The sequence below is a fragment of the Doryrhamphus excisus genome, linkage group LG10 (assembly GCF_037039965.1).
Source record: "Doryrhamphus excisus strain RoL-2023G ecotype Guam linkage group LG10, RoL_Dexc_Guam_v1.1, whole genome shotgun sequence".
Taxonomy (NCBI): domain Eukaryota; kingdom Metazoa; phylum Chordata; class Actinopteri; order Syngnathiformes; family Syngnathidae; genus Doryrhamphus; species Doryrhamphus excisus.
The window spans coordinates 14,995,785-15,119,538 of NC_136366.1; the positions used below are offsets into that span (position 1 = coordinate 14,995,785).

The window sequence follows — 123,754 nt, forward strand, 5'->3', positions numbered from 1 at the left end:
AATATAAATATAAGTAGTATGGACTTTCCATCAATGTCTATTATACGCCACTAGGTGGCAGTATCGCTCTGCAAGCATGTTCCTGCTGCCTCTCCATGACTGTCAGCTGTCTCCAAAGATGAAGTATAGTAATACTACTTGGTTTGATTTCAGACTAAGAAGAAATTAGGAGTTGAAAAAATAACACTGTAGCTTGTGCAGTGTAGTGCAGCAAGTATTTTGTGAGTTCATTTTCTTATAGTGAAGATGATGTCGTCTTTGTCATATTTGTCCAGTTCCTTGATGTTTTCCACAACAAGCATTCAAGGCTTCCTTGGTGTACATAGATCTTACAGTTGCTGCTGCAATACATTTCCTTATACCTTGTCCCCCAGCTTTCCTAAAATCCCCTGCTTTGTTGTTTTGTCAGATGTGCATTGACAAGACACCGGCCTCAACAATACCACCCTGTTATATTGTTTTGGTAGTGAACTTTTGTGATGATGACAGGTGTGGTGTTGTTATTCCTGCTTGTTATTGGAATACAGCTATCTTTTTTGATTGCAGAAAGTTGGCCACCTGTTTAGGCAACATCATCTTGTTCTCCTCCTCTTAAAACTGCTGTGATTCGGAAAAATCACATTGACTCTTCGTAGATTCCAAATCATCAATTCTGGACAACATTTGTGATATAATGCAACCCTTTCATACATACATCAATCATTTGATTTGTTTTTGCTCTCAGAGGACTATTAATTACAATTAAGAAATATCGATCTCATCACGCTCGTATCGATCGAATGCTGGTATCAATACTATCAAGATTTGGATCGATCCGACCACCCCTTCTGCCTTCTTGGTCTCCCAGCGGCAGGTGAGAGCAAAGCATCGCGTCCGAGGCAGAGGAGCGGAGCGCCGCCATGGGAAAGCTACAAGAATTTGACATTACTTTTGCCAACAATAAGGTGGTTTACAGTCCGGGGGAGTCCATCAGTGGAACTGTGAAAATCCGAATCAGCAACTCCCTGCAGTACAAAGGTAATGTTTGCGTGAACATTTTCTCGAAGGAGGACTGGAGTGTTCTGAGCGGAGGAACCGCGCAGGGATATACGAATGTTGACAAAGTTTACCTCTCTGGTGGTGGCGGACGTGTGGAAGAGTGATGGGCGGTTGTTCGGTTCGGATTGTCATGTGGTGGACCACTAGAGGAATGCTCTTTTTACTCTGCCAACATTTTCTATGTGTGGCTTCATAATCAGTTGGTGGTGTTCGCGTTTCAAACGTCGTTATGAAAGCCACATCCTGGGCTACATCCTGTCGGAGACATGCATGCGGTCACTTGTTGTTGTCTTTACTCTTGACTGTCTAGTTTGAAGTGGGGGGACCATTTGATACTAAGTAAATACAAGGCCAGTATTGCCAATACTTCTTACTTGAAAATAAATTTGTAAAAAAAAACTGAAGAGAAGCACAGACTTGTGGCATAACTGTGTTAGTTAGTGAAGAACTACAGAGTGAACCACTGATGATGTCATAGATGGGCAACAGCTGATAAATTGCCTTCTTGTTAAAGTTTGTCTTTTCCCTGCAGTAAACTACCGTATTGAGCTTGTGGGGTGTCGAAAGCAGGGGTGTCCAAATTGCAGCCTGGCGGCCTTTTGTGGCCCTCAGCATTTTCTTTTATTTATTAAAACCATTCATTCATTCATTTTCTACCGCTTTTCCTCACGGGGGTCATGGGAGTTGCTGGAGCCTATCCCAGCTGTCTTCGGGCGAGAGGCGGGGTACACCCCGGACTGGTCGCCAGCCAATCACAGGGCACATATAGACAAACAACCATTCACACTCACATTCATACCTATGGACAATTTGGAGTCGCCAATTAACCTAGCATGTTTTTGGAATGTGGGCAGAAACTGGAGTCCCCGGAGAAAACCCACGCATGCACGGGGAGAACATGCAAACTCCACACAGAGATGGCCGAGGGTGGAATTGAACCCTGGTTTCCTAGCTGTGAGGTCTGCGCGCTAACCACTCGACCGCAGTGCAGCCCTATTAAAACTATAATTTAACATGAAAAAGAAAAAAATTCAACAGTAATTTTGCAAGAATAAAGTAAAAATATTATGCTGAAAAGTTGTAATCTAATGAGAAAAAGTTGTATGAGAATAACATATTTCACCCATCCATCTCTATTCCATGCCGCTTATTGTCACGAGGGTCGCGGATGTGCTGGAGCCTATCCCAGCTGACTTCAAGCGAGACCTCGCATGATTAAAACATAACTATTTTTCATTTAGAGAAAAGTTGGTACGCAATTTTGTGTGTCTGTGGCGTGCCAATGATTAAATTGGTTGTAAACAGGTGTGGAGTATGTGTAAACTATGTGGGTCTGTGTTCCAGTGTGGAAAGAAAGTTAGCGTCATGCATAATTTACGTGTACCGGTTGTGAACGCACCGCAATCTCTGTGCAAACAATTGCGACTGTATGTAGTTAAGCATCATGGGAACTGTGGTTCATTAAGCGTAAACATAAACCTAAATCTACTGTGTTGTTTTGAGTATGCTAGTCAGGTGGATGGCCTCTGGAGTTGCCCTGGAAATGAACAATGGGTCCATTGTGTGACTCATCCTTATGGGGATTGTTCTCGGATAATAGCCGACTCCTCTCAATTTTATGCAAAAGCTCTTTTTCATACCTTTCCAAGGTATGCTTTTTATATAGGCTTCGGCAGTGTACAATTTCAGCAAGGAATATAAATGGCCAGGGCTGCACCATATTTTTTTTAGCTCAGGTTTGATTGTGAGTTTCTGGGATGGGGTTTTATAATTACACTTGTCATTATCTTGTTCTGCTTAAAACACATTTCCAATAGTCTTTCTGTCTTTTCTTATGGGAGGTCCCGCAAGAACAACTCATGGGGGACGTTCTTGATAGAAATGTTGACCATCGTGCCAGCGTCAATTAGAAATAGACTATATGTTAGTTCAAAGTCCAAAAACCTCCCAAGATCCTTTATTTCATGAGAGCTCAGCACGAATTAATTGATTCATTCTGAGTATGCTTTGTTTTTTGTTTGAGGTTTGTAACGCTCACTTACAAGGAAGACCTCAGTTCAGGAATTTATTAGCGGATTAATACAGAGGTCAACTCACATGGGCTTTTACCTGAGGAGTTCCACTGCATCCTTACTTAACAGATAGTGAGGCACATTCTCTGCTCGGTCATTAAGCAGCCAGCAGACGAAAGAGAAAGATTTCAAGATGTAGTGTCCCTTTTCAAATTAGGGGGATTCCCTGCAGCAGTATCTGATGATGTGTTAACTCATGTCTGGCAGAAGGTCCATCAGAATAGCCAAAGCCCCCCTGGAAGCGATCGGTGGGCTGTTGGAGATAGACAGACCCTGTCAACCTGAATGAAAGTGGCATTACGTCTTATGCTCGCACAATATCCTACACACAGCTGCTGGTGCTGCTCCGTTTCTCTTTCATTAGTGACTATGTTGTGGTCCTAAATAGAGCTGAAGCAGATGGCATTGCAGCAGGACAGTGCTATCGGCTGAGCTCCTTTTGAATTCAAGGTCATGGACATGTGCGAGAAAATTTTTAACATCCTTAATTTGTTTGACGAGACAACGCAACAATACTGTGTTCAGGTGTAAGTTGCAATTAATTCTGTTTTCACCCTCCTGATTTGAGGCACTAGGACACCATGGATCTTTTCACACTATGTTCATTCTAACCGCAATGAATAGATGAAAGATTTGTTTACAAAAAAGGTTTTGTATGACTAGAGGTGAGATGGCATGTTTTGCTGGAATCCCTGGAAGTGCAATTCCACAGGGGAGTTGGCAACTTTCAGTGTCATCATTCTGACAGGTGGCTTTTCAGACCTCAACAGCGTTGTTGTAAATAAATACACTTTTCACCTCCGCCTCGATGGTGTCGCCTTGTGTTTGTTTGTGGGTAAGATTACACACACACGTTGTGGATGCATGTGACAGGGGCCAAAATTTACAACTTTACAACTTTAATTCATGTCTTCCAAGGAGTATTATCTTATTATTTATCTATTATGTATCTGGCCAGTCAGATTTCAGCTTCAGTGTATTGCCACGTCGATGTTTTGTACCTATACGGCCTTCAGAATGAGTAGTGCTGGCCCTTGTTAGTAGTTTAGAGATGATGTATTAAAGATAAAGGGTTAACTGCTTTCTTGCGTTCTTGCGTAATATTGGTAGTCATCCCTAATTCTGTAATGGCACGCACTGTTATATCACTTTGTTGTATATTGTCCATGTGAATTGTGATGCTATCGACCTGGTATCAAAAGATTGATCGAGTGAAATTCACAACCCGGTCGACTGGAGTACCAGTCAAATTTTCATTGTACTGCATAGTAAAATATATGCAAAGCAATTTTCACCACATGATAAACATCACCATTGTATTAAGAGTTGATATCATAGTAAGAGTCGATGTCCGAATCACAGTCCTGCATTGACCTTGTTATAAACATGCTCTCGTTAAGGAGTATCATACTCCATTTCAGGCTTTTAGAATTAATGTGCTGTAAATGCTGAGACTGCATTATGCGCCCAATGCCATAACACCGCTCAACCATGGCTGCTGATTATTCCATCACCAAGAGCGCTTCAGTCATGCTGAACCAGGAAAACAAATGCACTCCGGTTGTGTGCCTTTTCAAAAGCACAAAGCTTAACTGTTGTGTATATTTGTTTTACTTGGGTGGCTCGGAAGATACTTAGTGAGAGAAGCGAAACAGGGTAACAGTCTGTCAACACAGACTGAATTACAACATTAACATAGTAAGAAGGTTCAAGCCCCCATAATAATAAAGCTCTACCCATCATCTCTACACTCAGGCAGCAGAGATGTTATTGCTCGGGACATATGAAGGTGGATTGTAACATACATTATGCCACAGTATCGCTGTTCTGTGCTTAGTGTGCATGTTCAGGATTGTGTGTGAGACATTCAATATTTTAGAGGACTTCTGTCTCACTGTATTATTGATGATAGCACCATTAGACAGCATTGCTATTGATTGGCTTCCTTATGACGTCATTCAGGTGGAGTCCTCAGGATACATATTTATTAGGTACATGTTCAACATGTTATGAGTTGTTAGATTAGATGTCAGCATTATCAAAGTATATGGTACTTATTTTGTATGCATACAGTACATACTGTACCATTACTTATAAGAATGACACTGAATAAAGCCTTCATGTTTCATTTCTTTTAAATGCTCTTTCAATTTGTGTGTTAAAATCCCCATTTGCTTTAAAAAACAATGCTTGCCTGTCATTCATAGGTGTGTTTAAAGGCATCTATTTTGTAATAGGAGGAATCGAACATTGTGTTGAATGTCAAACCAGTAAAATTTGCTTTATTGTCGAAGTGCATGGTTCATTGATCTGCAGCAGTGATATTAAACCACAGGGAAAAGCACCTAGAGGTGAGAATATTATTGGGGGGGAAAGGTCCCCTAAGAGTGGATAACATGTTTAGCAGCAGTATCCATCACTACTTTCACTAAAGCCGCTCTGGAAAACACCATATTTATCCCTAAAAGCAGTGTGATGTTGCCTTGGCCAAACAAAGAGGTGTTACTATTTCCTTATTGTGGGTTGAAGACATCCCTGCAGGCTGAGGCGTCTCTTTCTAGTCTAGACTGAGGGGCATGAGTAGATCATGACATCATTACCCCCTGGGTGTCTGACAAGCATCTGTCCTATTGAGCGAAAAGAAATGCACTGAAACCAGAGGAACAGTTTTTACTAACTCTTTTTGGCACTTCACTGACAAATTACTGCCAGTATACAGGTGATCTCATGTCACTCACTACACAGAACATATGAAGGGCATATAAAATATAGTAGTAAAAAGATTCAATACAAGAATTAAATTATAGTTTTAAAAAAAAGACTTCTGATTTTTTCCACCTTCATACATCTCCTTGTAACAGCACACAGAATCCATGACCCCATGGCATTCATTCATTTTCTATGCTGCTTGACGGTTGCGGGGGGTATGCTGGAGCCTATCCCAGCTGACATTGTTTTAAATACATGCTCTGACCAGGCAGTAACAGGTACATCGATTTTCACATAGCCCATAGATCAGAACTAACGCTACTTCCGTCAACAACAACAACAACATAGAAACAGTGTGTCTGTTTGCTGTTACTAATCCTGGCAGACTTGGTGGCAGACATTATACCTTCTACCAAAATAGCAATATAACGAAAGGCTGGTAAATTTAGCTTAATCCTCAGGTAAAAAATAAAGTTGAGAGCCAGTATCTACTGCTGCACACTGTCCTGATGTTTTGATAATGTGCGGATTCTCAAAGTTTTCAAACCTCACAACACAGCAGCAGTTAACTGAAAGCACTTGAACCGGGACGGACTGCCTTTTAAGAATTAAAATATTTCATCCTTCATTTTGTTTTGTACAGTAATTAGTTCTTAGAGTGTTTAATAGGATTATAGAGAGGAGTGTTTTCTTGCTTTGCTATTAAAGATTAGGTATAGAAATAAATGAACAAGAACAAAGAAATGGTCTTTCGATCTTTCGACTGTCGATCTTTTTTCTTCCACTGAGGGATTGTGATATATTATTTTTCAGTAAATTAAGACAACGCAGTTCAATGTGGTGCCTTTGGTATGTAAGCAAGCATTACTGCATGTGTGCTTCATTGGTCAATCCACAATGTCCAAAGATTCATCACTGTCAAGCTGACTCTTTGTACCAGATGCACCCTCTCTAACTGCAATAATAATAACCGCCCTTTGACCTCCATAACCAACAGTGTCACTCCTCTGCCAGTAATTTAGGTCTATTGTAAGAGGATTCCGGCTCACTCCCCCGCTCACACCATTGCTCCCCCCGCCAGCCCTAACTCTCTCCCAACATTGCCTTACTTCTTGTGTGGTAAAATACAACAGTTTGCACACAGGATGTAGTTTTTCTCTGGAAACGGAACAAAATGCTGATTGTTTCCTGTTAACAGGAACATTTAAGAATAGAGTACTATCAACAACCAGAAGATAAGGAATTTGTGTATGCTTGTTTTGGTTTACAATGCCAATATCTTTTCAACATTACTTTGAACTCCATAGACTAATATTCGAAAGGCATGGTTTACTGTGTGGGACTTGAATAAAGGCACTCGCTGACGTGGACAAAAATTCTTGTCATTAGATTATTTTGAAAAGTGTCTGTGAAGCTGCTACCCCACTTCTTAATCTTCTGAATTTTTGACGTCCCCACATTTTGTACATAAAAAAAGGTTCATTGAGGCCTTGTATGTTTCATGAAATTATCGGTGCAATGTGGAACCGAGTGAGCATAATACATATTACACGTCCACTGCTTGTTTTATGATGTAACACCTTCAGGGATAAACCTCTTACTCCTGCATGCAGACATGCAAGGATTTGTGTTTGTGTTGCAAATGCCAGTGTGTTTGTCTCCAAAGTCAAACATCAATCCTACCACAATTCAATCTGGTTGCATTGCTAAGCATATAAAAACAAATTAGGAGTATGCAGCATTTATCTATGCTTTTTTTCCCTGACAATATGAACCTCCTGACTCATTGCTTTTGTTTCCTTGAAATGTGTCTGAACTCTACAGTTGAATTACCACATTCTTCCAGATGATCATATCACATCTGTTTGGGTGGTAGTGGATCAGACATCTTTTGTTGTCTAAAATTGACATTTTGACATTTGACACAAAACATCTGAGCTTCTTGAATCACATGATCTGGCCACTCATGCATGATGGATGAAAAGTTGTCTGACACGTTAAGTGCCATCTAAACAGGAATTCCCTCAACGGGATTTGTATGTGTTCTGATTGTTGACACGCAATGTGTAAGATAAAAGCAATGTTCCAAATGAAATGGAAACACAGACTGGAAGGTGATGAGGGTTGTTCGGGGTAGTAAACGTCTCCGCAGAAACACACATGTCAGAATTACACCTATATCATTGTGCCGCAAAGCATGCTGTGTAGCTTGCGGGATGTTGCATTTTTGTTTTGTTTTTGTTTGATTGCAAAGCATATCAAGGTCGTCTGGGAAGTAAGCAAGGCAGGATGTTCACATATTACTGTGTACTGTGAAGAAATACAAGTATTTACTGTAGTACATGGTATAACAGTACCAGAAGTCATTCACTGTGCTTTAGTCCCTCTCTGTTCTAAATAAGGAACTGTCATTTCTGTCCCGGGTTCTATGATGCAACATGTTGAAAGTGCTCAATGCAAATGTTTTTTTTTTTTTTACTCTTTATGCTTTAATTTTTTAGTCATCCCTAATGGAGCTTCATCAAAAAGTAAATGTGTTTTGATTAGCAAGTGGCAAAGCAAACATTATTGCATAACAGGCACATGGTTTAACAGGAAAGTACGCCCTCAAGGACAGAATTCCTGCACTGGGTGAATGGGTGAAATGAGCTGAAAAAGCTCAGGCTGGTCAGTAAGGTTTCATAAAATACCTCTTTGTTCTTCAAGAGGCGGCAGTGACTGTATCTGTGTAGCACAGCAACTTTGTTAATGCAGGAGTTGGAGTCATGTCAATGGAAGGCATGCACGCCCTTTTCTTTTTTCATTTTTTTAATCCAGGAGTGACACAATGTGTTTTCAAAACTCTTCATAATACACACACAGTGGAGTTGTAGAAATACAGTACATTCGGTAGTAGCAATCAGATTGTCTCTGCCAGCAGCCACTCTCCCTGAACCATGAGGATTTGGATGGACTCCAATGTGTTGGTAACAAATCCAGCTGGCTGCTGAGTCAGAGCATGTTCTCCTCATAGCTTCCTGCTTACTGGTGAACGCTATTCTCCCTGCAGGTCGTGTGGTTCATGTGCTGCCATGTTCCATGTTGCCCACTGTGAATGTTCTCTATTCTGCATGAATTAACTTTGGAGCTTCTGTAAACACTGACGTTAGACCACATGAAAATGTAAAAATGCTTCCCCCTGTGTTGTTTTTTCCAATCCCAAACCATTTTTTTACATATTTAAATACCTAAATAAAGCTTCATTCCTATATATATTTTGATTAAAGGGGACCTATTATGTTAATATTTTGATCCTTTGTATTGAGTTGAGGTCTACACACAATAACCTGCACGGAAAACCTTTTAGATCTTCCAGAATATGCACCTCTTCCAGCTGTATTTCCTTGGTTTTGTGCTCCCTCTGTATATTCAAGCTCAAAAAGATAAGGTTCAGGATCCACATTCGTCCAAAAGTTGGAGGCTCTCACGAAGTCGGCCATTATTAGCAGTTGCAAACAGACACAAGCTTAACACACTGCTGGTGTTGACGGAAGTAACACACATTGTTACCTGTTTCTCTCTCTGTAAAACGCACAGAAAAAGGAAAAACGTGTGCTCATGTTTTGGGCAAAATTCCAGAAAAACTGCAATTGTCCTTTAAGGATTTATGCTGTGGTGACGTGCTGATTTTGCAAATGTATCGTCTTTGTTTGGGTGTATGTCAAACAAATGAATCATCTTTTCTCATTGCCCATCTTTCTCAATGAGCCTGTGCAGAGGTAGCCCATTATTCACCAGCAGACAGACAGTCTCTGCTGAGGTCTCCAAAGACAGAAATATGTATTGTCTCTGTGAACCGATTTACTCCTGTTGTGTCAGAGCTGTTACTAGAAAAAAAAGTGATGTGTTTTAGGCTGACACTCAACCACATGAAGCACATAGTCAAGTTACCTGTGTAAATGTTAAAATACGTTAAATACATAAAAGGCTGGCAAAATTCCAACTGAAACGAATGAAACCTTTGTGTGTTTCGTGCTGCTTCCATTGTCACTGGTGTGTTCTCGTGAATACAGACAGTTAGCCAAGCAGCTTTAATTAATAACCATGTAATTACTCATTTGTCTGCATGATTGAAAGACATCGCTCTCTTTCTGGCTAGGCAGATTTTATTTTAGGTTCTCCCTACTCCCTGAAAGTGGCAGCAATCTGGCGAGTGTTGCGAGCAATGCCATCTGCACTCTGTGTTTATGTGTGTGTGTTAAAAACACACTAGTTTTTTTACTGAACCTGCTGCAGCTAGCAAAATGAAAACAGTAACCAGGTAATTAATTGATTAATTAATTGGCAATTAATCAATGAGTCGTGCTTGGCTCACCAATTTAGTGAGTCAGTAGCTGGACTTGTTGCACATGTTGAAGTTTCTTGGGTGATTGGGTATTGAGTGCTGAATCATATGTCAACGCCATCGCCATATTAGATGTGGCAACAGAGAAAGGGAAAGATGCCAAATTTGTATTCTGTATGTATTGTATTGTATTCGATCATTATAACATAATTTTCGATCATAACACAATTAGTTGGCTTTGTGGAATAATGTGCATTTTTTTTAATGTGCAGATTAGTTTTGGTGCCTTGTTAATCACCTTAAGAACTGCTCATGTAAATGCGCAATCTCCAGTTTCTCCTGTCTTTTCGTGTGAGTGACTCAAGTGTTAATTTAGGTCTGATTTGTCGTAGGAACTCATTTGTAACTCGAGGACCACCTGTACTGCTGTTACGGAAACTGCATGGATTACAACATTTGAAAGTCTTTTTTTTCATTTGAGCTTTATTGGATGGATAGTTTTGCTATTGGTTTTTGCCCCTCTGTATTTTTTAATAAATAATTTATACCCAGGGCCTAGGTTGAAAAAATATTGGTATTATCTTTTAATGCTGCTGCTTGGCTGCCTTGCTTTTTAATCCTCTGGCTGCTGTCCAAGTGTGTGTATGTGTGTGTGTGTGTGTGTGTGTGTGTGTGGTATATGATGGTTTTCATATTCTCACAGGCAGAAGAGAAAAGGGCTAACCCAGAGGGGTTCATTTTTGCAGATCTTATTAGTAGATCCAAATATTAAATGCAGAAAGTTTTGATGAATTCAATTCAAAGTATTATTGTTCAGCTTTTCAGCACCACAACAGAAACCTTGATGATTTAGTAAGTTGCCTTTCTTTTGTGAGCTTTGTCATATAAATAGTTTTTTTTTTTCCACAGCCATCAAGGTCAACTGTAAGGGGTCATGTGGGATTTCTCCCAAAGTGACGGAGGACTCATGGACTCTAGAGGAACAGTACCTAAACAGCACACTGTCTATTGCTAACAAAGGTAATTGTAATGCAATGTAATCATCATAACTTTGCATGAATACAACATCTATACAGTCTTCAGATCCCTGAGTATTCTTCTCACTTAGTGGGCTGCATATAAAACACAGTGTAACTGAATGTCTTGTATGATATTGATATATAATATATGTGATATACGTACGTCTTACGAGTTTATGAACATTTTTGCTGAGCTTTCAACAAACCTCAAAACAAACAGAATATTGAGTTCTAGGACTGCATCAACATTGAAACTGCACAACAAGTGCATTAAACAATGCAGTTGCATTTTTTGTTTATTGTCTCACAAATTGACGCTAAACGATCATTGTCTGCACTTTTCTTTAAACCAAATAAACCAGTTAAATGAGTACAAGTTTGAAAATGTAACAGCATTTGTAAATCAATGAGAACGAGAGTGATAATACAACCCAATCAACCCCTCAGTACACTCCTCACAGAGCAGGATATAAATAATTCATGGCACAGCCTCTCTCTGTGTGTGCGCTGCTTTATCGCTGCCGTTTTTCCGTTTCCCATTCTCTCTCTCCGAAAATGGACTGCTGTGGCCCCAGGGCTAAGCAACTTTTAAGCGCGAAAGGTAACAGACTGCCTCACACGTAACCACTTCTATGTACTTGTAACATGTAAAACATAAAATGCACACAATGATGCGGTTCTTGGAAAAGTGATAACATGTGTGAACATGCATCTGTCTCTTCAACGTGTCATCCTGTCACTATTACCACACAATGACTTTCAGGAAGCAGATCTTCCAACTACTGCAGCTGTAAGCGTGTCAGAGCAAGCTGAATTTATGGATTTTTCTATGCGGATGTTATTATTCATTCATAAGTTTGACATATCGGCTTGTTAATAGGTAAAGTCCATATGATGGTTAATACAGAATATAATGTACTACCAATTGATTCAACTTTAAAGCTGCTGCAGAGGTAGACACAGTTATTGGTTGTGTTTTGAACTCATGATTCACTGATGTGAGTGTAGGCAAAATAAACCATCATTATCATTATTTGATCCATACAGGCAGACCTGCTTAAAGGATGCTGACCAAAGTTGTTCTGGTGCAGAATAGTGCACTCATACTGAGGTCTATCGCTGTTCCGGTTCAGTTCATTGATGGTTACATACATGTTTGGCCGTTACTTGAAGAAACAGACTACATTTATTTTTCATGGTGTGGTAACTGATAAAGCTTGTTTTTTTGCAGGAACGCTAGCAGCTGGCGAACACAATTTCCCCTTTCAGTTTCTTATCCCAGGTAGGAACTTTCTTCCTTTGCCACTCTCTTGTTTATTAACTTCATAGTGTGTGTGACGCACTGACTGTTGCATGGGCTTATACAGTATCACAACTCCAAGCCAACTGATAAGCCGGATGACACAAAGCAGATACCCGCAGATCAGTGATAGGGCGAGCATGGGAGAACAAATAGTGATTCATGGTTAGGAGATGTGGAATTAATTTGTGTTATCTTCCTCATTCCCCTGGAAACACACATTCTTAACTGCTTGTGTGTGACTGCGCAAGTCACCTCAAGATCAGTGAAATATACTTAGGAAACATCAGGACCCGCAGTAGGGTCTGCTATCTCACACACACTTGTAGCGTAGGCTGAGGCACAAAGGGTAGGCAGTTATTTTTAGTCCTGCTCCTGTTGTGCAGTCTGGGTTTAATTGGTCGTCATGCCCCCCTTGCTTTTCCTCACCCCCCTCTTAGGCTCTCTGACTCAAAGGCCTTGCATAAAAAGAACCTGATTTTTAGCATAGGTCTTGGTAGTATAAACCCTGTTGTCAAGCTCTGTCACAGTCACATCTGAGAAAAAAACTACTTGATAGTATCAATCCTAGACCATCAGGTGACAACAAGATGCATGTGAAAGTTATAAAGACCTAAAAACAACTGTTATTGATGTCAGCAACAACCTGCAGAGGGCAAAAGTGAAGGTACCAACCACTATCTGGAATATGGAATGTTTGTTTCTCCTTCAGCACATTCCAAATGGTTGCACTGGCTATGAGAATCTTCTTTCCATCTTCTCTCAGATTCACAATTGCTTGTATTTCACTCATAGACTGCTCTCTGGTTTTCATGTTGTTTTCACCTCTAAATGAAGGCGGCAACCAAACACACCTTTGAGTCACATGTTCTAATTGTTTTGCCAACATGAAAAATGAGCGGGTTCAAACGAAATTGTGCATCCGATCCAGATGTGAACCTTCAAATAAAGGCTGAAATGTTCTTCTCTGGGGCGGCACGGCGGACGAGTGGTTAGCGCGCAGACCTCACAGCTCGGAGACCAGGGTTCAATTCCACCTTCGGCCATCTCTGTGTGGAGTTTGCATGCATCTCCCCGTGCATGCGTGGGTTTTCTCCGGGTACTCCGGTTTCCTCCCACATTTCAAAAACATGCTAGGTTAATTGGCGACTCCAAATTGTCCATAGGTATGAATGTGAGTGTGAATGGTTGTTTGTCTATATGTGCCCTGGGATTGGCTGGTGACCAGTCCAGGGTGTCCAGGGTGTACCCCGCCTCTCGCCCGAAGACAGCTGGGATAGGCTCCAGCACCCCCGCGACCCTTGTGAGGAAAAAGCGGTAGAAAATGAATGAATTAATGTTTTTCTCTGGACCCGTATTCACCTTTTCAAACCAAATGTTTTAAGTCTACAGCATAAAAAAGGAATTGGACTTACTGTTTCGATACTACCCCACCCCTTACCCGAAGGCAGCTGGGTTAGGCTCAGCATGCCCACGGGCTGCACGGATGAAGAGTGGTTAGCCGCATGCCACACAGCGAGGAGATCCGAGTTCGATTGTACCCTCCGGCATCTCTATGTGGAGTTTGCATGTTCTCCCCGTGCATGCGTGGCTTTTCTCCAAAAAATGCCCGGTTAATTGGCGACTCCAAATTGTCCATAGGTATGAATGTGAGTGTGAATGGTTGTTTGTCTATATGTGCCCTGTGATTGGCTGGCTGGTATTCAGGGTGTACTCGCCTCTCGCCCGAAGACAACTGGGATAGGCTCCAGGATAAGGTGGTAGATAATAAGGATAAGTGGTAGAAAATGAATGAATGTTCCGATACTTTTGGAGGGCCCTGTACATGAAGCTCTGCATCTGTGTTTTTTTTTTGCACACAAATTGTGATACTCTGACAAATAATGATTGTTGAAAAATGGTATTGGTTTTCATTGATGAAACCTGTCATCGCTTTGAGTACCAATGTGCATGTAAGTGCAATACAGTCTCCTGAGAATGTTCGTCTGCTCCTTGCTGTGTGTGCGAAGAGGGCATCCACCTGCCTCTCCTGGTTAAATCTTATTGACATCAGCAGCGGTCCTATCCCTGAAGCAACCTTTCAATGAGGAAGTGGCGTATTGCAGTAGTCAGGCAAAGGGAAGGGCTTTGCAATGATTATATAACCTTAACACAGAATGAGTCAATTACTTGCCCAATACAGTATCAACATTTTTTTGGTCCTCTCTTTTTCCTTCACAGTGCAAACATGATGTTGAGACAAAACCTACATGGTTCCTTGAATGTTGTAAAAGTTCTAATGGTGACATGCATTCCTTTGTTATACTCTCCCAGCTGCTGCACCAACTTCTTTTGAAGGACCTTTTGGAAAGATTGTTTACCGTGTGAGAGCGGCCATTGACACGCCCCGCTTTGCAAAGGACTACAAGGCCCAGAGGCCCTTCTACCTTCTCAACCTGCTCAACCTCAATGAGGTGCCAGACATTGACGTAAGGCAGATCTAAACAATTGTCTAAAGGACATCTTAATTCACTTTCTCATGTTCCCTGGCATTTACTCACTTCCTTCTTTTCCTGTTTCAGCCACAGTGTTCTGTTTCTGGAACATGACACAATCATTCAACTTGCTTTTCTGTCTATACAGCACTTGAACTATGCTGTTGCCACAAAGAAGTTTAACTACCTTCTGGTAAAGTCGGGGACCCTGATGCTTAAAGCCCGCACTGACCTTCGAGGCTACATTCCTGGTCAGGTGATCAGGTTAGCCACAGAGATACACAACAAGTCCGGGAAAGACACAGCATGTGTTTTGGCAAGTCTCATACAGGTAACACCTAATCTCACCTAATGATTAAATAAAATGTATCATTTTAATATCACTCACATTGTTTGACTGAGCGAATGAGCAGAATATCAACAAATCAAATAAAAGATAGCAACATAGAAATGAATGCCTACACCTAGCGTTAACTTTTCCAAACTCAACTACCAGGGTGCACACCGCCTCAAAGTCAACTGTTTTTTTTTTGTTTGTTTTTCTTTTTTTACAGTTTTTGTATCTTTAAAACACCCAGAAAAGAGAAAAACGTGTTCATGAATTGTTGATGATGGGCATAATTCCAAAAAAAAAATGGCATTGTATTTTGTTGCCTTGATTGTATGTTTTGGGTTAATGTCATGCTTGGTGTCCCTTTCTGGTTTGTTTGGCTTATCTCAATGTTTCCATGTCTGGTGCTTTATTTCCGAACCAGAAAGCAACCTATAAGACAAATCGGCCCGTGTTTGACCTCCGAACCATTGCCGAAGTGGAGGGAGCAGGAGTGAAAGCAGGAAAACACGCCGAGTGGAGAGAGCAGATCATTGTACCTCCTCTTCCTCAGTCCGGTTTAGCTGGCTGCAGCCTCATAGATATCGACTATTTCATTCAGGTACAGAATGTGGTTCAGACCTTACAGTGCATGCGTACTGTATTTGCAACTTAGTCGCTATGAATGTCTCCATGTACCGGTACAGATTTACTGTACAACAGGTAAGTTAGTGTCAGATTTTCAGGAACGGCTCAACTGTATGTATGTCTTTTTAGGTATCACTCAAATCTCCAGAGGCAGTAGTCACTCTGCCCATCTACATCGGGAACATTGCCGTGAACTTGTCTCCAGACGGGACTGTGCCTTCCAGTCCAGACCACTACGGTTTGGCGGCAGCACCCAATGCAGCAGGAGTGACACCCAGCGCCCCGCCGGTTGAGGACGATGTCGAGCTATGTGCAGGTGGTGCAGCCAGCGATGAGATCCCCACAAAGAGACATTCTCAGCAAGATCCCTCCGGTCAGACTGTTACCATGTCTCCGAGCGCTTTTAGCCATGCGCCCGGTGCAGCTTTGCCTCCCAGCCATAGACACCCAGGCGCTCCGGCCCCCTTGTTCTGTGTTTCGACAGGGACCACGATACCGTTTTTCACAGAGGGAGACCCAACACCTATGCCTACTTCTTGTTCTCTTATTCTCCCGCCAGAGTACAGCAGCTGGGATTACCCTCATGGTAAGCATATGATTAAAAACTACATGCTTGGAAATATCATAATAAATGCGTCAAGAATAATTGTATTTATTCATATTTATTTTTGTCACAGAGCCTCCACCCACTTACGAAGAAAGCTGCAGCAGTACCAACTTCAGTTTTAACAGTAGACAATAGGAGAAGAAGCAGACGTTGAAGTACCGCCCGCTCTGGGAAAAAACCAAGATGGAAATCCTGTGGGTGATGACAGAACTGACTCCAAACCCCAAAGATAAATGTGTCTTCTATAAGTAAAAGGGATCATGTCTTATAGGGAATATAATCATCTTATTTTGAACTCACATCCCATCAAGTAGCGATGGACCGAGCAGCTTAGTATCATTGGAAAGATTGCATATCAGATTTGACTCCTACTGCTTCAAGGAAACGTTTTTTGTGAGTGCTCTGATTGTTGCACATATTAGCCAAACAGCAGGTGGGCCACCACTACCTGGAGACTGTATAGTTCTGTATAGTTCTGTCTGCTCACATGTGCAACAGAGTAACAATGGGTGATGGTTTTTGTTGGACAAACATCACAGTTGCTTCGTGCGTCAGTGGAGCTAATTCCTGCGCAGGTGAATTGGATTTGTTATTTCTACTTCAAAAAGGGGCATCTGTTCCCTGAAGTTCCTTGGGTTCGAGAGTTCTACCTGCAACTCGAGAACTCTGCCAACAGCAGTAGAGGAGGCCTGTTGGACTTGGTTGATCCAGGTTTCTTCCACAGTGGAGGAGATCCGCCCTCATTACTAGTGGATGAAGATTTAATTCCTAGAAAATCCAGAAGATGCAAAACATCTTTTTGGGGTGAAAAAAAACAGGTTACGTGACCCTTGGGATAATCTTCAGTGGTACTAGTGAATACTCGCCAGGTTTGTCGCCGCAATTGGGCATTTTATCCTCAATCTCAAATGCTGTCGAAAGTCAACAACTCTATTTGTGAGCTGTATTCATCTTCTATGTTGCTTGTCCCTACATTCGGGGGGGTATGGAGTCTATCCTACCTGACATGGGTGAGAGGCAGGGTGCACCATGGACTGGTCACCGTTTGTGAGCATCATAGTTCATAGAAATGTACTTTCCTGTGCAGACTTAGCCTTAAATGTTCAAATGAGTTTGGGTCTGCCCTTTGAGGTGTTTGGAGACCTCTTAATACACTCAGAATGATGCCATCCATCCATCCATGCATTTTCTGTACCGCTTCTCCTGACTATGGTCAAGAGTATGCTGGAGCCTATCCTAGCTATCAATTACATTGCACACTCAGAAAACACTGGTAAGATTGTATTTTGAGGTCTTCAAAGGAATATGAGACACTCGGTGTGAAAATGTGTTATGTTGTTGTTTTTACCGTTGAAAAGTTTAAGAGACGAAAAAGCTGCAAGGTACCTTTTTGGTTTAATGACAGCATGCACAAAACAGCTGCATGTAGTGTACAGATGCACTCATCGCTCATTGTAAATTAGATTAGTGTTTATAAATTTCGTGAAGTTAACCAACAACCATCCCAACAAAATTGACTTAAATAATTCAACATAGTGGTCAGTATATTTTTGGATTGAAAATAAATTTAATTTCCAATGAGGGTTGATTATATTTGAGTGCAGCTGTACTGTGAAACATTTCAACTGAAATCAGTCAATATATATGTTTATGTCAGATTGTTTGTCCATATGTGCCCTGTGATTGGCTGGCGACCAGTCCAGGGTGTACCTTGCCTCTCGCCCAAACACAGCTGGGATAGGCTCCAGCACCCCCCTGTGAGGATAAGCGGTAGAAAATGAATGAATGAATGCTTATGTCATAAATATGTTGAACTCGTCCTTCACATGCAGTATGTTGTTTTTATGGAACTGAAGACCTGCTGATCTGAATGTATCTTTTACTACTAATTGTCTCCATTGCAGTGCAATCGTATGTCATTTAGTGCTTTCTGACACAAATCTTAACAATTTAACGTTACCATCATTTTTCCAGAGGTTTTACCATATAAAATGGTAAATACAGTAGTATGAAAAAGTGTTATTTGTTTGCATGTTTGTCACTTAAGTGTTTCAGATCATCCAAAAAAATGTACACAAAATGCAGTTTTTAATTGAAACTTTTTTTTATTAAGGGATAAAAAACAAAAAATCCAAACCTGCATGGTCCTGTGTGAAAAAGTGAACTCCCCCCGTTAAAACACAATTTAACTGAGCTTGAGATCTATCAGTCTGGGAAAGGTTATAAAGCCATTTCTAAAGCTTTGGGACTCCAGCAAAACCACAGTGAGAGCCTTTATACTCAAGCAGTGTATGACCAACCACTGTTCCATTTAACAGCCAATCAAAATGACCTTAAGAGCACAGCGACAACTCATCCAAGAGGTCACAAAAGACCCCACAACAACATCCAAAGAACTGCAGGCCTCACTTGCCTCAGTTAATGTCAGTGTTCATGACTCCACCATAAGAAAGAAGGAAGGTGTCACATTACATCTGGCGTAAAAGTAATGCAGCATTTAAAAGAACAGTATACCAATAGTAAAATATGGTGGTGGTAGTGTGATGGTCTGGGGCTGTTTTGCTGCTTCAGGTTGATAAATGGAACCGTGAATGGAATGGAGAATGTCCGGCCATCTGTTTGTGACCTCAAGCTGAAACCAACGTGGGTTCTGCAGAAGGACAATGATCCAAAACATACCAAAAAAAACACAATGAAGACTTTGGTCCTCATTTAGTCCTGACCTGAATCCTATTGAGATGCTGTGGCACGACCATAAAAAGGAGCTTCATGCTTGAAAATCCTACAATGTGGCTGAATCACAACAATTCTGCAAAATAGAGCTTGATTGTATTTGTTGCTGCTAAGGGTGGCACCACCAGTTATTAGGTTTAGGGGGGAATCACTTTTTCACACAGCGATATGTATTGTTTTCTCCCTTTAATAATAAGTTTCTTTAAAAAAAATTGTGTTCAGTTGTCATTGACTAATATTTAAATTAGTTTGATGATCTGAAACATTTAAGTGTAATAAACATGAAACTACACCACTGTAGTTCAATGGCTTTAAAATGGCCCCCGTCATCCACTGTTGGAGCATGTGATGGAGGTCAGAATGTGCTCCTGTTGCGTCATGAGAAATGTTCAAGTGCACTTCATATGTACAGTTCAAATGCAGCTTTACAAATATAAAAAAAGTCAAAACACTGGACTCTTAAGCCCGTTGGAAATATGCTGTAGGAAATATGTGCATATGATACAGATTGTTTTAGTTTTCTTTACCAAAGGGTACAATAGCTTTATGATTCTCCTCGCGTTATGCGCATTTTTTATATTTATCCTTTTTTTTTCTTCCCTCACAAATTGTGGTGTCTGTTATTTTTTACTACAACTAGCACCTTAAGTAATACTGTGGTGCAGTATCAAAGTTGTACTGTGCAGTAGAACAATAAAGTCATCTAATTTGTGGACCGTGTCAACTTAATGGTTATTAAACTAATTGTAATGAATCATTGTAAATATTTCAGTTGAAATATAAACCAGTCTAATCAGTTTAATGTTTTGTGTGCACTTTAATACAAACCAATCGAGAATAATATGATTTGATAAAAAAAGGCACCCGTATGGTTGCGGTCTGGTTGGTTTCATCAGCTCATCCAGATAATTAGGTTTTCATGTAATGAAACACTTTCATCAGTGCAGCAGTGTTGGCTTGGCCAACCATTGTTCAACCATTGATCTGACGTCATGTATCTCCAGAAGAAAAAATTAATGTCATGATCATTTGTCTTTTTTATTGCCAGAGAAAAATATCTGCTTCTACTCTTTTCAGAAATGTTGAATTGTGCACGCCTAAACATGATGTACTTGAATGTAACATTGTTAACAAATTTGTAATTTCACATTTTTGAACAAACTATAGCATGCAATGTCATAAGGATGAATTTTGGAATGACCCTCGTTATAAGGTGGCTCAACAATGTTTATTTTATATAGAAGACCCAAAGAATATTTATGAAATGCAAAAATCATGAGTAATACAATAAAGGTACATATATACATAATCCTGCCCTCTTGTGGCCAGTACATCAACCTACATTCAATTGAATGAGTCTCATGTCAGTCTATGATAAAATACGACTGTTAGATTTTGTACATTGGGGAGTAATGGGCAGTCGTCATGAGGGGACAGTGGTGCCTGACGCCGAGGTTTTTACGTCAGTTTAGTCTGCTTGACGGACTTCTTTCTGCTTCGCGGGATAGGTGAATGATTGTGAAGTTTGTTGTGTCTTGTTTGTTTACTGTATCCTGCTGACAGGTGAGTGGAACAGTCAATTGAGCCAAATAACTAAAATACACAATGTAAACATGTCACCGGACGATTTCATGCTCAGTACTGAGTCTTGTGTAGGTGAAATCGTTTTTTATATATTTTTTTCCTTGCAGGAACTCCTGCATTAGTATTTTGCTAACTTTGCCACCGTGTTGTTTTCACTTAAACATGTAATGATGTAATGTTACCACAAGATGGTGCTGGAAATGTCCCAAGTTAAAATAAGCCGCACGTGATTGGTCAATGTGGCTGATTGGCGTCACATGACATCACGCATGCGCATCGTACGCACACACCGGAATTACGTGCCTCTTACGCGCTCAGGACTTCATTACCCATCAGTCTTATATTTATATCTGGCGAAGTCAGGCGACACAGACAGAGTTTGGAGTCGGGTGGATTACACTCTTCTTGTTTATTCAGGAGCTGGCGGAGACGTGCTCGCACTTGAGCAAATGAAGCAATAATGAGAGAACAAATTGTGCCGACTGCTGTTTGATCTTTTCTTCGCACAACAAATTCAACATGATGCCTGTGAGTTCCTTTACAGCACATTCCCTTATTTACTGTTAGGCTAAAGACGTTTGCTCAGTGATAACCACAATGCCTTGTATGTATAATTGAGTAGACTTGACGACTGCTAGTGCAAGACCTTTGTTAAAAATATGTTGTCTTAATGTTATTTCTGCCTATATGAAGTACCTTTGTACATGTTAATGCAGTTTGTGTGGTCTTATATACTACCGGTGATATACCGCACAGGTCATCATAGGAGCAGCTAAGCAACTTTTGTGCGCATTTGCAGCCACAAAATAGCAGCTTGCCATGCAACCAGAGGTGATATCTCTTTAAAATAAATATCAACATGTGCATGATAAGAGTTGACTTCTTGAGGGTCATAATGTGTCAGTATTTCGATTATCGTTAGTTATGCTGCACAATCAATTTACAGCGGTTTCATTCATCAAGTATGATATATGCTGCCGTGTCCCTTCAGAACCTCGTGGCAAACAAACGTTTCTACAAGTCTGTGGAAATCTGAGAGTGTAATTCGTGTGGGAACCATTGCTAAGTACTTTGTCATTTTAGCACTCACCTGGCAAACACACCTGCTTTTCTTAAGAGCTAACTAGTTTAAACTGCTTCCTTCTGTCACAATCACACTAGCTCTATTTGTTATATTGGCATTTTTTATTTATTAGTATTAGTATTCATAACGATAATGTCATAAGATATGTCATGTTATACATATCAATTTACGGAATCGGAAAATGAGAGTTGGACAATATTGGGATACCAGTTTTTGACAAAAAAGCCAATATCCATCCATAATTATAGTCCAAAAATGTACTTAGAAGTCATTACCTTCAGGACACTATGACCAAAAAATTCATAATAAATTTTCAAAATGTCCCAATATGCTACAATAATATTCCAGGTGTTGTCTACAGACACTTTGATGTTCCTGTTGGTCTGATCAGAGTTCCTCTCAAGGATGGTTCAGGTTGAATGCTTCAGGTCGGACTTTAAACAGGAAGCTACTCTCATGACATTCCTTGCTGATGTGTCTTTTACACAAACTGAAGCCATTTTCCTTCAAGAAGCCTATCTTGTCATTGTGTGTCATCTCCAGTGTGTGTCCTCTTTTATAACAGGGACATGGATGTTTTACTGCTCATTGTTGTTCTTTGACCTACAGTGGTGGCGAAGTGGGTTATTCCTGAGCGCGGTTGGGTTTGTGTTCTGGTTGTGAGTCTGGTCATATTTTTATTTGATTGAGGTGTGTCATGTACAGTATATATTTCCAAAGACAGGGTCAGTGTGTGTGACGTCAATACACTTTGCTATCCTCTGGTGTTCCTACAGGTCATTGACTTGCCTCCTCCACAGGTCTCTTATATTTACGCATGGAGCACGCAAGAAATACTGTATCTGAATGTGCGTTCGCTGCAATAACATGATACACATACGGATCCTACAAGTGCGACATACAAAGAAGATGAAAGTTTTTATAATGCATCAGAGCGTTTAAAGTTCGTTGGCAGCAAATAATCCAACAAGCGGTCTGCTGCAAACCTGCTTGCAAAGTTCCAACATCGGTGTTTTTACAGCACAGAGATGTTGCACCAGAACACACGCATTCAATAAACCGCTCTCATGTAAACACCGTGCATCAGTGTTCCAAGCAGTTTAAGTTAAATACCTTTTTGGTCGACAATATGTTGCAGCGTGGGTCCTCGCCTTTTGTGCTTGAACTGAGACGCTCCACATCAGAATGTGTTTGACACATTTAATAAGTTATTGCAACATTTGAGACAGACTGGGACAATGCCAGCAGGAATGCTGACTGATGAAAGAAAAATACAGCTTCAAAGCCTTTTGCTCTCTCCTCCTCCTCCTACTCCCCCCACGCTGATGATCTGGAATTTCCCCTCGTGGGATTAATAAACTTGATAAACTTCACTTTAGAAATGTGCATCCTTTTTAATACTTGCGTTCACACCCACCAATGGCCACGTGACCACACCCGCCACACCTTTGCAGACCGCAACCTGAACCTGTCTCCTACAATTATGTGATGCAATTGTTGCTTTTCTAATTTGACTCATGTAAAACTCCCAGAGGGACCGAGTTACTCACTAACTAAAGAGAATGAGTACTTGGAATATGGAACCTTTGGCTGGTGTGAGTGCGCTGATCCGTGACCAAGCACGACACGTCCCCTTCTTTGGTACATTTGGAATAAGTTGAATGCATTGAAGCATTGATGATCTTCCACTTGGTTATGGCAAGTAAGCAAATACCAGACACAGACACCGGTGGATATTTCACTCACAGAGCATCATCATGGAAGACACTGTGCTTTTGTGTTGTCATTTTGTTCCAGGGCATGTGAATTTAATCAAGTTGACATAGGTTAAATTCCTTCTAATTTAGTCCAACAGGTTGACGTGATTTAGTCCCATGTGACTGAAAACTAACCACTAAAGGGTAGGGCAGATATTTTGAAACAGGTCTACCTGTGGGGGGAAAAAACCCTAAACTCGGTGAGGGTGCCCCAGGATTAGCATATGTTTCTGTTTACGGTTCGCACACACTTTCAGTTGCCGTACAGTATAGCACGTGTCTTGTCGTGTTAGTAATACACTGTGTTTGTAACGTATCTTTATTACAAAACTTGTTTCAACTGGAACTGGAAGTTGTTGTCCCCAAGCTCCGTCGCCTGTCTATGACATCCTCACTGGTTGACTCAACAGTTACACCTCGGTCTGCAGGGTTATGATTATTTTCAAATATACTCTATTACAAACACTATTATTAATCAGAATTATTTATTATATATGGTAAAACATATTCATTTCATGACTAAGGCATTTAATTCAAAATTAAACTAAAACTAGAAATAAATAACACTACAAAGGGCTAACAAAAGTATGAGTGCATAAAGTGGAAACAAACCAAAAAAAAGCCTGTACAGAAAGGCTCATCCTTGGACAAACAGGAAAATACAACCGGTCTGCCGTCAGATTATTTTGCAAGAAATACCAGCCCGTCAACATTTTCTAGCTTCAGAGATGACCGAAGGCAGGTCAGGTACGGGATCACTTGCAGGTCAATTGCTCATATTTTTGGCCAGCTTTGACAGTCATGGGTAAACTCTGAAACCAAAATACCTCCATACAATAGATGTTGACCCCTTCTTGATTCAATTGTGATTAATTGTACAGCCCTGGACACACTCCAAGTCTTAGCTATTTTGAAAAATTGTGCTCTTCTGCAAAATGGGGTGAAACAAAATTGCAAGTACCAACACTTGAAAGAAGAATATGAGAAACACTGTTTAGTTCAAGAAGTAACTCATAACAAAGTACAAAGGGAACCTATTAAGCTCATTTTGTCCCCTTGTAATGAGCTGTGGACTCCTATAGAACAGTTATACATGATAACTTTCTAGATCTTCCAGAATATGCACCTGTTCCAGCCAAATTTCCTTGGCTTTCCAAAACTGTTTTTATTTATTCCACCCATGGCCCGCCTCCTGGCATTCACACTCGTGTAGCTAACGCTTGTACCTGGGCACACCCATATTAAACTCGAATGAGCTATTTTTGTCATCATTATATATGTGCAAATAGAGGTACCTGGAGTGGTCTAATCATTTTTCGAAGACAAAAATAGTGTTCCACCTTTTGTTGAGTAGAGCCGGGGAACAGTGCTACAAGCTGGAAACATTAATACTGCATTTCTTGGAAAATTACCTTCCAACAGTTTGTTTACACAAAAGCTAAGCAGTTTTATGTTTTGCATTTTGTTCCCTTAACAAACCGTCACATTAAAATTGCCACAGTACACACCGGACCAAAATCACGGTGTACTGTTCCACTGCAACTGAAAACCTGTTTCAGTGGGAATATGTCTTTTTTCTACAATGATGCCAAATCTCTGCTAGGATTCTGCCGTTGTTTAGGGAGGAGCATCCCCCAAGCATGGAAGCTCTTAAAGGGGAATGATGTCACATGTCTATATATGAGCTGTTAACTGTTATTTTGTTTTTATTTATTTCAGATGACCTTTCAGGCCTCAAGTCATGTGACACTGCTGTTTGACTTCTGGAATGTGAACAGCCCAGGAGGTACTGTATCTTACTGTATATACCATAATATGTATATATACTCTGGTGCTTACATGTCATTGGATATGTGGTACCATTTAAGCAATATCTATATTTTGGAATGATTTTCATGTAGCTGTGTGTGTGTGTGTGTGTGTGTGTGTGTGCCTTCAGGTATGGTCCTATCTGTGTTAGTGGTCATGCTGCTAACGGTCTTCTACGAGTTGCTCAAAGTGTGGCGAGTGTGGCTTGACACAAACACCTTTGCTCGCCATTCTTGTTATACGGCGAGCCCGCCGTCCCACCACAGCGACCATGTTTCCGTGCTGGAAAAGAGCCCTTCTGAAGCTTCGCTCACAGAGGAACACCAATCCTTTCCAAGCAACAGGGGGCGGTAACTGTTTTTTGTCTGCCATCTGCCCAATTTCGTTGCGCTACAGTCATAAACAAAGAATCAAGCTGTGGCCTAAGTCCCATTCATGTAACACAGGAATCCAATCGAGACACATGCACAAAGAAATTGTACTGGCATCAGACCAAAGTGAGTGAGGCAGCAGCTCAAAAGCGCCCTCAAGGGCATCTTGAGAGATCATAAAGCAGACCAGCATCTTTCCAACTAATACAAATTTCCATCCTTTTGAATCAAAATGAAACACAATAGTTAAGGAGTAGCTAAAGTCTTATTAAGCAAATAAAAAAAAACACGCAGATTCAAATTTAAAGTCGTGTTTCTGTCTGCTGGCCCTCAGATGGTTGCGACACGGGATCCAGACGCTGCTCCACATGCTGCAGGTGACTTTGGGCTACATGCTGATGCTGTCCGTCATGTCATACAACACTTGGATCTTCCTCGCCGTCATTGTCGGTTCTTCCGTGGGCTATTTCATCTCATTCCCTCTGCTGCGTCAGCATTGATGGACAGTTACGGCTCAGTAGCTCAGATTTGGTTGTTCTGTTGTTTTTTTTTCTGAATTAAAAGGATAAAGTGCACATTAAAATATGTGGAAATTCTCTTCCATGAGCTGTTTTCATTCCCGCAGGCCTTAATAAATGATCATAAGAAGCATTACATATTATAGTTCTGTGTGGGTACCATACTCTAATTCAAGTTATCATGTAAAATCAGTGTTTGGGAAAACTTTTTTTTAAGTAAAAAAATGTATGTACTATGCTTGTACTTGTAATGTGTGGTCTGTGTAGTTTCATAAAATGTACAACACAATGGTGAAATTCACTGTGGGAGTACTTGATTACTAATATTTTACACCAGTGCTAAAAGTTTGCTAAAAGAAATAAAAGATACTAATTGATCATATCAATAATTGATCATATCAATATCAAACAAAAGAGTGGTGTGAAGCATAGGATAAATTGCTTCTGCAGCAACGAGGAAAGAAAAGAAGGTATTCTGTGTGTAAATACGAGTAAAAAAACTTACAATATATAGCTTGTGCAATGTTTACATTTGTCTTAACAGTTATTTGAGTACCCCTCAACTCAGCACAAACACTTACAAATAAGTATATGTAAAACCTTAAATAAAAAAAAGTTTATTTTAACATACAGTAATTTGCATTTTTTCCTTCTTTTTTTAAATCATATGATGCAAAAATCCAGATTTCGGCGAGGTTACATCGCCAGTTTTACATATTCTACCTATACATATTCTACCAATAGCATTTGCGGATACTAAATAATCTATCCAATGAACAACAGTCTTCTTCAGCCAGTGCAGGAAATTATAGGAAGTTGCATCGAGTAGAGCTAGGGCAGGACTAACGTGGAGCTACATGTAAATCACTACAACCTTACCGGCAATTGCCACCCCGTTTCATCTTTAAAAGACACATTTCTAGCCAGCGGATTGTGGTAATTTTTGGACCACCATGGCGACGGATATAACACAAGGTTTGGACCAAGTGTCTGTTGGTAAGGATGAAAACGAAAGCTATTTGGGAGCTAATTTTAGGTAGCGAGCTAGCTGCTGATGACATGTGTGCCTACAAATTGCGTCAGCTTGCTGTTAGCAGGCTAGCTAACACCGATATCTCCAGTCCGTCTTCTAACTGAATTGGGTTGAAATGTTGAATTGGTGTGCTGCTGTCGAATGGGTGTCTTTACTATAAACAATGAGCACAGAGAATGAGACATTTGTAGCCAAATGGCCACCAATGACAGCTGGCTGCCGTAAAGGGCTACGTCAGTGTAAAATGCTTACTTTACTATTGGTGTCACAACAAGCTCAATTGTTCATGTGTAGCAACTAGTTATGATGGGAAAGGTCATCATTTTGCATTATTTCTGCCCAAGTGAGTCTTGGGTGCATATTATGAACAAATGTGTTAGCTCAGTATTACTGAATACTTTAAACTGAGTGCATATGGGATCATTGATATGTATATGTATCATATTAAGGTGATAAATGCAATGTGTTGCTCAGAGTTTGAGTAGATAAACTGGTTTGGGTAATGGTATGCATATGTATTCTTGCAGTAATGTCCCTAGAGCAAATATTTTCAAGTCCCATAAGTATTTAGAACCAAACTCTACAAATAGCAAATTATGAGCAACGCCTGTTTTCAAACACTTGAATAAACACCCTACGAAATGACAGCTGAGTAATTACATGATCATTTATCGTCGTCAATCTCTAATATAAAACATCCTGTTGAGATCTTACCTTTACCTGCACTAATTGTCAGCCTGCATGTGCTTTTCAGCTGAGCTGTATGTTTCGGACAAATGTGGCAACGACCAGGATGGAGACGGCTCTGAGCAGAAACCGTTCAAAACTCCTCTCAAGGTAAGCGGTCATGAAGCGCTTCTGTTAAGGAGCCTAAAACTCAAGTAGGACCTGAGGGCTGGAACGCAAATCATTGTGGGACTACAGACAATAGTGTAATATTATTAACAGTGAAATAAGTGTAATCAGAAATGTAAATGCACGATTGTGATTGTATTGTTCCAATACGTTTTACCAAAAAAGCAAAACACCCAAATTCATTGCTCGATGAGCCAACAAATTTTGTGTGTCATCTTTGTGTTCCTGATTCAATCCTTACAGGCTCTGCTCTTCATTGGTGGTGAACCATTTCCTACCATCTATGTAGACTCGCAGAAAGAGGAAGAGGTTAGTGTTGTTTTTTGTTTTTGTTCCCAATTTTTTTTCAGAGGGTCGGGGGTTGTTATTAAGAATTAGGATTATAGTAACTGACACGGGTAAGATTTAACATTTTTGTTCTTACACTTTGATTTGTTTCTTTTAGCGCTGGGCAGTGATCTCCAAGACGCAAATGAAGAACGCAAAGAAGGCTTTTAACCGAGAGCAGGCCAAGAATGAGTCCAAGGAAAAGAAGGAGGTGTGTGTGCCCCTTTGCATCAGCTGCTGCAATACCCGCATGATTTGCTTTGTTTTTTTTGTTCAGCAGTTTTAGTTGTTGATTTGTTCCCTGTTTGTTGCACAGGCAGAAGACAACGAGAGGAGAGAGAAGAACCTGGAAGATGCCAAGAAAATCATGATTGAAAAGGACACCAGTTTGCCCGACCCAGAAACGGTTCTTAGTCTTTGTTATAATTGGAATAGGAATATACGTGTATATATTGTTTGTTTATTCAAACATCATCTGATTGCTTTATTATGTTAAACTATTTTGGAATGTGTTTGTGCAGGTTAAAATCCACCTTTTGGGAACAAAGCGAGGCCAGAGAGTCAAAGTTTTTGGGTGGGTTCATCGCCTCAGGAGGCAAGGTGAGGACACTGAACGGCCGACGTGGCGAGTTTGATTAAACAGTCTGTATTAAATGATTGTAACACTTTTATATAACATAATCATGTTGGTCTGCAGGGAGGAACTTGATGTTTATAGTGCTGAGAGATGGAACCGGTTTTCTTCAGTGTGTCCTGTCTGATAAACTGGTACATTTTTGCACACATCAGTTTTCATGAATATGTTTTGTATAGTTACTTGCTAGGTCATCGTTTGATTGTTTTCAAATATTTAATGTCTTTACACAACACACCATGCATAGTCACACAATTCAATAATTTCGACAACATATTTGCTTAAATCTACCAAACATTGCACAACGTGGTCATATTCGTTGTTGAACGCCCATCGGCTCTCCGGAAGTGATGCAGATTGACTCTACTTGTAGGTTACGTGGTTACAACCCAGCAAATATCTGAACGTGTCCAAAAAGAGTACCAAATTTACGACATTCATTTCCATAGCAACTGTCTACTGTACTGTATCATGTCATGATCATATACCGTATTTTCTGAACTATAAGTCGGTCTGGAGTATAAGTCATACAAGGCCAAAAATGCATAATTAGGTAGAAAAAAACCATACATAAGTCGCATTTTTTCTGGGTAATTTATTTTACAAACTACTACAAAACAGATATTACGTCATCTTGGAGGCAAGTTCTAGCTTTAATAATAGACTAGAGAACAGGCTGAATAGGTGTAAGATATGCTGACACAATGGTTATTCAGCTACACAAAAAATAAACATGAACAGAAAAGGTGTCCAGTGTTGATGTAACATTAACAGTTTTAAGTACAGTAACTGTTTTGTTTTCTTCATGGCAGCTTTACTCCAAACTTTTGTTCTGCTGCTCGATTACTGTTTTCAGCTGCAAATTTCACAGCTTGTAGATATATATATGTAAATATTGAATTGTTAAGGAGTAGGAGATATTGCGTGTGAAAATCTAGAGTGCCCTGTTGTGGCTGTCTGTGAAATTATATATATTTTCATTAATACGTTGCAGGGACAGCCAACCTATGAAAAAAAGTGTGTCCGGCAATTACGGTATATTTAACATCAATTTGTGGATTGTCATTAAATTGACATTTTAATAATAAAAATAAGTTTGGAATTGCAATTAAAACAAAAAAAAGAACTGATGTTATAAACCTCTGAAGTTGTATGTGAGGTTGCCTTACGGGCATGATTAACTGTTTTTGTCTCCAGTGCCAGTGCTACAACGGCCTGGTGTTGTCCACGGAGAGTACTGTAGCTCTGTACGGCACAGTGACGCCTGTTCCTGAAGGAAAACAGGTAAATGCACTGCACTACTTGCATACAATAAACAGAACGTATTTGTATTCATTTAAATTTGTGCAGATGGGCAATAGCCACACAAAGAAAAAAAAAACACGTATTCACGATTCTCAGAACATTACTTTTTTCTTTTCTTTTAACTTTTTTAACTTTTCATCTGTTACTTTCCCAGGCGCCAGGGGGCCATGAGCTCCACTGCGACTTCTGGGAGCTGATCGGCCTGGCACCAGCGGGCGGGGCCGACAACCTTCTGAACGAAGAGTCGGATGTGGACGTCCAACTGAACAACCGACACATGCTAATCAGAGGCGAGAACGTCTCTAAGATCCTCAGGGTCCGCTCCACGGTTACGCAGTGCTTCAGGGACCACTTCTTCAACCGCGGATACTATGAGGTGAAGTATTATAAATTAGCCCCCTAATTTCTTAATGTACTTAGCATTTTTTCAAAATAATAATCTATTTGACTTTATTGCTGTGCAGGTTACTCCTCCAACTTTGGTGCAGACTCAGGTGGAGGGCGGCTCCACGCTGTTTAACCTCAACTACTTTGGCGAGCAGGCATACCTGACGCAGTCATCCCAGCTTTACTTGGAGACATGCATACCTGCACTGGGCGACAGCTTCTGCATCGCTCAGTCCTACCGAGCCGAGCAGTCTCGGACCCGTAGACACCTTTCCGAGTGAGATTTCTATTCAATTTTTGACAAACAAATGAAACTGAAAGAGCCCAAAAATAATAGCATAGTCAGCTAAATTCTGAGTCAGTGTTTCCCTTTGACCAAAATGGTGTCTGTGGGACGCTGAAGCACATTACACCACCTATTTTATGTATTCATAATTTTCCATGCAGGTACACTCACATTGAGGCAGAGTGTCCCTTCATAACCTTTGAGGATCTTCTGGACAGACTGGAGGATTTGGTGTGTGACGTTGTGGACCGAGTTCTGAAATCTCATGCTGCACAACTGCTCTATGACATCAACCCGGTACCAGACAAGATCTGCACCTTGTCTGCTCTTCTTTTAGTTTGAAATCGTATTCTAATTTTGGTGAATGTAATTCCCAGAACTTCAAACCTCCTAAGAAGCCATTCAAGAGGATGAACTACTCTGAAGCCATTGAGTGGCTCAAAGAACATGACATCAAGAAGGACGATGGCACCTACTACGAGTTTGGAGAGGTAAAAAGAGTCCTCTAAAGCAGAACTTTTATGAGCAGTAATTAATATGGGTGTAACCGTACATGGATTCACAGTTTTGCGTATGAAGCTTTCGGTTCAAAGTACTGAATTTACATGTGGTACACATCATGTATTTACTCGGTAATTCGGGGATATGAAAGGTGAAGTATTTGCCGCAGGAGTGGAGAACCAGACATTCAGGCCCAAGCATGCAGAACACAAGCTTGTAGCCCAGCCGGAGGCATGAGTAGCGATCGAGACTAGAAACAATGGAAACAATGTTGACAGTAATAATAAGACCAAATTTGCATCTAAATATATGTAATTGTTTTGCTCTCTTAGTCTGAATTTAACTTTTGTACCATATTGTAATTTATTGAAATGCAATGTTATCCCCCCCGCATGTTTATTCTTTATGATTCTCAGGACATCCCCGAGGCCCCGGAGAGGCTGATGACCGACACCATCAATGAAACCATCCTCCTTTGTCGTTTCCCAGCTGAGATCAAATCCTTCTACATGCAGCGCTGCTCTGATGACAAACGTCTCACGGAGTCGGTATGCATTTACACCCTGGTTGTCTTTATTTTTGACAGACCTCACAGCTAGGAGACCAGGGTTCAATTTCACCCTCGGCCATCTCTGTGTGGAGTTTGCATGTTCTCCCTGTGCATGAATGTGAGTGTGAATGGTTGTTTGTTTATATGTGCCCTGTGATTGGCTGGCGACCGGTCCAGGGTGTACCCCACCTCTTGCCCGAAAACAGCTGAGATAGAAAATGAATGAATGATTGAATGAATGGTCATAAGAATATAATCCAACAGGGGAAGATAAACGAATAGTAAGTATGATTGAATGAGAAAAGAAGAAACCGAAACGACAAATTAGATTAGTAGAATTTCAAACACAATTGAGCTAACAAAGACCTGATGTGCAGCTGTGTAATAAGCTGGGCGTGTTTCACAGGCATTTTAAAGCACAGCCTGGGGCTTTAGGTGACGTCAGTTAGTTTTGCATGTTTAAGATGACAATTAATCATATCTTTGTCAAGCTCACACTAGGCGACCTTTGTCTGTCTGTATTATGTATTGCTTATATTATATATTGTAGAGCAAAAGCCACAAGCTGGAAAATAGTTACAGATTTTTGTGCAACAGTTGGTGAACATTTTTTTTTAACATGTCCACGCTCTGCAGGTTGATGTTTTGATGCCAAATGTGGGTGAGATAGTGGGAGGCTCAATGCGTATCTGGGACTCTGATGAGCTGCTGGAAGGCTACAAGAGGGAGGGCATCGACCCAACCCCATACTACTGGTACACAGATCAGGTAACTGCACCATTACCTAAATATTATATTAATACAGCTACACTGTAACCTCAGTTTTTCCCCATAATAAATAACGCAAATTCAATAAATCGGAAATCAAGCAAAAAAAGAGCTCATACTTAAAGTATGCAGTGTGCTTGAAGGCCTCATGAGCGCTTTATATGATGAAGAAAGGAGCCGGATAAGGAGTTGTTCATCGTTACAATAATATATCAGGGGTAGGGAACCTATGATATGTGGCTCTATTGATGACTGCATTTGTCTCTCAGACATTTAACATGAGTAAAAATAGAGGTAACACTGTACTTTGAAAAGTGTGTGTGTGGGGGGGGTCATGTATTGACTGGTGTTTTTGTGCTATTCAGAGAAAGTATGGCACTTGCCCTCATGGTGGTTATGGTCTTGGCCTGGAGCGCTTCCTCACCTGGCTGTTGAACAGACATCACATTAGAGACGTCTGCCTTTACCCACGATTCATCCAACGCTGCCGACCCTGAACACACACACACACACACACTCACACACTCTTTCCAGATCTGGCATGTGGCACCATCATGTGATCTACACTATTGAATTAAATGTTTGTCCCGTGTCTCTTTTAGTTTTATTTCATCACTGAACATCACGATTAGAAACGCCCTCACACTGATTCCTTGTCCTCTGCCGCCATTTTCACTCCAGCGCAGTCTAATCATGTTTGCTGTTGCTCTCTGCCTGATTATTTAAACATCGGCTGTGCTTGTGAAGTACCGAACATGTTTGGCCGCTTCCTGCCTTAAAGGGTTTTTTTTGTATTTTGGTGAGAAGCTTAGAAAACTGTGGTCGCATGAGGTGATAGTTTTTTTTATTTGGAACTTACTGTTTGCGTCCAAAGTTGAACAACACTGAACAATGTTTCTTGTTTTGATCCATGAACATGTGTTGGAGGTGTGTGTGGATGAATACACATGGTACCTCCAGTCATAGCTCTTACTACCACTAGTCCTACTCAAGTAGTGTATTGATGATGCTGTTGTGTATTACTGTTAAAGCACTAATAATAAATTGCTCAAGCGCTTCAACAGGAGGAGTGCACACAAAATGACAATGTACTGAATCGACAACTAATACTTACACAAAGTACATCATACATTCTGACTGGATATTGGACCACTCTTTTTCTCCGAATTACTAACTTTATCATTATGTTGCAATGTTTATGTGTGCTCCTCCTGTGTTTTGAAGGGGAAGAACAAAAAGCCTGGTCAGCTCCTGGTGCATCTGATTATTGCGGTTATGTAAGCGTCATCAAACATTCATTCTGCTTTGTCAATTTGAAAATTATGGAACAATAAAATAATGAAAACAAATTACTGTCATTAGGTGTTTGTTGGAGAATTCTATTGGACTGATTTTCATTGTTAGTTTACACACACAGCCTCACATATGTTATTTTCCCCTCAACCAGACTGTTTTTGTCAAAATATCAAGGTCCTGGAAGAGTTCTGTCTGTATTTTTGTCCACTCTGCCAATTGTCGGTTTCCTGTAAAGTGTCCAACATCAGTGACTTCTGACCTACTCTTCTGGTTGAATCATCTCCCATCATAAACAATAGGAACTCTCACAGCCGTGTGTGTGATGTGATGCTGGATCTAAAATTGAGCGCCACCGGTTGAGCTCGTTGATGTGGCAAGTAGGTGGCAGCAGTGAGGGTGATTGGTCCAGTGATCGATCACGACCAGCAATTTAAGAAGCAGCCCTTTGCACGGTTTTGGCAGTTGCAGGTATTACACAAGTTGAGGGAAGAAGGAAGTACTTCAGAGCAAAGAAAACCGGTACAGTCTGACAGATATTTCAAGTCAAGCTCACTGAATGCACAGTTGGATCTTTATTATTACTATTATTATTTCTGCACACATTAAATAAAAAACTATATATATGCAAACATACCGTATATGCATAAGACATGCTATACATACAAGCAATGCAACTGTCAACCTGGTAAGAGTGGGCGCGGCCACGGCACGTGAAGGCGGGGTTATGCTGTGGAGTAACGCAACGTAATAACGTAATAAGTAGTCAAGCTTGAAAAATGCTTAACCGGAAACGTAGCAAATTAGACCCTCATATTAGGCTTTCGCACAAAGCAACACACAAGCCATGAATTTCGCTATAAAAAAAACATCAGAACAATATCGTGAACCTTTACGCATGTGTACATACAGAATTTTAAGACAATTGTATGTAATTAGTCATACATATCGCAACAAGATACGAGTTTAGCCGCCTCACTTATCGGCATTTTTGACCCTAAATATTTGCACATCATTTGTTTGTAAGTAGACATTAAAAATCAACAAAAATAAACATATTTGTAGGGTTTTAAGTTCAAACAGCACCCGGAAGTACTCATGGACATGCTTGGTAACTTGACAAGCTCTGGGACACGGCCAGCTGGTGGTGGTAGCTGAAGGAATCTACTTGGTATATCGGACAAGGAAACACACGGGAAGGACAGACAGACAGTCTTGGGGGGAGTTAACGAGATCAGAAGTGTACTTCGTCTTTATCAGGGTGACTTTTCTGGAGACAGCGACTGGAAACTACAATGATGGCAGTCCTGGGCAGCGCCGGTCGCTTGATACACTGTGAGTGGTACTGTCCAGCTAAGTTAGCTCCGACAAAGCTATGTTTGTACATACTATTTGCAATTTATTTACACGTGGGTCAGTGCAGCTGGCCATTTTTAAGTCTTATGTGTGATTTGGGCGCCGTTATCATTTGCAAATGTGCAGTGTGTAGTCTTGCGTGCACGCACAGGAACACACAGATGACATTGGCAGCATAGTTTCGTAAATAAGCGACAAGCTAAAAAGGTTAGAGACACGTAACTTCCGCTGAGGATTTGCCACAATAAACAGTAATACTTGTGACTTTAATTTGCTTTTCCGTGTATGGTAAGACGAATTACCTCATACAGTCTTAGCGATTCATGTAGTGTTAGTATGGTGTTATTTTCCTGTATTAGGAAGCGAAACATTTACACCCCGTTTTCATTCTAAGGACCTTTATTGCGCACACAAATTCGTCATTTCCGTTAATAGTTAACCACAAATTCCGTGTGTCTTTACACAATTCAACATGAGTGTGCTTTACCGCTCACAGTTATTTTGCCCGGCAAAATTTTATATTTCCTATGTGTTGACCGTAGTATTTTTTCTCTGAATAATAAATATTACCATTTAGTGAGGGAAGTATATGGCTTGAGTTACACAATTTCAGCGTTTCGAACTTGCATAATCTCAGTCGAAGCCCTCCTGGCGGCGTTTCAGGGTATTGCACAATATCTCCTGTAAGATAATGTAAGATGTACTCTTCTACTTAAAGTGTGCATATGTGTATTTTTGTATTGATATTGGTGGCACTAGTTAATTACTACATTTATTTTCTTCACTTTTTTTTTGTTAAATTACACAATGCTTTTCAAATAGCGGGGTCGGCCACCCCTTGGGGGCTCAGAGGACATTTGTCAACATGTATGAGTTTGTCTTATTCAGCAACCAGTTTGTTATGGTTGAAAATGTATTATAAAACATATACATAATCCCAGTGATAAAATATGACATTGTTATCATATTTGATTGTTGTGTTGTGCTGTAGTTGCCAGGAGCAGTGTCAGTTTGAGCATGAGGCGACGCTCCACTGCTGCCGCTTTGGCCCAGAACGCCACCCCGGAGACACAGGACAATAGGTGAAACACATATGATACAACAGAAAAGTGTACATTTTAAGCTAATTCATGCCAAGTTGATGTAATGTTATGTGTATGCTATGTAACAAACATTTTCAATTACAGTCGTCTCTTGTTAATTGCTTTCAGACCCAATCGGGATTGGTGATTTTCCACATAGTAGATTTCCATATGGGAGGATAACTTTTTTTTTTGCACTCACTCTCAGTCATGACATGTCAGCTCGGGTCTGCAAACATTTATTAATTAATTATTGTTTGAAAGCTGTGATATTCGAACTACGATGTAGCGAGGAATAACTGTACTATACTATAGTTATAGACTAATGACTTAGTGACAAATAAACCTGTTGTGCAGGAAACCGAAGACAGGCATCCTGATGCTGAACATGGGAGGACCCGAGAAACTGGAAGATGTGCACGACTTCCTGTTGAGGCTCTTCATGGATACTGACCTGATGAAACTCCCTGTACAGAAGTATGACCCGTAGATCTATTATTTATAAACTGTTCATTGTTTGTAATCTTCAATTGTAACTGACCGATGTGTCGCTCTCCTGCTCCACAGTAAGTTGGGTCCATTCATTGCTAAGCGTCGCACGCCAAAGATTCAGGAGCAGTACAGTAAGATCGGAGGCGGTTCGCCCATTAAACACTGGACCTCCATGCAGGGGGAGGGTATGGTGAAGCTGCTGGATGAGATGAGCCCTGAAACAGGTGACAAAGTCTCTGTTTGCAAATTCAAATTCATGATTATTTTATTATTAATGATTTTACATTTCATGATTATGAATGAACTTTATTGTTAGATATTACACTAATTTGCTTTGTCACTTATAACACCAAACTAAGATGTGGATGGTTTGTTCAGCAGCTTAGCATATACAGTGCTTATACACAGTGTATACAGTATATACACAGTGCTTGTCAAATAGTGAGACGAGGGAGGGGGGGCTGCAGTGAACTGACAAGGAAAACTTTCAATATCAGTGCATTTCTGTCCCTGAAAGGTGGCATAACAGAAAATAATTGAGAACCATTCTAATTGACCTACATTGGATTGTTTTTAGCCTCTTTAATGTCCAACATGTATCAAAATGGCCTCTGTGTCCTTCAGGGTTTCTCTGTCGAGACACACCGGTCTAGTGTGTCCAATATTTTGTCGTGTTTGGCTGCAGTGTGAGTGCAAAGTGAAGATAGCGACACACTGAAGGAGTGGTCGCCAACACGCCTGCTACACACCTCGCTGATAACAACACAGGCTGTGAGCAGCAGTTAGGAAACAAAAAACTGACAATACCTATCTACACCTCTAAAACTGTTATAGTACATTGATACCTTGCTGTTTGTGATTAAGCCGTTCCGATTTTTTTAGATTATCAAACTAATGTGAATATTAGACAGGAAGCAGGATGCTGATGTTCTCATTGGGAGTGACCAGGATGGATAGGATCGGGAACGAGTACATCAGAGGGACATTACATGTTAGAGGCCTTGGAGATAAAGTCAGAGAGTCATCAAACTAATGTTAATATTAGACAGGAAGCAGGATGCTGATGTTCTCATTGGGAGTGACCAGGATGGATAGGATCGGGAACGAGTACATCAGAGGGACATTACATGTTAGAGGCCTTGGAGATAAAGTCAGAGAGTCATCAAACTAATGTTAATATTAGACAGGAAGCAGGATGCTGATGTTCTCATTGGGAGTGACCAGGATGGATAGGATCGGGAACGAGTACATCAGAGGGACATTACATGTTAGAGGCCTTGGAGATAAAGTCAGAGAGTCATCAAACTAATGTTAATATTAGACAGGAAGCAGGATGCTGATGTTCTCATTGGGAGTGACCAGGATGGATAGGATCAGGAACGAGTACATCAGAGGGACATTACATGTTAGAGGCCTTGGAGATAAAGTCAGAGAGGCCAGACTGAGATGTCCAGAGGAGAGATAGTGAATATATTGGTAGAAGGATGTTGCCAGGTAGGAGGCGTAGAGGAACGACCCCTGAAGGGAAAAAACGAAAGCGAAAGAAGAAGTCAATGACAACACAACTGAACACAAAATGTAAACTTTTTATGAAGGGAGAGGATCCAAGAGGTCACAAAAGACCCCACAAAAACATTAAAAGAACTCAGTTAAGGTCAGTGTTCAAAAGACCATCTTGAAAACATCTCAGAAAACATCTTTAAAAAAAAAAAAAAGTATATATTTTTGGACTAAAAAAAGGCCGTAGTCAACCATGAAACCGAATCCTATGAAAAGCAATGTAGCACATCTTTCCCATGATGCAGTTTTGTCTTTTTCTTACCCATCAGCTCCTCATAAATTCTACATTGGATTCCGGTATGTTAACCCACTGACTGAGGAGGCCATCGAGGAGATGGAGAAAGACGGAGTGGATCGAGCTGTGGCCTTCACACAGTACCCCCAGTACAGCTGCTCCACCACAGGTCACAGACAACTCATCAAATATGAACATGTTGTCAAGGCTTCAATTTCACCGTTTAGTCTAATTACATCATCATGACTAATGACCTTAATGACCAAAACATGCTAGAATTCCATCTCTCTGTTCAGTTTGTGCTGCTGCAAGGTTACAGGTGAGCTGGAGCCTATCCCAGCCCACTTTGAGCAGACTACAGAAATATCGAATCCTTGGAAAATAACAATTATGGCCCTTATGATTATTAGACTGCAGTTAGGACCAGTATCATCCTGTGTCTTAACGGGCAGCCAATCGGATCCTCCGGCTCAGGGCTTGTGACACTGTCTGTCATATTGCTTTTTATTTACATATATTTAACATATATTTTATTGACATATTCTGTTAATACAGGTGATGACATATTTTTTGGTAATTTTGTAATTGTTTTTTTTTCTTTTGCTAACAGGCAGCAGTCTAAACGCCATCTACCGGTACTATAGAAACAGAGGTGACCGTCCCAAAATGAGATGGAGCGTCATTGACCGTTGGCCCACACACCCTCTGCTGGTGGAGGTTAGACAAACACAAACACACACACACAAATAAATCACAACAGGGTAAATAATTAGAAGCATAGAAGAGTGAAATACAGATTTTTATAATGAATAATACTTTTTGTGTTTGTGCTTGCAGTGTTTTGCGGAACATGTCAGTAATGAGCTGATGAAGTTCCCAGAGGAGAAGAGAGATGATGTTGTCATTCTCTTCTCCGCACATTCGCTTCCTATGGCTGTAAGTACAAATTTAACACCTTTAAATGTATGACTTGTTATTACCAATGTGGGCCAAATTACTTTTAAATAAGAAAGTGAATTAGTAGCAGAATTACTACTTCATAAAGATAATTATTGTGTTACTTAAAAAAAATTCTAATATGTAAAATAATTCAGTCTTAGCTTTGAATTGTGAGAAATGTTTCAACAGATAATGCTGAGCGGAGTTTATGCATTTCTCTACGAATACGCTAGAGGGCAGTGTTTTCCCGCAAGTGAGCCACCACGACTCTCATTAACTATCCTGTGTAATAGAAGTAAAAAATGTCACACTTAGCTTATTGAAATAGATATCAGTGCTTAATAAGACGGCACATTTCACTGTCGGTAACGCTAACAACGTTGCACCGTTTGAAAACAATAATAAGTGTTTAAATGCTGTTCCCTCTGAACTCTGGTCATCATTGATGTTTGTTGTTGTGTAATGTGTGCAGGTTGTAAATAGAGGTGACCCATATCCTCAGGAAGTGGGAGCCACAGTTCAGAGAGTTATGGAGAGACTAGGACACTGTAACCCTTACAGACTGGTGTGGCAATCCAGGGTAATGACACACACACACACACACACATCATTATATAAACTGCTGATTCAGTGATTCTGTCTGCGGGTGATCTGGTTAATTTCAGTTTATGAAACAGCTTAGTAACATAACCACACACATACTGGAACCTTGGTTAGCGTCATGAATCCCTCCTTACTGAATCCATTTTTTCCATTAAAAAATCAAATTAATCTGTTCCAGAAAGCCAAATATGTTAACACACAACACTTTTTTTATGGTTTTATGTAAAAACACGCAAAAATGTATTGAAATAGGATGATTTTATGATTTAACTGTAACATGTGCACACCAAATGGAAGTTATGACAGAAACTTTTTTTGCTTGATTGCTTGATGCTGATACTGTAATTGTGGGGCCGATTTGAGGAATTACTTTTTATACATTTTTAGTTTAATAGTATTTTTGGAATGTGCAAACCAAGGGCCGCACTTTCCATATAAACTCAATTGTTTGTCTTCCAGTGTTGATGTTATTCTATTTTGCCACCGCAAGATGGCGCCACCTCTTTATTTTATAATGAAGGAGTTGCCCCCCCCCCCAGTGCAAGACTGGATGTAATATTACCGCACTAACACAATTCCATGTCCCCTTCCTCGTATCCTGCGTTTGCTCAGGTGGGACCCATGGCTTGGCTCGGGCCGCAGACGGACGAAGTCATCAAAGGTCTTTGTGAAAGGGGGAAGAAGAACATCCTGCTCGTGCCAATCGCTTTCACATCCGATCACATAGAGACGTTACACGAGCTGGACATCGAGTATGGACAGGTGCTGGGAGAAGAGGTGAGCACGTTCATGTCGTTCTCACATACAGAATATAAGAACAGGTCACCTCTTAGCTGGAGCCTATCCTAGCTGACTTTGGGTGCGAGGTGAGGTACATCCTGGACTGGTCTCGAGCTAATCACAGGGCACATATGAACTAACAACCATTCACACGCACATGGTCAACTTAAGAGTCTCCATTAACCGAACATGCCTGTTTTGGGGAAGAACCACCCAGAGAAAATCCACGTACAAACAACATGAAAATCTACACAGATGTCCCAATGGAGAGTCGAACCCAGATCTCTTGACTAGGAGGCAGACATGTCCTCTAAAAGCAAGCCATATATTGCAAACAACCATTACAGTGAAATAGTCTGTTCATCAGCACATCAAAACTTTAAGACCATAGCTTAAAACCCCCAAAATAGAAACATGACTGAGATTAATTTTGATATATCAATTTATAAAGTGATTTCTAAAGTTTTGGGACTCTAGCAAACCACAGTGAGAGCCATTATCCACAAATGGTGAAAACATGTGGTGAACCTTGCCAATAGTTGCCAGCCAACCAAAATGACCTCAAGAGCACAGTGACGCCTCATCCAAGAGGTCACAAAAGACCCCACAATAACATCTAAAGAACTGCAGACCTCATTTGCCTCAGTTAAGGTCAGTGTTCATGACATTGGGCAAATATGGTCGACATGGCAACGTTCCAAGAAGTCCCAATTTTGCCAGAAAACATCTTGATGATGAAAGTTGAACATTCTGGAAGGTGTGTGTTCCATTACATATGGTGCAAAAGTAATGCTGCATTTCATAAAAAAAAGTAGTAAAATATGGTGGTGGTAGTGTGATGGTTTGTTGAATTCTGCTGTCTAGCAAAAAAAATCCTGAAGGCGAATGTCCAGCTATCTTTTTTGCAACCTCAAGCTGAAACTAAGTTGGGTTCTGCAAGCAACACAATGATCCAAAACACACCAACAAGTCCACCTCTGAATGGCTGACGAAAAACTAAATGAAGACTCTGGAGTAGCTTAGTCAAAGTCCTGACCTGAATCCTATTGAGATGCTGTGGCATGGCCTTAAAAAGGCACTTTATGCTGGAAAACCCTACAATGTGGCGGAATTACAACAATTCAGCAAAGATGAGTGGCCCAAAATTCCTCCACAGGAACATTAAGGACTCATTGCAACTCTTGATTGCAGTTGTTGCTACTAAAAGTGGCCCAATTGAAATTTTTTTCCTCCCTTTTATAATAAAAAAATTCATTTATTCAATGTGTTGTCCTTGACAACTGAAACACTTTAGTGTGACAAACATTCAAAAAACCAAGAAATCCCAAAGAGGGCAAACATTTTTTTCACACTGTAGGATCAAGTGACATCCTCAGTGTCTGTCTATGTCGGGCATTTCACCAGTGCTCCCAGTGCTGTCTGTAGGAAGGCACCAGCAAGGTGACCACAGATCAATTTGACTGGTGCCACTATGACACACACTAACACAAATGCACTTTTTATACACCTCCATATTCATAAATAATATGCTTTTAATTCAAGTTAAAAACACACAAATCTTATCAGTTTTCATTGAGTGACATTTTAAACCTCACAAAGATGCTCCCGACAGCCGACTGCAGTCTGAGCTGCTTCAAGTGTCTCAACAGCCAAGAAAATGAAACCTGCAGATGAAAATAATTGCAATCTTAGAACAAAACGCTTGTGTTCCTTCTGGGAAAACACATTTATATTCACTCACTTCAGGAGGTTGGACTTAAAAGATACTTTTCGATATCCACTCTGAACCGAGTACATACTGTGACTTCATGATTCTTGTATAATTTGCAGATTTTTGATCAAAAATTTTTTTTTTAACTACTTATAATCTTAGAAAACAGCATATCGGCTTGGTATTTACACCCTTACCCACACATAACAAACACTACCAGCCTCACTCACGGTGGAACCAAAACTTACACACACTTGTAGGACTATGTGAGTATTGAAATACACACTTCCATACTAATGTACATGCAAAACAATACTGTTTTATGCCCATTTATAACCCGCAAGGCATGCTGGAAAGCCGACACACACTCATCCGCATAAATAAGTAACCCAGCATGCATTGTAGGTGATTTTTAGTTTCATTATGAGACTGTCGTCACATTTTTGAACATTGGAAATTATGTGTATTTGTGTTTTAAGATGGTTTTTTTTTTATCAGTGCGGTGTGGAGAACCTCAGGAGAGCAGAGTCGTTGAATGGAAACCCTCTTTTTATGAAGGTACACGCACAGTATTATTGTTAAGTATTATTATTATTATTATTATAATATCCAAATATTTCTTGGATGATCTGTAATAACAATCTTCAATCTGGTTGAAGTACAAGTACAAGTGTATTAAGGCAAAATCCTTCTTCACTGTGAATAACATGTATGTAGATGGGAGCTAGTTATGTGATTTTATAGCAGGAGGGGAAGTGGGCGACATGCAGGACAGACACACAGGAGACCACAGCAGACACTCCAAGTGAACTCCAAGCAGGAGACGGTCAATACATGGATTTCCTCCCTCCCTTCCATCCTTCTTTCTCTCCTTCACATTGTCTTCTGTCCTTCCTTCCTACATCGCTGCCTTTCTTCAGCCCATGCACGACAATAGCCAAGTCCAACTTTTGCTTGTTTGTTGCACTTTGGTGTGTGTGTGTGTGTGTGTGAGAGAGAGAGATGGGTAGTAGAGGTTTATTAAAGTGAGGTGCAGATCAATGAGAATCTTAAGAGCTGACTACAGTAGAACTCAACTGCCCAGCTGGCTGCCTCCTCAAACCCGCCTTTGCTCAGAGACCCCTCGCCAGGCTTGTGTGTGTATGTGTGTGTGTGTGTGTGTGTGTGTAAATCAATAGCCAGAGGATGATTAGTTCGTAGTTACTGAAGGTTTCCTTGGTTTTAGTTTCTCACTGAACAGCATGTGTCTGCTGCCGTCTGCAGCCAAAAAAAAAGCAACCTCCATTACCAGGTTTATTGGTATAGATAGATAGATGATGTTCTACTCTTTCATGTCATTGTGTGAATGCTGAAAGCAGAATTAGAGCTGTAAGTGTACCGGATATACATTTTCAGGCTTCCATAAACGGCGATCTTGCAGTTGTTAATTTTTTTTTGGCTTTGTGGAGCCACTTTCTCCGTATGACCCCTCCATGGCTGTGTTTTGTTCAGTCTGATTGGAGGATAGTGTTCCCGGCGTGACATCACATCCACAAAATGGCAGCGATTCAGAAAACAGAAAATTCACTGTGCGGACATCGTTTTAGTTCTATTTTATAGTTGTTTTTTTTTACTGGCGGATTATTTAATTTAATGTAAATATACTCAACAAAACAAAACTTTACATAGCAGCTACAATCTCCACAGTCTCCAGGACAGAAGCAAGTGCGGCGCAATTAATTATTATGGCCACTAGGTGTCGCCAAAAACCAACCACCACTTCACCTTTAAGTTAAAGGCATTCATTCATTCATTCATTCATTCATTCATTCATTTTCTACTGCTTATCCTCACGAAGGTCGCAGCTGTCTTTGGGCGAGAGGCGGGGTACACCCTGGACTGGTGGCCAGCCAATCACAGGGCACATATAGACAAACAACCATTCACACTCACATTCATACCTATGGACAATTTGGAGTCGCCAATTAACCTAGCATGTTTTTGGAATGTGGGAGGAAACCCACGCATGCACGGGGAGAACATGCAAACTCCACACTGATATGACAGAGGGTGGAATTGAACTCGGGTCTCATAGCTGTGAGGCCTGCATGTTAACCACTCGTCCGACAGCACATGTTAAATGATATACACATGTAGTCAAGTCGCACCTGCCTGTAAGTCGCCAAATGGTAGTGGTACGCCCACTCTGTTGTGATTGGTCACACTCTCAAGCGCTCCTGAGGACTTCCGGATACATAGCCCCCGCGTTTCTAATTGATTTCATTGCATTAAACAACACTATATTTGTATATATTTGTATATTTATATTTGTTCGAAGATAGCAGCTTGCCACTAGATGGAAAATGATGGCATCAGAGGTTGACTCTGTAGTTTTTAGCTAACATAGTTATGCTACAAGTCCAAAAAATGTTAGCATAAAGCATTTAATAGTTTTATAATTGTAGTTGTTCATGCATAAAACAATTCTAAATGCATATAAATAGGAATAAGGATTCCTATTAAAGGAAATATGGTTACTTTTACTTTCCTTGAAGACGTGACTGCTTCCAAATCCGATGAGTGTTGTTGTAAGAAAAGTGCTCATGGTTCCACGCCCTTGGTCTGTCCAGGCTCTGGCTGAACTGGTCCAATCTCACCTGAAGTCCAATGAGCCATGTTCCCGCCAGCTGACCCTACGCTGCCCGCTGTGCACCAACCCCACCTGTGGAGAGACCAAGGCCTTCTTTGCCAACCAGAAACGAACATAGTAACACACACACACACACACACAGCGTGAGTGTGTGCTGCCTGTGAAGACGCATGGGGGCTGTGTGGATGAGAAGACTGTCTCATGTAAGAACATCAAATGAATGAAGACGGATCATTCCTGCAAATCCACCCTTGACATCTTAGTTCTTCTTAAAATATTTTGACGGAAAAAAAAAAAAACATAAAAAGGAAATAAGTCAATAAGCTAAGTCATAAGTTTGCAGTTTGCCTTTTGTTTACACGGACAATACAATCGATTGCCAATGTTGCTTCTTTCTGGGATTAGCGGAAACACCAAAGTTGTGTTGTTGCTAATCATCAATAACCAGTGCGACACACACGCCGCTCCGATACTCGACATAAAGCTCAAGACTCAAGGGTATTGTCATTTTGGTTGAGTATGTTTTTCCTGATACGTCACCTTCATGTAGCAAACCTTAAACGCAGCATTTTCTGATCTCTCCAAACACATTCTGCAGATGTGTCTAAATGTCTGTTTGAATTCAGCACCTCATCTTTGCTACTGGGTTGAAAAACGTTACTTTACAGAAATGTACCATGACCCCCGCCCCCAATCGGTGAATGAGGACACAGTGGCAAAGCACTTTGAATACCTTAAAGGTATAAAAATACAACACACGAGAAAACACAGTTACCCATTTTTTGATATAAACATGAATAAATAAGGCCCTGTGCCCTACTGTTATTGTTTTTTTTGCCATAACAATGTGCCTTTTACACTGGTTGCTTTTATTTAGATTTTTCAAATGAGGTAATAATGTTTGACTTTACTCACTCCGGTAGCTTGTTGTAACCAACTGTCATACCCGCATGACTTTAACAGATATATTTTTTTTGTTTGCTTGTTTCTGCATCAACTATCTTCCACTGAAATACAAAACAAGTTTGATGATGTCGGTACACCTCATGGATGTTTTTTTTGTTTTTATCAGTGTATAGTATTTTTTTGCGGTGTTTGTGCGCAGCAACATCTGAGAAAAATGTGCTAAAAGTGAAAGTTTTGGCTGGAAAATATAATTTTTTTAATTTTTATTTTATTTTTGAAACATAATTTAACATATACCTAAATTGCTCCATACAATAGTGAAACTCAGCAATTGAAAATAACTGCTCCCCTGTAGCGCTGCCAAATATTGGATTTTTGCTGTGCACCTGAAAAGTACATTACGCTACATTTATAATTAACATTGTATTTATTTGCTTTTGTTTTGTTGTTCTCGACTACCTGTTTTTTCTATATCATTGAGCCATGGGGTGTCGGTATGTCTTCCTGCATAGTAAAACACAATAAACAGCTGAAGATGAAACATGGAACGTGTGATTCCGTCATAACAAGGAAACAAAAACACTCCAAAATAAAAGGTATCCAATGTGAACTGCCAGTATAATAAACAAAAATGAAACTGATAATAACAGGCGGCACGGCGGTTGTGTGGTTAGACCTCACAGCTAGGAGACCAGGGTTCAATTCCACCCTCGGCAATCTCTGTGTGGAGTTTGCATGTTGTTTCCGTGCATGCGTGGGTTTTCTCCGGGTACTCCGGTTTCCTCCCACATTCCAAAAACATGCTAGGTTAATTGTCTATATGTGCCCTGTGATTGGCTGGTGACCAGTCCAGGGTGTACCCCGCCTCTCGCCCGAAGACAGCTGGGATAGGCTCCATCACCCCCGCGACCCTCGTGAGGAAAATCGGTAGAAAATGAATGAATGAATGAAACTAATAATAATTAGTTTATGTATTTGTGAAAAACCATTACAGGGATGACTTTAGTCTAGAGTTTCATACTTTGCATTTATACGGATGTTTGTGCCACATAGAAATGTGCATCTTTCCAAATTGTATCCCTGCCAGCACAATTTAACTGGATTCTTATATGGGAATTCATTCAAACTTACTTGTACATGTTATTTTAGTTGATTATTTTTTGTTTTTTTAATTTTATTGAGGCAAAATGTGTAAACAGTGATTCTTTTTCAATGCATTCAGTGGCATCACAGTCAAAACGCATCATGTTCATTCATTACATAAGATGTGATGTATCGGTATCGGAATTAATTCCTGGATGATATCAAATATGGCTGATATGGTCGCCTTTTAGTGTAATGGCTTGTATGAGTGGATAGAAACGCATCAATTATATTTTCATTATTTTTCAATATCGCTTTATTAGGTGTCACATCCTCTATCGTCCCCTTTTTTTGTATCCTTCCTTTCTATTCTTACGTCACCCCCGCTCCCACTATCACCATCACATCCTGTCCCTTCCTTTGTCCTCCATCTCCATCATCCATCAGTCCGCATCCCCCCTTTTCTTGGTCCTATCCCAGCCTTTCATTTCCCCCCTTTTTTTGTCTGTCCAATCGTTCCCTCATCTCCCAGCTTGCCTGCCACACCTTTCCATTCATTTCTATCAGCTTTTCTCCTTCTCACCATCCCTCTGTGTGTGTGTGTTTTCTCCCCAGCAGCCCCCCTGCGGTGTTGCAATCACCTCTGCTGCTGTTGATTAAGCCGAGAGAGATTGGCTGTCCACGACCCAATAACCCCTGAGGGCGCAAGGCCTGGCGCCCTCTCCCCTTTCCTTCCCCCATCCTTCCATTTTACACACTCCCCCCTTCTTCTCAGCATCTGAGCCAGCTACGGTCTTTTTACTGTTTTTTTTTTTCTGTTGTTGTCTTCTCTTGGTTTTGTTTGTCTTGCGTCATCCATCTACTGTCCTACGTCCCCACCATCTTTGCTCTCATCGTTTCTTGTTGTCTCAGCTGATCATCCTTCTTCTTATTGAATCCCTCGTTTTTTCCAAACATGTCACCTCCTTCATTTTTTTTCTCTTCACCTTACACTTTTCCTTTCATTCCCAACCTGGGAACCTCTCCTGGTCATCTTCCTCCATCTGCCACCTCCATCTGTCCTTGTTTGCTTTCCTGTCACATCTCCACTGACCTTCTTCCTCGCCTCTGCTATGCGTACTAGCTAACCCTTATCTGAAATCTATCAATGACGGTGTCCCCAAACTTAGTTGAGGCAAGTCATATTTTATATGATAAAAATCTTATCACCAAGCAAGCCATGACTTCTTTCAACAGGTGGATACACAAGTTAGTGATATACCTGCGGTCATGTAGTGCAACAGCTTTTCATTGTTCTGCATGTCACTTTGCATCACCAGATACATGATAAAAAAAATATTATTTGGAGTAAATAATCATGTATGGGCCAATTAAATTTTTTTTTAAAGATAACCCCTTCAATACCTGACATTTTAGACCATTTTGACTGATCTTTCAAAATCATGCAACCTACCAAAACGAAAGAGTAGACTCTCGTCTTTCATCACACAAAAAAAGTTTTCACCGTTTTCTGTTCTTTAATAATCAGCAGTAGAACATAGGTAAGTTTAGGGAAAATATCAGTTCCCAACTACAAACATATTTCAAGCATAACATTCACTTTGACACAAATATGTTTTGCTTTTGTGACAGCGCAAATATTTTAATAACCGTACCAACACAAAAATGGGTTGTTTTTAAATCCAAATAACAATGTATTTACAAATAAATGTGTGTGTGCGTGTGTTAAAATCTCCAAGATTCTGCACTTTTTTTCAATATTCATTCATTCATTGATTTTTTATCGCTTATCCTCACGAGGGTCGCGGGGGTTGCTGGAGCCTATCCCAGCTGTCTTCAGGCAAGAGACGGGGTACACCCTGGACTGTTCGCCAGCCAATCACAGGGCACATATAGACAAACAACCATTCACACTCACATTCATACCTATGGACAATTTGGAGTCGCCAATTAACCTAGCATGTTTTTACAGAGATGCCCGAGGGTGGAATTGAACTCTTGTCTCCTCGCTGTGAGGTCTGCGTGCTAACCACTCGACCGCCGTGCAGCCTTTTTGTCAATATAAGTCAATATTTCAATTGACTTCCTACTTCCGACAAAAACGGTCTGTTTGAATTTACTCCACCCCGACTCTCCTCTAGGTACGCCCACTCTGCTGTGATTGGTCACACTCTCAAGCGCTCCTGAGGACTTCCGGATACATAGCTGTATGTTGCGTTAAACAACACTATATTTGTATATATTTGTATATTTATATTTGTTAGAAGATAGCAGTTTGTCACTACATGGAAACAGGAACTGGAAATGTAGTTGCTCGTTGTAGTTGCTCTGTAGTTTTTAGCTAACACAGTTAGCTAAACAAAAGTCAAAAAAATGTTCACATACAGAATTTAATAGTTTTACAATTGTAGTTGTTTATGCATAACACAATTCTAAATGCATATAAATGATGAATGAAAGGAATAAGTGTTGCTTTTACCTTCCTTGAAGACGTGACGTGACTGCTTCCAAAGACACAATGTGGCAGCAAGATCAACACTCACACTACATAAGACATTAAGAATAAAACACCGGGAGTTAAAATGCTTTGTCTGCTAGCCATGTGACAAGAAATGTGCAAGTGTGATTTTGTGTGTGTGTGTGTGTACAGTATGTTGACTGCAGGCTGCGAGTAATTGAAAAACTGCAAGGCTAACCCTGCGACCTCCTATTGAGAGAACGACCATTGATTTCTACAGAGGGAGAGCGGAATGAAGTCGTGAAAAGAATAAGAAAAAAAATATATGAAAGAAGCGAAAGGACGAATAAAGACATGAAGGGTTGATGAAGAAAAAAACAACATGTTTTTGGACCTTGAACTAGCGTCTTCACTTTGGTGCCTGCATGATGTGTAACTACTCGAACCAACAGGTGGCAGTAACCTTTTAGATCACCACCAATTCATGTTGATGTATTCTTTTTCCTTGTCCCTCAATAGTTAAATCTCAATCACGTTTGGCATCAAAAGTTAAAAAAATTTTACGTAATTAACGTACGTGCATCATGGCAAGCCACACCTCTTTGTTATGACGGCATGTTCTCCCCGTGCATGCGTGGGTTTTTTCCGATTTCCCCCCACATTCCAAAAACATGCTAGGTTAATTGGTGACTCCAAATTGTCCATAGGTATGAATGTGAGTGTGAATGGTTGTTTGTCTATATGTGCGATCACATACTATAGACAGCAGCAGAATTCATGGTTCCATCACAACAAGTCTTCCAGGTCCTGAAGCAACAAAACAAACCCAGACCATCACACTACCACCACTGTATTTTACTGTTGGTATAATGTTCTTTTTATGATATGTGGCCTTACTTGGGACACACACCTTCCAATAAGTTCAACTTTTGTGAACCACACAGTATTTTCTCAAAGGTCTTGGGGATCATTAAGATGTTTTCTGACAAAATTGAGAAGAGCTTTTATGTCCTTTTTGGCCGTTTGGTCATGAACACTGACCTTAACTGAGGCAAGTGAGGCATACAGTTCTTTGGATGTTGTTGTGGGGTCTTTTGTGACCTCTTGAGGTAATTTTGGTTGGCTGGCCACTCCTCGGAAAGTTAACCACTGTTCCATGTTTTTGCCATTTCATGATAATGGCTCTTACTGTGGTTTGCTGGAGTCCTATAGCTTTAAAAATGGCTTTACAACCTTTTCCTTGTATAAAAATAATTTTCCTTTGCCTTCCTTTGAAATACATTTTGTGTTCAGTTTTGTTGTCATTGACTAGTATTTAAATGGGTTTCATCATCTGAAACATTTAAGTCTAACGTAAAAAAAAGGAGGCCAATTCTTTTATAGCTGCAATTAAAAAAAAAATCTGATTTAAAATCATTTGACAGTCCTTGTCAAAAAATGTGAATAAAAATGGTGGGATGAGACAACAGGTACATAAATCCTTCATCTACTCTCCTTAGTAAATGTGCAATTTTATCAACATCTTTTGTTTTTGTGAGCCAGTCAAGTGGTCTTAGGTTCCACTGCACAACCACAATAATAAATACAACATGCTGATGTTTTTGATATCGCTCTTGTGCTCATTAGACTGTGCAAAGGTACCGAATGAAGTGTGTCATTTTCCTTTTGTGGTCATTTTTCACTCAATCTTCATCACTTTCGAGGGGAGGGGTCCATGCAATCTGATGAACCAACGGCAGCCTTGATATCGCAGGATGGCCCACCGGGTTTTAATCAAATTCTGTCTGATGGAATCAACACACAAAAAAACATAGCTTCACAAAGAGAGGCTTTATGGCAGGCTTTCCGTTGTAGGAAGCTGTTTAGATCCCTGCAGATTCCTTATCAGTGTACTTACAGCAGGGAGGGTAATATTTATTTGCCAGACTACCGGTAAACATTTCCCCCCCTTTGGCTCTTCTGTCTCTGAAGGTTGTACGAATAAAGACAACAACATTTTACACACGTTTAAACTGCAGTCACTCTTCACTTTCCCACGCTTTGTCCTTGTTATCAGGCATCTGACCCATAGGTAATAGGAAGACAATGTCGCCAGATTTAACAGCAACTCAAAGGCCCGCTGTTTCCCTAGCAACAGAGCGAGGAACCGGGAGCAGGAGGAGGCGGTGATGGAGTGATTAAAAGGAGCGTGAGGGAGGAGGGGGAGTTTAAAGGTGAAAAGTGATGAGGTGGATTGATGGTGGATGGTAGATGCTCGGATGATTACACAGACGGTGTGATGGGAGAAATGAGAGAAAATAAATGGACTGATGGATGAGGTAGATAAAAAGAGGGGAAAAGACAAACTACTTTGAATGGCTTGTAAAAGTCCATGTTAACTACAGGATGATGTAACATTTGACACCGATGAATAAATAGCAGAGTACATGCAGTAAAGAATCAATGAGTCCTATTCTTTACTTTAATACAGGGGTCTCAAACTCAATTTACCTGGGGGCCACTGGAGCTAGGGTCTGGGCAAGGCTGGGCCGCATCAGGTTTTCCACAACCCCCCCCCCCCCTCGCATTTATTACAAACAGAAAAATATACAAACTTTTTCAGTGCTTTGGTTCCGATTTTCTACAATAAAAGCTCTGATAAAACATTCCACTGTTCTCAAATATCTTCATTTTTATTTTTCTGCACAAAATAAGATGAAAAATAAATAAACAAATCCAGAATAAAGAAAATCAATCAGTAATAAATAAATATTATAATAATAATAAAATGGCAAATAATAAAAACTTAAGAAACCACATATAGTTGGTGGGTAGACAAATTATTTTTTCAGATTAAAATTAACAAATTATTACAGCCCTGTAGACATGACAAAACACAACTATAGTCACATTTATACTTTTTTATTTACAACATATTGCGCAACTGCAGGGTCTTGAGACACATGCTAACTCGCAAACTACAGAGCTAGCGACCTAAACGGTAGCCTTAAAGTTATTTCCTTTAAACTTAAATAGCCAAAAACTTACCACTTCCACACGGATAGGGAGGATAACTATTAACAGTTATTTAACCTTTAACATGAACATTAATCAAACGTAATAATTTTTTCTGGGTACATGATACCATACAGCATCCATATCAAACTTGCGCGGGCCGCACTAACATTAAACTTTCATATCAAGGCAGGGGGGCCTCAAACTAGTGCCACATTTGGCCCGCATTCCGCATGTTTGAGACCCCTGCTTTAATACATTTGCAAACATTTCAAAATAACTTTTTCATGTTGTCATTACGGTCTTGCATGTAGACTTTTGAGAGAATGCGATAAAAGGGAGGTTCTGTGACTGTTTCGCTGTGAGATGTTGCTCTAGTGAAATCCAAAGGAAAGGAATAAACCATTATGTAAGTTAATACATCACAACAAACACTCAAAAAAAATATACCATCATTTTGAGTAAATTGAACACTAAAATCATCACACTGCAACTTAACACTCATAAGGTAGCTAAAAAAATATACAATACAAGTACCACTACGAGTTTACAATAATAAACAACAACTATCTTAACGCCTTCCCATTATGCATTTCCCCCCCAGCAAAGCATTTCATTGGACATGGCTACCGGGGCTCCGGCTGATAAATCACATAGGTAGTGTGCAAGCATTTGGGCTGGGCACATTGTGCATTTATAGCTTTGTTGAATGTATAATAGAAAGTGCCACATGCTATACAAACAGGGACTGTGAAAAGAGATACTCATATTGGTGCATGTTTGTATATTTATGAGCTATACTTTTTGAGTGTAAAGCTGCTGTGTGATGAGTTTAGTGTTCTTAGCCAGATGTCAGACTGTTATGTTGTTATATAGGTATGCTGAATGTTTTCCAGCCGGTTGACTAGCTAGTGATTGATAGCTGGTGATTGGCTGCTGCTAAAGAAAGAGCTACCGTTTCCTCACTGACACAGGTTTATATCTGAAAATATTTATGACAGGAATAACACAAGAGCAGCGTGACTTGTACATGGGTAAGACCATTGTGATGTCTTTATTGAGTTTTTTTTCTTCTTTTATACATACAGTGGAACAACAATAATTCTCCAAATGCCTTCATGTCAGATCAGTTTTATTCCACAAGACACATTTTCAGTCACTTCCAATCTTCTTTTCCCAACCAAATGTAGAAAAAAGGCTTCATTTGATTTATTGCATGGGAGCTATGACAAGAATGGTAAAAAAAAAATAAAAATAAATGGAATATTTGGCTCCGATGATGTCTTTGATTGCTAGAAAAAGTAAGATGACATTTCAGAACAGCTAAACACTAAATTGGTTAATGGTTAAAATGGGTGTCCAAAATCTGTCCCAGGGGCCTTTTGTGACCTGCAGCTTATTTTTTTGGTGCACGGTCTTTTGCAAAAATGAAACATCTGCATCAGGACATTACAAAAGGACAATGTCAGTCAACCTGAAAACGACATATACCGTGGAACCTCGGTTAGCGTAATTATTCAATTTCAATTTCTCATTCGAACTGAAATGTGGGGGGGTCAGAGTAACCCCCCAAAATTATCAGAAAATCCAATTAGTTCCCCAAAATGTTATTGTTTTACAATTCAAAATGGCTTACAAGTGTTGACAAAGACAGCTAAGTCTTATTAAGTATTTATTAGTATTTACTTAGTATTTAGCTAAGTATTTATTAAATTCAACAAATCCATCAGTCAAAAAAAATTGTGTAACTGTGTTATTTAGCAAAGAACTACAGAGCTAACTGCTGATGACATCATAGACGGGCAACAATGCTGGGGAAACAATGACTTCTATGGTTCTATATGTTGCACATACACATAACTTGAGATGCGGCCCATGTTATACGCTAACAGGAAAATCGAAAAATCAAAAAATACGCTAACCGAGGGTCGACTGTATTTTAAGTTAAAAGGCCCCTGTAGTCCACTCCTTTTGTTTGTGGCATCAACTAATGAAATGATGAAGATAATAACATGTGGATGGCTAGCTATCTGTAAATACACTCATGCATAAACGGGCCTATAGCACTGCTATGGATGATGGAACTGTGATGCACAGGAAAGATACTGACAATTTAAAGGAAGTAGATATAAAAATACATTTCACATGGGTCGATTTGGAATTAAATCAGCACATTAAAGAAGCCGATATTATTTCAGGGCGGAAACACGTTAACAATCCCAAATGTTGTCAAACAGTGTATATGCACACAAGGGGGGGGCGAAGACTCGTCGAAATCAAGCAACCTAATTAATTCAAATGTTACTTCCTGTTCCCCTTCAATGAAATGGGACAAAAACAATACATCAACACAAAGTCGAGCATTGACAAAAAAAAAACATCTCATTTTTGGTTTTAGCGCACCTTTTTGACAATTACAAAAACGTGTAAAGCCCCCCCCCCACACAGTTTTTTTTCATAAAGATAACAAAAATAGGAAGAAGTGCGAGTGAATAACTTAATGACACGCTATTATAACATCAACATCATCCTAACGCTAGTCTCTATGAGGTATATCTGCAACAGTTCGGTAAAGAGAGCGCGTTCTGTGCGCAACACGCCAAAGTTTGCTTTGGGTGTTTGCTTCATGTTTAAAGCTTTGCAACCATCGGGAAAAAATGTATTCTTTAGAAAATAAAGACTGATGGATGTATTGATCCCATCAGATAACTCAAGCACTGTGCTGTGGTGGTCACAAGAGTATGATTTATTTACTGCAAATAATGCATATCTGCTTATCTGTCACTAGCGACATCTAGTGACAGGCATAAAAATTACATGAGGTGGTACAAAGTGTATAATTAACCTGTTCATCATTGAATATGTGATTTCCAATGGATCAGTAAAGGTTGGGAAACACTGAGCTAACTAAATGATTTGGAAGAACAAAGACTGTCATAGAAATGGTTTCGCATAATTAGTATTTGAACACTATTATTATTTCAAAGCAACTGCTGATGGTGTAGATTTGGCAGGTACAGTTAATACGATCATAAGGGTGTTAAGATCTTGTTCACACATATAGAAAATTAAAAGGTCCTCCGCAAAACATGCAAATTCTAAAACAGTGCTGGTTGGAATTTTGTTGAGCAGAGAGCTAACTAAAGGTGAAGGTTTACTGTATTGACTGAAATATGAGACGTTTTTTTTTATTTTATCACATACATAAGCCCCAAAAGCTGCCATGTCCTTACAATATTCTTATTTTTTTATTCATGGGTTTCGCTTAGATTACAAATAACAGTATGAACGTTAAGTGAAGTACATTAAAATGCACATATTTGTTAGAAGATCAAGTTAATATCAGATTTGTAATTAAAATCATGACATACGATTCTAATTGCAGACCCGTCAAGCAAGAAACATGATCCATGAAATATGATTGGTTGAATACCATTTAGCTGATTTTTTTTTTTAAAGAAAATTTATTTTGTCTTGGATTTTGTCTTAAAAGTAAAAGCAGTGAAAAAGAAGTGTCATCTTATATTCCACAGGGTGTTTTTATATAGGGTCAATTTATATATTATAAATTGGACGTTGTCTTATATGCAAGGTTGTCTTATATTGGAGGTTGTACTATATGTGATGTTGTCTTATATAGAAGGTCGTCTTATATGCAAGAGTCATCTTATATTGGAGTTTGTCTTATATGCAAGGTTGTCTTATAATGTAGGGTGTCTTATATGTGTTATATTCAACAGTGTCTTACATTACCTTAAAATGGACGTTGTCTTATATGCAAGGTTGTCTTATATTGTAGGGTGTCTTATATGTCTTATATTTAACAGTGTCTTACATTACCTTAAAATGGACGTTGTCTTATATGCAAGGTTGTCTTATATTGGAGGTTGTACTATATGTGATGTTGTCTTATATAGAAGGTTGTCTTATATGCAAGAGTCGTCTTATATTGGAGTTTGTCTTATATGTGATGTTGTCTTATATGCAAGGTTGTCTTATTTTGTAGGGTGTCTTATATTCAACAGTGTCTTACATTACCTTAAAATGGATGTCGTCTTATATGCAAGGTTGTCTTATATTGGAGGTTGTCCTATATGTGATGTTGTCTTATATGCAAGGGTCGTCTTATATTGGAGGTTGTCTTATATTGGTGGTCATCTTATGAGCAAAGTTGTTTTATATTAGAGGCTATTAGAGTCAATACAGTATTACTCACTGGATAGGTAAATCTTAACAATCTAAAAGGACAAGACTTCACTTTGGCTTGAAAAATCCACTCATCTTAAATTGTCCAATACTTTAAGAAAAAATCAGTTGTAATTTCTTGTCAATACTTCAGTCATAATGCTTTTAATACGACAATGCAAATAGCTGAGGACCAGATAGAACACCAGGTAAATAAAAAATACTATACTTTTTAGTAAAAATGTGTGAACAAGATCAACAAAATGTGTTCTCGGGGGCAAATCTACATGAATTTACATGACTGACAAATGAAATCAATTGACCAGGGATCAAGAAAATTCCTATATTATAAATTACATTTGATCAAGTCATGATGGAGATCTATTTATTTGGGAAAACAATATCAAATATATGGCAAATGGCTGCCGAATTCACATACTAGTTAACATGGTCTCATGTGAGGAACAGAGATCCTGCAAGGCCAAAACCAGAACAAAATCTTTGGTTTCTTTGGTTTCATCAACACAAACAAATGGACAGTCAGTGAGGTAGCCTATCCGGTTCTCACTATTCAAATAGATTTTTTTTTTACACACACACACACACACACAGAAAATCATTCTTGTTTAAGGAGCGCCTCACTTTTTCTTCCTAAAATAAAAATGTTGGCATTCATACACTCACATGACATTATGAAATGGGGTATTTTAATGTAGAACTGGTGTGTGTTAGCATCACAGCCTGTTTAGAATAACCTGGATAAGTTCTCATGTCAAAAAACAGAATCCACACAATCTGTACGAATAGAGGAAGACTGGTACTGTATATTTCGACATTTCACCTTTGGCCTTGAATTAAAATGATTTGTTTCGTATTTTAACACAAATATTTAGCTGAAGGCTGAAGACTGTATCTCAACAAGGTGCATCTCAACAAATATTCAAGTTTACGTATGTCAGTAGTTTAACTGAAAAACATATCTATAGAGTATGAGACCATAGAGTATTTGTTACAAAAGTACTAATTGTAATAAAAATGTCTTTTTTTGACACTCAAATCACTGTATATTACATCAATTTTACTGCATTTGCCATTTAGGCACTTGCTCACACATCACAAACCAACAACAGTTCATCAACCCAAAGGCCTACCTCGCTCACAGTGCAACCAAAAATAACACAACAGGTAACACATGTAGAACACATCATGTACCTGCACCACATGGACTATGTAGGTATCAATATAAATGGCTACACAGTAATATACATGCAAAACAGCATTTATGGGCATGCCTTTCTTTATAGTATGACAGTATTTCCTCCTTTATTGTGGTTAATTCGTGCCAGAGCTAATTGAGATAAGTGAATTTATGTTCTAAATGCTAAATATGATTTTTTTATCATTATTAGAGCCCTCCAGACATGAAATAACACCCCTATAGTCACCTTAATAATGAATGAATGTATGTATTTTATAAAAATAAAGGCTGCCATTGGTAAACAAGTCTGGCGCGTGTTACAAATGACACCTCGTGGCCAGTATAGACTACAGTTCATCAACGTCTTGTATTGCCTTAAAGTGTATTTGTATTGTATTGTATTGTAAAATGACTGTGTTTATTTCCATACACACATAATCCGTGTGGTACAGATACATTGTGTGTTCCACATGTGTTGCCTGCTTACCAAAATCAATACATTTGCGGAATTTGAAATGCAGAATCAGACAATGATCCCACAGGGAAAAAAAATGCAAATTCAGTGTCATAAAAATGGTCAAAAAGTGAAATACTACTGCAAATTAACTGCAAAAAGCAGCCTTTACTTGGTCTCTTTGTCTGAATGACCTTTGCACCATATTGTGATTCATTGAGATGCACCTGTTTACATGTTATCTGTATGAATAAGTCCTTAACCAGGGTATGAGCTACATGGATGAAAACACACACAGTTTATTTGCCTCTCAAGAATTCCAGTTATCTTTGGTTGTTTACATCAACGTGTGGCCCTCTTTTTTTTTTTTTGTTTTTGTTTTTAATCTAAAACATCATCCTGAAATGCATTGCTTCTTCAACAATAATCAGCAGGAATGCAAATAAATGAAGCGGGGAAAAAAATCAAGCAATAAATTATAAAAAAGAAAAAGCGATGCAGTGCTCATCATTGTTGGGCTATTATGAACTCGTCATTTTTATGTTGAAAAATACAAAAGAATACTTGATTGGTAAAGAGCGAGTGTGGACATTCAAAAGGTTTGTAAGTCTAGTCTGACATTCCTACATTGTTCTGCCGTTAAGTCTAAGCAGATAGAAAAAAAACATTGTCTTTGTGTTTTATTTTGTAAGTAAAGCTAACTACGAATAATTTAAAAGGCCTGGCATAAGCACTGCATCTTTGATGCAACTAACATTCTTAAATACATAAATATTCATTCAAAACAATTACATCTAATTAAATATCATTAAATTATCATCAAGTACAAACCTAGAGTGTTCTAAACACCTTATAAATAAATACAGCATCAAACGGAAAGAAAAGAAAATGCACAATGTAAACTTTGGCAGAGCTAAACTTCATCAAAAGGGTAAAAGGTTCAGTGGGAGATTTGGCAACAAAATTTGTTCGCTTAAATTAATTGACAATCAAAGAGAAAACATAAATTACATTAAATAGAAAAAAACAAGTAGGAATGTAGTGGTAGTAATACTAGACGTAATTATTGGCAAATTTAAGTACTTTAAGCAAACAAGCAATGAAAACCTCTTTGGGACATTTTTGGTTACATACCATATTTTTGGTTTCGCCTGCGGTACATCCAGTCAGAATTGCAAGTGAGAAAGCAAAATGGCCGCCACCCCCTCCGCCTCCATTGGGCATTGTCAACAGGAAGGGAGGGCCAGGTGGCGGGCCGTATCTCTTTGGACTAGAAGCTTTACATACAGAAATAGAGAAAATGAAGGTTAAAGCTATTTGACCGATATTTGAGCAGTTTCTCTCAGTGAGTGTTGATGTTGTGTCATTTTGCTTGCTTTCATTTATTGTTGTACACTACAGAGAGACAGTAGAGTTCCCCTCCCCTTGATGAACAAGCTAACGTCCAAGCTACACGATCCATCTCCAACATGGTAAATGTGGGCATTTGTGCTAACTACTGTAGCTAGCTATGCCAATCAACCATGACACCTGACCTTCACTTTTAGTACCAGTAGCAGACAAAATCAAATAAAAGTCAGTGTAGTGTGCTAGTACAGCTAAAAAGTCTTTGGTATCATGAACTGTACACTTCATTGTCACTCTTTTTAGCTGTAGGAAGCGTGGTCGATTCAGTGACAAATATTAAAAAATCACGAACAAGGTATGAGTTCCTCGGATTTTCAGTTTGTTTTAGCTGAAATGTATTCTAAACAAGAAGGCTGGATGAATAGAGTAAATCGTCCCTGCACTGGAGCCTGCGAGCTTGGAGGTAGACATGCCTTGTGGAGAAGCTAATGGCTAAGGCTAATGGCTAACATTTATCTTTCTTTGTGGTTATTCTCGTAATTTAAAAAAAAAAGCTACCATGTTGGAGGGACGCCTATTCCAAAAGTATCTCTCACCAGACATGTATGTGGGTAATTAAGCTAGCTAACTATCTGCTAGCTTGCGCATACCTGTCAACATTTGCATTGTAAAATAATGTTATGGAAAAATAATGGAAAGTACTCATCTTATACATGACTTTCCATCTTTGTAGTGGCGAAAAAATTAAAATACAAGAAACTTAAACTGGGTGTACTCTTGTGAGGCTTGACAGGTATGAGCTAGCTAACTTGTTTACTCTCCTTTTAGCACTCAAAAGTTGATTGGACTTAGCACAGATCCAAAGCTTTGTCCTAACAAATGTAGGCCTTGTCAAAAGAGTATGAAAATGGACGAAAAGGCGAGTGATTAATGGAAGTTGATATTCTTTAACAAGAGGAGGAGAACTGCTACTGGAGTTAACAGTGAATCTTTGGTTTGTTAGCTGATGAGGTTTCTGTTGTTCGTTTCGTTTAACCATTTTTTTACTTTGAAAAACTGCATAGGCACACGTTAAAGACACTCTTCAACCGTGAGAGACACATTAATGTTCGGACATTTCCGGGCCGGAGGGAAGAACGTCCTTCCCTCCTTCTCGTGTGGTTTTTACCCTTTTCAGTCCCAGACTTGGCGGGCCTGACGTGACCTCAGCCAGAACAAAGCTACTTCTTCACTTTCTTGATGTCACCCATTCCTCTGTCCTCCTTCCTCGTCCTGGCAATGTCGTCCTCCATCCTTGACATCGCCGCCTCCGCTCTTTTTTTTTTTTTTACATTTAAAAAAAAAATCTTTTTGTTGGTTTTTGGTAGTAATTCTCTTCCATCTTCAGTTCGCTTGTTGGAACAGTTAGGTGCAGAAAAAGGGTTTTCTTTGGTTTCGATTTGTCAATAAATAGAAAAAGTCACGTGTTCACTTTAAATCTTAAATCGTTCTTAAGCCTTTGGCTTGCCTCTAACCAGGCTGGGACTCAGCCTGGGTGTTCTAAAAGAGCAGGGGCTGCTGACTGACGCCTTCGCTTTGGTTTGGTTGCTTTTTTTTGGTTTGATAGCATGTGTAAGAGATGATTGATGAGGTGATTGTGTAGTAAAGGCTATTGAAACATAATAGAGGTGCTGGCGGTGGAGTTTTTCGGGGTGTGTGTTAGTATTTACATGATATGGGAAAGGCTGTACTGGATGATCGTAGAGGATAAATGGATTTTGGAATCAGTGGTTGCTGAGGGACAGCCCAATGACCCACTATGCGAGACGGACTTGCCAGGCATCGTCTTTAGATTGTCCTCTTTTACTATTACAAAGGCCCTGATTCGCCTGGGCAGTCTGCTCCCCATGGGATCAAATGGGCTGCTGTTCTACTGTTGGTCTTGGTGGCGTTTTTTTTTTGCCGTCTTCCAAAAAAAAAGCCATCAAATTTTACACAAAAAAAAAAAACTAGAATATTTGATAGCCCTCAAGTGTTCTGTGTTGAGAGGAATCAAACATTTTTCTGAAAAAGACATTTGACAATCAAGCCAAGGTGATGGTTCTTTCAGGTTTTACACATCTAATACCTAAAATCTACAATCTAAACAGCACAATATTAGTAAAAGTGTGAATTTACCAGCAATGTAATAAGGTTAAGATTGTGCTAATGCTAAGATGCTAGGTGTTATGAGTCACCGTGGTAAGAAAAATGATGGCGGAGCGAAGCCAGGGTAGCATAGTGGTTTAGCTTGACAGTGTCGTGGCTGGATAAAGCATTTGGGCAATGGCTCGTAGAAATATGTGTATGTGTGTACATGTATACGCTGTTGTACAGTACATTAAAGTGTGTGATAACTAGAACGCAGAGTGGATTTCAGCCACTGTTTAGAAAAATGGCATCCTGAGTTTTCTAAGATGTGAAAACCACTCGGCTTGGAGGTGAGCGCCGGTTCTATTGCAAAGAAAATGTGCTTCAACATTGTGCTCACATACATTGTACATACACTATTCATATCCACTGTACTACACTGAAAACTTGCAGTTGTACATGTTGGCTCAAACTGTGAGGAAGGTTTCATGTGCCTCGAAGGGTACTCGTGTAAATGTGTGTGTTTGTGCTTGCATATTTAGCCATTTCCTAATCATTCAACTTCTCTGCTTTCTGTCTTTGGTAGGACTGAAGCTTCAAAAGATGCTCGAGAGGTAAAAACGCTGATTTCAAGGAGAAATGACTTTGGTTTTCTGCCGCTGTATGTGAACCCAAGGGTCAAATGAACCCAGCTATGTGAAAATGTGTTATTTTGTCAAAAACTGTTATTTCCGTGGTGGTGAAACTAGGTCGATGCCCACTCACTGGGATGTTGTCATTCCATGCTCTTTGGTTTCTGAGGAATTTCCCTCTCTCTTTTGTAGCACATTCTGTAGTTATAAAGCTTTCATTGGTCATTCCATTGGTTGGTTGCTAGCTTATATTGCATAATAGAAAACATATATTGTCCTCTCGTCTTTGGTATTCTTGCTAGTGTATCAGTTTCTTGTCCCAGAGGAGAACCCAGCAGTGAAGATTTTTAGCTTACCCTTCAGCTTCTAAATGGCGTCATGATGAGTTTGAAAAAGGCGGTTTGGCTACAAATAAGTCGTCTCAGTGAGCAGCCCCTCTCTCAGTTTGTCACCTTCGACAAACACAAACAAACAAACAAACAAAAGTAAAACGTTTGGTTTCCCTCTATACCTGGATCAGGCTAAACCTTGACCTGTTCCCCCATCTCCGTTGCTTCTCACCCTAGAATCATCTCACCCTCCCCTCCACCTATCATCACGCTTTGGTACAAGTGCTGGACGCTGAAGATTGGGCACCGGGACTGGCTCCGTCGTCTGTCCATTTGTCCAGGCTCCGGCGGCGGGCGTTCATGAAGAAGTTGCTGACGGTGGTGAGTTCGAGGCCCAGCTGCTGTGAGATGGTGAGCTGCATCTCCTTTGAAGGCCTCTTGTTTTCTTTGAAGATGGCCAGCAAGGTGCGACGTTGTAGGTCGGTGAAGACCAACCGAGATTTCTTTGGTGTGTTGTTCCGCTCCTTCGCTGTATCCTGCTCCTTCCGTTTGCACGCTATGGACCATGGGAAAGAGGAGACAATAAATAAATTCAGTTAGATGGAAAGCTATTACTAGTTAAACATTACTTAATAGTTAAATATCACTAAATATCACAGCACATCGGATACCTCAAAGAATCGTCCAAATATGCCATATATTTATGCTTCATACAAGACTCTATGGCACTTGTTAATACATCATAGTTAATAAATAATGCTATTTGCATGTCAATGAAACCCTATGTATAGTCACAAGAAGTAAACGATTCTATTAACCTTTATGTAGGCCCTAAACAATAAATATAACAACACCTTTCTCTATAAGGTGTCTGCAGTTGTATCTTAGCCAATTCAGGAGCAGGAGGTGAGGGGGGGTTGATTTGATTAGCTCTTTGAATTAAGTATGCACTAGTCACAAGCCAACCAATCAATACAAATGATGTTAAGGCCTCAAATCAGTGACAAAACTATTATGTAAGAGGAAACTCTCCCTGCGATATCCTTCTTCTTGCCTCTTTTCAGCTTTTTGTCACACTCTTCAACCTAAAGTCTAGTTTTGGAACATAGAGTGTGTGGCTGTTATCTGATGATAATATTAGAGTCACATCTACACTTAACACAACAACTGTACTACTACTAAAAATGCGATAATACTGTTTACTATGTATTATTATTACTAATACTGTATATATTACTGTAAAAATGTCTGCCTGATGTTGACATAGTCTCAGTTGACAAATTAACAATGATCATTTGAAAGCAGCTCAGCAGCAGACAATGTATTGAAAAAAGTGCAGACACATCTAAGTGTAAAAAGAGTGGCATGCAATCACTCAACGACACACACAAACACAGACTGAGCATGCTTGAGTGATTCAATCACGCTTTGTTTTTTCACCCCCGTGTCGGAGTTACAGTGAGGATCAAATGTGCAATTGTATTATTCAAAAGGAATTTACCTGTCTGCGAACAAAAGGGGAGGGGGGGGGTTAAGAATAAAGAGGTTGGTGAGAGTAAAAGGGGAGGGGTATTTTCTTTAAAGGTGAGGCTGGGGATCAATGGGATCAATAAGGCAGGGTTACGCTGTCTTTCATCAGCTCTCTGGCGTGAATCGGAGTGTTGCTAAATGCGTCTCTAAGTTCAGATGGGATCAGCTGAAAATATGGAGGCTCACTGGGATAGTCGGCCTCTCTCATCTGGATTATAGTAACAAATACTCAAATTCCCCTGATGGACTGCAATACACTTAAAATAAATGTAAATAGTATGTTGAAGGAAATGCCTTTATATTGTAACCTAAACACGTCTTTATAATCCCATTTAGATTGTTTAAACCTTAAGTTTCTTTTTGCTTTGAAAAGAACAAGAACAATTTTGAAAGGAGCGCTTCTCCTCTCCTTAATAACCGTGTTCATGACTTTGTACCACACCATTTATGCACGTGCTTTGCCCCATTTCATCCATTGTATACTTGAATTTTGCTGTGACGAGATCACCTTCTTATTATTGAGCTGATCTGATTCGGTATCCTGGCAGCACGGCGCTCGAGTGGTTAGCGTGCAGACCTCACAGCTAGGAGACCAGGGTTCAATTCCACCCTCGGCCATTTCTGTGTGGAGTTTACATGTTCTTCTCCGGTTTCCTCCCACATTCCAAAAACATGATAGGTTAATTGGCGACTCCAAATTGTCCATAGGTATGAATGTGAGTGTGAATGGTTGTTTGTCTATAGTATGTTCCCTGTGATTGGCTGGCGACCGGAACAGGGTGTACCTCACCTCTTGCCCAAAGACAGCTGGGATAGGCTCCAGCACCCCCGCAACCCTCGTGAGGAAAATGCGGTAGAAAATGAATGAATGAATGAATGATTTGGTATCCTGTCCATCATTTGCCTCTGGAGGGTTTCATATGGTTTTATTTCTGCATCATCCATTGTTTTGCATCCGACTGTCTCCTGGGCTCGTCCTCCGGACCAATTTAGTACCTCACATCAGACACTATTCAAGATGAAGGTATCAGCAAGCAAGATATGGTCAAGGTTTATGGTCAGGAAAAGCTCCACATCCGCATCTCTTTGATGCCATTCTGCTTTTGATGATAAGAGTCCTTGTCCTCTCTTAGTCTCGCCTTGATTTGCTGTTGTATCCTCTTTAACTCCGCCATGTCAACTAATCTGAAGGTGAGTAGCTCCTTCAGGTCACTGTTGATGCGGGGTTTTGTCTTAAAGAAACAGTGCACAGAAGTTAATATATCCGGTGATCATCAATATTGTTCCAATTACATAGCATGTCCCAGCTGGTGGACTAAACGATGGTGGAGTCCATGTGTAGCCATTTCAGACACGAGACAACACAGTCACTGTACTCCCAAAGAGTCCTTATCAACACTCTCAGGTCATCCATTTTATTTGCTAGAGACCTCACGGTTCCCATGACAGTAGAAGGAATGTAGGTCTTTAACTTTAGCTGCTTTAACTGGCATCCTCATCAACATCTTGGTGATCTTTTTCTAGTGGACACAAAAAAGTGGCCATAAGTCTGTAATGTCTGAGTGGTTCACACACAGGCCTCACGGCTAGGAGACCCGAGTTTAATTCCACCCTCGGCCATCTCTGTGTGGTGTTTGCATGTTCTCCTCGTACATGCGTGGGTTTTAAAGTTAGAATGAATCAATTGTGAATTTAAACCGCCAATATGAACAAAACAATAAGAACAAACCTACAATCATATTTTAGAATGTGTTGTTTCTCTTTTGATGTCCATCACTTATCCCACCATCTTTTCTTTTTTCTTTGTCCCTTGTTGCTTTTTTTCAAAGATTGTCTTTTGCTTTTTTTGGCTCCATCTATCATCTTTTGTCCCTCCTTCATTTTTTTGCTTCCATCATCACTCTTTTGTCTCCATTATCTCTCTGCTCCATTGTCTTTCGTCCATCCTCATTCTCCTCCTCTATCTTTTTACCTATCCAAGGCTGTTTGCATCAGTCTTCCCTGCCTCTTGCTCATCTTTCTGCCCCTCCTATTTTTCTGACTGGCTTCATCCCTCTTTTTTCCTTTCACCACGGCTCCCCTCCTCTTGCACTCTGTATCATTTTTTTATTGCACCATTACCACTTAGGCCTGGTATCCATTACACTCAGGGCATATAAGTGCAGGGTAAGTAGTAAAGTCGCCCTTCAACGTACATTTCAGTGCTGGAGTGTGGCGCCATGTTTTGGCACGTCAAAACGCCAGCAGAGAATAATTATTTCATGATATCTACAATGTTTTTTCAAATGATCAAAATCATTTCATTCCAACTCACATCCCTGAAGGAAACTCCATTGCTGGAGTCTTAGTTTGATGCATTCAAATGCTAAGGTCGTGTGAGAGTACAAGTGTTTTCAGGAAAAATACGCTGCAATTTGTCAATTTGCAAAATGTGTATGAATTTTGCAATTTTTATGTCTCTTTCAAAACGTGAGCCTATCCAAGCTTCTATCTTTAGATGCAGGGTGACATATTTTGATTGGTTCTGTCAGGTGATTAAAATAATGGAGAGATTAATTACTATTATTTGTAATTAATTGATCTAATGGATTTTTTTATGGATTTGGCAAGGACATTCATCAGCCTGCCAGTCGCAGACTGACTCATACTTGCTCATTCTCTTTGAGTTTAGTTTGCTGAAGAGCCTTGTTATGGCTCGCTAAATTGCTAATGTCTCCGCTGCTAACGTTAGCTGTGGCGGCACTCATGACTGGGTGCGTTGATGTGGTAGGCTAAACTTGAGCGGCTTTGGTGGTACGTGAACTCCTTCCTATAAAGAAAACGTCACTCCTTATTATTGATATAATCTTTAGGTGTTTTCCAAATGTTAATAGCCAATTCATTGGACGGATAGCTCTCACATACACCTCCATTTTCACATCTCCTTCCTGCTACTCACCGCTCAAGCCCAAACACAATGACAGCCAATAAATGTCCACTTCAGGGTGTGACTGATTATTGTTTTCACCACCACCAACAACCACAAGACAAGAAGCCCAATACTTAAAATGGATTTTATAATATGGGAATGTGCAAGGAATGTCAGCATTTTAAGGCCAAAATACCCCCATTGAATTATTGATAAGTGCTGATATCATTTGTTTGCATATGTGACTGAACCTGATGTCATGTCCCTGAAATGAATTGCTCATTATTATAACCATGTTATCATACTCCAGATTTGCCACTTGACTCAAGCTGGAGTATAGCGACTTAGCAAACTCACAATGCACGCTATCGCAGCACTTAAACTGATTCTATCTATATTTTCTAAACATAAACACACTTACTGTACAGTAGTATATTAAAGCATGCAATATTTTAGCACTTAGCAATCAGTACTACACAATACGCCTCTGTGTACGCTTGTGTGTGTGTGGTTGTGCTTAATGCACCGTGATCCTTTCCTCTTTCCATTTTGCCAACCGGAAATGGAACATAAGACTAAAGACGCTCTCTCTGTCTCTGTTTCTCTGTCTCGCTGGGAAAGGAAAACACCAAAACTGTTATCAATTGGATCTAGAATGTTTGGTGCAGTTTGTTACCGAACACCATTTTTTAAAAGAACAATAAATAAGTGTTGATTGGGGTCACATTGCAGATTAATTGACCGACGGTCATCTATTGTTATGTTATTGTTTGAATTTATTGATGGGTTCTTCTTTTTTCCCCTGCTATGATGTCACGCTATTATGCAGCTATCATTATCCTGTTGACATATCCCAAGGTGGAAACACAAATCACATCAGGCTTATGCTTTCCAGCTGTGCCGTAATAAACCAAGCTGAGCCGTTCTGTCTGGTGGAAAGGTGCCTTCCCAATATGAATTAATTCAAGCTGGTTATAGTCCTTTGTTAACGTGAACACACACATGGAAACTAGTTTGAGATCAATCTCACACACACTGTCCTGCTGCTGGAAATACTCACAGGAGCACTAAAAGTTTAATCACCCGTGGCTTAAAGACGTTTTTAATGTAAAGAAAAATATGGAATTACATCAGCGCTATTCAATACACTTAGCGGCTGAAGCACTTAATCATTAATGTAACTGATTGGAGATCAATATAAGCGTACAATTAAGGGTGTAAATGTGCTCTGTAGTATTTCCGGATTTGTGTGCACACAACACACACCTTCAAAAAACTCCATCAATGATCCGTTTACATAATGTGATCTGCACATTAACGATGCAACAGTGACATTGTTACTATTATTGTTATACTCGTGTAATGACACCTTGCCACCTTGGTTACAGCATAGATATAACATGATAAAACCTTGTTGGAGGGTTTTTGGAGGTGTTTTAATATCGTTCTTCTTTTTATCTGTTTTTATATCTTTCTAACACACAGAAAACAGATGATTGTGGACTATTTGGGGAATTGTGTCCATCATTCACATATCAACACATTTATTTCCCTTTTCTGGACATTCTAGCATGAGAAAACAAGTTAATATGACAAAAAACGAGTTAATATGTGCTCGCTAACATGGGAAATAACTATTTAGATGCTAAAGTCCTCACAAAAAAAACTTGAAAAAAACAGTGTTCCATTTACATAACTAACTTATATATTAACCAAGCTAAGGCGTTATTATGAAAAACTATTTTGATCTAACACACTAACCACAGCATCATTCACAGACAGAATTGGATACGTAGCTCTCAATTTTGCTACAAAGATTCTGTCGTCATCATTTGTCATCAGCATTTATTACCTGAGGACTGCAGCACACGTCATGTACTGGAAGATACAGCTATACCTAGGAGAACGGATATCATAAGTGTTGTTGCTGTATCTATGCTGCTGTTGTTGATAGAACTAACACAAGTATGTGTATCAATTGGCCCGAGGAAAAACGTTTAGTGTTTTAAATCATCAAAATACGGTAAGATACTGCAACTATTACATGTTATCATCAGTGTGCGTGTTAATGCATGATCACAGCATGTATATCAAATGATGCAACATCGTTAAGTTTTTTTTTAGAGGGCTTCATAGTCGAAATAGGTGTCCCCCATTGATGTGTGTTGTTAGCTATCTTGTATTAACTTGTGTTTAATGCACAGAAATGGTAAAGAAAATGTGTTCATGTTTCACATAAGGACTGTGAATGATGGGCAAAATTTAAAAAAAGTGTTTAACACAGTTGTGAAACACAAAGGTGGAAAAAAAGAGTGAGTATTCAAAAGATACATAAACTGTATTAGTGCTGTAATGCATCTCCCACTGTTTACCAGAAGAAACAATCATGGGCTCTGATGTGATGTCACTGAGATGAGGAAATGGCTGATGTCATTCACCTCACTCAGTCACTCTATTATAGTCCATTTTCTCATCTCATCTCGTCATTGTCAGTTTTTCAACACAATATTGCAACACTGGAATGTAAAACTTGTTTAGATATATATAAAAATTACTTTCTCTGTTCCGTAGGCAGGTTTTGTTTGTGCAGACTGCATTTAGAGCTGAAAAAAACCCACGAATACTAGAGAAGACTGAAAATCAATCCTAACCATTGTACAAACATTAGTCATAGCATGTACAACCAACAGTCACCGAACAGGTAGCCCAACGAAAACATCAGCAAGTGATAACAGTAACATTGTGAGAGTTGCAAAGAAAGACCCTTAAACAAATGTTAGTGACATCAGCAACAACCTGCAGAGGGCAGGAGTGAAGGTTTTCGAGAACGTAATTCATACATCACAGATCCAAGCTAATGCACCACTTCCCTTGCCGGGCTATGCATCACTTCAGTGTTGCGTCAGAACGTATTTGCCATTTTTCGCCATTTGTATTAGTCATCCAAAGGTCAAACACATTCCATCATGGTACATGTACGCATTGCCAGGAATCGTCATTCGTGCTGGGGAGAGTTTGTGCAAACAAATGCGGGACATGTAAGAGTATGACTTGTCGCCTTTGTAGAAATGATTTAATTGTAAAGCATTTGAACGATGGTGCCAGAATAGAAAATTTTGCATATCTTTGGAAAAGTATGCTGCTCTACCTGTTGAAGACGTTGTGACTATGACACCCGAATGTGAAAATGGACTTAAAATTGCTAAAAGTTGACATTTACAAACTCATGTCCCTGGATAGACAGAAAGACTTCAGGAAAAACATTCACTAACCTTGACTCACTGGATGTTGACAGTGAGGATAAGTCAAAGGGAACCTCTGTGTGGACATACACACACAAAGACTAATAGATGATGAGTTAACTGGCTTCTCTGTACTCGTTCTTATCAGATATGTTTTTTGGCATCCCGACGCCATCACCGTGTGAGAGAGCAGGCAGAAGGCAAACACAGGCCGAAAGATAATATTCAGCAATCAATAGATTGTATTGTTATCGGCGATTGATCAAGAGGATGTTGGGCAGCCATAAATGGCTTACCGATGTGCTGGTCTCTATTTTGATCAGTGCTAGGTCATTGGAGTTGATCAGGTTTCTTGGTCTGTGAGAAGCAGGTCTCAGCATTATAAAATGATAGAAGACCGGGGTATTAGTTCTACATTTACTGACATTGTAACAAGCACTAAATTGCTTATAATTTGAAGTAGTTAAACTCAAAGAGCAGTGTGGGGTTCAGCGGTTGCGCAATAGCTGGCTTGTAGATAGTGAATGGATGTGGATTGTGAATGTAAAGATAGATTGATGAATGGTTGGGTATGCATAGTGACTGAATGAAGGTCATTTTTGGTACAGATGATTATGGATAGTGAATAGATGGATGGGTTGCTGAAAAGTACGAGTAATCAAAGGGGTTGGAGAGTAAATTAATGGATGGTTAAATACAGTCGGTACAAAGCCTTCGATTCGATACAGAGGCGTACTGATAGTACACAATAAAAGTCAAAGACAACAAGTGTTTCTTGTCTTGTGTAATCAAAAACAAGCACTTGAAAAAGGTAAAATTTTTGACGCAGGAGGAGATATACAGCTGCGCAGGGCACCTCCACAAGCCTGAGGAGTGTGCAATACCACTGCCATGTGTGGCGGGTGCAGGAAGAGGAATGGATCTCACCTCCATAAGTGTGCAGTCCAGCCTTTGACTAGTGGAAGTCATGACTAGCGATAGTTCTAGAAGGCAATTGGTTGCTAAAACCTCACCTTCCCGGTCAAATACATAAACCAGTTTTTTCCAAAGTGCAGTCTGGGGAAGTAAAATCAGTGGTATTGCACATCACGAACCCACAGCGTGTTTTTATGCGCCTGCAGGACATTGTAGAAATTAAATAATAAAAAAAAAAAACACACATTTGGGTATGGATAATGGATGCACAGATGGTGAATGGATAGGTATCACTTGGATATGTTAGTAAATGGATGCTTGTGGAAGGCTGGATGAAAGGAAGGAAAATGAATAGATGGAAAAAAACTAATTTCTCACTACTAGATCTACAATAACGGCCATCTGTTTAAAAAAAGCATCCTCTCTCTGCTTAATACGGGCAGTATCTCCTCCCCTGTTCACCGCCACTCTTCCATTCCCTTCCAGGAACCAGTCTAGATCAGGTTCCTGCAGATCAATGGAGATCTAGGTCCGCACCGTTTATGTTATCATTGCCAGTATTAATGCTCTTTTAATCTGCTCTGGATTACAGCCATCGATCCACATACATCCATCCCCATGCACCGGCTAAACCCAAACTGCCGCTTCGCAATCAAACATACACACATTACCGATACCTACAGATTCGCACTTACATCTAAATAAATCTGGCTATCAGCTGAGCATTGATCCACTACCGATACACATCAGCTCATTTACATACCCAGACAAGAAAGCACATAATAACATTTTTCCCATCCCTTCAAGGTTTCCTACCCTGCTGTCAAACGTGTTTTTGTTGCATGATATCTATTTGAATCTCATTAGAACGTAATCTATTACTACATCATTTTGTGCAACACAAGGTCGAACCCCAAAAGGCAATGTATTTTATTTGTCCTTTTGTTTCTCTCCCTGCTGTTTGTCTTTCACCATAAAGCCTGTCTACAGAATGACGGCTCCGTGCCGCCTGTCTTTATTCATTACACCTGCAGACAGAGTTATTTCAGCCAAGCTGCAACACCAATACTAATGAACCTGAGGGAAGCAGAGAGAATGAGGAGACAAATTTAGAGGGACAACTGCAAGAAAAGGGAAAATAAGACAGAAAATAAACAAATGGGTTTGGGGAGTAATTATCAGTTTCATCTAGGAATTTAAATACAGAACCTCATATATATATATTTAGGGTACCGATTGTCAACAAATATATTCTTAACATCCACTAGCTTATTTGGGTTATATGCAATGTAAGCTGGAAGAACAAGGTAAAGAGCAAAGAGCAGACAAGCATCTTGCTGTGTGAAAATCAACGTTTTGATTAATTTTTACTTTGAACTGCAATAAAAATGTAGCGTATGGACTGCGAGTTACCGCTAAACATACCTGAGGACAGTTCTTTAGGGGGGTCTTTAGGGGTGAGCAGACACACGGCGCTCAATGAGATGCCAGTAAAGGCTTGCAAGGGAATTTATTATCCTTATTATTATCATCATTTATAGTGATTTTTAGCATCTGTCTTTCTGTTTATTTAGGCCACACATACATATATAACAAAGACAATGTTCCAAGTGTCCCTGAATGCATCTTGCTGTTGTCTTGTGACAAAGAGAAAGTGAGATGTGTTTGTGACTTGAAGATACTGTACATATATGGTGTTGTATCCATCCATGCATTTTCTCTACACAGTCATGGCTGCAAAAGATCTGATTTAACACTGTGGGCTAAGAGTCATGTTCATGCTGCTTCTTTTAGTCTTCCTGAAGATGTTTGTGTCTATTCGCCGACCAGTCTGCCTCCATGAGCTCAGAGTACAGATGTCACGTTTGATTTGACCGCCTTAATAAAGCAGTGACAGGGCCATTTTCTTCTCTGAACTCAGGCTCCTTCTGTTGTGCCCGGCAACACTTGTACCACTTCAGCACCTCCAGGGCAGCATAATTGTTGCAGACAGCTTAAATAAGAAAATCACTGCACAAGGCGGCTGATATTCTCATTGGAAGCCACCGTGAAGATTGTAAAGCGTGTGAACAAGCAGGGTTGGTGTTTTCACATTTAAGATATTGATGAGGTGCTGCTTTGTTTTCATGCTTGTGTTTATGCCTGCAAGATTTTTTTTTTTTTTTTTTTAGAAACTATGTCCGCATCAGCTAGAAATATTGCAATTCTGTATCCCTTTCCTCAAAAGATGGAAAACACATGCTGATCTAGGCTGACATGTCTCCTACTCTATGTTGGAACTTGGTCTCTCCGACAGCCTTGCACAGTTTGATTGGCTCTCGTTTTCTAAAGTCAATAACCTTCAGGACAGACTTCACTATCACTATCCTGCATACTGGTTGGGTCACAGCTTGCTGTTTTGACTTTGGAAGAGGTTTGTCCAATGGAGAGTTGCTTTGTTTGTCACCTTTGTGTGGCTTGTGAACCAAAGATGTAAGCACTGGTAACATGGACATTAGAACCGGTTTCTAGATATAAACCAATGTACTTCCTGAGAACTCCTGAGCTTCTCCTGAGCAACGCACTGAACCCTCAACCATCCGGGCAGTGGCTGCATTTTTGCCAACGGTATTTTCCAGACTATATGTTGAATCAGTCAAAAAATGCATTCTGAAGAGGAAAAAAAAAACGTAAGTCGCAATAAATACCTTTTTTTAAATTTAAGACCTTTTTCACATCCATACTGGCATAACAGTATAAAAGACATGAAGGAACACCTACCTGGCTGAATACTCTAAATTAACACAAAAAGTCAAAAGCGGTTCACCAAGCTCCCGATCTAATTCCATATCACATAATCCATTAAATCCTTCATCAACATATAGTTGGCTGCATGGTGGTCGAGTGGTTAGCGCGCAGGCCTGACGGCTCCCCATGCATGCGTGGGTTTTCTCCGGGTTCTCCAGTTTCCCACATTCCAAAAACATGCTAGGCTAATTGGTGACTCCAAATTGTCCATAGGTATGAATGTGAGTGTGAATGGTTGTTTGTCTATATGTGCCCTGTGATTGGCTGGCGACCAGTCCAGGGTGTACCCTGCCTCTCACCCGAAGACAGCTGGGATAGGCTCCAAATGTTACTATATACTGTGTATATATAACAGTATTTAAATATACAGTATATATAGTCATTGCTGGGACAGGCAAACTATACATCCAAGGACAGTATTAAGTTAAAATCTACACCAAATTATACTAACAGGTATTCACACTTAATTAATAATGATACATCCATAAAAACCTACTGGTGTTGGCATTCTACAATTTTGGATCAGCATTTGCAATAAAAGTGACTATTTGAATTATTAGATTAGATTTAACCCCAGAACCCTGCCCTTCTCTCTTCAATTGCCATTGTTTAATAATACAATCCATATTTATGGTGCAGTCACAGCACACAACTGTGGTGTGTTCAATGACATCATGAAATCTCAATGCTTCAGTGAAATATAAGGCCAAAAACATGTAAAAAAAAATATTTTTCTAGCAGTGGTAAATGTATGCGGTACATTTTTATCTGTATTATGAACTACTAAATTATGACTGACTTATGATGAATGAAATGTGATACACGCAGTGTATACCAATATTGTTAAAAAACACATTTTAAAGTCATAAACAGCTCTAACTGTGAAAATATTACATTTGTTAACACTGAATTTTAAATAATTCATTAAAATGTGGCATAAATGAATTTAGCATGGTCGGGTCTGGAACCAATGAAGCGCTATAAATGAGGGACAACTGTATGTGTTTGATCACTCTATAAAGTGTTGTTTACCACATGCATCTCAATTAATGATGTGCAATACTCTTGAGAGACGACTAGGATAAGGCGACATGACAGCCTGGCACGTTGTTAACTAAGCGTAACACTAGCACATGTAATAAATTAACACTTTAGCTCCCTGAATCCTGATGCTGCAGACAAATATTTATCTGCTTTTTTTCAACCTTTAAGGGTTTAAAAGTGCAACAATTTCTGCTTAATAATCAAGAAGAGACTTTATGTCAAATTATCCCAAACTGTCACACTAAAGTCTCTTAAATCTCCTTCCAGCAGCTTAAAATCTATCACTATGGATCAATAGCAGACTGTGAATATGCAGGAGGTCCAAAGAAGAAAAGGTGATAACAGATGCAATCTGTTTTCCCACAGTATTGAGTCTTGAACTGTAAGACCAAACACATACACAACAAAAACACAGGCAGAGTAACTGCTGGTAATCTGTGTGCCATAAAGCCCAGAGTCCAGCTCATTAATAATGCACAGCATCTGCTTGCAGCAGGATGCATAAAATGGAAAATATTAGAGTTCAGTCATTTGGATGTTCAGTGCTATTTGACCCAGAGTGGACTCTCTAATCTCAGTGTCTCCAGTGACATAACAGTTCAAATTCCATTCCATCTGGAGGGAAAACATCTCCAGGTGGATCCTATGCATTGTTTATGTAGCATATTAATGCTTCATCATTCATGGAGCTAATGCATGTAGCCATCATACGTCATCCACCAGCGTTGTTGTTTGTTAATTTGTTTCCAAAATGTCACAAAATGTTTGACTCTTGTTTTATTGATGGAATTGTTTGAGTGGAAATATGATCTCTTCTATTCTAAAACTGATTTGAGTATCGCTTTCTTTTCATCCATAATTCACTTGAAGTCACAGGCGACCACGCAGCCTCCTCCAACCAAACAATGAGCTCCACTCTTCCTCCCCCCCATCTTGTTCCCTCCCTCCATTTTGCCTGGTTAACCCGGCTGTGAGGTGAAGAAGAAGTGAAGTGAGCAGACCGAGGAGGGTCACGCCGAGATTCCCATCAATAATTCATTGGGATGCTGCTGCCTCTGCTCTTGTGTTCAATTCCCCCGACAATCACATAATACCCCCCCCCTCCCACCCCCCCTGAAAAGAGATAAAGCTTCGGAGACGTTTCAAAGCTGCACCTTTAAGCATTTTCCTACCATAGGAACTGCCCCAAGAATCTCCTTGAGGAACATTTTTCTGGAAAATGAACTCACAATGAAAGCCCTAAAAAGGTTTGGGTGGGGCTTGATATGGTGTGGATCTGGCAATCATTTTGCGACAGCCTTAGGCCATGTCCACATGAACACCAATCCACATGCAAATGTAGCTTTTTGTCCTGAAAAACTCTACACTCTTGTGAAAAAACCTATATTTAAAAAAATATGTTTTTTATGATTACTTAGATTCACAGCTTCAAATCAAAGTGATATAAAAATAATTTCCCACACATCTCAGCAAGTGACTTCTCAAATATGTCACACATAACAGTATTCCCAATCAAGCAAATATTGTGAACCTTGGTTTGCATCCTCCCTGGTTAACATCTTTTTCGGTTAATGTTGAAAATATACATCACAATTTTGCCTCGGTTTGCATACATTCTTTGGTTAGCAGACAATATGGACCGCACCTTGCTGTGTTGTTAATACACTGCGTTCAACTGTGTTCTTAAAGATGAACTATTATGCGAGTTATGGACTCCTATAAAAGCAGTTACACATGGTAACTAGTAGGACAGAAAGGTTTCTAAACTTTCCAGAATCTGCACCTATTCCCGCTGTATTTATTTGGATTTCTTGCTTCCAGCAAAAACGGTCTGTTTTAATTAAAACACAGTTAGGACACTGATAAATTGACGGGTTGTTAGGCATTGTAAACAAATGAATTGAATGAATTGTAAACAAAAAGAAACACTTCCTGGGAGCCATTGCTAACAATGTAAACATAGAAGCAGAGCTTGGTGCAGGGCAGAGAGCATATTCGGGCAACAGCGTACGCCCATATAAGGAAGCCCGCCTATCTGTGACATCACAAACTTCCAGTTTTACAACACCCTCTGAAACTGAGAGTTTTGACCCATCCCAAACATCTTTCAGGGCTCACTTCCAAATGTACAAACCTCATTATCTGAAACGTTGTCATGGTTTAACACGAGAAGTCAACATTCTAGCTACATTTATAGGTCAGAAAAGTATGTTTTAAATGTTTTAATGTATGTTTTAAAATCACAAAAAGTCTTTCCTTGTTAGCATCCTACTAGTTTAAAAAAATGGCAACCGGAACTGAATGTGTGCTGCGTTACATCAACGGTTGACTTCCAAAAATGTTTACACAAAACATGTTTTTATATTTTTACAATTATAGTTTTACATGCATGAAATGATTTTAAATGCGTATAAAAGACCAATGAAATTGATAAATGAACATCAGGTTACTTTTACCTTTATTGAAGATTGAAAGACGTGATTTAGTAGCAAAATCAACCAGCACCACTTTCCAGTTTTGAGTTGCCAACAATCATGTCTTCAATGAAGGTAAAAGTAACCTTAAATGTTTATTTATTCTTTTCATTCATTCGGCTGCACGGCGGTCGAATGGTTCGCACCAGGAGACCCGAGTTAATTTCCACCCTCAGCCATCTCTGTGTGGAATTTCCATGTTCTCCCCGTGCATGTGTGGGTTTTCTCCGGGTATTCCGGTTTCCTCCCACATTCCAAAAACATGCTAGATTAATTGGCGACTCCAAATTATCCATAGGTATGAATGTGAGTGTGAATGGTTGTTTGTCTATATGTGCCCTGTGATTGGCTGGCGACCAGTCCAGGGTGTCTTGCCCAAAGACAGCTGGGATAGGCTCCAGCACCCCCCGTGACCTTTGTGACAATAATCAGTAGAAAATAAATGAATGAATGAATAAATTATATTTCACTACTGCTAAAAAAATGTGCTTTTTTTTCTTGGTCCTCAACTCTATAAAGTGTGTGGAAATCTGTTAATTGTATAAGTCTGACTCTTAAAACAACAAAGTTAAACGTAACTAAATAACGACAGTTAGTTGCTTTGGTCACTAACACACTAGTAGAAAATCCAATTTTCACAGCGCTGAGAAACTGGGACTTGAACAGCTCTTATATTGTGCACAGGGTCCGACCAATGAAATTCAGATCATGGGAAATGTAGCAAATTAAAGCCATATGTAACGCCTATAGTGTTGGAAATCAATTAAAATAAAAATGAAGGAAATTAAGTCCCAGTGAAAGCGATGCAGAAGTATTACCCAAATGTCTAAGTCAGCAAAAGATCTTAAATTATTTTGGCAATACTCACTGAGAGTATAAAGATGGGTTTAAAACTGCACCTGGTAGAGTGCTTATGAAGCACATGTCCTTCCAAGATGACCTCATCTACCTCTGCCTTTTTCAGTCAAATATGATTCACTTACATTTGCTTTGAGAGAAATATTCCTTAGAGAATAGACAAAGTTTGCCAGAAAAAGAAGCCAGTGTTAACTGCAAACCCAAGTGGATGTAGTGGAACAGGCTGTATCCAGTCTAAATCACGTGTAGTTATTATTACACCACAAAGAAAAGGATTGCTGCCATTTTTTGCAATACTGTATTCCACTTCCAAGCTATACACAACATAAGAGTCTTTCCCCGTAGCTTCTACATTTACCACATCTAATAAAACAGTGTTGCATCTCTGACCTGTGACCTCAGCGCTATGAGGTGCCTGTAGCATTGTTGATTAAGGATTTGCTGCTCCCTGTTGTCCCACAGTCATTAAAAAAAAAATCTCGAGAGAGTGAAATGGAATAACTACTGCACGTCCACAACAACGACAACTGATCATTTCCTTTGGCAATATTGACTTATAGTGCATGGATGGCGGTTCTCAGTGAAACGGGGGACATAATCATTTATGCACCCAGTATGTATAGTATAGTATCAATGGCTAAAATCTTAATGGCCAAGGAATTTAGATTTTAAATTGATATTAAATATAATAGATACTCGACTAACAACACTATAGTGGAAAAATACCTTCTACACTCAATTTCCTGCCACTTGCTGATGTAAGTGGTTGAACAGAAGCAGGCCCGTCTTGCATATTGTAAAAGTCAACTGAGGAGAAGCAGAGGAGGTGCATTTCCACCAGACTGCAGGAGTAGGATGCTTCCCAGTGTGTGTCTCCATGCTGCCATTTTACAACACACATACCAACTCACCCCTCCTCCATCACTCAAGGCATTTCCTGTTAATCTATATAATCAAACAGCAGCTCTCAAAATCAAACAAGCCCTGTCACGAGGTCAATAGACGGGAATCAAGGAATCAAAGAACAGTGTAATTGTGCGGAGATAATCTCATCCGTCAGAGCTCAAGCACAAACTCTTCATGTAAAGCTTTCGTATTGAGCAAATATGGATTACTACGCACTCGTCTCTGTGGTTTGATTTTTTCAAGATCTCAATTTATTTATTGACAAAGGACTTGGGACGATGATTTGGTAAAGAGTCGATTTAGCAGTAAACTGCTGTCCGAGTGAAATGACAGACTTTTTAATGCCTTAACACAGCAATTCAACAAATTTTATCAAAATGTTATGAATTCCACATGTCACAGTACTATATCAATACAAATTATTTCAAAATACACAATTTATTTATGTTTTTATACTTCCTCCCCAAGGCCAACATTCTAATTACAGTTCAATAAAAACAGATTTTGAGTAAAAGTTGTTATTTTTCAAGTATGGATAATGAAATGATGATAAATTCGCATTTGTTTTGAATTGGATTGGAATATTTTCAATATTGTCAGAAGATAATATCATAGGCCATTTGTGTACGGTTACACATCAGAAATAAACCAAACTCCTTTAAACGTGGTTTAAATAAAATGTAGGTTTTACAAAATAATTTTATTTTGATGTTATTTTATGCAATCAATAAATACATTCCATGTTGGACACTTTATCTTGATAATTGTTAACTTTATTTGCACTATACTGGTTTACATTATGCTTTGAATAGGAAATACTTTTTCATGGTCTTTAATTTTGGTCATTAAAGGTGCAATTTCATTTTTTAAAAAGCCAACTAACAATGTGTTTTTGCATTAAAACATTTTTTTTTTAATTTTAAACATTTGAAAAGGGTGAAATGACCATTGAATAGACAGGAAAACAAACCTCTGCAGCATCACTCCACTCTTCCTATACTTGGATTTACGGTATACCTCCACCACATCATCATGTCTCCCCCCTCATCAACCTGATCCGTTTGTATACGGTCTTCACTGCTACTTTAGTCCCCTCCGGACAACAGAGGATTTTGTGCCGGGACACAAATCAGGCTCCTCACTAGAGGGGGCCCCAAACCCACTGAAGTGACAACCTTTCAGTCCCAATCTCCTGATCCCCTCAAGCCTTCTGACTCTGTCAGTGTTAATATGCTCCCCTTTCACCAGGGGGGTGTTTAAAGTGCAACCCTGTTTATTTCTTATTAGACCATTAAATTAAACTGTAAAAATTAGAAAAATACAGCAAAAAGCTACGTCTTTAAATGTTTTTACTGAAAATTCAATTTTTCAGTACAAAACTTTGACCGTGCCTTCCACATAGAACCTACTGATAGCACCTATCACCTCTACTCCACTAAAGTTGGCGTCAACTCTGATGATTTCATCAGTCATGATGCACTTAACATATTGAGCTTTGCCCCCCAAACACCAACACAAAAGTCAATTTCCTTCACTTTTTTCAAAGTTAATTTTGGCTTTGAGTTTCATTTTTAATGATAATATTTGTCTTGCCGTTGTTCTTTTTGTTGTTACTCAATAAAGGTAAACACCATGTGGTCCAAAGGGGAACCTCCACAAAACAGCAATATGTTGGAGTGATGTCTTACCTGCCAGTCTGAGAGCTGACATCCTTTGAAACTCAGGCTCCTGCAGCCACTTCCACATCCTCCTGAAGGTCTCGCGGCCCGACTTTAGTTTACTCCATGGTTTGGGGTTCCTCAGCAGGTCTGACAGGGTCCCCTGGGAGCGGCACAGCACCCTCTGGGCGAAGATGGCCTGAGGGATGCTGTACCTCTTGAGCTCCGCAGTGATCCGCTGCGCCACCTCCTTGGTGTTGATCTCCTCCAGCTGCCCCGAACTGTTCACTCCCTGCGTCCCGGAGGAGGAGGGCGGTCTTTCCCGGGTGGAAGCCAACACTGGCCCGTGAGATGGAGAATGGAGGTGGGGGTGGGGGTGGGGGTGGTGGCCCGTGGAGGACACGGGATGTCCCGGGTGATGCATTCCGTTCAGGTGCGGCATCATCCCGCCTCCCGGACCACCGAGGCCTCGGTGCTGGTGGGGGTCTCCTCTGGTGAGCATGGAGGCGGTATGGTCGAAGTTGAGCATCTTGTCGTGTCCTCCGTGCGTCGCGGTGCCGTAGTTGTGAAGACCTTGCTGGGTGTTATGGAGGGAGCCCAGGCCGTTGCCAAGCACCGGGGAAAGGCTCTGACCCATCCCGGACATGTGATCCTTGTGGTAGGGGCTGTAAATGTTGTTCATGCCCGGTAGTCCCCGCTCGTCCCGCATCAGAGTGAAGCTCCCGCTGACGTTCCCGGAGAGCCGCTGGTGGTGGTGATGGTGATGGAACTTGTCTGACACGGTGGAGATGGGGGGCAGCGGCTGGAGCGGGGTTAAGGTGGTGTAAGTGCCGCTCATGCCCATACCCGGAGAGGACGTGTCGCAGGGGACGCTCATGGCGTGGTGCAGCGGGAGGGACAGGTCTGGACGGTACTCCCCGCTGCCCTCCAGTATGGTGGCCATGCCGGACACCATGGCCGAGCGGGATGACGCGGCAGCGGCGGCCAGGTCCTGGTGGATCCGCAGGGCAGCCGCCGCCGCCGCCCCGTGTCCCCCCACCGCCCCCGAAGAGCCTCCGCGGCCGTGATGCGGGCTGTGGCCGCTCATCAACTCCACCTCAGGGGCCACGGAACTCACCGCCACCCCGCCATGAAGGTTGCCAATGCCGTCTATTGTCATGTCCGTGTTCATGGCGTAAGCGTCCAGATCCTTGGCCAGGCATCTATAGGCGTTAGTGTAGGCAGTCTTCATTCATCTGTCCTCAGTCCATCAGGTCGAGCGGAAATATTTCTCCTTTCTCCTCCTTACTCGCTCCTCTTCTCACCCCTGATGCGCCGGGATGGGTCAGCAGCCGTGTCCCCCCCACCCCCCCTTTTCTCTCACTTTCGAGGTTGTTTCCCGGTCCTCCAAAGGCCTTTCCACGTCGGTCTCTTTGTGTCTCTTCCCCGGTAGGTGCACATAAAAAGTGTTTTTATCTTGATCATACGGGCCTGTGCGGTGGCTCCCCCATGTCCAGCCCTCTCCTCCTCCTGTGTTACTCTGCTCCTCAGACGGGAGCTGTCCACGGTCCCCTAGCCGACCGCTCAACCCAACGTGCTGCGGGGAGAGAGGGGGTGGAGAAGTGTGAGCGAGTGACTGATCGCGAGTTTGACCAATCAGAGCGAGTGTACAGTTCAGTGGGCGGCTCGAGCAGCCTTCTAAATAAATAACTGCTCTGTTGTTTTGTGGAAGTCGCTATCTGTAGGGATGGCTGATACTGGATCCGATACAGAATAAATACAGAACTATTATTGCAAAAATCGATACTTTTAATTTATATTTACCAACAAACTTCCAAACAAAAATATTCCCATTTTAACATACAATTGTTTGAGCAAAATAAAGCCAATGTTCAGAGGCAAATAATCAAATTAATCCGTTCCACACACCCCAAAATATGAACAAAAACACATTTTATGGAGAATAATTACAGTTCCCCATTTAAGATCACTTTTACCTGTAATGGATACTGTTGTTGACAAAGATGGAGAGAAGCGGAGAGGGAGGGGAGCTGAGTGGAGTAGAGTGTGAGGAGGGAAAAGAAAGCAATGTTTCTTACCTTTTTTGAATGAAATTGCTTTCTTTCTTTGTCCCCGTGTCTGTAAAAAAACATAACTTGAATATGGGAATGCCTCACTGAGGAAAAACATTGCTTTAGGATGTCAGTGAGAAACATATTTTTTGGTATGAATGAAGGCAAATATTTCCAGTCGTGTTTTGAGCATGCTCACGGTGTTGAGTGCAAAGCGCTGCTGTGTAAATGGTGTGCATGGGAATGTTATTGACAGTTTCGGGGTGAATGGATGAGCGTGGGAGCTGCAATGAAAGAGCATTATGGCCTGTAGCCTGTTTACTGCACAATTCATTACACTTCCAAGGACAAATAAGGGCTAAATAACTCTGTGTCCCCAACTCCCCCTCTGCCATTCATCCATCAACTACGATCAACATGAAAAAGGATAAAGACAGTTCCCAATCCCGTTCTTTGTATTTCATTGTATGACAGTTGAATCAATATTTTACAGAAAATGTGTAATTAGTACACCATGCTGACTTTTCGACAAGCTCAAATAAAGTTCTTTGATTGGTGAATTGATTTTGAGCAGGAACTGTGACTGTATTAGATGATACACAGCAAATGTGACAAGAAAAAAAGAGTGAAAGTATTACAGTATTACATACACGCTGGTTTGTGTTGAGTCAGAGTAGTATTTCAGGGTTCATTCAGTGGGTATTCAGGAGCCTAATTTAACCCCTCTCTCGGAGTTCATGTTTAACAGTTGCTCCATGACTCCACCCCCAGCAAACTGAAACTGGACTTTGAGGTAACATTGAGTCGGTTTTTGCTTTATTATGAAACATTCAGTAGGTACAGCTTACATAGCATTTTTTGTTAAAGTTAGTACACTACGCTGTGTGCTTGTTTTTTCTGGTGAACCTTTCAGAAAATATGTTTTTCCTCTCCAAACGTGCATATGTTCTTGAGTGTAAAGATTGAGTAAGGACCTCAAACAATGCACAACGATGAGCCAATTCAAGAAACAATACAAGCAGTTGATGTTTGCTAAATACTTGGATGAAGCGTCTTGAACCAGTCATGATGTGCTATATATATCATTATATTGACACTTACTATTGTACGGTCATATCACCTCGTACTTTGGTACGAGGTGCATTATTATTTACAAAAAAAACCCAAAAGAAAAACCTTAAACTGTATTATGGAAAGCAGGAAGTGAACAAATATAACAGTTACTGATTGTAAAAGTACCAGATGGAGGGGTAGGATTTAATGAGCTTTGCTTCTTCCTACTCCTTTTGGACATGTGGAACTGTGAACTGATTATGTGATGCATTCAATTGTAATCTGATGTTTAAATGAAATAAAACCATTACCATTACCACTCTGCAACAGGATTCCACAATAATGGAGAGCAGTGAAGCATGCGACTATATTCAAGAGTAAAATTGTATGTTTAGTATGATACATATCATACCCCCCCCCGCCCCTTGAGAGTTCACCATGCCCCTCCAGGGAGGGCCCACCTCACCACCACACTATTGGGGGTATATTGGGGACTCTAAATTGTGGTGTAAAAATGAGTATGTATAGTTACCTGACCACCAGTCCAGTGTGGAGTAGGATCAAACACATTTGTGACCCTAAACAAAAGAAGAGAAAAATACCAAATAAATGTATTGATAGATAGTCGTATAAAAACCAACATAATACAAATGGGACATGGGACGTGGAGGAGATACTGCATGAGCGAAAATGTAAGGGTGTCTTCACCCAACAAACACAAACACAACAAACAGCGACAAAAATAGTCCTTCTTCCAAATTAAATGGGCTCTAGCTATATATATATTTCTATATGCTTCCTACATACAAAGTTTAATTGAAATCTGCATTGTGATTGTTATGTAATCCGGCTAATTAACTAACCAATTAAGGGGTAAAAAAAAACAATAATAAATAATAATAATCACCTTTCCACTTTTATCTGAATTGGAGGAAATAACAGCATTTTTTCCATCTTATTCATCAACCTACCTTTATGTAGTTTCATGTAGTTTGATTTTACCATATACTGTGTGTCACTGTTGGCCCAGATGGATTTCCGAAACTCTTTTGAGAAACAATCCATCTGGTGTGTCAGATTAAGATGTCCCCATTCTAAAGCCTCCCTGCTCTAATTGTAAGGAAACATTGTACAAAGAGTTAAAAAGATGAGCAAAGGATCACAAAAAAACCTATTATGACTATAATCTACTTCTTTTCCTTCAAGAAACAGAAGCTCCAAAGCCTAAAATTAACCTTGATCATGCAGTTATCACTTGAACACACCCTTTACTCACATCCGCTGACAAGGAATGAATTAATAGGATGTACTATTACACCGTCTTTAGAATCTTCACCATTTTTTGTCTCTCTTTAATTGGTTTCTCCTGAAAATTGCCCAAAAAGAACAAAAAAAATGACCCCTTTAAAGTGCTCTGAGCTCGGGTGATAAGAAGGATGAGGAAGGGACGCAAAGAGGCAAGATGGAGGAGGAGCAGGGTGGGTAGTTGGGCAGATGTTGCTTTGTTTAAAGACTGTTGTGTAATTAAGGGCAGAGGAACAGAAGCCTGACCCATTTTCTTCTTTTGATCAGCTGTCAGAGAGCCAGGCAGGGGGTCTTCTGAGGGACAACCTGTCTGCCTGGTTCCTCTTCAGAAGTTTTGTCTCTTTTGCAGAGAAAAGACTGGAGCCGATTGGATAATTGCTGCTACATGTTGATTCAAAACGAACTCAGTGGGAGTGAAGTGAAGACAGTTGAGCACGGGACCAAAATCGGTGAGTAATTGACATGTCCACTCCAAACCTTCCTGCTAGTTTCTCCAATTTCAGATCAACATTTGCAATAAATATGACTGCATTCAATTCAGCTGCAGAAGCCTCTCTCTTTAATTGCCATTGTTCAGGAAGAACACATTGAAAGTATAAAATGAAAACTCACTGACGAACAAAAGGCACAAAACACAACTATGGTGTGTTTAAGGCTCGTTGACATAAAACATAAACATGTACAAATTGTGTGCTTTTTTTTTAATAGTGTTTTTTTTTTTCATTTTACCTGTATGAGTTTTCACATTTCAACAAAAAACATCCAAACCAACAGCCGTGAATGCTGAATCCACTGAAATATATGATGTAAACTGCAGTGGAAATTGGAGCACATATGATAAATACATACCATGAGGTGGGTGGAAGCTGAACGGGAATGAGACATGATGAATGGGAGCATGATGAGGCCCTATGGTGGTAAAAGAAATTGGGAGATGAAGCTGAAAAGAACCGGGTGGAGGGATGATGCAGAGTGGGTGGGAGGGGGTGGGGGTATAAGGTGGAGGGGGAAGGCCCGAGGACCAGGGGTTGAGGAGGAGCAGCTGTTGTGGGAGGAAGAAGAGGCGGAGAAGGAAGTGGCAGAGATTGGTAACAATGTGGCGATGGAAACTAAACTGCTGATGCCACTTTCAGCCGCAATACACCCCCCCCCTCACCCGAAAAAATGCATAGATTGGTCACTGTGGTGTAGAACGCTTCCTTTGGTTGTATCTTTATTTTAATATCTTTTTTCTCATTTTTCCTCATTGTACAAGCTACAAAATATACTGTCTCTTCCATCATCAGTCTTTTGCTCCATATTCTTGATTTTTTTTGAGGCCATGATTTTTCTCTCAACAGCTTATTTTTTTCCCCACTTAGAATTATTGAAGAAAAACACACATAAGGAAAAGTCACAATTTTGCAGTCGCAGTATTACCAATTGCAGGCGATACAGTGGACCATCACATGTTATAAATGTAACCACTGTTTAAAATGCCCACCGTTTGTCTTCACGCTTCACTGATAAAATGAAGATTTCACGCCTTGTGTTCCTTGAACACATCATACTGTAATTTCTACAGTCTGTAGCATCTGAGTACCTCCAGAATATATATTTATACTGCAAATGTGTTTAATAAGTATGTAAAGCATATTTCAGCACCTGGCTTGCATCATGAGTGAAAAATGCCAACTAAAGAGAGGAGATGAATCTAATCTAAAAATTAACTTTTATTATTCATTTGAACATGCATCAGATTACAATTGAATGCATCACATAATCAGTTCACAGTTCCACATGTCCAAAAGTAGTAGGAAGAAGCAAAGCTTATTAAATCCTACCCCTCCATTTGGTACTTTTACAATCAGTAACTGTTACATTTGTTCACTTCCTGCTTTCCATAATACAGTTGAAGTTTTTTTTTTTTAATAATGCACCTCTTACCGAAGTAGGTATTTTATTGCAAATACTGATCTGAAATGAAAGGGAAAGTCAACTTCAAGCAAGCAGGAGGGATATTTTATGAGAGTATCAATTACTCTCACTATAACCCCTGCAAAAAGCATGGATCGAATGTTACAAGAATTTACTGTACTAAAAACAGTTTGTTTGCATGTATGAGCACCCCCCCTGTTGAAAACACAACTTAACTGAAATTAATTGCAATCTATCAGTCTAGAAAAAGGTTATAAATCCATTTCTAAAGCTTTGGGACTCCAGCAAACCACACTGAGAGCCACTGGGTGAGATCGAGACAACCAGTCTCATCGACTCGACGCAGACCGTCGTGAGTTATGGGTAACAACTTCCCAGGAGTGGCCTGCCAATCAAAATTACCCCAAGAGTGCAGCAATGAGTCATCCAAGAGGTCACAAAAGACCCCACGACAACATCCAAGGTACTGCAGGCCTCACTTGTCTCAGTTGAAGTGACTCCATCATAAGAAAGTCCAAGATGTTTTGCCATAAAACAACTTGAAGACCATTGGGAAAATACTGATGAGAAAATTAACATTTAACTAACAGTAAAATATGGTGGTGGTAGTGTGATGTCTGGGGCTGTTTGATTTAAATGTCCAATTTAGCTGCATTGAAATACATTATATAAAAATGTTTCTGTATTATTCTGTATGTACACTTCAAACATAGTATTTAATGATGTTTCTATTTTTCACTAATGACTTTTTTGTTGTGTATAGTATGGCATTTTTCAAATGTGGTCCCAACCAGCAAGTGGAGTAGTCCAGCTCCAGTTATTATTATTAGGCCTTATCTGATATCAAATAGTGAACTGTGAGAGGAGTCACTGGATATGGAAGTCAATGTTTGGTCACTTTGTTGCTACTTGCCGACACAAAGGCAGATTAGCTGGCCGACTGTTGAGATAATCAATAGCCTGTTTATTTACACTCAGTTCGGAGTCATGTTGCTCAACCACAAAAAGGGGAAAATCAAGACATATTATGTGTATTTCGGTCATTTTTATTATTTAGATTTTTTTAAACATAACTACTGAGGCCACATTTGTCCCGGTGAGTTGTGTTCAATGCGGCAGATTGTAAAATGGGAATAAAGCTTCAGGTTGATCGGGACATTTTATCCTCCTGCTATCCTCTCTCTCTTTCTGTGTCTCTGTCCCGGGCCATCTGCTGTGAGCCGAGCAGCAGTATTGATCTGCAGCTTTGTGCTGGAGACCACATGCTAATCTATAGCGTTAGTGACAAACACGGCTCTGCTTTGCTTTGCATCTGTCCCACTGAATCTGGCTCTCTTTTTTTTCCCCTCCGTATAACCACTGTCATGCTTTGGCCCCTCTCGCTCTCTTTCTGACCGAGCATTTTTTGGGACGGGTTGCCATCTGTCCGCCTGTAAACTCATCTCCATCCTCCTGCAGTGGTTGGGTGCTGAGTTCCGTTCCATGTGTTCTGGTGTTTGATGGCGGCCATTTGTAGTTTGAGAGATTACCACAATGGAGTATAGTTAGGGAAAAAACACATGTGGGTCCATCTTTGATGATGTCATTATGGCTAGGTGTTATGTTTGTGTTCATTTTGTTTCATGAATCTATTTTCATATGGACATATAAAACCATATCTGCATATACATGCTCTATATTTATTCTTTAAATTTGAATTGACATGCAATCCCAATCTTCATATACTATATTCATGTTCATTTTTAGATCATTTGTTATGCTTTTATTATGCAATTATTTGAAAACACACTATATTGGTCTCATGTAAATAGTGTATCATTATACTATCCATCCGTCTTTGTGCTCTGAGACAACAGTGAGGAAAATAAGAAAACCTCTCCTCCTTGCACCGTCCTCCTCCTCCTCCTCCTCCTCCTCCACTCGCAGCCCCTCCTCTTTCTTCTTTATTCTCTCCCAATCTTTTCAAACTTTTCAGACCTGCTGCCTCTTTTGTTGCGGTTCTGTTAGCCATGAAATCAGCTATTAATGACAACACAATGGCCGCGTGCAGAGTCGCCCGCTGTATTCAAATGTGACCACACGCCATCGTCACTTGTGTGTCCAAGTCTAAATAAACACTCACTTAAGTGCTTTTCATCTCTCACTATATGAATTATTAGCTTCAGCGTCTTTTGGCCAAGCTGCAAGCAAAAGGGTTAGGTTAAAGTTATGTTAGCGTTCTATTTGTAAATGATTTTTTTTAATATACATATAAGTTCATGGGGCTGTCCAAAGATATTGGCCTGTGGCACATTGTAAGAATAAAATCAAACAAAAAAAAGCTTAAATGTTTAAAAAATATATGCCAAAAATGTCAAAATGGTTATTCTTTTCAAACAGAACTGTCTGTAAATGCATCGTAACACACCTCATACACACCTGGTATGCCAGAGAATAAGAAGACATAGCAGGAGGTATCTGGCATCATGTCTTCAGACCCCAAAAGAGACACTGTTTTCAAAGCGAATGTTTTAAAATTAAAAACAACAGAAAGACATTTGTCATTTGTTGATCAAAACATATTTACTTTGTTTTTCATATTTTTTGTCTCTCGTGTTATTATTCTCTCCTACAGCGTTCCACTACAATTACAAGCACATGCGTCATGGCCAGTTATGCGACATTTGCACATTCAAATACTGAGTTGGTTCTTCCCTGAATTTTGGATCTCTGAAAAATCAATGCGGAAAAAAACAACACATTATTTTATATATTTATTTATTTTATAGTTTCACTGTGAAAATTTGAAAACTGCGTAACTAGAAATTACGATTATGAGACTACATTGAATTATTGCTAGTTTTATACTCACTGTTCTTGACAGGGTGTCGACTACTGTCTAATATTACACACTAAACACTTACAAAAGGCCTTTTGATATTTTATGAAAACACATATTTGCCCTTCAAGTGTAATTATTGTTACTGTAAAACGCGCCCAGAAATTAACACAGCATTAATAAACTCCCAAATTTTAATTGTGTAGTTGGGTAATTCTGGTTCCTGGTGGATGACTGAAAAAATACATTTTTGTATTTATCACCCGAGGTTCGTCAATGGCGCCCAAATTGCCAGGCTTTCTCGCGAGGCGGAGCTTAACGATGCAATGTTTTAGGTCCCACAACTGAACAAAAGGCCATGCACGATGGTTTTTGAAAGCAGCATCACCTATATGGCCAGTTATGCGATGTTTAAACAAAAAAAAACTTAAATGTTTAAAAAATATATGCCAAAAATGTCAAAATGGTTATTCTTTTCAAATGACTCCAAATGTAACGGCATATAATTTTGCAGGTGTTGCAATATTTCTAGTAAATATAATAAATCAATATACATTTTACTTACTTTACATTTTACTTTTTTGTTTTATAGCAATTAAATACTAAAATAGTTATTAAATACATATTAAATACATCCCTTCTATGCAAACCCATTTTGGCCTCACAGGCCTCACATGCATGCATACACACGTAGCGTACAGTATGTTTCAGTATACATTACAGGGAACATGACCACAGGCAGAAAGAGCTCATGCTAATTCAGATCAATAATAGTGATTAATTTTCACAAGAGTTTCCTTCCAGTGAACGTCACGGTGATCTGAGGGTGGAGCATAATGTGGCATAAAAATTCAATCTGAACACGTTTCAATACATAAATGGGTCCAACTGTTAAGTGGAACTTTATATATATATATATATATATATATATATATATATATATATATATAAAGGTAACTTAAATATGCCAAAATATGAAGAGGAATTATTAAAAGGGCAAAGTTAGGTTTAAAGCAAGCACAGAGTCGTCATTCATTAACTAAAGAATCAAAGGTGGTGTCGGGGAGGAACATTCACTCTCCTCCTTTTTACATGATTATTTCATGTCCTCTGGAGTGTTGCTCTTTTCATCATAACGTTTGATTCACCTCATTGATTTCCTCTCGGGCCTGAAGACCTACAATCGGTACGTAAACTGCAGATTGAGGCTCTCCCTGGCTTTTCAAACTTTTGATCAAAGAGGAGAAAAAGAAGTCAAATAAACAGCAGGAAGGAAGTATCATTAATTCATAATTCTACAAGGTTGAATTAGAAATGACAACAGATTAAAAATGACTTTTATTACTAATAATCAATGATATGCTGCTTTTTAAAACTTTTTTTAAATTTCTATTGCTAGGTGGTTAAATCCAGAGGTTGACCCTTTCATTTTTTTTTCACCAGATGCTGACATCAATCAGCGAGATGGAAGGGGTCAAAGGTCAGAGGTCAGTCTCCCTTGGCGCACGCCTTTTGACCTCTCTCATTTGCATCCCCGCTGACCTACACTACAAGGCTTTTGTCTTGTCTATGTGTTTTCGCTCAGGCAATTCATACTGTCTGTGAAACATTTGGAGCATTTCTTTACGTTTCAACTGTATTAAAAAGCAGCATTTCTACGAAACTACACTTTCTGTGAATGCACATAATTTTTTTTGTCCTCCGTTTGCTTATATTTACTTTGCTGATTAAATATCTCGGTGTATGTTGACTCTGCATTTCCTTTTGTAGTTTTTTTCCCAGATGGGAAAACTGGGTCAGGTACTGGGTCAGTACCCATGTCTGATGGCTGGTCGGCAGATCTGGCATTTTATTTTAGTGGTGGCTTTTCCTTCATGCTGTCAGAAAAAAAGCATATTTAAAAGCAATTCTATTTTTTAAAAGTAGCACAAATTATTTTTCTCACGTCTGTCTGGTTTTAAAACAGGCTCTTGGGACACTTCCTGTATTGCTGTTACAATACCCCCAAGAATGCATAATAAGGAATCTTTCATCTTCACACATTCTTAAATGAAAAGGCCTTCTACAGCATGGATGGCAAAGTTTTATTCCAAAATACATGAAGCACATTCAGGGAAAAAAATGTCACTATTTATGCATTAAATGCATTAGGGATGTCCGAAAACCAATATGCTGATATTGTACAAATATCAATTTCCGATACCGATACCAGCCGATACCGATATGTGTAACATTTTTTTAATATCGGTTTTCATGAAAGGGAAAAAAATGTGACAGATAATTATCATTATCCATAATTTATATGTATATGTGTATTACAAAAATAAAATTAGCAAATTAGGAACATGAAATAAACAGAATATAAACTGACTCTGAATCTTCATTTACAAAGAAATTTATTAATGGAAAAAGTAAAACAAGAAATAAAAAATACGTAGTTCTTGTTAGAGACGTTTCTTGTAACTGAAACTTGAAAGGTCCATACGTTCATATTTAATGCTTATTATTCCCACTTATGCTGCCAATTGTTACATGTCACATGACTTGAATGTTGACAATTGCCGCATCTAATACTGCCACAGTATTTGAACCATGATTCCCAGCGCATCCTGACACTCTGCTAACACTGATATGCCACAAAATGTGTGGAAAAACACGGTGTGATATGTAGTATTCTTATACATTGATGAGTCAATAGCCACCGTATTTGTAGTGGACCGCCATAAATAATTTTGGACCGCCACAAATAGATTTGGTGCTACCTGTTCGCCATGGCTCATAAACACATTGTAGTTGGAACTGTCTGGAAATGCATCGTAACACACCTTTTAGACACCTGGTATGCCAGAGAATAAGAAGACGTAGCAGGAGGTATCTGGCATCATGTCTTCAGAGCGCAAAAGAGACACTGTTTCAAAGTGACTGTTTTAACATAAAAACAACAGAAAGACATGACAGAAGAGGGTCATTTGTTGATCAAAACATATTTACTTTTTCATATTTTTTGTCTCTCGTGTTATTGTTCTCTCCTACAGCGTTCCACTACAATTAGAAGCACATGTGTCATGGCCAGTTATGCGACATTTGCACATTCAAATACTGAGTTGGTTCTTCCCAGAATTTTGAATCTCTGAAAAATCAATGCGAAAAAAAAACAATTTATATATTGATTTATTTAATAGCGTTTCACTGCGAAAATGTAAAAACTGCATAACTAGAAATTATAATTATGTGACTACATTGAATTATTGCTAGTTTTATACTCACTGTTCTTGACAGGGTGTTGACTTCTGTCTAATATTACACACTAAACACTTACAAAAGGCTTTTTGATATTTTATAAAAACACATATTTGCCCTTCAAGTGTTGTGTAATTATTGTTACTGTAAAATTAACACTGCATTAATAAACTCCAAAATTGTAACTGTGTAGTTGGGTAATTCTGGTTCCTGGTGGATGACTGAAAAAATACATTGTTGTATTTATCACCCGAGGTTCATCAATGGCGCCCAAATTGCCAGGCTTTCTCGCAAGGCGGAGCTTAACGATGCAATGTTTTAGGTCCCACAACTGAACAAAAGGCCATGCACGATGGTTTTTGAAAGCAGCATCACCTAAAGAGCTGCAGCTCCCGTGTGTGTTTGACTGACCAACACAGCTTGATAGTGATGGGCTCTGCAGTCTTCTGCTAAAATAGCACAGTTTCACTGTACTGCCGAGATCGTGTTGTTGTGAAAACCACATTTATCAGTCCTTGCCTGACCGGTTCCTTTTGTGGCTTGAGACAACTGAAATAGTCGGACACCTCCTGCAGTTTGATGTCTAAGCGCAGTGGGAGAGGCTGAGCTTCAGCAGTCCCTCGGTGTGCATCTTATAGAGGAGTTTGAACTCAGCAGGTAGTTGATGTGCCTCCTGCCATTTGGTGGTGAACTTGGTGCCCTTCTTGTCGTAGTAGTGATACGGTAGCTCCTTCCCCGTGTTAGGGTCCCAGCCGAAAGGCCAGAAGCCGTACAGGTGGATTTGGTCGCACATAGAAGACGCCAGCGTGTACATCAGGATGCCGGTGCTCAGACGCTTTGGCGACAGTTGCTTGGTTTTCCAATAGCTGTAGCGAGAGGGAAAATCAAATCATAATCATATTAATTCTGTTAATAATGAATATAATTATATATATTATAAAATATAATTAATTATATTAATCATAGGGCTGCACGGCGGACTAGTGGTTAGCGCGCAGACCTCACAGCTAGGAGACCAGGGTTCAATTCCACCCTCGGCCATCTCTGTGTGGAGTTTGCATGTTCTCCCCGTGCATGCGTGTGTTTTTTCCGGGTACTCCGGTTTCCTCCCACATTCCAAAAACATGCTAGGTTAATTGGCGACTCCAAATTGAATGTGAATGGTTGTTTGTCTATATGTGCCCTGGGATTGGCTGGCCACCAGTCCAGGGTGTACCCCGCCTCTCGCCCGAAGACAGCTGGGATAGGCTCCAGGAAAATGAATGAATGAATGAATATTAATCATAATATATAAAAAATACAGAATACTATAATTGGGAATCTGTACCGAAACTCTCTTAATGCCACCAAACGATTTATAAACGCAATATTTTTGTAATTAGAGCATAGAAAACATTACCCAATAATATATTTAATAAGATAATATTGCTATAAATGTGTTCCCTCGGTGGACAGGAAGTGATGTCGGGGTTCAAAGTTCAGTTTAAGCTTGACATAGCTACCATGGAATTATTGTGCCTGCTGTGAGATAATTCAAACCTGTAATAAAAGCCTGTTGTTCTGGCTATCACTAATGGTGGTTGCGTCATTGCTGACACCTAATGACCAGTGTAGAATACTGCATATCATCAACGTCTTTGAATGCATAATTTGAATGCCTAATATTTCTATTTTAGTTTATTAATTAGTTAATTAATTAGTTTAATTAGTTTATTAATTTTGGTTAAAAAATAAGTAACATTTGCTTAAATATGCATATGTTTTAATAAAGGCTGTCAAATGATGATTAATCACACATTTGAAATTAATTCATCATGATTAATCTCCAAATTGTCCATAGGTATGAATGTGAGTGTGAATGGTTGTTTGTCCATATGTGCCCTGTGATTGGCTGGCAAGCAGTCCAGGGTGTATTTTACACTGTATTTAATGAATAGAAAGATAAATGATAGGACAGGATGATATATATATATGATATATGATATATATATCTGAATGTATTAACTCTAAATTAGCTCTAAATGAACTGAATATGTCAATCAAGTTAAAAGGTGCCATAAAAAATCTGTTTGTTTAGCACTAGTCTCTTTAAGAGTAGCAGAATCACACTTTAAACCGTGTTATGAAGGGTTGCGTTCAAAGACATCCTGTAAATTAAGGTGTTTTCAGTGAGTGTTAAGAATATCCCCTTCATGTTTATTTACACACACACACACACACACACACACACAAAGGACTGTAAAGCCATTTTTGTGGTGTTCATCGTGTCCCTGAACGCATCTCGTATTCTTGTAATGAGAAAGAGGACTTTTCCATTTACCACCAATCACATTAATAAGAGTTGTTAAAAAAAACTCAAACACCATGTCTTCAGTCTTCCCCAACGATGCACAGTTCTTGAGGAAACTCTTCAAACTGGCCTCAACAAAAGGCTCTCTGCAAGTGGCAGAGGTGCTGAAAGCCGCCTGAGCTGCTTAAAGTGTGCTAATACTTTCCCAGCAGGTAGAGTTAATGGGCTTGGTGAAGATTAGGCTACTGTAAGAGTGGCCCATTCGGCGACTACAACACTAAGCAGCAGACTCAAATCCCTCTCTGCACAGTTTCAGCTTGGTGCCGTACCTTTCACTAAACAGCAGTTTCCTTTTAATCTGGCTTTGGAGCTTAAATCTGTTCTTTGCCGCACACACACACACACACACACAATACAACTGCGTGATAGTTTCGGATTGTAAAGTCAAATAATGACGTGCAGTCTGCAGTTGTTGAAAAAATGATGTTAATTACACAAAATGACATATACCCCCAGCATTGCAGAAATATGACTTAGTTATGACTTAGTTATATAATTATACATCGTTATCCACCACTGCCTTAATCCTCTTGGGCATGGGGTTCACCAGGACTGCACAGGTTGTTACTTGACTCCTTCGTGATGACATCAGAGATCTGGTGGATGTCTGATATCTTGCACTTGATGTCCCACGAGTGTTAAATTAGTCACTCCATCACCTTCACCTTCCACTTGGAAGTGTTTGGGATCCTTATTATGTAGGAAAACTGAGAATTCACGTTTCATTCAAGCAGCAGCACTCATGCAGCCCTGCTGCTTGGTGTTGCCAGGTATTCATCCAATAACGGCTGTCTATTGAGTCATTTTCAGTGGGTAATACATCGATACTGCGTGATAAGTACAGTACATACAATTATCACATACTACAGTATTAATTGGCCCTGTACCCTAGAAACCGCCCATGAATGATACGGGAAAATGCAGAAATGATACTGTGTCAAAGCCCAGGGCAGTGATACTGATAAAATATAGAGTTTAACCATGTCCAGTATCAGCCCCCGTAGCTGTCCACTCAGAGCGAGCTGCTCTGGTATTGTGCCCGTGAAACAACCAATCAGAGAACAGCACACGAGTGCTTAGTGCCTAGTGCTTCTCCAGTCACCAAAAAACCCAAACTTGATTAATGGAACTTTAATTGTCAGACATTGATAAGATAAGACTGTTGATAAAATATTATTGTTGAAATATTTTTGCAATGATTGTGTTTACACTGTTTAGATATAATACATGTAATAAACTGAACATTTTCTGTAAACAAAAAGGTATTTTGATTAAATAGTACGTGATAATAAGCTCATGATTAAATAGTACGTGATAATAAGATCATCACATGGTTTGTCTGGTATCAGGCCCAGTATCATGCCCCCGCGTGCCAGTATAAGCCCTCGACCTTCAGGCTGATACTGACACTTGGGAGCAGGATACCTGGCCTGATACCAGACAAACCATGTGATAATCTATAAGTATCATTGTTAACGACGGTGCTGGTCTTACTTGTTTATGTGCTGCATGATGTTTCCAGGCCAGGCCAGCTGGACCTTCAGCTGACCCCGATGTTCCACAAAGAAGTCCACCAGTGTCCTGGTCACTGTGGCTGACGTGTGGAAGAAGAATGCTGGTATCCACAGAATGGCACCATCCAGCTTCTTCAAGCTCAGGAAGAAGTTATTCCTGTCCTGCACAGTCAATAGGTTGTTGTAGTATTTTTCTAAGATACTCGGGTTAAAAGTTGTCATGTTGGTGCGCCGGCCAACATCTCTCTTGAAGAGCTCCGTCGGGGCAAAATTGCATCGGAAGACAAAGTCGAATTTCTCAATCTGGGCGCCACATCGGGAGCCGGTGAGGATGCCGCTGTTGCCGACGACGGCGCAGACGTTGTAGCGCTTGTTAAGAATGGGAGAAACATCCGGGAGAAGAGAGCGGAAGTTCTCGCCGATGGAATAGACGTACTTGTGGCTGGAGTAGTCATAATGCATCAGCTGGCCAATCCGTACGGAATCGTGGGTCAGTGTGAAGTTGCGAGGAATGTCGATGTACTGAGAGATCTCTTTCCTGAAAGAAGCAGAAAATGACAGGAAGGTACGTCAATATATGGTATAGTGACCATATATGTTACTTTACCCAACGAAGTACTGGGATTATTTAGCCAAACTTACCTCAGTTGGATGAATGCTGTACTGTTGTATCTCCATTTAGACGAGTTCTGCAGGTCCTCACTAAGAGCATTAGTGAGTGGTGTGAAAGCCGGATCCAAATACTTCAGTGCCAGCTGGGAGCTATAGTACATGGGGGAGGGGTGAAAAGTCATTATGTAAATATCATACTGTGTATACATATATATATATGTATATACATATATATAGGGTCAGGCAAAATGATCTGACACATTTGTAGGTTAAATAAAAGGCAAATAAAGCAAAAGTACATATAATGCCATTGTTTTTTGTTATATGTACTATATGTAATCATTATATGTACTTTTCAAAAATAAAAACACTTTTAATTGCTGACTCCAAATTGTCCATAGGTATGAATGTGAGTGTGAATGGTTGTTTGTCTATATGTGCCCTGTGATTGGCTGGCGACCAGTCCAGGGTGTACCCCGCCTCTCGCCCGAAGACAGCTGGGATAGGCTATAGCACCACCTGTGACCCTTGTGAGGAAAAGCGGTAGAAAATGAATGAATGAATATATACATATACGTATATAGGGTCAGGCAAAAGGATCTGACACATTTGTAGGTTAAATAAAAGGCAAATAAAGCAAAAATACATATAATGCCATTTTGCTTTGTTTCTTTTATTTGCAATATTAGTGACTGTTGTAATTATTAGATTAGCTTCAACCCTCGAACCCTCCCCGTCATTCTCCAGTATGCCTCACACACTTATTAAACACATTTTAAAGTATAAAGATACTCAGCACTAATGAATAATAATGTCAAATGACAGATGGAATATGATATTAAAGGTTAACTTTTTGAACCTAACAGCACTTTTATAAATAATGTTACATTACTGTGAAAAAATGTGCTTTCTGACTACTTTTGGAGGGAAAATTACATTTTATGTACATTTTATGTAACCTGGATAGCAATTCGCGACCAAAAATGGTGCACATTGGCGCGAACTGACCATAGTACTGCACGTCTCATTTACACATGGTTAGGGTAAGCATATTGTTCCCATATAAGTCTATATTTTCTCGCAAAAGAGTCCAGGGAAAAAAGCAGGGAGAAGGCAATAAACCAGAAAAAAGAAGTACAGTTAGTGTAGAAGAGAGAATTGCTGACATCACAGAAAGCCACAAGGGAGATCCAAGAAGCTACAGAAATTACTTAAGATTCCACAACCCCCAATCTGCCTCCTCACAAATTCCTCACTGGCATGCAAAATTGTGCATCACTGCAGGGATAAGTTGTGTGGCTTAACTACCAGCAAGGGGACTAAACTACAGTACAGTACTAACTCAAACTGACTGACATACTGATGTTTTATTGCTGATTGAACGAGCAGAAAGAAAAGACACTGGAGTTTTAGAAGCTGCCAGCATTAAACCATCAGGTTGCAGTAACATGGTGATGGATGGACGTAGGCTTTGTGTCCAACTCCTTAAAACCCAGTCCAAACACTCACTCACTTACATGTGTCAGTACTAAATGAGGTTTTTTGCAGCTTTTGTTTACACAGTCAGAAAGTTACAATACTGAACCAGAATCATTATCACTTGCAATGCAATCTTACTAGTTTTTAAATGAGAATTGTGTGGAAATGTTGCAGAACGTCAGGGAATTTGATTATTGAGTATTCATTCATTCATACAGGCTCTTAGTACTCACCTCAGGTCAGGTTTGCGAGGCGGCCTTTCGCTGCAGGAGGAACAAAAACAAGACTCAAATCAGTCAAATGCAAACACAGTGAAAAAAACACATTCATATTTAATACACACTCCTTGATGTCACACATTCTTTACTCTCATTGCACAGTCATTGCACTACTTTCTCGCAATTGTGCAACATCACAGCAGGAAACGGGTGAGACTTTGTCCACTTTCCACCTGCACACCTTGGTGTTGAAGTCACTCTGAGCATAACCTTGGTCCGCTGTGACAGCCGAGCGAGAGAGAAAATGATTACAGCAGCAGGGGGAATAAATGGAGCTCTTGTACTGTAAATCAGAGTCAAGGGCAGTTTGCTCACCTCCACCACCTTTGCCAGATCAACTGTCTTTTAGCATCACGCTCTGGAGCGTGCATGAAGGATTTCCATCAAAGTGGACTGCAGTCAAGGTGCAAATACACTTCCTCTTTCGACAGGAAATTGGTGACTGTGAGACTGAATTTTGTCCTAAACTAAAAATTATGAGATAAAAACTCATAATTATGAGACAAAAGTCAAAATTATGAGATAAAAAGTCAAAATTATGAGATAAAAGTCGAAATTATGAGATAAAGGTCAAAATTACGAGATAAAAAGACATAACAATGAGATAAAAGTCAAAATTATGTGATAAAAAGTAACAATTATGAGGTAAAAGTCAAAATTATGAGATAAAAAGTCAAAATTATGAGATAAAAAAGACATAACTATGAGATAAAAGTCAAAGTTATGTGATAAAAACTAACAATTATGAGGTAAAAGACAAAATTATGAGATAAAAAGTCAAAATTATGAGATAAAAAGTCAAAATTATGAGATAAAAAGTCAAAATTATGAGATAAAAAAGGCATAACTATGAGATAAAAAGTCAAAATTATGGGATAAAAAGTCATAATTATGAGGTAAAAGCCAAAATTATGAGATAAAAAGTAATAATTATGAGGTAAAAGTCGAAATTATGAGATAAAAAGTCATAATTATGAGGTAAAAGTCAAAATTATGAGATAAAAAGTCAAAATTATGAGATAAAAAAGACATAACTATGAGATAAAAGTCAAAATTATGTGATAAAAAGTAACAATTATGAGGTAAAAGACAAAATTATGAGATAAAAAGTCAAAATTATGAGATAAAAAGTCAAAATTATGAGATAAAAAGTCATAATTACGAGGTAAAAGTCAAAATTATGAGATAAAAAGTCAAAATTATGAGATAAAAAAGACAACTATGAGATAAAAGTCAAAATTATGTGATAAAAAGTAACAATTATGAGGTAAAAGACAAAATTATGAGGTAAAAAGTCAAAATTATGAGATAAAAAGTCAAAATTATGAGATAAAAAAGACATAACTATGAGATAAAAGTCAAAATTATGTGACAAAAAGTAATAATTATGAGGTAAAAGTCAAAATTATGAGATAAAAAGTCAAAATTATGGGATAAAAAGTCATAATTATGAGGTAAAAGTCGAAATTATGATATAGAGGTCAAAATTACGAGATAAAAGTCAAAATGATGTGATAAAAATGAATAATTATGAGGTAAAAGCCAAAATTATGAGATAAAAAGTCAAAATTATGAGATAAAAAGTCATAATTATGAGGTAAAAGTCAAAATTATGAGATAAAAAGTCAAAATTATGAGATAAAAAAGACATAACTATGAGATAAAAGTCAAAATTATGTGACAAAAAGTAATAATTATGAGGTAAAAGTCAAAATTATGAGATAAAAAGTCGTAATTATTAGATAAAAGTCGAAATTATGATATAAAGGTCAAAATTATGAGATAAAAGTCAAAATTACGAGATAAAAAGACATAACAATGAGATAAAAGTCAAAATTATGTGATAAAAAGTAACAATTATGAGGTAAAAGTCAAAATTATGAGATAAAAAGTCAAAATTATGAGATAAAAAAGACATAACTATGAGATAAAAGTCAAAATTATGTGATAAAAACTAACAATTATGAGGTAAAAGACAAAATTATGAGATAAAAAGTCAAAATTATGAGATAAAAAGTCAAAATTATGAGATAAAAAGTCAAAATTATGAGATAAAAAAGGCATAACTATGAGATAAAAAGTCAAAATTATGGGATAAAAAGTCATAATTATGAGGTAAAAGTCGAAATTATGATATAAAGGTCAAAATTATGAGATAAAAGTCAAAATGATGTGATAAAAATGAATAATTATGAGGTAAAAGCCAAAATTATGAGATAAAAAGTAATAATTATGAGGTAAAAGTCGAAATTATGAGATAAAAAGTCATAATTATGAGGTAAAAGTCAAAATTATGAGATAAAAAGTCAAAATTATGAGATAAAAAAGACATAACTATGAGATAAAAGTCAAAATTATGTGATAAAAAGTAACAATTATGAGGTAAAAGACAAAATTATGAGGTAAAAAGTCAAAATTATGAGATAAAAAGTCAAAATTATGAGATAAAAAAGACATAACTATGAGATAAAAGTCAAAATTATGTGACAAAAAGTAATAATTATGAGGTAAAAGTCAAAATTATGAGATAAAAAGTCAAAATTATGGGATAAAAAGTCATAATTATGAGGTAAAAGTCGAAATTATGATATAGAGGTCAAAATTACGAGATAAAAGTCAAAATGATGTGATAAAAATGAATAATTATGAGGTAAAAGCCAAAATTATGAGATAAAAAGTCAAAATTATGAGATAAAAAGTCATAATTATGAGGTAAAAGTCAAAATTATGAGATAAAAAGTCAAAATTATGAGATAAAAAAGACATAACTATGAGATAAAAGTCAAAATTATGTGACAAAAAGTAATAATTATGAGGTAAAAGTCAAAATTATGAGATAAAAAGTCGCAATTATTAGATAAAAGTCGAAATTATGATATAAAGGTCAAAATTATGAGATAAAAGTCAAAATGATGTGATAAAAATGAATAATTATGAGGTAAAAGCCAAAATTATGAGATAAAAAATCATAATTATGAGATAAAAGTACAAAAATTTGCTAAAAGACGCCAGAACTCATTAATAACTCAAAACAAACTTCATACACATCACACATATGACCATAAACTGTCTAGGTGAGGACTTGTACTGAAAATAAGTACTAACAGTACATAAAGTGTAGCAAACATGTACTCAGTAGACCACAATACAGACAAAAAATATTATATATATGTAGTAGCTTTCTTAAAATAAAGGTTGTGTTCAGGGCAAATCTGACTTTTTCTGCTGTTGGCCCAAAACATCCGATACGGCATCCGACCTCGCTGACTTTTTTGCAATCAATCAGGGCTTGGACGTCGGCTCCATTGTATGGTTATTGGTAGAATCCACCGTCCAACTGTGCTTTGTCAAAAAAAAGTGTACATGATGAGGTAGGTCTTCCCATGGAAAGATAATATTTAATATTTATTAATATTAAATTTTTAATTTTTATATGTAACATTTAATTTTAAATTTTTTAATTCTTACATTTGAAAATATATACGTTCTGGCTGTAATTTTAAAGAAAAAGCAAGAAATGAGAGAAGACAACATTTTATATAGTATATATCAGTCTGACAAGTTGGACCCCTTTGATGATAACCACCACCTTTCTGAATAGAAGTAAATAGGAACCAAAATGGCTCATTCATACAGATGGTCCTTGGTTTATGTTTATGTGTTCTATGTCCACTGTTTAATGTAGGTCTGGTTGCCATTTTAATGTTAGCAGGTATTTACTTAGTTTTACACTTGTATGACTGTACAGGTAATAATGGTTTAATGATGATGATATATATGTTTTAACTGATACACATTAAGGATGACATATGCTGCATTGAGTACAGTATGGCAGCATTCAGGCCCGCTATGGAGGACTGAGGCCCTCACCTTGAGCTACAGTGCTACGTCTCATTCAATGAGCAAGATAAAAGAAAACATCCACTAATCATCTCTACCACCTTCACCACCAGGCCGGTAAACACAACACGCACACCCCGGTCTGCACTCACCGGTACCCGGCATGGAACATGTACATCCTGGGTCCCCCGTTCGGTCCATATCTGGGAGTTCCGAGAATGAAATCCTTCTTAATGGACACGTAGCTGATGAAGGACAGGATGAGCAGCGCCACGCTGAACATGACGAGCCCCAACGCGCTGGCGATTCGCACCATAATGTCTTTACCGGATTACAGCATCAGCGGACGGCCAGACCCGGGACGAGGATGCCGGAGGAGAGCGGAGGAGATGCGGACACGAAGGTGGGGGAGGACAAGATGCGGTGTCAGCATGGACGTCATCAGGACGCGGTGTCTTTTTGAAATGCGACATATGGAGACGTTTGCGGGAGAAGAGAAGCAAGGAAAATCGACCATCGATCATCCGTGTATGTTTAGAGGCATCCTCGGTGTGCCATTGTCGTACATAAACCTTAGCGCATAAACATCCCAAACCTTTTTCTTTAGCACGCTGGGGGACATTTCATTAGGTACACCTGCACAGAACACACAGCAAGATGCGCATTTATGCAAATAACTACACATGCGTGGTCATTCGGATGTGGATCGATCCAAATGTTGATAGTAGTATCAATATCAGATATCAGATTTGTATTCTTTGTTGAGTTGTACATATTGAGCTCTAATTTCGTGGTGCAGCGCAAGGTGGCGCAGAGTGGCGGAGCTTGGCGCAGCCCACACAATGGTAATTTGGTCCAGTGCACCATTGTGCCCAGCCAATTTGGTGATTTGGTAGACTGGACTGCACCGAGATGGGCGTGGCGGGGCACCAGGGGAGGAGTCCAATGGGCACAGTGACCATTTCGTAACAAAGCAGCCAAAGGTGCACAGAAAGCTCGTTAGCTCCGACCTGGTCCATTTGGAAAAAATAATGACAGCAACCGCTATTTAATGTATTTTTTTATTATTATTAATTGTCCCATCACATCTGTTTCCACCACTAAACAAAAAAAAGTTATCCCAATGGTAAATCGTAATCAGTCAAAATTATCAGTCGTCAAAATTATGAGATCAAAAATTCACAATTATGACATAATAAGTCACGATTATGAGATAAAAGTCTAAATAATGAGAAATAAGTTTAAATTATGAGATCAAAAATTATAATTATGAAATCAAAAGTCAACATCATGACATAAAAAGTCACCACTATGAGATAAAATGTCATAATTATGAGATAAAATTCAAAATTATGACATAAAAAGTAGTAATTATGAGGTAAAAGTCAAAATTATGATATGAAAAGTAATAATTATGAGGTCAAAGTCAAAATTATGATATAAAAAGTCATAATTATGAGATAAAAAGACATAATTATGAGATAAAAGTCAAAATTATGAGATAAAAAGTAATAATTATGAGGTAAAAGTCCAAATTATGAGATAAAAAGTCAAAACTATGAGATAAAAAGTCATAATTATGAGATAATAGTCGAAATTATGAGATAAAGGTCAAAATTATGAGATAAAGTCAAAATTATGAGATAAAAAGTCATAATTATTAGATACAAGTCAAAATTGTGAGATAAAAAGTCAAAATTATGAGATAAAAAGTCATACTTATTATATAAAAGTCAAAATTATGAAATAAAAAGTCAAAATTATGGGATAAAAAGTCATAATTATTAGATAAAAGTCAAAATTATGAGATAAAAAGTCGAAATTATGAGATAAAAGTCGAAATTATGAGATAAAGGTCAAAATTATGAGATAAAAAGTCGTAATTATGAGGTAAAAAGACATACCTATGAGATAAAAGTCAAAATTATATTGAGAAAAAGTAATAATTATGAGAGTTGTATTTTTTAACTGAAGAGGTGCCATTCGAGCATTGCAAAGGGAGCCACAACAAAAAGGCTGAAGAGCCACATGCGGCTCTGGAGCCACAATTGCTGACCCCTGGTAGTGAAAACAAAAGTGAAAAAAGTATTGAGTATAAAGTATTACTTTAAATGTTATCCCATTTTTATCTCTGTATTATTGTCTTAGTGGTTTCATAAGCACCGTTTTCATGAAAAAGGAGACAGACAGATGGCAATAGGCATAAAGACATGGGATAGACAGGCTGTCACGGCTGCTGACATTTCATCAGTGACCTTTCTGCTGGTCTTAACATGTACACACACACACACATACACACACACACACACACACACACACACGTACACATGTCCTTAGACTTTGTAAATCCTTTCAAACAGACACACAGATTAAGATCCTAAGGCCTAATATCGCTCATCTATACTTTGCAACCGTTGTCTGGCCTTCAGTGACAATTTAACTGGCTTTGTCTTTTCAAGAGGAACCACAACTGGAGGAAATCATAACAATTTCCAACTTCACAACAGTTTCTTGACCGCAATGACTTTTACAAATATTCTATTTAAAATGTTGGAAATGTATTGACCAGAAGAACTCCGGAATTCCACACAATCTGTTCTTGCAAAGGTGGGATCTAAAGAGTGTATGATACATTGTTGTTGCCAACAGTGACTATTGTTTATCCAATCAATGAATAGCACTGAGTATCTGTGCTCAGTTTCAGGTTGGGTTGGATAGGTTTTGCATTTAGAGGTGAAAACAACATGAAAACCAGACTACAGTCTGTCAGTGGGTGAAAACAACAATGGTGGAAAATCATTCACAACCATAAGTCCTACAAACATACTGGAACTGGAATTTCCCCCCCTAAAAAAGACAAGAGATGAGACTCAAAAATGCATCAGTCCATAAAACCTTTCCATCAGAATGTCTTAGAATGTACACAAATGGATTACAACCATGTCAACAAACCACCGTCAAAAAAACAAACAAAAACAAACCACTGTCAAAGTCACAAAGAAAAGTGAAAGCAATGGTTAGTATACTTACTATTATTGCTAATGCAATTTTTTTTGCAGTATTTTCACTCATTGAAGACGATGAATCACTCCACACTCTTTATTGCTCTCTGGTTCTACCATATCTTACTTATTATGTGGAAATATGGGCTAATAACTATAAAAGCAATCTTCACTTGCTAAATGTACTGCAAAAAAAGGTCAGTAAGGATAATTCATAATGCCGCCTACAGAGAACATACTAACTCCTTATTTCTAAAATCACAAATACTTCAACTTGCTGATATAGTTCATCTTCAAACAGCTAAAATAATGCATAAGGCTAAAAACAACCAATTAGCTAAAAATGTCATCCGATACTTCTCTACAAGAGAGGAGAAATATGATCTCAGGGAAGAAGTACATTTGAAACACTTCTATGCTAGGACTACGTTATGCTAGCCATAGCATTTCAGTATGTGGAATCAAACTATGGAATGGATTGAGTAAGGACCTCAAACAATGCACAACGATGAGCCAATTCAAGAAACAATACAAGCAGTTGATGTTTGCTAAATACAAGGATGAAGAGTCTTGAACCAGTCATGATGTGCTATATATATCACTATATTGACACTTACTATGGTACACATTATGTCATTGTACATAATGGGTACATTATTAAAAAAACAAAAAAATGTATTATGGAAAGCAGGAAGTGAACAAATGTAACTGATTTTACTGATTGTAAAAGTACCAGATGGAGGGGTAGGATTTAATAAGCTTTGCTTCTTCCTACTCCTTTTGGACATGTGGAACTGTGAACTGATTACGTGATGCATTCAATTGTAATCTGATGCATGTTCAAATGAAATAAAACCATTACCATTACCATGGTTTGAACCTAAATAGACATGAACTTTACAATTGATCATATTTTCTTTTTGTCATATCATCATATTTGGGACTTGTGCAGCAGTCCACAGAGCACTGTAATGACACCAGAATGGATTCATGAATCAGGACAATCCAATTTTCATGCGTATTATTCTTGATATGAAAGCAGTCAGAGTGCATGCATGTGTCGTGGAAGAGCAATGGAATTAATAATCAATAATCATTATTGATAGCGGCATGGTGAGTGGATAATCAGACGCTTCGGCTGTATACCGAAAGCAGAGAGCGTGAAATTACTGGACTTTGTGTATTGTGCACACACACACACACACACACACAGCTAAGACTGTATTCCCTGTTCATATAAGTTCATTTGACAGATGACATCCTTAGGTAGTTTATTCTAAATCTGATGATGGAAATCTTCATTTTGGATGCATATTGTACTAAAATGTGCAGAGTAAACATGAATGTGATGGTTGTGGTAAATGTTGCCATGACTTTGTTTCCTTTTGTGTTAGGCTGCTTGGAGAATCTTTGTACTGTGAAGATGAAGCCTCACTCCCAATGTGTCCAAGGTCACAGTGAAGACGCCACATTTCATAATTCATCATCCCCACCTCTAGATTGAACCTGTTCCTTTCTCAAGATGAGGTGTGTGTGTGTGTGTGTGTGTGTGAGACCATGTTTATGTGTGTAAATGGGACGGGTTGCAGTCCTTTGTTATATCCACTGTATCACTGTATTGATGGCCGACAGCACAGTGCATCACTCAAAGTTTAGACACTAGAAGTGTGTGTGTGTGTGTGTGTGTGTTCTGCTACTCTTCAGGCAGGCTACAGGGAGGTTTTTAAACCTTGAAATAATCCTCGATAAAGTTTGCAGATTTCTATTTAATACATTGTGTCCTTTTTATAAATATTACGGTGCTGTTATTTATTAGAGTTGTTTATCGTTCGGCAATTAATGTCACATTTTTTAGTGGCGTCATCTTGGCCCTAGTTTTTAAGGGTAGAAGAAGGGGTAACATAAAAGGGGGTGGGGCAAACGTTTTGACCCACGGGCCAAATCTACATAAAATGGCGTACTTGTTTACAGAACAAACAAAAAAAACACACTACATAAATCAAAATAACATGTAAAACTGTAATTTCCAAATACCCGCAAGGTATGCTGGGTAACATTTGATATTAAGTGTATGTGAACTCCTTGTTTTTTTCTTTTCTGACAACTAAACCAACATATTTTGTGACAAATATGGCAATATGTTGGGAGAAAGAGTACAACAACCTACCCAGCATGCCTTGCGGCAGGGATACATGGGTGGTTTTTGACACGGGACTCGCTACAGGGGCGGCACGGCGTTCTAGTGGTTAGCGCGCAGACCTCACAGCTAGGAGACCAGGGTTCAATTCCACCCTCGGCCATCTCTGTGTGGAGTTTGCATGTTCTCCCCGTGCATGCGTGGGTTTTCTCCGGGTACTCCCCACTGAGGGACGAATAAAGGCATATCTTAGGCATATCTTTTCCTCCCACATTCCAAAAACATGCTAACAGGTTAATTGGCGACTCCAAATTGTCCATAGGTATGAATGTGAGTGTGAATGGTTGTTTGTCTATATGTGCCCTGTGATTGGCTGGCCACCAATCCAGGGTGTACCCCACCTCTCGCCTGAAGACAGCTGGGATAGGCTCCAGCACCCCCCGCTACCCTCGTGAGGAATGAATTGCTACAGATCCATGTTTTATGGTTTAAAAACAGGAATTTGGAAATGGGCGAAATACCACTTTGTAGGGTGTAGGATTGGGATTCGGTTTTAGACCCCTGAGGTGTGAAGCCGGCCTGATTGTGACCAGACTCACCTCCCAAGCACAACAATGATTGTTGCATAAATAAATGCCCGGGCACCTCTTTGTGTTACTCTTTAGAATACCTGGATGATGAACAGCGAGGGTGAGAGTTATTTCCGACCAATGAAGTGTGTTGTAGCTTCAGGCAAAAAAGAAGAAGATGGGGGGAGGGGCTGCGGAGCATGGGGTGAGAGCTTGAAGGGAAGGAAAGGAGCCATGATGAGAGGGAGGAAGGGTGGGGCGAGAGGGTATAAAGGGATGAGGATAAAGCGCCGGTCAGGGTCCGCTGATTGGAGTCGCACTGGTCAATCAATTTGAGCAGGTGCGTGACCGCAGCAATCCCGCATCAATCAGGCACGCTCACAAACATGTGCACACGGAGGAAGACTCGTTCATTACTGTGGAATTTGGCAAAAGTAGACAGACAACAGAAGAGCAAGTCAAATAGGCTGTGTCTCAAATCAAATACTTCTGTCAGTACACTTCAATAAGTAGAATGTGTACACTGTGTATGAGGGTCCGACTTTGTCGGTTGCACTTTGTCACCGATTCTGATCATTACTTTCATGGGTGGAATTTCTAGGCACCAGTCTGTGTGTTGGTGGGTTCTGGTTTGGTGGATGTAGGATTGGTCACTGGACCGGGTTTCAGCCGAGAATCAGCACCTCCAAGTCCGAGTCCATGCTTCTTTCCGGGAAAAGTGTGCCATCTCCGTGTTGGGGATGAGAGCTTTTCCCAAGTGGAAGAGTTTAACCCTCCTCTTGTGTTAGGGTCGGCACCGACCCGTTTTACATTTTAATGCATAAAAAGAATCACATAATATCAAGGCTTTTTGATTTTGTCAGGAACCTCTATTTCAACAAAATAAAACCAAAAAAAAAATTTTTACTACATTTTAAAATAGTCTGGCTGAAATTATGACCACTGTATTGTTATGGTCGGTCTTGATCCGGTTATAATAATATGACTATAAAGCAATATTTTGATCCACAACTGAAATCATAAGTGTACAATTAGCCAACACAATGACAACCAGCTCCTCTTCTCATCATGTAAGCTTCAAGGGATTCTCATTTTGACCGCTTTTCCAGTATCCCAGCAGAAAAACAAGGTCCAGACATGTGAGGTGAATTCACTCATTTGATTGGCTGATTTCACTTTTACAATTTGGATCATGGAAAGAATGGCAAGAAGTACAGTGAACCAAGATCTGGACCTGTTCTGCTTTTTCATTTCACTTTATACTAAAGTTCTGTTGCTGAAAACAAGAACTTATTCTACCTTTTCTTGACATTAATATATATGAAAAAAAATTCTAAATTCACCCGAACAACATAGATGTTTCTTTAGTGATTAATACTAAAATGAGAAAATAAATAAAACTAATTGATTTAAGAGATATGATAAGGTAACAAAAGAATTACATTTATTAATATGATTCTTTTGAGGTTCATTTTACTATTTTTGGAAATTAAAATTAAGGGGTATAGTGGAAAAAGTCACTAAAAGTATTAAAACCAACATTTTCATGTATAAGGAAGCCTAAGAAGGTAACCAAGACATGAGAAGCAAATTTGATGGTAACTTATTGTTTTTAGTGTATTTTATATGATTTAATACATGGGTCAAAACCGACCCGGTAACATAAGAGATGATACCAGAAAGCTAACACAAGAGGAAGGTTAAGAACCTCAGGTTCTTCTTCATGAGTGAGGGAAGGATGGAATGTGAGATCGACCGGCGAACTGGTCTATATCTGCATCGGTCCGCTGTGGTGAATTCAATTTACCAGTTGATCTATGTTCCTATACCCTCATCCAAGGTCATGACCGAAAGGACAAGATCTTGGGTACAAGTGGCTAAAATGATTTTTTTTTTTTCCCGTAGGGTGGCTGGGCTCTCCTTTAGAGAGCATTTGGGAGAACCGCTGCCCCACCGCGCTGAAAGGAGCCAAATCTGGTCAGGATGCCTCCTGGATGTCTCCCTTGGGGAGGTGTTCAGGGCACATCCAACTGGTAGGAGATTTCAGGGAAAACTTGGGACAAAGTGGAGAGACTGTGTCTCTAGGAAGGCCCAACCTCGGATAAGCGGTAGGAGATGGATAGATGGTTCCTATTTCTTCATTATTCAAGATTCTTTACTCAAGATTTTTATATAATTTAATAAATTCACCCTTTTTGCAAGGTTTAAGTTCCAGGGCCTCCAGGGTATGGTGAGGAAGTGATCTGGTAATAATAATGTCTACTTTTGACACGAATCGAAGTCAGGGTGTAGAAGTTATATTTAACTTTCACTTTTGTGTCTTACGGGAAGTATGGTGCATTTATGGACCGCTGAACAAAGTGCGGAATTTCAATACTTGAGGAAAAAAGCAGTGTTGCTTTTTTAGTCGACGGAAACAAAAAATGTTGAGTTCACATGCACGCTTTTTAGTAAAAAAAAACAACAAACAAAACAAAAAAAAAACAATTGCTAATATAGAATATATGATATATTTTCAGTAACGTTATTAGCAGATAGTGTTGCAAAGTTAAACTATTCTGTGTTGTTTTCTGTGCTGGTCTCCCCGTCTGTCTCCTTCATTACTCTTGAGGCTCCCAGACGTCAGAAGGCGGCTGCTTCTCTGATAAGTCTGCCTCTAAACAGTATTGATCAGTCCTGATTCCAACCTCCATTCATCCGATCTGTTAGGATGGCCATGGCACACACAAGATGAACACTGTAAAATATGACTAAATGCTTGCACTTTGCAATATTGTAATTGCAAGAAGTACAACTCTTCCTGCTATTTTGGGTTCATCACAGTTACACAAAAATTATATTTGTTTATAACTTTTATAAACCTGCAGTAGTTTGAAGAGTAACAAAACATGGGGTCCATCACAGTCAAACTTCGATTAAATTTTTTTTTTTTCCAAAAAGCATGGGGTCCGAGCGGTTAGCGTGCAGGCCTCACAGCTAGGAGACCCAAACTCAATTCCACACTTCACCATCTCTGTGTGGAGTTTGCATGTAAACTTGCTAAGTTAATTGGCAACTTCAAATTGTCCATAGGAATGAATGTGAGTGTGAATGGTTGTTTGTCTATATGTGCCCTGTAATTGGCTGGCGACCAGTCCAGGGTGTACCCCGCCTCTTGCCCCAAGACAGCTGGGATAGGCTCCAGCATGCCCGCAACCCTCGTGAGGATAAGCGGTAGAAAATGAATGAATGAAGTTTTACTGATAACTCTTATCAGTGCAACTTTCTTTGGCCCCATGGAGTGTTATTTAGCAGTCATTCACAATGGAATGATACAGTGCTGTGCAAGCAAACTAGTTACAATATAAGTACAATACAATATAAGTCCCATTAAAGAGATGCTATTTGTCCACTACTTTTCCACAGGAACCTTTAATGCCTTACAACAGGTTAGTCCATGTCAGTGTGATTTTTTTTACAGCGTGCTGAACTCACAACTCAGACACACAAGGCATCCCAGACTTCATCTCCAAGAGTGTGATGATCTGTGATGTTGATTATAAGATGATGAAAGTGAAAATGAAAGTAAATGTGATCAAGGGAGAAGGTGTGATTGACACCGCGTGGCTGATAGGAATAGATATATAGAGGCGTTAACTCATATTGCTTCATTTCCATCAGCCAATCTATTACCCACAATCCCTGAAGAAATCCACCAATATGTGAAGATGCAATCAATCTCGCTTTCACCTGAATACATAAAAAGTTGAATTATTTTGAGTAGTATAGGATTTAAAAAAAGTTTCTCAAATAAGGCATTAATAAAGTACATTCTATTCAAACCGTGTGAGAATAAACTACATATTTTTAAGCAGAAGCCAGAAAATTTTAAACCAATATCCATGCAAATATTAGCCAACACATACCGTCAAAGCTGAAATATTAATGTGGACTAATTTAATCATTGACAAACCCTTCTTTGCAGTTAACAAGTGTTTACTTTGTGATAACTGCTATCAGTGTGTATTCTAGAACAATGGACGTGGGTGATGAATGACACTTTGTTGTCTGCACGGACTGTGTGTCACCTGATTAAATTGAATGTTGCTAGTGTTAATAGTAGCAAAAGATTTGACTTACACTTACTGTGTTATAATGAGTCATGATGGGTTGCGTTCAAAGACATCACAGATGTTTTGAGTGTAGATGGTTTTCATTGCTGCAGTGCTTCCAGTTGTGTATATTGTTATTATTAGAGTTTTGTTTTTTTTTGTCCAAACCGAACACAGCCTTTGAGCTCATGCATGTTTTGTCTTTCTTCATCCCTCCTTTGCTTCCTCCCTACCTAGCCATCCCCCTCTTCCGCTTGTCCTCCTGATATGTAGTAATATGTAGAGATGATGACCTATTGATTTCTGCTGCAGGCATGTTTGACAAGCAGGTGGCTGCTGGAATACTCCCAGCTTGTAATCTCACTTGTTCACTAATTAGTACTTGACTTATTACACCGAGACTGTGGCCCTGATGGCTGCAGGGAGGAGATGATTGATGGCTCCTTTATACCATATATGTACAGTTATGCCCACAACTATTCATACTCTTGCCAAATTCTACTTTTTAGCTTGAAATGAACCAAGAAAGTAGCAAAAGACAGAAATACTATGTATTATGCAGTATTTCAATATATATTTTTTTGTTATTTCATTATATTTTCATTATTTTATTTTATTATTTTGAAGATGTAACCAGGAAAATAGAAGAAAATGGAGAGCATACAGTACAAGAGTCAATTTGCATGTTGAGTACTATATATTTTTGTCTGTTGGTAGGTCTGCATTGCCCCCCCTCCACAGTTCCCCTTCCCCCTGGCCCCCAGGGGGCCCCCGCTCCACTATTTGAGAAGCACTGCTTTATAGCGACGTATTTGTTTGGAGAATAAGCAGCATAGAAAATGGTTGATGGCTCGGCAATACTTCCTCTTTCCTTTAGAAGAAGCCAGAGGAGCCAGGACCTCAGAGCCCAGGGAGGAGGCTGACGACATTGCAGCAATGTATTACGGGAAAAAAACAAACAAACTTGTATTGGTAAATGTTTGTATATTTGTCAGGTATACCTTTTGAGTCTTAAGTTCCTGTGTGATAACTTTAGTGTAACATGACACTGTGAGTATAACAACATAACATAGTCTGTTATATACTATATAATGATATTGTGCGATTTCCAATGGGTTGACAAGCTTGTTGTTAGTGATAGCTTGTGATTGGCTCCTCCTAAAGGATGATTCTGAAGTAACGGAGCCATAAACTCGTCGATCCGAGGGATTTAAAATTTGAGAAAAAAGTAGTGGTTCACATGCCGGATTTTTACGGTAGTTGCAAATGGTGACTAATTAATTATTAATTGATTTGAAAAATGTGATTAATCTGATTACATATTTTAAAACAAAAAATAAGAAGAGAACTGAAAAATATCAATCTCATCACTCTAGTAACTTTGGTATCGATATTATCGGTACTTGGATCACCCAACCCATTATACACTTAACTGGCCAGATGTGGGCTTGCAACATACATAGAAAGATTAGTATTTTATTTATATGAAATAAAATTGGTGTGTATTTCAACATCATACAATATATGATATTGATTCTACAATTATGAAATTATGGATTGTGCAGGCAATATTTAATGCAGCACACACTTCAATGCAAGCAAGTGAATATCCATTCATCATGCATTTCACACTCCTACAAATGTATACTTTCTACAGCAGATAGAAAGTGTGTGCGTCTGTGTGTTCTAACTAAATGGAGGGATCTAATCACCTCACGGGGAGGAACCTCTTCCCCTTCCGCCGCCTCTTAACATTAACGGATATTAACGGCCCCCAACGCTCTTCTGTTTCCTACTGAGAAATGAAATACATCATTAATGGTTTATCACAAACATGGCTAATGCTTGATGCAGACAGACCTCTTACCATTAATAAATGATGGCACTTACGGGGGGGCGGGGTGATTTGAGAGCTGACAAGGCCAAAATGGGAGTTGAATCAGTTTCGGATATTTAACAGAAGAAGAAATGCTTGATTTGCTCCCATTTTGGGCGCTTGTGATGTCACCACATCTGTTTAATCAGTCTGTTCTCAATTTGGGAAGGCTTAGGGGATTGTGACCAGGAGCTGGCAAATAACTATAAAATGGATGACTGCTGGGGAAGGGCGCACATGGGTTTCCCAGCATGCCTTGTGGCTTATAAATCAGTATAAAGCAGTATTGTTTTACATGTATATTAGTATGAAAGCATGTATTTTGATATTGTGTGGTACCCTTACAGTTACATTGTGTGTTCTGCCTCTGCTATTTGTTGAAGATTTCACTGTTTTAGCATGGAGCTAACGCTAATGCCTTCCAGGAAATAGTCGTTCAAGTTTGAACCTAGTTAAGGAGGCAAACATCAGGCAAATGTGGTTGGAGTTGCAGATTCCTGAAAAGAAAGACAAAAATATGGGACAGTTTTGTGAACATGGGCGAAGCTGGACTATCCGCCAAATTGTTGCTGAAGCTTGATGCCTTGTTACTTGGTTATGTTGAAGAGTCACAAGTGCAACTGGGTTTATTTTGTGTAAGTAAGTGCTTATTTGTGTAGCATTATAGAGTGCGCAATTTGCATGTATACAAATTACAAACTCAGCAACGTCTAGACTTGCTAATAGTCACTACCAGTTTTTTTTAAACACGAGTAGTCCCGCAAAAACACGTTTAATGACCACATTTCCACTACCGATGTTGTGCCAAGATTGTCTGCAGCCAATAAATGCGACTCTACGGGGTGGAATAAATTAAAACAGACCGTTTTGGAAATCCAAGGAAATACAGCTCGAATGGATGCAGATTCTGGAAGATCTAGGACAGTGGTCTCAAACACGCGGCCCGCGGGCCAAATGTGGCCCGCAGGACACTAGTTTGAGGCCCCCGCCTTGGTATGAAAGTTTAATGTTTGATATGGATGCTGTATGGTATCATGTACCCAGAAAAAATTATTACGTTTGATTAATGTTCATGTTAAATGTTAAATAACTGTTAATAGTGATCCTCTCTATCCGTGTGGAAGTGGTAAGTTTTTGGCTATTTAAGTTTAAAGGAAATAACTTGAAGGCAACCGTTTAGGTCGCTAGCGCTCTAGTTTGCGAGTTAGCATGTGTCTCCAGACCCTGCAGTTGTGCAATATGTTGTAAATAAAAAGAGTATAAATGTGACTATAGTCGTGTTTTGTCATGTCTACAGGGCTCTAATAATGCTTTGTTCATTTTAATCTGAAAAAAATAATTTGTCTACCCACCAACTATATGTGGTTTCTTACGTTTTATTATTTGCCGTTTTATTATTATTATATTTATTACTGATTGATTGATTTTCTTTATTCTTGATTTGTTTATTTATTTTTCATCTTATTTTGTGTAGAAAAATAAAAAGTAAGATATTTGAGAACAGTGGAATGTTTTATCAGAGCTTTTCTTGTAGAAAATTGGAACCAAAGCCAAGTTTTTAAATTTTTTTTTGTTTTGAATAAATGCATTTTTTTCGTTTGTTTTTTTTGGAAAACCTGATGCGGCCCAGTCTCACCCAGACCCGAGCTCCAGTGGCCCCCAAGTAAATTGAGTTTGAGACCCCTGATATAGAATGTTTTGTGTGCAGATACCAAGAATATAATAATAAATTTTTTTACATATATATATCAAAGCTGAGATGCAGTTATGTCTTGAAATATATACAGTTTTTATAATATATACATATATACAGTAACTTCTTAGCATATCTAAATGTGTTGCCTTTACAAAAATACGGAAGTGACCCTGGCATCTTTTCATTTTTCAGTGTGTGGTTTGTACACCTCTGGCATTGTGGCTACTCGTGTACAACCCAGAACAGCTTGTACTGCATGTGTACTTCAACGTTAATTTACCATTCAATAAATGTATTAAAAACACCCGCTGGGCAGTGCAATCAGAATCATTACAAGAAGTGCATCAAAGATTCTGTATTTACAAAGATAGGGTTCTGTTTTGATTGACACTATCAGCGGGGAATTACCTTATTTCTCCAGATATTATTTTCACATACATGACAAATGTTCCTGCAGGTCATATTCAGTTTTCTTCGCCAACCATGACTCCATTTTAACCTTCTTTAAAGACCGACCCCTGTCCACGCCCCCCTATGTCCTCATTAACCCTTCCTAAGAGGCCGCTATTCATCTCCCTGCCCCTGTCTCATTCCCTGTAATAACATCTTTGGCCCGTCGCTTCGTTTAACTTTTTCAATTAAAAGCGGAGGATCACTCTATTAACCCCGCGCCTCCTCCTGCCATTTTTCCAGGTTAACATTGTTTTGGAGAGGGCCGCTGGGACACACGGGCAGCTGTATTTCAATCCCAACCTGGCATCGCTCCTGGCGTGGTGACAGCCAGCGGGAGGCGTGATGCTGAATTATGAGACACGGATGGGAGAGGGCAAATCATAAGTTTGTATCTTGTCTGGCTGAACATCCATGATGATGAACATTGCCGCCTATTAACTGCACCTTCTACCATTTAATGTCATTTCTGTTCCCATGTTAGCTCGCTCGAAATACGACTTAAATGATGCTTTTTGCTCTGCTAGTACGAATGCAATCATCAACAACAGGGGTTCTGGTTAAGTCACAAACTGGCTGGCTGTCATGGCCGTCACTGTCACTCTAATGTGGTGGCAAAAAAAATAAAAAAATATCCCATCAAGTTTCCTCAAGGATAAAAGGTCAAAAGAACTAAAGCTTCTTTCTGTCCTTGCTGGTTTTCATCTTCAGCGGTACTGTATGTCCTTACCTTACGTTTAGAAGAACATATCTGGCTGCCTGCCTTCCTTGGTCAGGTCAGGCCACAATAGATGATATGTTAGATGAGCTGCAGTAATTAAAAAAAGTCAGCTCATAATTGCCCTCCTGATAAATGACATCACTGTGTCATCTTCATCATATATCCAGTACAATATAATGCTGAAGGTCACCTATGGACAGGACAGTTCCTCTGCAGGGGACATTTGCAAATGTAACAACAATTTAACCGAGTATAAGTCGCTCCACAGTCTAATATTAATGATGATTATAATGATGGTAATAATGATAAAGATTATAACAATAATGATAATAATGATTATGATAATAATAATAATAATAATACAATGATAATAATAACAGGGGAAAACAAGACTGTGGCATGAACATGATTATATCTTGCAAAAAGGGGTAGGCATTTATAAGCTTTTGCTTCAGCCTACTCCTTTTGGGCTTGTTATCAGATAGTTGAATACAAATAATAATGGAAAGTTATATTTTGATTGATGTAAGAAATGCACTGTAATGTTTATATATTTGCCCAAATAAAGGAAAAAAAAACAGTCACACGAGCCACTAAGAAGAAAACAACATAAACTGTTTACTTGCAGCTGGAAATATGCTAAATATTTTCTTTTTGGGGCCTAATAACCTAAATTGTGGACATTCTCCAACTCAAACTTCTCAAATATCGTCTAGTGAAAAAGTTGGTAAAACAAAGTAAGCTGCTCTTTATAGCCATCTCTTTCCCAGCAGATATCTGCAGCTGTGTGTAGGACCCAATTCATAACTGATAAAGTTGCCCATAAACATGACACGCACCTCATTCCAGCATAGCAAACGAATATAACAAATAAGAAAAAAAAACACAAGGTGCATTCACAGACATCGGGTCATTACATTTTTTTTTTTTTTTTTTTTACACAAAAGACCCCCAACCCACTGAAAACAGGGACTCACTTCTGGGTTGCAACACACCAGTTGATAATAATAAGTAATAATAGTAAAGTCCATTATTAGGGAATAATAACCTCTATAACCTCTATAAATACCAAGCATCCAACTAGTATTATTAATAATACTGTAAATACTGTATGCAAATAAATGCACAAGCAAAACCCTTCAACATGCATATAGTATAATCCACTGATTAATACAGAAATACTTCAAAAGTACAGACAAATGGGGTGAAATAAAAAGTCCTTAAAAGATGAAACCTGGCTAATGTGAAGCTTTTGTTTTGCTCTCAGGTGTGATGCGCTATTATAGCTGCTGGAGGATATTTGAACTGTCAGTCATGTGGATGCACCCTCGGGAAGTCAGCCCTCACGCTCTATTTGATTCCATTGCCCTGTTCCCATGCCCTCGCTCACTGAAAGGGAATTAGTGAGTAAACACACACAAACACACACATACACACACACACACACTGTTTAGTCTAGAAGCCAGCAAACAGAAGTGAGAAAAAGGCAACAAATAGAAAAGTTGAAGTGTATGGACGTTATTTAGTGATTCATGTTTCTATGTTTGTATTCTCCTGAAGTCTGTAGTAAATTATAAATACGAGATAATAAAGGTAAAATGTTACGTTTAGGCCTCTCGCTCAAAGACAGCTGGGGTAGGCTCCAACCTAACCACGACCCTAGTGAGGATAAGCGGCACAGAAACTGGATGGATGTTACATTTATGCATCGATGATTCATTGCTAATTATTTGGATGACCCGCTGACATTTTGCACTTTGTTTGGAGGTCCACAAACGCACCATAGTTGCTTTGAGTTGCTTTGACATTATGGCAAATGTTGATCCAAAATCAGAAAAGACCGATACAGACAGTGGATGGATGTTACATTTATCAGTGTTTTTGATTTGATGATTCATTGCTAATGTTTTGATGACCCACTGACATTTTGCACTTTGTTCTGTGGTCCACAAACGCACCATAGTTGCTTTGACATTATGGCAAATGTTGATCCAAAATCAGAAAAGACCGGCACAGACAGTGGATGGATGTTACATTTATCAGTGTTTTTGATTTGATGATTTATTGCTAATTTTTTGATGAACTGCTGACATTTTGCACTTTGTTCGGCGCTCCACAAACGCACCATAGTTGCTTTGAGTTGCTTTGAGTTGCTTTGACATTATGGCAAATGTTGATCCAAAATCAGAAAAGACCGGCACAGACAGTGGATGGATGTTCCATTTATCAGTGTTTTTGATTTGATGATTCATTGCTAATGTTTTGATGACCCACTAACATTTTGCACTTTGTTCTGCGGTCCACAAACGCACCATAGTTGCTTTGATATTATGGCAAATGTTGATCCAAAATCAGAAAAGACCAGCACAGACAGTAAATGGATGTTACATTTATCAGTGTTTTTGATTTGATGATTTATTGCTAATCTTTTGATGAACCACTGACATTTTGCACTTCGTTCGGCGGTCCACAAACGCACCATAGTTGCTTACAGTTGCTTTGACATTATGGCAAATGTTGATCCAAAATCAGAAAAGACCAGCACAGAAAGTGGTTGGATGTTACATTTATCAGTGTTTTTGATTTGATGATTTATTGCTAATCTTTTGATGAACCGCTGACATTTTGCACTTTGTTCGGCGGTCCACAAACGCACCATAGTTGCTTACAGTTGCTTTGACATTATGGCAAATGTTGATCCAAAATCAGAAAAGACCGGCACAGACAGTAGATGGATGTTACCTTTACCAGTGTTTTTGATTTATGATTCATTGCTAATGTTTTGATGACCCGCTGACATTTTGCACTTTGTTCTGCGGTCCACAAATGCACCATAGTTGCTTTGAGTTGCTTTGACATTATGGAAAATGTTGATCCAAAATCAGAAAAGACCGTTAATGTCAAGTTAGAGAGAGGGCCAAAAAATAAAAATACATAATAAAAGATTCACCCCAGGGTTTCAGTTTGTGTGTGTTGTGTGTGTGTAGGGGGGGGGGGGTATTTTCCATGTATTAGATTTGAAAGCAAGCTAAAACAAATGCATGTCTGGAAACAAAAAGAACCCACAGTGATAGCATTTCTCACCTTATGCGTGTAGAGATGGTCTGAAAACCATGGATCAATAGCTTTACTGTGGCCTCTAGCCAGTAACACTTTGCTTGTGTGCATGTGTGTGTAACAGTGTGTGTGTAACAGTGTGTGTGTGTGTGTGTGTGTTTGTTTCTCTCTTCTCTTCGCTCATCAATACTTCCATTCAGTCAGCTGGAAGGCTCCAGGACCCCCCACAGTGATTACATTTATTTTTAGAGGCCTGACAACTTTCACTGCAGGGCAGATGAGTGCTGCATGCATTAGTAGTATAGCAGTACTGCAAACAAGGCAACATACACATCACTAAAGTATCCAGATTGGACCATTTATTACACACGCTAAGAAGGTACGCTGTAAAAGCGCAGATTTATGGAACATGTGGCACCAAGACATTTATAGTAGCCATTTTTTCACTTCATTAGAAAGCCTGACTTTATATTCTCTTCTTTAGACCGGTGCTGCTCCACCTTATTTCAGCCAAGTACCCCCTGTGGAATATTTTTTCCCGCCCTTAACCATCACTATCTGATTTACCGGTACTGTGCAACGCAGTCTTCATCTATTGTGCTCGTATATGATACAATTGGAAATAAAAATACATATTAAATACATGAACAATGAACTTAATTATCTTTATCGGGTATGAAATATATATTTTCCCTGCTGTATGTGTGTGTAGTGTAAAGTTACATTTAAGCTTTTATCAAATTAATTTGTATATATTTTTATTTCAAAATATATATTTTTAATATTTTATTTTAAATATTTTAAGTATATAATAATTATTTGTTAATATACAGTAAATTTTCTTTCTTTTTTTTTTTTTTACAGAATTTGTGATTCATTTGTGCCTGTGTGTTTTTATTTCAGATTAATGGTTATAGTTTTGCATGCATTTTACAGCAAATATGCATATACATAAATGTATTAATACTGGTGTATGTAAGGACTGTTTCCCACTCACACACACTTTCACGCAGTGGCTCAGGATGTTACCTATCAACTGGAGCTTGATTAATTAGCCCTTAATTGGGTGTCATGTCACTGAACAATGCTGTGACACCAGGGTGAGGCAGAGGACACAAGAGACGGGGGAAAAGTACAAATGAGAAACAAAAATGTACAAAAAAAAACGTGGGTAAATTTCAAATTTCCCCACTGAGGGACGAATAAAGGCATATTTTATCTTAAAGGAACGCATCCCACAACAAAAAAGGGTTATTTTTGACCTGGCAATATGACAAATCCTTTCTTCATTCAGTGTGATGACTGGATGGGGTCTCAAACTTATACCAAATACCACTAGAAGCTGTTCCGAACCTGAGCCATATGGTAGGTAGTGTTGTTTGGACAACCAACAGAATTTGTAGCGTGGTTGTCAATACATCTGAAGTGGCAGGAGGTCATTGCTCAACATAAGTCTGATTCACAGCGTCATACTAGAAATAACACTATCATCATCACACAGCAACTTAACATGCAAAAGATAGATAGACACATACAGTACATGGGGAAACTACTGCTAGTAGTGGCGACAATAAACTATGTAAACTCTAAATACGTACATTAAGACACTAGTTCCAGAAAAGCAACACAAAGTAACGCATCCTGGGCTTTCTGCTTTTAGCTAGTTGCTAAAGATATGTGTTTAGAGTTAAGTTAAGTTAAGTTAAGTTAGTTGTCAACTGAATTTGTAAGAAATGCAATGCAAGATCAATCTCACTGATAAAGTTTTTCTCACAATGTGTGCTCCACAGGGACATGTACCCTGCACATTTTGATTCATCATTTTTGACTCGTTAACATATATTGATATATTTTTTATATTAAATGTACTTTTAAATATATACAATATTTGTTCTGTAGAAAACTCATCTCATTGACCGTAAGTCGGTAAGAATTCATATAATAGAGCTGAAATATACAGCATGCTCTGGACATTTTTACATGTATGTCTTTATGTTT

At 39.2% G+C, this 123,754-nt stretch overlaps 6 protein-coding genes across 6 annotated transcripts; 4 read left to right on the plus strand and 2 right to left on the minus strand.

Moving 5' to 3' along the window:
* The first annotated feature begins 546 nt into the window (after positions 1-546).
* On the plus strand, positions 547-20,470 carry arrdc1b (arrestin domain containing 1b). Its single transcript, XM_078794187.1, has 8 exons — positions 547-1,017; positions 11,053-11,163; positions 12,394-12,444; positions 14,776-14,930; positions 15,085-15,267; positions 15,692-15,868; positions 16,024-16,480; positions 16,572-20,470. The coding sequence occupies exons 1-8, from the start codon at positions 900-902 to the stop codon at positions 16,634-16,636; spliced, it is 1,317 nt and encodes a 438-aa protein (XP_078650313.1). The 5' UTR covers positions 547-899; the 3' UTR covers positions 16,637-20,470.
* A 682-nt stretch (positions 20,471-21,152) lies between these two features.
* Positions 21,153-26,435, plus strand: slc31a2 (solute carrier family 31 member 2). The gene is made up of 4 exons (XM_058064944.2): positions 21,153-21,346; positions 25,379-25,445; positions 25,599-25,818; positions 26,174-26,435. The coding sequence occupies exons 1-4, from the start codon at positions 21,338-21,340 to the stop codon at positions 26,337-26,339; spliced, it is 462 nt and encodes a 153-aa protein (XP_057920927.2). The 5' UTR covers positions 21,153-21,337; the 3' UTR covers positions 26,340-26,435.
* Positions 26,436-27,158: 723 nt separating this feature from the next.
* Positions 27,159-34,360, plus strand: nars1 (asparaginyl-tRNA synthetase 1). The gene is made up of 15 exons (XM_058058810.2): positions 27,159-27,353; positions 28,145-28,227; positions 28,489-28,554; positions 28,691-28,783; positions 28,889-28,978; positions 29,094-29,172; positions 29,270-29,340; positions 30,404-30,490; positions 30,666-30,887; positions 30,976-31,175; positions 31,346-31,481; positions 31,562-31,675; positions 32,102-32,233; positions 32,872-33,003; positions 33,369-34,360. Exons 1-15 carry the CDS (start codon positions 27,311-27,313, stop codon positions 33,498-33,500), a joined length of 1,680 nt encoding a protein of 559 aa, XP_057914793.2. The 5' UTR covers positions 27,159-27,310; the 3' UTR covers positions 33,501-34,360.
* Positions 34,361-35,417: 1,057 nt separating this feature from the next.
* Positions 35,418-47,130, plus strand: fech (ferrochelatase). The gene is made up of 11 exons (XM_058060850.2): positions 35,418-35,631; positions 36,644-36,734; positions 37,092-37,211; positions 37,302-37,450; positions 39,056-39,190; positions 39,632-39,738; positions 39,859-39,957; positions 40,433-40,540; positions 41,176-41,340; positions 43,553-43,612; positions 45,664-47,130. Exons 1-11 carry the CDS (start codon positions 35,592-35,594, stop codon positions 45,799-45,801), a joined length of 1,212 nt encoding a protein of 403 aa, XP_057916833.2. The 5' UTR covers positions 35,418-35,591; the 3' UTR covers positions 45,802-47,130.
* A 13,725-nt stretch (positions 47,131-60,855) lies between these two features.
* On the minus strand, positions 60,856-83,950 carry onecut2 (one cut homeobox 2). Its single transcript, XM_058059596.2, has 3 exons — positions 83,779-83,950; positions 81,731-83,276; positions 60,856-63,934 (listed from the first exon to the last, which is right to left on the minus strand). Exons 2-3 carry the CDS (start codon positions 82,929-82,931, stop codon positions 63,645-63,647), a joined length of 1,491 nt encoding a protein of 496 aa, XP_057915579.2. The 5' UTR covers positions 82,932-83,276; positions 83,779-83,950; the 3' UTR covers positions 60,856-63,644.
* An 8,980-nt stretch (positions 83,951-92,930) lies between these two features.
* On the minus strand, positions 92,931-104,696 carry st8sia3 (ST8 alpha-N-acetyl-neuraminide alpha-2,8-sialyltransferase 3). The gene is made up of 5 exons (XM_058060864.2): positions 104,310-104,696; positions 100,273-100,302; positions 98,591-98,710; positions 97,929-98,486; positions 92,931-94,950 (listed from the first exon to the last, which is right to left on the minus strand). The coding sequence occupies exons 1-5, from the start codon at positions 104,471-104,473 to the stop codon at positions 94,668-94,670; spliced, it is 1,155 nt and encodes a 384-aa protein (XP_057916847.2). The 5' UTR covers positions 104,474-104,696; the 3' UTR covers positions 92,931-94,667.
* Positions 104,697-123,754: the final 19,058 nt, after the last annotated feature.

Excerpts from the sequence above, each read along its gene's own strand:
- slc31a2 (XM_058064944.2), top strand. Across the intron at positions 25,446-25,598 it reads GAATGTGAACAGCCCAGGAG|GTATGGTCCTATCTGTGTTA; the intron begins GTACTGTATCTT and ends GTGTGCCTTCAG. Across the intron at positions 25,819-26,173 it reads TTTCCAAGCAACAGGGGGCG|ATGGTTGCGACACGGGATCC; the intron begins GTAACTGTTTTT and ends GCTGGCCCTCAG.
- nars1 (XM_058058810.2), top strand. The coding sequence starts at position 27,311 with ATGGCGACGGATATAACACAAGGTTTGGACCAAGTGTCTGTTG. Across the intron at positions 30,491-30,665 it reads CTGTTCCTGAAGGAAAACAG|GCGCCAGGGGGCCATGAGCT; the intron begins GTAAATGCACTG and ends TTACTTTCCCAG. Across the intron at positions 30,888-30,975 it reads TCAACCGCGGATACTATGAG|GTTACTCCTCCAACTTTGGT; the intron begins GTGAAGTATTAT and ends ATTGCTGTGCAG.
- arrdc1b (XM_078794187.1), top strand. The coding sequence starts at position 900 with ATGGGAAAGCTACAAGAATTTGACATTACTTTTGCCAACAATAAGGTG. Across the intron at positions 11,164-12,393 it reads ACTGTCTATTGCTAACAAAG|GAACGCTAGCAGCTGGCGAA; the intron begins GTAATTGTAATG and ends GTTTTTTTGCAG. Across the intron at positions 12,445-14,775 it reads CTTTCAGTTTCTTATCCCAG|CTGCTGCACCAACTTCTTTT; the intron begins GTAGGAACTTTC and ends ATACTCTCCCAG.
- onecut2 (XM_058059596.2), bottom strand. The coding sequence starts at position 82,931 with ATGAAGACTGCCTACACTAACGCCTATAGATGCCTGGCCAAGGATCTG. Across the intron at positions 63,935-81,730 it reads GTCAGCTCTCAGACTGGCAG|CGTGCAAACGGAAGGAGCAG; the intron begins GTAAGACATCAC and ends CATGGTCCATAG.
- st8sia3 (XM_058060864.2), bottom strand. The coding sequence starts at position 104,473 with ATGGTGCGAATCGCCAGCGCGTTGGGGCTCGTCATGTTCAGCGTGGCG. Across the intron at positions 98,487-98,590 it reads ACAGCATTCATCCAACTGAG|GAAAGAGATCTCTCAGTACA; the intron begins GTAAGTTTGGCT and ends TGCTTCTTTCAG. Across the intron at positions 94,951-97,928 it reads ATCATGCAGCACATAAACAA|CTATTGGAAAACCAAGCAAC; the intron begins GTAAGACCAGCA and ends CTCTCGCTACAG.
- fech (XM_058060850.2), top strand. The coding sequence starts at position 35,592 with ATGATGGCAGTCCTGGGCAGCGCCGGTCGCTTGATACACT. Across the intron at positions 36,735-37,091 it reads CCGGAGACACAGGACAATAG|GAAACCGAAGACAGGCATCC; the intron begins GTGAAACACATA and ends CCTGTTGTGCAG. Across the intron at positions 37,451-39,055 it reads TGAGATGAGCCCTGAAACAG|CTCCTCATAAATTCTACATT; the intron begins GTGACAAAGTCT and ends CTTACCCATCAG.